The 144,179-nt window shown below is 44.3% G+C and overlaps 1 protein-coding gene across 3 annotated transcripts; it reads right to left on the bottom strand.

Moving 5' to 3' along the window:
* Positions 1-48,410: 48,410 nt before the first annotated feature.
* On the bottom strand, positions 48,411-143,871 carry LOC121281304 (SH2 domain-containing protein 4B-like). 3 transcript variants are annotated; one of them, XM_041194183.1, is made up of 5 exons: positions 98,907-99,153; positions 97,569-97,900; positions 92,454-92,577; positions 69,557-69,668; positions 48,411-48,612 (listed from the first exon to the last, which is right to left on the bottom strand). In XM_041194183.1, exons 2-5 carry the CDS (start codon positions 97,735-97,737, stop codon positions 48,586-48,588), a joined length of 432 nt encoding a protein of 143 aa, XP_041050117.1. In that variant the 5' UTR covers positions 97,738-97,900; positions 98,907-99,153; the 3' UTR covers positions 48,411-48,585. The 3 variants fall into 3 exon arrangements, with proteins under 3 accessions (XP_041050117.1, XP_041050116.1, XP_041050115.1); XM_041194182.1 differs by lacking the exons at positions 48,411-48,612; positions 98,907-99,153 and adding an exon at positions 143,756-143,871 and having other exon boundaries at positions 69,100-69,668; XM_041194181.1 differs by lacking the exon at positions 48,411-48,612 and having other exon boundaries at positions 69,100-69,668.
* Positions 143,872-144,179: the final 308 nt, after the last annotated feature.

The following is a 144,179-nucleotide window of genomic DNA, read 5'->3' as shown; positions in this document are numbered from 1 at the left end:
GTCTACACCTGAGCTGAGAGCACAACATGCAGACCAGTGCACAAAGCTGCCGCCAATTGGTTGGGTGGAGAGGGGCTTAGGTGGGTGGGATTTCGGACAGCCATGTAGCGCACTAAACTCAGGCCATCCAAGTGGTGGCCAGCACCCTCTGGGAAGCATTAAGGGGCCATCAGACTTAACCTAGAGAGATTCACCCATGAACACCCATGCTAACCCACACGTCTCTCTCTTTCATCCTGCAGGAGGAGTACATCAGGAACATGGAGCCTGGTGAACTAGTTGTATATGTTGTGACGTATAGAGAGCGGAGACAATGGAGAAGAGAGCAACAGAGGCACCTGGCTGTGCAGAGGGAGGAGCAGCACCCACAGGAAGGCTGGGGTTCCCGCACACGCTGCCGAAGAGCCACAGCGAACTGCCTAGCTAGATGCAGGGCCTATAGACACCGCCATTCATTCCTGCTGTTGACTGAGAACTGGTGTTGCCAAAGACTGTACATGTCTAGGGAATTGATCGGTCACACCTGCCAGCTGCTGCAGGATTTGGTGCCACAGGGACATGGAGGGAATCCACTGCCAGTGACCATGAAAGTGACCGTGGAGCTCAATTTTTACACCAGTGGCTCCTTTAAGGGCTCCACAGGTAATCTCTGTAGAATATCACAAGCCTCCACCCAAAAATACATCCAGGAGGTCACGGGATGCCATTTTTGTGAGGAGACACAACTTTATGCATTTTGCCTGGGACCAGGACAGCCAGGATACAAGAGTGATTGGATTTGCCCAGATCTTGCGTTTCCAACAGGTGCAGGGTGCCATCGACTGCACTCACATTGTGCTTAGATCTACGTTGCAACAAGCAGCCAGCTACATCAACCACAGGAGTCTCCATTTGCTGAATGTGCAGCTGTTGCGCAACCACCACAAATGCATCCTGCAGGGCTGCACATGTTTTCCAGGGACTGTCCATGACTCCTACATTCTCAGTCATTCACAGATCCCTAATATCTTCCAGGGTCCACAGAGGCTGCAGGGATGACTTCTCGGGAACAAGGGCTACCTGCAGAGGACGTGGCTGATGACACCCGTGTGGCAGCCTCAGACTGCAGCAGAGCAACGCTATGATGAGACTCATGCTGCAGCTTGCAACTTGTTGGAGCAGACCATCGGGACGCTGAAAATGAGGTTCCGGTGCCTGGACCGGTCTGGTGGAGCCCTGCACGATAGTCCACAGAGGGTGTCACGCATTGTCATCACCTGCTGCACCCTTTACAACCTGGCGTTGCAGTGGGGAGCAGAGCTGGCTGAGGAGGAGATGGAGGAGCTGGAGGTCTCTGACGATCAGAAGTATGTTGACAGGGATAAAGATGAGGAAGTCCGCGAAGGCGACAATGACAGTGATGAGGCCCTCATAGCTGCTAGATTTGCAGAGGATGATGATGATAATGCAGTGAGGAGACACCACAGATTCTCAGATGGCATCTATGAATGTTTGACTCCAATCTGGCTTATGGCAGCGCACATACCCTCTGTGATAACGCTCATGTCATGGAGATGCAGTGGAGGCCCTAATAGTCACTTGATTGCAGGAGGGTGATGACAACATGCTGTGAGGATACTCCATAGATCTTTACATAGCCTCTGAGAATGTTTGACTCCAGTCTGGTCGAAGGCAGCTCACTTGCGCTCAGTGATCAGGGTCATATCATGGAGACGCAGCCGTAAAACATTAAATGCACCTGATCCTTTGTCAGCCTTCAGCACCTGTCCTCTTCAGGTGCACAGCATCACTGATCACGGATGCTGACGAGATGGGGGCCAGCCCCATCTTAAAGGTGCTGAGAGCACACAGAGACAATGACAGAACTCTGTGATGCCTGCCCACGACATTCTGGCAGCAATGAAAGCACCATCAAGGTGCAGACATCACTAATGTGGCCAGGGAGTGTGAGGCCAGGGCATCACTTTGGCCTGATGGCTGCACAAAACACAGGGAAGAGGCCCTGGATTGAGACAGCTGCCTTTACCTTGTGCCTTGTACCTTATTTCACATCTGAGTGACAAGAACACTGCTTATCAGAACAAGGAGTCATTGGCAGGGAGACATTCTTGGGAGTTTATTTACAATAGTGAACATTATGTACAACTGATTAGCACCCATGTCTAGGCTATGTAACTACATCTTCTAACGTTCCTAATCATGCCGCTACGCCTTGGTGCTCCCTGGACATCCACAGCGGAGGTGGAGGCAGCCTGCTGACTGCCACACCCTGTCTGTGATGACCTTGATGGGCGCCCTCTGGAGGGCCAAGACCTGGAGGACCCTGGCCTCTTTCGGGGTCCTGCTGTGTGGCAGTGGTACCCTTCTCAGCCTGTGGAGCTGGAGCTGCTGGGGTCACAGGAAGAGGTCCGGACACTCCTAGAGTCACCTGGGTGGATGGCCCTGGTGTGCACCTGCTGATCCTCCTCCCTGTGGCTGCCCAAGGGCCCCAGGCTCACTCCTTAAGGAGAAGGGGAAGCTGGAATGAGATCGAGCTGCCCCGCACCCCTCTCGCTTATACATTGTTGGAGGCCAACTATGGCATCAATAATGGAGTTCAGTCCACGCAGCAGTGCAGGAGTGACATCCTGGACCAAGGTCTCCATGGCGGCTGTCATCCTACGCAGTGTTGACATTACTGCATTAGCATGCCGGTGCTATAACCTCAGACTGAAGGCGGATGGACTCTGCCATCATGCCTTGTAATCTGAGGAGTGCAGCAGATATCCCTTCCTGATGTTCCCAAGCTTGCCTTTGAAGCTGCAGCAACTGAGACATGACCGAGTCCAGAGGCTCATCATCTGACTCGGACTCAGCAAATGACTGGCTTCCACCACTCCACCAAGTATGGGGACCTGGGAAATCCCTGCCACTGTCTGTTGTGGATCAGACAGTGCAATGTGCTCACCATATTGTGATCCCAAGTCTACTCTAAAGCAAGGTCCCACTGTGGTGTGTGTCTCTGCGCTGGTGGAGGGTGTGGGTGAGTGCTGTGACGGGTTTTCAATGAGGGTGCCTCAGATTCCTCTTCTGTGGTTTCTTCAGGGCTTGATCAGAGGCCCTGAGTCATGGACTCTGTTGGTTGTTTCCCAGATGTGCCTGCGAAAGCAAGGAAAGATAATTAGTGCATGGCAGGGGACTGCAGAACATGTCACATCACTCACACCATGGTTGCCTGATGGATGTTGCACTGCTGGATCCTCACTTGATAGAACATCACCGACCTCACCATCAGCACAGGAACAGTCCAGATCCTCACCGTCTAGCTGGATGGCTTTGTTTTCAAAGTCAATGAGGACCTTGATTTCAGGCATTGCTCCACCAGTCTGCGACCTCTCCCTCTTGTTGTGTGCCAGCCTGTCCTGGGGAGAGTGTAAGCAGGATGCCTTCCAGGCCAGATGATAAGTATGCCTGGCATATGTGGATGGTGAGTGATCCCATGGACAGGATAAAGACAATGAAGGTTTGTATGAGAGAGGGTGATGTCCCTTGAACTGGCAGTGAGTGAGGGCCCTGTGGATGTGTGATGGGTTTGTGATTGTGTGAGTTGAGAGTGATGAGAAGAGTGACTTACCCTGGTGGCACAAAGATCATTTATCCTCTTGTGGCATTGGGTGGCTGTCCACCTTTGTAGGGCACTGGCACTGACCATGGCACCCACTGCCTCCCATGCTGGACTAGTGATGCCACTGCTCCTCCTGTGGCCAGAGTGGGGGCAGAAGACATCATGACAGGCCTCCATGGCATCCAAAATGCGCTCGAGGTAAGCATCACTAAACCAGGGGTCTACAGTCTTTTTGCCTTTTGGGTCCATCATGTCTTCTGTGCAGCAGTCCTGGCCTGGAAGCACTGAGAGGTGTGCACGCAGCTGCACTTTAAATATGGCGCCCAGCTTGATTAAGCGGCGAAGTGATGGCATGGTATGTGAATGAGAGCTCCTGCGAATGCATAATTAATATAGCAGGTTTGGGACAATACGGCGTGAGAATCCACCAGTGAGGCCAGCGGGTAAAACGTTTTCCCCGCCCATCACCGCACGTCATGCAAATCTGGGATGATTCTGCCCATTGCTTTTTTTAACCTCGTTTTATCTGCTTAGTATCAAACCTGAGTGTAAATAAGCTAATAGGAGATAAAACAAAGATGAAAAGGATAAAAAATATGAATGAAAAAGGAGAAGGAAATTGGACCAGGTTTTGCAAGGTTATAATGATAACATGGAACATAACTAGTTGCTAAGTATGCTTGACTCCAGCAAACTGTAGTGTCTGGGGTGTTGTGACTGGACCAATAACTTTGGGATCAGAAACAGTAATTATGGCCCTATTTTTAATTACATCCACCTGGTGGAAACCATCTGGAAACTGCCCCCAGGAGTCCCCTGCTGCAGCCTCATGCCACTTCTTTGTGCTCCCAGCACACCAGCTAGGTTGTCATCAGTCCAGCTGAAAGTGGGAGACTGCATCATGTAATTTAAATGAAGCACTGACGTAAAAATAGGTAGGGCCTTCACGTCCCCCACCTTCCCTGGTTTCTACTGGCTCTCCTGCATAGTCCTCACTTCTCCATTAATTTTGGGACTTATGATTATCTACAGCAATATTCCTGCTTTATTAAAGCACACTTTACAGTTTTTGTTCTTCCCTTCAAGCCATTATTTATTTTTTAAAAGTCTGTTCTGACCAGCTAATTGTACTTATCTTGGAACACCAAAAGGGCAGAATTACTAAATTGTTGTTCATGCACAGTTTTGTATGATCAGGATTGATGGAACATCACACAGGATCTCTGTCAGAGAAATACCAAGTAACATTATTCAACCAACTTCACAGTATTCCAATGGTAACATTTAAAAAAAATAAACTAGAAGGAATATCCTGGCAAAACAGATTACATAAGATTATAAGAAATAGGAGCAGGATTAGGTCAGTCTGTCCCTTGGGCCTGCTCCGCTATTCAGTAAGAGCATGGCTGATTTGATCATGGCTTTAATTCCACTTTCCTATCTGCCCCCATAACCCTTGACTCTCTTGTAAATCAACAATCTGTCTAACTCAGCCTTGAATATATGTAATGAGCCAGCCTCCACTGCTTGCTGGGGAAGAGAATTCCAAACACCAAGCTTCTCTGAGAGAAGTTCCTCCTCATCCCTGTCTTAAATGGAAGACTCCTTATTCTGAAACTGTGCCCCCAATTATAGATTCCTCCATGTGGGGTAATATTCTCTTAGCATCTACCTTGTCAAGTCCCCTCAGAATCTTAAATGTTTCAACAAAACCACCTCTTATTCTTCTAAACTCCAATGAATATAGACCCAATATGCTCAACCTTTCCTCATAAAACAACTCTCTCACCTTAGGAATCAACTTAGTGAACCTTCTGTGAACTATCTCCAATGGAAGCATAGGATAAAAGCAAAATACTAGAGATGCTGGAAATCTGAAACAAAAACAGAAAATGGTGGAAAAACTCAGCAGGTCTAATAGCATCTGTGGAGAGAAAAACAGAGTTAGCGTTTCGAGTCCGTATGACTCTCCAGGTTCGGAACATTAACTCTGTTTTTCTCTTCACAGATGCTGTTAGACCTGAGTATTTCCAGCATTTTCTGTTTTTGTTCCAATGGAAACATTTCCCTGCTTAAATAAGGAGATGAAAATTATGCACAGTATTCTAGGTGCGATCTCACTGATGCCTTGTAACAAGATTTCCCTACTTTTATATTCCATCCCCCTTGCAATAAAGGCCAACATTCCACTTGCCTTCCTAATTACTCAGTGTATCTGTGTTAGCGTTTTACTATCTTTACCTGTCAGCAAGGTAAAGTTATTCAGTCAAACTTATCGTCATTTTAAGTTCTCAATTAAAAGAGATTTTAAATCATCATAAGAGCTTAAGTCAGCTATTCTAACTATCAACTTAGTTTTAAGATAAAGTGTTCTCTTTCCCAGGAGTATTTAGGCTAAACAAAGATATCTTGATCTAAGATTATAGGTATATTATCGCAGAAATTAATTCACTGAACAGTCAACTTCTCTCAGAACTTAGAATCCTATAAGGAAGAATTCTAGAAGTTCCTAAGGTTTACAGAGTGAGGTTACAACTTTTTATAATAGTTACTTAATAATACTTTATTATAAGTGTAAAACTTGGATGACATTACAATATTGTTTTAAATATTACGGAGTGTAATTGCAAGATAAACCAATTCATCTAAATGCAAACTTCAAATCCACATAGAAAATAAAGTGGGATATTCAAACAAATAACAACCAGTTTTTCATACTCACAGTCAAAAGTATAAAGTGTAGTTTTCTGCCCTTGTCTCCATTTGAGAGGAAACCATATAAGGTCTTGACTCTCTTACAACTATGAATTTCCAACTGTCCTGCAGGTCTCACAGGTCTGACAGGTTGCTATGTAGAATGCAACAGTTGAGAATTACGCTGACAACCAGTTTAAGATTATCAGTCCAGCTTGCAGTGTGGCACATTTGTGTGTACTGGAAGCTGTATATATTTATATATGGGACCTCGTTTTTTGCAGACAGAAAGAACATGTACACACATTGAGCCTGTTTCAGCTAAACAAAATAAGTGACAGCCATTCACTGACTCATTCCTCAGGGCAATGCCTTGACCAATCAGGGTCAAGCTGCCTGGTTTAAATTTCAAACAATGCTGGCAGTCACCACTAAATGGTGCATTCTCCATGGCAATGCCTCAACAAATCAGAGTCCACTTGCCAACTAATCAGCACTCTCTTCACATACAGTAGAAATTGTTTTCCCCTTATCTTGGTATTCTTGCAAAATGTTCTGATGAGTGCAAGATGAAAAGCTTTAACATGTCTCTTTTTTCAGCAATACTCAGGTTCTGTACTACCAAACGAATATTTTATTTAACATCAAACAGACAATATCTGACCTACATGCCTCATCCTATCATTCCAAAATGTAGCCCATGTAAATAATGTCAACACACTACTTACAAAGATCAAACAGGGACATAGACTATACAAGTTCTCAATCGGAAGGAGCTGAGTTCCAGTCGCAATCACAGTCACAAAGACTGGAGTGGATAATCCAAGATGACACACTAGTAGAATTCCAAAGGAGTGCCACACTGACATCTTTCAGATGAGATTTTAAACCAAGGCCCATCTGTCCTCTCCAGCAGACCGAAAATTTGTCCACGTAGTGCCCATAATTTCAGTGCTACAGCTGCTGTTTTGGATCCAAAATATTGTCAGTGCCACACACACATTTGTGCTGGACCTCATTTTGGCTAGGTCGGTGGAGTTGGCATTAGGAGTGTGTGACGGAAGTATACAGAGTAGACAGTTGATGACGTCAACTGTGTGTAATGCTGATTTGACTCTAGCCTCAGTGCTCCAGTTAACACTATTCTTAGCCTTTCACATGCATTCAGCAGCAGGAAGGGCCTTCACCACTGCTATTTAATAGGATTAACAACCACTTTTAGGTTAGTTACTGTTTGATTTCTATTATTTGTTGCTATATTAGTAGATGTGCATGTAGGTTTGTACTGATATTTAAAGTTGGTGAAATCTAAAAGGAAGGTCTTGTGGCACAGTAGTAACATCCCTACCATTAGACCAGAAGGTCTGAGTTCAGCTCCCACTTCAGAACTTGATGACGATGGATGGTGTGTTCATAACATGGCCAAACAGGTTGATTATCAGCCTGTAAACTCTTCAAATATGCCGGGTGGCAGATGATCAGAGCAGGAGGGTTTCCTGGTCAGCCAAACTGCAGAAGGCAACGGCAAGCCACTACAGTACTTTGCCAAGTATACTCATGGACCAATCCAATGGAAGTCCATGGTTGTCAGTGCCCTCTTAGGGCCGGGTACTTGGAGGAGGAAGTCTACAGGGAGTAGACATGGTGAATGCTTTATTTTTTAATTCAAGGGTTCTGGTCAGACCACTTGCTGTTGGTCATGGATGTTACAGTTTCTATCGCTCTTGGCCTGCAGCATGACAGGGAGATTGAGCAGTGGCAGCAAAGAGAAGGCCGTGCTGCTAGAAGAGGAAAGAGGAGGGGATGTCTCAGTTTCACTAAGGAGCTGTTCTCTGAAATCTGCCATTAATTGCAGGCAGACCTGCAGTCACATAGCATGGTGAGATTGGCATTAACAGCAACTATAAAGGTAACTGTGGCCAGCAGCTTCTTCCTGTTGGACTACTTCTAGGTTGCAGCAGGTGAAATCTCCAAAACTTGGCAGTTCATTGTTGTATAACGACGCTCTGAATGAATGCTACACCAGCAAAATGATGTGTGCACAGTCAATTGCATTCTGTACCACGAGGAAGCAGTCTACTCCCCGCTATTCTGACAAAACCATTTGTAAATTCAGAGATGTATTGTAACCAAAAAGGATTCAACTCCTTCAATGTCCAGCTGGAATGTGACTATAGTCAATACATCCTGTTTGTCAATACGCAGTATCCTGGTCACAGTCAGGATGCCTTTATCCTGTGACAGTCTGTTGTACTGTCAGCTTTTGAGCCATCACAAGAGACCAGAGTGTGGCTACTGGAGACAAGGGCTATCCACTGACCATGTGCCTCACAACTCCGGTGCGCAACCCACACACAGGTGCAACATGCCTACAATGAGAGCCTTGTTGCCACACAGAAATGTCATTGAATAGACCACTGGGGTGCTTAAGCACAGCTTCCACTATATGAACCGCTCTGGAGGAGTCCTGCAGCACTCTCATGATATGCTGTGGTCTGCTGCATCCTGCACAATCTTGGTAGCCTGAGGGCACAGCCCTTTCTAACAGGTTTATAATGAACAGCTAAGGAGGAGGAAGAGCAGAAGGAGAAGAGGAGAAGGAAAAGAATAGAATGTGCCCAATGTCTGCCCTGCTCAACACCACAAATTTTGAAAAATGGTCTTTTAATGGATATTAGGCCCCAAATTTACATATTCAAGGCTAACACCCATTTTAAACATCCTATGCCTAAAAAAACACTGCAATTAGTAAGCTTTGTGCCCCTTTTACGCACAAAATCAGGTAAAACATATACCAATTTTTGCATCACTGTATTGAAAGACAGTATTCATGTTACTTGGCTAGAAAGAGTTAAAGCACCATTATCATGTTAGCCATATTGTATACCCACTGCTTTCTCTCTGATTTCAATGGTATGTTGTTCTTGTGTTTGCTCACACTTCTTCCTGTCCAGCTCTGTTCTACAAAGATGCTGGGTATCAGTATTAAAGAGTTAACTTTAAAGATTAATATCACTGATTTCAAACTTGTCCCTTGTGCTGAAATGTGGGAATTTATATATTTCTTACTGAATGGCTCTGGACTGGCCAGAATAATTACCTACGCCTATTATTAGGTAGTACTTAAAAATAAAATCTGTCTTTTGATGAATTTTAAATTCTATTTCACATACTTTTCTCAAAATAGTGCAGACAGTGTATATCCTTTTGGGCAACCATTTCAGTTCTCTCAGGATCAAATAACAACCTTGCCTGAAAATCTAAAAACTGCAGTGTGACCAAACTCCCTGATGAGCAGTGTGAAATCGAGGCCCAGCTCACCCCATGACCTCTCCACTTAAACTAGGGTTGCCATGGACACCACACTCTATAAATAAAACTGTTATTCCCAGTATTTTTTTTGTTACAGATTATGGAATGTGAATTGTACAATTTCTATTAATCAACTATGATCAGAAAGCTTTAAAATATTTTGTAAAGGTTATTCTCCTGATATTATTCTGATGAATCACACAGACACATTCAAGATTTTTAGTTTGGCAAGCTGAATTTCAAGGGATCAAAATAACTTTGTGCTGTGAGAGATAGAGGGTTTCTTCTCAATAGCTCGCTGTGGTGAAAACATGCATGACAGTTCTTTTCAGTTAATCCAGCATTTATAGGGAAATCATTAAGGCTTTGTGTGAAGCTGTCTGCCGGCAGCCTTCTGCCATGAGTCAAGTTAATGATGTGGCAGGCATGCAGTGCTGGGCATGACCTGAAAGGCCGTCTCTGGAATTGTGTCACATGGTGTTGCTATTTTTTTCCTCTTTTGGGATCAATGAATCTTTTTCACATATTTTAATTCTTACAGTGCTTGACTGCTTTGCTTCAAAGAGACTTAATGATCATCCTTGTCAGCCAAACTTTCAGACATCATCAAGACCACTTATACCACACACAACAGTTCCTTTCTCTTCCTGTTAGAAAGGGGCAGAAGATTAAATCTGAGTAGTACTGTCCTCAGTGAAACCATTTAAATTGCCTTTCTGTTACTGACTGACCCTTTGTTTCCTTCATTATTAAATGTCATTCATGGACACAGAGGGCAAGCTTTAACACACCGCCATTAACAACAGATCAGTGAAATTCTAACAAGCCTTCAGAATAGGTGTTTCCTTGTTTGTTGTAAAACTTAAATATTATAGCCACATATAAATTGATTTGTCAGAAAAGTTAGTTTTGAAACACCTTTAATGGCACTTAAAAATTAATGTGAGCTTCAAGTCTATATTTGTTCTTAATGACTTTCCCATATTACGTAACTTAAAATTGCTCAAGATATGTCATTGGGGACAACTTTGTGTGCCTCAATTACACTGAAAAATGGGGTGAAAGGCAAACAATTTTTTTTATAAGTACGCATTGGCTGCCTGAGGCTCCTCTGATTCAATTTTGTGCAGGCCTCAAGATGGGTGCCCAGTGCTCCTGTCTGAAACTTTTGGGAGCCTTACTTCAAGATTTAAATAAGGCTCCTGCTCCTATCATGGAACTTTGACATAATTTTCATGGGCCAATGGATTGATTATGCTCAGCACATGGCCTGGAGTGGCCAAATCATGGGTCCTTAAATTAACTGCTTCAGGCTACTCCAAAAATGAGCCAAAAACCTTTTACAGTTCTGCAGGAACATGAGTACTCCTCCTGGTCCAACAAAATTACTCAATTTCTCTTCCTCCTTGAGCCATGAGCTGCCTTAGAATGCCCACCCAATGCTTGCTGTTCACTAGCTTCATTTTAATGAAGGGCAACCACCAAGGTGGTTTGGGCCTTTTGTGAGGGCAATCTGACAGACAGCGCAATCTCAACACCTGCCACCTGTCCGACTAATGTACCAGACAAAAACAACCCCTTTATATCAGGACTACAGAGATTTGAAGCTGACGATGCATCAAAATGATAAAAACAAAGCATTGAAAATGCAGAAGTAGGACATTTTGGACTCAAGTTGCGGAAACAGTATAAGGATCTTTTAGATTTACTTCACAATAAGGAGCATAAGTCCTTTCAGCAGCTAATCTTCATTCCAGCCTCCATAAAATATAGTGTAACATAACATTCGAGTCCATGTGTATTCTATTAGAATGTCTAAGGTTATAGATTAAAACAGCAGTGTAATTCTGCATTTAAAACATATCTCATAAGCATAGAATTAGAATTCTTATATATATTAATCTTTAAAAATGTAAAAGCATGTGGGACTTGAACCAAGCATTACATGGCATATTCTATGGCAGTCAGATCAAAGGAAGCCCCACTGATGCAATGTCGGTAAGAGATGGATTCAAAACAAATCTGTCTCTAGAATTCAACAGCAGTCAATAAATCTTATGTTTTCAACGGACATACATTCCCAGGTGTACTGGGAGGCTTCCTCAGTTCTCATTGGGGTTGCTACTCAAGCAAAACCATTAGGACTTTCTTTCACTTGTGTAACTCTCTGGGTCATCGCACACTCTCTAATGACTCATCCACAGAGAACAACTAGGAATTAAACTTCATAAGGGTTTTCCAATTGATCAGTAGAAGTTAGAGAATCCAATTCTGTTTTTGAAATATTAAATGCAGTCAAAATAAACAATATCATAAGTATCCTGTCCAATTTATGATAATTCATAAAATAATTTATACTTGTAATTATTCCATATACATATGAGATCTATTTATATTTTTGGTGGCCTGTCTCGTCATAGTGAGCTTGGCCCACAGTTTAATGCTACATACCCAGTTATGCTACAACCATCTATATTATCTTTTCATTTAGATATTCTCTCCATCCACACACTCATACAAACAAACTTAATTCTCTGCTTAGTTATGATCATTCGGTCTCATTCATTTGCCTGCCTAGGACTAACCCTTTAACAGCAGGGAATCTGTAACGGCTAACAATCTAGTCAAATAACAGTCATCCATTAAATAATGAGGACAAATTGCATAAACCTGGTTTGTATCCCTTTCAGCCAGATTTTCCATTCCATGACTCGGTTCTGTGATGGGGTGGGGAGAGGGACGGGGAATGTTTTCTGCTGTGGAGGCCACTGGGAATTTGCTTGACCCTGCCCTCATTAATTATGCAGTTGGGGGTTTCCCAACGTATCAAGTAGCAGGGACGGCTGGATGGAGTATGCCCTGCTGTCATATCAGGGCGCCATTTTTAGAAGGTGCCTGGACAGCAACCTACATAATGTTGAGGGAGGAGATGGCCCAAAGAGGGCAGGGAGTTCCTGCACCCAAATTCAGCGATGCCTCCCTGGGCATCCTGCTTGACGAAGTGGAGGCCAGGAGGGTCGTCCTCTATCCACAGGATGGGGGAAGGAGGCCGAGCAGGGAGACAAATCCAGCATGACTGTCAATGCTCAGGGCCTCCATCAGAGGACTGCCCTGCAATTTCACGAATGGATGAATGATTTCATCTGAACCGCCAGGGTAAGTGAACCCTCAACTGCTCACAATCACCTCACTTAATGGTACAGGGGACATGGACCTCAGTGGCTATGCCTCATAGCCCCACTGCTTCTATAGAGTCTGCAGGTGAAGAGACCACTGTGGGTCCCTGACCCTTCCATGCAGAGAGCTTACATGCTGTCTGGGAAGGCAGGAAGGGAGTCAGGCATTGAGGGCGCTAGCAAGCACTGCTAGTGACATGCCTCTATATCTGCATGGGCTCACCATTCTGGAGGGTGCTGCCCCCAGAACTCTTGTGGACAACCTACAGTGTATCAATCACAGGGCACACAATCCAGTGGGTTACTTGTAAGACTGGAAGCATGAGAAAGATATATGAAACCCAATTGCTCTCGACCCCATCTTCGCTCTTTGCGGTGGGGAAGTTAAGCCATAATAGGAGGGAGAGGGAGAAGATGGGAGGGGGCCGGCCCCACTTCAAAGACCTCACCGACTTCGAGAAGTGGGCAGCCCAACTGGCAGGGGTGGAGCAGGACAGCTCCTGTGTAGATGGAGAGATTGGGTTGTGGCCTTCATCCAGTAAGGATCCATGCATGTCATAGTGTTACAGCAAATATGGGTATGAAGATTCCTATCTTATCACTTAAGTCATTAATAAACACAGTGAATAAATGAACACAGATCTTTGAAAAACACCACTAGTTACATCTGCCAATTAGAGTACCTGCCCATCATCCATATTCTGTCTCCTTCCACTCAGCCAATTTGCTAACCTGGTCAATGATTTGCCTTCAACTTTAGCTAATAGCCTCTTGTTCCTCCATGTTGGAGGCAGTTCATGCAGTTACTCGCTCTCTTCTCTCTCACTTACAGGTGCCACCAGGAAGAGGACAAGGCCCCAAGGTGACAAAACTCAATCCAGCGCTCAGACAAGCCTGAAGAGGAGTGAGGACATTACGGAGGAAAAACGTAGAGGTGTCACAGCAGTCACATGGGACCTAATGTTTCCATGACTCTCCACAGCCCAGAGACACACATCTTGGTGGGTATTAGATATAGTTTAAGAAGGGTCGCACATTCTGGTGGTCACTGCATGGACATGTGTCTGCAGCAGGAGGAGGCAACCAAACTCACCGGCACTCGGAGGAGTGCTGAGGAAGAGGCATCTGCAAGCTGCGCGCCCAATGATGAGCCTCTGGAATCAGCCTTCCAACAGATGCTGGAGAGGCAGCAAGGGGCGGGGCAAAATCAGACAGAGATGATGGAGGCCTTCATCAGAGCGACATGTGAGGCGGAGGAGTCTGTCCGCCTGCTGGCTGATGAAGTGGTGCCGAACTGTGCACACATCAAAGTTTCTATGGGGTGGATGGTGGTCTCCATGGAGATCCTAGTCCAGCAGATTCTGCCGGGGATGCGCACAGACCTGCACTCCATCCCATAGCCATGGGGGGGCTTCAGCAGTGGCTATCTGAGAGGGGTCGGGGCAACTTGACCTCTCTCAAGGCGCCCCTTCCCCTCAAGGAATCAGGCAGAAGCCCCCAGGCATCCAGAGGGAGGAGAAACAGTAGTTGGACACCCCTGGGTCCTCCACTCAGGATTCTCTGAGGGTATCCAGCCTTTCCGAATCCTGATTTCCTGGGACCCCTTCAGCTTCTTTCTCTGTGACCAACGAGGGAGCAGCTGTCCCACAGCAAGACAACCAAAGTAAGCCGGGGCCCTCCAGAGGACGGCTGCCAAGGTCATTCAAGACAACAGGGCCACCGACTCAGTAGTTTGCCTCAACCCCTGCTGCAGATGTTGGTGGGCACCTAGGAGAAGTGATAAGAAAACAAAAATTAATAAATTCTGATTTCACAAGTAGTTGTACTATGACTGTTACATTTATCACACTTTTGTAAATATAGTTCACTTGCACTTTAATCCTGTCTGATGTGGTTTATTTGTTATGTAGTCCTTAAGCCCGTGTGACACCCGCCACCACCGCCCCCCCCAACCATCTTCCGAATAACACCCAATGTCCCCCGGAATTAGACATGCAGGGAGACAAAGGTATTTGCCAGGGCCCTTGCAAGCCATGTACAAGAATTCTTTCGTGCACGCTGAGCCTTTGTGCCTCACACTCTCATCTGTCCCAAGGCCCTAGCATTGTAAGTACTACACACTGAAGGGGTTCCCCTTCAGTTGTCCATTGAGATGACCTCCAACAACCCTGAAGACCCAACTCCCATGCAGCACCTCGAGATCTCCACCAGGAGGCTCTGCATAGTTGCTTGTAGCCACGGTTGTCGTCACCTTCAAAATAGTCTCTAATACCCTTTCCCCTCCCCCGCCACCCTTTAACTCCCCTCCCCCCATAACCATTGAGCTGCTAGGAATCACTTTTGATCTCCTCATGGTCACCCTTTAACCCTCCCCTGTCACCTACCATTCTATCCAGGTCAAAGTTCATGTCCCCCATCTTCCCAAACAGCCCACCCTCATTACAATAGACTTGCCTTCCCTCATCCTGCTGACCCCCAGAATCTGCATCATCTTCTGCATCCCTTCCAATACTCAGCATCCCTTCCCTCAGCATCGCTGCACCCTCACCCTCTCATCCTACTAGCTCCCACTGCCCCCTTTAACTGTCACCATCCCATCCTATCACCATTACCCTGAGGACACCCCCCCCCCACCCCCACCCTCAGGACTCCTCCAGTGATTCCACTGACCCCTCCCTCTGAACCCCTTTTCCCTCTCCCTCTCCAATCCCATCCGCACCTCAGCAGCACCCCTCATGCCCCTTCACACCTACACAACCCACGCTCCCCTCCATCCCACCTTCCAGCATGTGCCTTCCCACCCTCCTGCTCCATACCAGCTCAACCCTTCCACAGTCCCCGCAGAATCTCTCTCTTTCCCCTACCACCGCAACCTCCCCCAACACCCTCTAGACCTCCACACCCATCCCACTTCTTCATTCCTCCCTTCCCATTTAATATCTCACCGAGCATAGAGCATCACCGCCCAACAGTACCTACTGCAGCCTTTCACCTGTAGTTTGAAGACTCACCTCCTGGAAGAAGTTACTGCTTGAAGATCTGAGCACTGGAAGAAGCAGGTGTGCTGAGAACGCCCACCTCCTGGAAGCTGCTGCACAGAAAAGATCCACATGGTTCATGTTCCACCCATCCATTGCTCCACATGGTGTTCCAGGGTCCAGTTGCTGGCGGCCACCATCTTCTCTACGGATCTTTGTGAGCTGCCTGCGGCCTTTTTCTGGTAAGTGTTGACATGTACATGCCACATTGGTCCAGATTTGCTCTGGACCATGTAATTTCCCTTTGGCGACACGGACGATCAGGTGGGGGTCACAATTTATTCAGGCCTTCATCTGCATCCCACTAAAGCGATGCCAATCAGTTTCACACCGGCCTTTGGCAGGAATGGCGATCCACCATGATGGACAGGAGGGTACGTTCCTGCCGTTATTTTACACTGCTGAGAAATCAATTTTTCAGCTCCCCACTACCCAGCCCTCCATTAAATCCACCACCGAGGGTCTGGAAAATTCTGCCCTTTGAGTTTAGAAGGTTGAAGGGGTGATCGAATCTGTTTTTTTTATGATAAAGGCATTCAATAGGGTGGACACAGAGAAACAATTCCTTTGGTGAGGCAATCCAAAACAATTAGACTTAGTTCTAGAATTAGAGCTATACCACTTAGAATGGAATTCAGAAAGCACTTTTTCCCAACTGGGAACTGTCACTCTAAAAGACTGTGGCTGCTGGGTCAAATGACATTTTCAAGACTGAGATTGGTAGACTTTTGCTAAGTAAGAGTATCAGAAATGTGGCTAAAAGGTGGGTAAATAAATTTGAGATTCAGATCAGCCATGATCCAACTGATTGGCTGAACAGACTCATGGAGCTGAATGACCTGCAATATAAATATATATACGTCTGCATAATATATATATGACACACAATATTGCCATGAAGGAATATGAATAACTGGAATACCTAAATATATAATTGTGAAAGAAATGTAATCTTCAAAAATACTGAACAAAATATAACAGTGCCCAGTCAGCATGTAAAAAATTAGTCTTTTGACCAAACAAAAGTACAATGTTGTTAAAATGTAAGCCGGGATTTTCCATTCCCATTTGCGATGGGTGGCATAGCGGCCGGGAGTGGAAAATATCAGAAAATCATAAAAATTGGTTTCACGTCGTTGTAAAACCAGTTTGCGATCATCCGTTCCACCAGTCAAGGGCAAGCCACATTTCCTGCTGCTGCACATCAAGAAGCTAATTTCAATACATTAGAATCTCATTATAAACGCTGCTTGCCAGAATCATCCCCCCGCACTGGATCATCGCGCTGATGCGTTTCACAATGGTGCATAAGTGGCGTGCACCTGGCAACCTGCACTTCGCTTGGGACTTTGACGTTTGTTTGCCTATCTTGCTTCGGGCAGCACTTGCAGTCATCAGTGTCAGGCTTCACAGGCAGCACCACATTGCTTTTAGGGGGGCTCACAGGTAGGTATCTACCTACCAGGCCAGCCATAAGGCAGGGGTGTCTTTTCAATGGCTGGAGGGCGAGGGTTTACTTGGGGAAGGGCGAGAAGTAGCCTTGGGCAAGGGAAGAGGCTGTACTAGGGAAGGGGGGTATCCCAGGATGTGCGTGGGGACACATGTTATCTGTGCAAGTAGCCTCAAGATGATGAGGGCTGAAGAGGCAGTCTCCAGAGGAGATGATGTTACGAACAGTCCACAGGCGAGGTTCCACCAATTTGTTATGATCCCAGACGAGGTATCCCAAATCATCATGCTCCAGGGTGAGGAAGGATGTATTGGCTCCCCTTCTTTATTCAACTCCCTCAGTTGGTCGTAACAAGGTTAATTTAAAAAGGACTCCTTGCCTCATGGATACCTTTTCCCAGTCCAAATGTATTTATGCTTTAAAAGGAGCCAATTTGTCTTGAGTCAAAGAAAGAATAAGTTTATTAGTTACTAAACACGAAGAAAAATAATTAAAATGAAACACACATACACACAGATTTGAAATGAGAAATTGAGTCCAAAAATAAAAGTTAAGAAGTTATATAAATCAGTCCTTTGGCTTGTCCGTGAGGAGTAGATGGTGAAATGTTGCAGCCGTTAAGTTGGGGTGATTCTGGTAGCACTGACTTTGGCAGTTGAGCAGTTGGTTTGGAGATTATTGGTTCTGCAGGTTAGCTGAAATGAGTTGTCCTGTTTCCTTTTCAACTGTGACTTTGCTGTCTTGTGACTTACCTCCAGCAATCAGAGGCAGAGGTTTTTTTTTACCTTCAAGCTCAGGGATGCCCAGTTGGTGTTCCTCAGCCATGATCTTCACAGCACATACACACCAGAACAGAACACCAGACTCGCACACAAAACTAGGGTCACAGTTGGCTTTTTTAAAAACCCTTTTCTTGTGTATTCCTGGAAGGGAAAAAAACAAAAAGTCTCACACAAATCTGTTTTCTTTTCAACTTAGTTCATGTTCACAGTCTGGGATATAATTCAACAAGAAGTGGTTTTGGCTGAGATGGTAATCATTTCCCATTATCTCCGCAACCACAGGCTATTACAGTTCACATTGCATTGTATCTTTTCCATTGAAGTACGTCGGTCTGAAGTAGGTTGTCTCACACATTTTAGGTGTGATGTTCTGTTCTCTCTGAACTAGTTGGTCAAGTAATCCACATAGGAACTTTCCAGGAAGTGGTTACCTTACAGTCTCAGCCAGCATTTGCTTGTGTGTCCTTTTTTAAAAGAAGTCTTATTTAAAAGTTCAATATGTCCAGAAGTAATTGTGTAATCGGATGCGTGGCCATGACAATGAGGCCAAATGGAGATGTGAGAGTGTGTGTGAACGAGAGAGTGGTAATCTCCCTTGAGCTGGCAGTGAGTGAGATGTCAGTGAATGTGTGATGGGCTTGTGAGTGTGTGAGTTTAGAGTGATGAGATGGTTCACATTCCCTGGAGGCATAAATGTGATCATTCATCCTCTTTCTGTACTGGATGGTCAACATCTTCTGTGTAGTGTTGGCACTGACCACCATTGCACCATCTCCCAAGCCAGAGTGGTTAGATTATGGCCAGAGCAGGGATACAGGACAACAAAGTTGGCTTCCCTAAAGGCATTCCAATGATGGGTCACTGAACTCTTCAGGGCCATGTCTTCACTGGAGCAGTCCTGGGCATTGAGAACCGTGTGAGCAGCTGCAGTTTAGATATGGCAACCGGAGTGAGGAAATGGTGAAGTAATGGCGTGGCACAGAGGCTGCCCGCCAGTGAAACAGCATGCTTCCTATGGCTGCATAATTAATGAAGGGGAAGCACCTCATTATCTCAAAACCCGCTCTTGCAGCTTGTGGGAAAAACGTCTTTTTTCACACCCACCACCGCACTTAGTGCCATTCAGGGAAAATTCTGGCCATAGATTTTTAAGAGGAATAAAAGCAGTGTAAAATTATGTACTAGCCAACAATAATTACAATCTGTGATGGCCTGTGAAAACACCTGTACAATAAATGACTAACAGCCATTTAGTTAACTCAATGGCTAGCTTTACATTTTCTTCAATAAACTGTGCAGGTTTTAATTCTGATCATTGATGCAAAAATGTTTTATCTGATCTTTCTGAGGCAAAATCTTAACCACATTAGCAAACCTTTTTGGGAGAATAATTCCAGTGCAGCCACTTTTATTTTTCAGTCCTCTGCTCATGCTGCTGGCTTCTAATGCACAAAGCTGGCAGCAACACCACAATAATCTAAATTTGCTAAGGCTTACCATTGGGAAGACCAGGTTTAAGTAACAAAGGAAAGGTTGCTTGCATTAGCAAGTTCAACAAATTAGCTATAGGGTTGCCACCAACCGCTCAAGACCCCATACTGTGAGTCAGCAATGCTCACATAGAGGTTTAACCCAACAGGGAAGTAACTTCAGAATTTCCAGATACTTAGATGGTCTTCTAGCTTTCCAATTTTCACAAATATTTCAGTAAACCGAGGCAACTTGAACAAATTTATCAGTTACCTAGGGTGGAATTTTCTGAGGCCCGCTGGTGGCGGGCGTGATAGGTGGCGTGCGTGGGAAGTATGACACGACCTGCTTCATGATGGCTTGAAGACAGGTCGTGATTTTCCGCTCAGCTGTTGACAGCCGAGCTGCATTTCCCACCATCGGTCGGCGGGGAGCTAATTGTAATACATCAACATATAATTACAAGGCAGGCTTTTGGAACCCCGCCACATTGTCCATCCACGTCAGCGGGAGAGCACGCCAATGTGTTTCACATCAGCACACAGGTGACATGCACCTGGCAGCCTTCACTTTGGGGGAACTGAGGTAAGTGAACAGCAGTGTTCTCCATAGCTCACCCACTGTTTACAGGCTTCAGGGGCACTGGGGGGCGGGGGCAATTGATGTCTGGCCCCGGAGGCGACTGCTGGGGTTGGGGAGAGGGGGGAATGTCCAGGGGCAAGTGCTGGCCAGCCTCGGGGGTGACCGTAGTCCGTGGTTTTGTGGGGGGGAGGGGGCGTCAAGTGCTGCTTTGGTGCTGCATCCCACACACAGGCAATCGAGGTGGAGGGGGCAGGGTAAGCGAGGGAAGTGGCGACGCACTAGGGACACCTGTATAAACTGACCATGCCTCTGCAACTGAGAAAGATCAGGCTTGGCCACAGTGATATGATTGGGGTCAGGCTCCTAGCCTGGCCACCCACGCAAGTAACACAGAGGTACCAAATGGCCACCAACCGCCCCATACCTTATCCCCCCCGTCAGCACCTCCCACCCCCCCACCCCCCCACCTCTCCCCGACACAGACTTTGAGTCTGCCATAACTGTATTGGACCGCGGAGGAGTTGGACTGCGCATGTTGTACAATCTCCTCGCCAACGCTGGCCATGTAGCAGTCACTGCTGGAGATGCTCAAGCCCCTTGTAATATCAGCATCCTGGTTTGAACAAGTGTCCCCCATGTCCCAGGTTGACAGGCAGCCATGCAGCACACTCATCTCTGGCCATCCAAGGTGTGACCAGCACTTTCCGGGAAGCGTTAAGGGGCAGTCACACAGGGCCAGGAAAGGTGCTAAGTACAGCCATGATAACCACATCTCTCTCTTTCTTTCATGCTGCAGGAGGACCACGTCAGGATCATGGATCTTGGTGACCTAGCTGTATGCCTGATGGCCTACAGGGTGCATAGAAGACTGAGGAGAGAATGACTGAGGCACCTGGCTGTGCAAAGGCAGGAGCAGCAGCATCATGAAGAAGGGGCAGCATGGGCTTCCTCACACACTGTCCAGGAGCGGCAGCGAGCCATGGCTGGTCGGCGCCTAGCGACAACCAAGGTCCATAGACATGGCCCGCCATTCCTGTGGATGACTGAGAACCAGTGTCACCAACGACTGCACATGTCTAGGGACCTGGTGGCTCACATCTGCCACTTATTGCAGGACTGTGTGCCAAGGGGACATGGAGAGTATCCACTGCCAGTGGCTGTGAAAGTGCTTGCGCCACTCAATTTCTACGCCTGTGACTCCTTTCAGGGCTCCACAGGTGATCTCTGTGGGGTTTCACAATCTGCCACCCACAAATGCACCCATGAGGCCACAGATGCCATCTTCTCCATGGCGCACAACTTTGTGCATTTTGCCTGGGACCGGGAGAACCAGGATACAAGGGCCATTGGATTTGCCCTGATCTCAGGATTCCCACAGGTGCAGGGTGCGGCTGACTTCACTCATGTGGTGCTCAGGTCTCCGTTGCTACACTCAGTGGACTTCATCTACTGCAAGGGCTTCCACTCACTGAATGTTCAGGTGGTATGCGACCACCAGAAACACATCCTGCAGGCATGCGCACGGTTTCCAGGGACTGTACATGATGCGTACATCCTGAGTTGCCCTGCAGTCTTTCAGGGTCCACAGAGGCTGCAGGGTTGGCTCCTTGGGGACAAGGGCTACCCGCAGAGGGCATGGCTGATGACACCCATGCGGAGGCCTCAGACTGCTACAGAGCAATAGTATACTGAGGCTTATGCAGCAGCCTGCAACTTGGTGGAGCAGACTATTGGGATGCTGAAGTTGCAGTTCTGGTGCCTGTACTGGTCTGGTGGAGCCCTGCAATACAGTACACAGAGGGTGTCATGCATCATCATTATCTGCAGTGCCCGTTACAACCTAGTGCAATGGGGAGAGGAGTTGGCTGTGGAGGAGATGGAGGAGCTGCACATCTCCTGTGATGAGCAGGACACCAATGGGTATGAGGGTGAGGGAGTCCTCAGTGGTGATGATGACGGGGATGAGGCTCACATATTGGCTAGTCGAGGCAGGCACACTCAGGAGGCTGTCATAGCTGCCAGGTTAGTGGAGGATGATGATGGCATACAGTGAGGCGTCTCCATAGATCCTCATGTCGCAATTGTGAATATTTGACTCCAGTCTGGCTTCTGGCAGTGCCAATACCCTCCATGGGAATGCTTCTGTCATGAGATGCAGTGGATGCCCTAATAGTTGCTCGATCACAGGAGGATGATGACAACATGCAGTGAGGACACTCCATTGATCTTCACATGGCCTCTGAGAATGTCTGGCCGAGGGCAGCTCGCTTGTGCTCCTTGATCAGGGCCATCTCAGAGACGCAGCCATGATGCATTTGATGCTGTGTCTGCCTTCAGCACCTCAGCCCTTCAGGAGCTGGTGCACAGCATCACTGCTCATAGATGCTGGTGCGATGGGGGCCAGCCCCACCTTAAAGGTGCTGAGAGCACACAGAGAGAATGAGAGAACTCTGTGGCGCCTGCCCAGTACATTCTGGCAGCAATGACCAGCACTGCCGAGGTGCAGGCATCAGTAATGTTTCCAGGGAGTTTGAGGTTGGATCATCACTGTGATCTGAAGGCTGCACAGAGCACAGGGAAGGGGCCCTGGACTGAGACACCTGCTTTTATCTTGTGCAGAAATGTTTCACATCTGAGTGACAAGAACACTGCTCATCAGAGCAAGGAGCCATAGGCAGGGAAACATTCTTAGGAGTTTATTGCATTAGTGAACAGTATGTACAAGTGACCAACACCCATGCCCAGGCTGTGCAACGATTTTAACCTAACTTTCCTAACCCTGTTGCTACGTCTTGGTGCTCCCCGGACATCCACAGCAGAGGTAGAGGCAGCTCTTTGGTGGGCGTCCTCTGGAGGGCCTTGGCCTGCTTTCGGGGTCCTGCTGTGTGGTAGTGGCACCTTCCTTGGCCTGTGAAGCTGAAACTGCGGAAGTCACAGGAAGAGGAGATTCAGATGGACTGGTCATTGCCATTGGATGGATGGCCCTGGAGTATGCAACTGCCGATCCTCCTACCTATGGGTGCCTGAGGGCCCCTGGCTGACTTCTTGAGTGGAAAGGGTAGCTGGAGTGAGATCGAGCTGCCCACCACCCATCTTGTGTGCACACTGTTGGAGGCCAACTATGGCATCAGTGATGGAGCTAACCTCAAGCAGCAGTGGAGTGACATCCTGAACCATGGTCTCCATGCTGGCCGCCATCCTGCCAGTGTTGACTTCAGTGCGTTGCAAGGCCGGCACTATCACCTCAGCCTAAAGACGGATGGACTCCTCCATCATGCCTTGCAATCTGAGGAGTGCAGTGGACATCCCTTCCTGTTGTTCCCCAGTTTGCCTTTGCTTCTCCAGCAATTGTGCCATGACCGAATCCAGAGGCTCATCATCTGACTCGAACTCAGCAATGTTCTGGCCTCCAGCAGTCTTCCGAGTGCCGGGGACCTGGGAAGTCACTGCCTCCACCTGCTTGGATCAGAAATGCTATGTGCTCACCAAATTGTGATCCCAGGGCCATTCTAAAGCTAGGTCCCACTGAGGTGTGTGTCTCTGCACTGGTGGGTGAGCACTGTGACAGGACTTCAGGGAGGATGCCATCGGATTCCTCTTCAGAGGTTTCTATGGGGCTTGATTGGAGGCCCTGGGTCATGGACTCTGTTGGCTGTTTGGCAGATGTGCCTGTGAAAGCAAGGGGAGATAATTAGTGCATGGCAGTGGCCTCTGTAAGAAGTAACATCACTCACAGCATGGTTGTCTGATGGATGCTGCGCTGCTGGATCCTCACTTGGTTGAGCAGCGCTGACCTCACCATCAGCACAGGACCGGTCCCAGTCATCGTCGGCCAGCTGGATGGCTCTGTTTTCGAATTCTGTGAGAACTTCAATCTCTGGCATCCCTCCACTTGTCTTTCCCTCCTGTTGTATGCCAATTTGTCCTGCATGGATAGAGATGGGGGAGTATATCAGGACACTTGCCAGACCAGATGATAAGTATGCTTGGCCTGTGTGGGTGGTGAGCGGTCCCATGGATAGTATGAGGACAATGACAGTGTGTGTGAAAGAGTGAATGGTGATGTCCCCTGCACTGGCAGTGAGTGAGGGCCCTGTAGATGTATGATGGGTTTGTGAGTGTGAGAGTTGGGAATGATGAAAAGTGTGACTTACCCTGGCGGAATGGAGGGGATCATTCATCCTTTTGTGGCCTTCCTCCACTGTAGGGTGTTTGCGCTGACCACCACTGCCACCGCCTCCCATGCCAGATTGGTGACTTTGCTGCCCATCCTGCGGCCAGAGCCGGGGTAGAGCACATCTCGGCGGGTCACCACAGCATCCAGCAGTTGCTCGAGGGACCCGTCCTTGAAGCTGAGGGCTGCAGTCTTTTTTCCTTTGCGGGCCGTGTCTCCCGGCAACGATGGTGAGCTGGTGGCGATGAGCGCTTTGTTGGCAGCTGCCTTTTAACGATGGTGGCTGGTGTGATGCAACAGCGTGGTGATAGCGAGCGGGCGATTGAGAGCCCACCCACCATGGAATCTGCGTGTTTCCCAGGAATGAATAAATAATGAGGCGGTCCTCGGGGTGATACGGCATGAAAACTGCCATTTTTGTCAGCAGGTAGGACTTCATTTTACCCACCCACTACTGCACTTAGCACAATTCTGGGAAAATTCCATCCCTAATCTTTATTCTTCTGCTGAGGTTCTTTTCATCTTTGCCGCAAAATACTTCAATTCGAACACAGCATATAAGTCAGTTAATTGAGAAGCACTATGATTTGCCCTCTCATTTTTTGCATACTGCTTTTGGATCTACCTTATAGCTTTGGACATTCTTAGTTATTTAACTGGAGAACTATTTTTCCAAGTGCATTGTGACATAGATTGAACTTTCTGAAAACCCATAGAAGTAAATATAAGCAGAATGAAGCTTTCATTTGAAATTTCCATCTACATTATTTGAAAATGGATACATTTGGTTCAAACACGGGCACAATGATTGGATCTTTGGACAAGGCAGACAACCTAATGTGTTGCACAATATTGTTGTGCAGTTACCTTATAAATTATTAAAATTCTTCAAAAATTCTATCTGTCCTCATTTTGTGCTTATATTTGTTCATCTTTTGTTATTCTGAACAATTTTCTTAATTCTTTTCCTCCACCTTGAGACACATGAGGCAGACAAAGCTCATTCTTACACCTGTTTCCTTAGCTAGTTATTCCTGGAACACATCACTAGTTTGTCACCAGAAGCTATAACTTGAGGGGCACACTCCACATCAAGCATAGCTGACCAGGAGACTCTCCCGCTCTTACTGCTTGCCATAGATAGTATTGGAAGGATTTACAGGTTGATTGTCAACCTGTTTGGCTACGTTACGAACATACTTTCTGTGTTCATCAAGCCCTGAAGTTGGACTCAAACCCACAGAGCTTCTAGCTCAGATCCAGGGATCCTACTCACCTCCTTTCTGATAGTAGTCCAAACAAAAGTATGCTAGCTAAAAGCAAATCTGTAGGGAATCAGGCCCCTCTTGGGAATGGATAAGAAATTAGCTAAAGTAGGAAATAACAGGAATTTGCTGGAGCAGGAGAAGGCCTAAATCTGGTGCCCATGGGACAATGTTGAGCCCATTGCTGTTTTGAATTACACCAATGTCACAGAATCAGAAATTTTATGCGAACTTGCCAAATCTTCACAATACCAAATTAAGAAGTATAGTGGAACAAACAGCTCAGAAATTATAGAATAGATTGAGCAAAATATGCAATGGCAGTTGAAATTTAAATGTATATTACACATTAGAAAGAAAAATGGGCAACAGACAATCCATGAATCATGCTGAAATATCTAAAAAGTTGAAAGAGACTGAGAACCTCAGCAGACTCGATGATGATCATGTCCAACTGTTATAGAATAATTAGCAAAGTCAGTAGAGTGTTGAACTACATAGCCAAAAGAGTAGCCTATAGATCAGAGTAAGTAGTGAGCTACTGTGCCCGAGTCAGACATCACTTGAGTATTGTGTTCTGTCCTGATTGCTGAGAAACATAGGAGACAGTCAGGCACCAGAGAGGTGTGACAAGGCTGTTCCCTGCTGAGTTGTAAGGAAAACCAGGAGCAACTTAAGTTTTTCAACCAGCAAAAGAGGTGCCTGACTACTGATCTTATAGAGATATGAATGGTTAAATCAACAATATTTGCTTTAAAGTGAGCTATGAGAACATGATAAAGATTTACTTGTACAAATAGGTAAAAAGTAAATTCAGGGCTGATTTCAACAAAGTTGTTCACACAGTGTCTGATCTATTCAACTTCCAGATAGAGTAGTGGAGGTGAAAACCATGGAGTCATTTAAGAATGAATTAGATACTGCAAGGAAAGTGGGGGTGCGGGGGTTGTGGTGCTGTCTAGTCTTTCTAGATGGGTGAATAATCAAGATTCATCAGTACCATGTTGTGAGCATGCACAATCCTTATTGAAAATTAGTATCTGCAAAAATTAGCACACCTAAAGGTTAAAATTTGTGAAAAGTAACATACGTATGCTTTAATGATGGAACAGGTAGTTTATTTTCTTTTTAAATTCAAATCATTAAAAGTACTGATGCAGATTCTGCTTGTAAAAATGACTACATTTTTCTTCTTTGTTTGATGAAAGGGGTAATGACTTTTAACAATACTTATTTATGATGCACTAACAAAATGCCAAGAATTGCCCAATTTTTAATCAGGTAATTTTATACATTTTTTTTTGCTAGTAGGAAAAGCAGAACATCCTTGAAAAAGGGTTTTTCAACTGCTTACCATCTGTTTCTTGGTTGATGAGAAGGCACCCAAGAAAATCTGATGGGGCCCAAAGATACCTATATTCCCAAGGGAAACACTTTAAATGGGTGACCAGAACTCCGACTCAAAATGGACAGGAGGCAGCTTAAATATGCAAATCAGGATTTGGAATCCTGATTGCAGCTTTCATGGACAAATGGACAGAGCATACTAGTTCCATCTACTATTTCTATGCATTCAGCAACCTAACGAGCATTCCTTAAAGTGAGTACTGAAGGCTGGTAAGAAAAAGCAAGATTTTCTTTTTTTAAAATAAGGTTTTCGTGACACTAAGGAAGAGCAGTCATACTGCCAGCCCATTTAAATTGCACCCTACCCCACTCCTGGATGAGGAAACTACAGGCCAGTTAGCCTAACATCTGTCATAGGGAAAATGTTAGAAGTTATTATTAAAGATGTTATAGCACCGTGCTTACAAAAATTCAAGGCAATCAGGCTGTGTCACCATGGTTTTGTGAAAGGGAAATCATGTTTAACCAATTAATTGGAGTTCTTTGAAGGAGTCACATGTGCTGTGGATAAAGGGGAACCGGTGGATGTACTGTACTTAGACTTCAAGAAGACATTTGATAAAGTGCCACATCAAAGGTTATTGCGGGAATTAAAAGTTCATGGTGTAGGGGATAGCATGTTGGCATGGATGGAAAATTGGCTAGCCAACAGGAAGCAGAGAGTTGACATAAATGGGCCATTTTCTGGTTATCAGGATGTGACGAGTGGTATGCCACAGGGATCAGTCCTGGGGCCTCAACATTTTACAATTTATATAAATGACTTGGATGAATGGACCGAAGGAAGGGTTGCTAAATTTGCTGATGATACCAAGATAGATAGGAAAGCAAATTGTGAAGATGACATAAGGAGGCTACAAAGAGACATAGATAGGTTAAGTGAGTGGGAAAAAATCTGGCAAATGGAGTACAATTTGGGCAAATGTGAAATTGTCCATTTTGGCAGGAAGAATAGAAAGGGAGCATATTATCTAAATGGTGAGGGTTTGCAGAGCTCTGAGATGCAGAGGGATCTGGGTGTGAAGTGCATGAATCACAAAACGCTAATATGCAGGTACAGCAAGTAATTAGGAAAGCTAATGGAATGTTATCATTTATTGTGAGGGGAAATTATTACAAAAATAGGGAGGTAATGCTTCAGTTGTACAGGGCACTGGTGAGACAACATCTGGAGTATTGTGCACAGTACTGGTGCCCTTATTTAAGGAAAGATGTAAATGCATTAAAAACAATTCAGAGAAGGTTTACTAGACTAATACCAGTAATGGGAAGGTTATCTTATGAGGAAAGGTTGGACAGGTTAGGCTTGCATCCACTGGAATTCAGAAGAGTAGGAGGCGACTTGTTTGAAACCTTTAAGATCCTGCGGGGTCTTGAACAGGGAGGATGTGGAGAGGATGTTTCCTCTTGTGGAAGGATTGAGAACTATTTAAAAGCAAGGGCTTGCTCATTTAAGACAGAGATGAGGAGAAACTTTTTCTCTCAGAGGGTAGTGAGTCTTTGGAATTCTCTTCCTCAAAAGGCAGAGAAAGCAGAGTCTTAGAATATTTTTAAGGCAGAGCTGGCTAAATCCTTGATTAACAAGGGGGTGAAAGGTTATTGGGGGTAGGCAGGAATGTGGGGTTGAGGATACATTCAGATCAGCCATGATCTTCTTGAATAGTGGAACAGGCTAATGGGGCTGTGTGGCCTACTCTTGCTCCTAATTTGTATGTTCGTAATGCTGAGCAGCCAGTTATCCACTCTGCTTGGTCACCAATGCTATCAGTAACATTTAAATGAAGACTGTACCTGAAAATAGTTTGCACCTCTCAGTTATGATCTTATGTCACTGCATGACCAATATCAAGCTCTTTTTCACCTGACTTAGGCATATCTATAATACTAATTAATCTTCTAAGGCATTGAGAGCATTTGGCATTAAGTGTCAAGGCCAAGTGCAGTTTTCAGATAAAGCAGAATGATAGGCTGCAAGAATAATTGGACTGAGTGGTAGGTGAGAAAAGAAGAGGGAGAAAGGCGAGGGGAAAGGAGAGAGGGGAAGTGCAAGGAAGGGGAGAGCAGAGGAGGGTGAGGTAGAGAGAAGGAAGGATAGGAGGATGGGGAATAAAGAGATAGGATAGGGAAGGGAGTGTATTGAAAAAGGCAGAGCAGATGGGATATAGAGGTGGAGACCAGGTGAAGAGAGAAGAGGGTGCGGAAAAGATAGGAGAGAGACGGGATAATGGAAGTGAGAGGGGATGGGATAGAGGAGTTAGGGAGAGGGAGGCAGTAGAGGAGGAGAGGGAGAGGAAGAGAAGGAAGAGAGAAAGGAATGGAGACAGGAGAGGGTGACAAAAGAGCAAGATCTACAAATTGCAATGGTACACCTGACAGTGACACCTTTAAGTGTAACTATCCCATCACCGGCAGAGCTCATGTTTGGCAGACCAGTACATACCAATTTATCTACTCTTACCCTTTCTACTCTCTCAGAAACTAGAGAACAACTTTTAGAACTGCAAGAAAAGATGACCAACATACATGATAACAATGCAAACTGCCAAGTTTACAATTGGGACAAGTTCACATTCAGGATTCCACAGAAGGTGCGTGGCAGTCAGCCGGGGTGACAAGGATTTGTTCAGAACCAAGGTCCTATGAAGTCATTACACACAAAGGCGCAATGATGAGGTGTAACCGAGAACAAATCAGATCCATTCCAGCTCCTCAACCTCCATACAGTCCTATTGCATCTAGGAGAATATACCAAATGCAACCAGGAACAACATCCAAGAATGACAATCCCACTCTCACTGAGCACTTAAAGAAACGTCCGGACAAGGTTACCATTACAAGATCTGGGTGTACCAGCAGATTATCTCTACACTTTACAGACTATTGGATTCATCAGTTCTATACACTTCTGTAATGGTAAGTAAACGTGAATATGTATTGTAAATAGTCATATTTCTTTGGAAGGGAGAAAATATCTTTAAGCAGAAAGGGGGATGTTGTACTGTGCCTTTAAGGGATATCAGCATGACATTAGTCGAAGGAAAATGTGTCATGTGATCCAATCTTAGTTTCACTTTTGTTTTGAGCAGACCACACACACAGCTCTGATGCCTTCAAGCTTTATACCTATGTATAGCTGCTCCTTTGTGTCTAATCTTAATAAATGAACTTATAACGTGCTTACCAAATCCCTAATGAGCAGTTGATGCCTTATGTCTTGCACAATAAACAAGCCTATTATATCATTACAATAACACAACACTTACAATCCTGCCGAGAACACCTCCATTTTGAGGTGCCCTCATGGTTTACAACCTTGCTCAGCAGCACTCACCTGTCCTGGTTGGACTTCACTGAGGACCCACTGACTGGGCGTCCCATTTCACTGATCTGCCCACCATCCTTAATTGGATGGTGTTTCCTGCTCTGAAAATTCATTCACTATCTGCTTCATCATTGTGCTGCCTGGAGTAAAACGGGCAGCAACCAAAGGCTGGTTTCCTTCCCATTCAATGTACTTTGACATGAAATTGTAGAGCATAGGCTGATGTTTGCAGCTTAATGCATCATAAGTTCCTGAAGAGAGACTAGATGTTTCCCCATAGAAAACAAGTATTATTTTGAGTGCCGTATGGTGCTTAAACAAAAAAGCAGCATGCTGGCAAAAACAATCTATTTCTCCTGCAATTAGTGCCAGTAAATCAATGGATAACATTCATGTAGTTTGTCAATTATCAGGAACAGTAATATTTTAGCATTAGATTCAGCATCAGCTACAGTTTAATCCTGGCACTTGTGGTTTTGCAGCCAAAGGTCACATTTCCTTTTGCCTTAAAATGTTGAATCCTCTGTGGCATTCTATTGCAAAAACACAGAGTATAACCACACAGAAACCTTTGTAAGTTGACAGGTATTTGGCATTGTATAGCAACTCAGACATGCTGCAATGCCATTCAGAATCTATCTTTTGTGCCATGGTGTATTGAATGATCATTAAAATAGCAATCAATAAGGTAATAAGGTAATCAATGCTAATCTTAAATTGTACCAAAAGACTCATGTTACAATTTGATCCAGGAGAATAGGTTTGTATTCCAAAAGTTGCAAAATATTCTATAAGTTTGGAATATAAACAAATCAAGAAATGAAAGAATATTTTAAGGGAAGGGGCCTGTAGATGTGGAACTCTGTTTATATTGCAAAGTAGTTTCTACAAACTTATGTACCAGTGTTCGATCTTTATGACCGGTTTATTGTTTCTCATTGTCATGAAAATGGAAGACCTAAACATGGTTTGTTTCCCTTTATCCAAGCTGTTCTAAATGCACCAAAACTGTCTTAACATTTGCAGCATGGAATTTATAGAACAAAAATGTGTGAGACATAATTTTAATGATTCTTCACTAAAGAACCATTTGCAGATTATTTTTTGTTGAGTGAGGCAAAAATGGAGTATTTTCTTCAATGTCTGTTTTACTTTCTCTATCGTACTTCTCAGTTTAATTTGAATCCGACATTCAACTGGGAGCTGCATGTTCATTGGAAAGCTAGAATATTCGCACAAGTTAACACAGCGAAAGCTCTCTAGGATAATTTGACCACCTGACAGGTGGAGGAGGTGGTCACAGTAAAACCAGAGGCAAAGGGCGCGCCAAGGCCAAGACTCACTCGTCCAGTGCTGGTCTCCAGGTCCTCGTTGGCCATATCCATAGGCTGCTGTGCAAGGGTCACTATGTCAAGGCCTGAGCTTCCATCTACCTGGCCGCTGTTCTCGAGTACCTGACTGCCGAGATCCTCGAGCTGGCCGGCAACAAGAAGACCCGCATCAACCACCGCTATCTGCAGCTCACCATCAGCAATGACGAGGAGCTCAACAAACTGATGGGAGGGGTCACCATAGCCGAGGTTGGGGTCCTGCCCAACATCTAGGTTGTGCTGCTGCCCAAGAAAACCGGCCACCCCAGCAAGGTTTATGCTTGAAAGGGCGAGATTGGAAAAAGATCAAAAATAAAGGCAAACTGGACCCCAATCCACCTCCAATTCACCTAATTATAGTTTTAACAGACGTGGTTAGGGGCAGGATGGCTAACACACCCTTTGGAGTCAGATCAGTCACTAAAACCTTTTAAGCAGGCTGCGTGCCTTCACTTTAGCTGACGCTTATTGTTAACACCTGCAGTTTAGGATACTCTATTGGTGAAAGGTGAGCAGGGTCAGCTCTATCAGATAAATGGCGTTATCGCACAGTTGTGGGCTGGGAGGAGAAGGAGTACTTCTCCTGAACCACACAGGTAACATGATGGGACGTCTGCAAATCACCCTCATCCTAATGTTCAACTTTCCCCATCATTTTGCATTCATCCCTCACTTTGATGACTGACACCCCTCACCACCCACCCACAATGACCAATTCTTCATCCTGCCCACCCATATATCCCATTTACTGTCCCCTGTACACCATTCACTCCACCACACCCACCCACCCCCGAGTTATCATTGGACCCTCTGTGACAGGTTTATTAATTAGTCCATGCAATACCCATTCTTTGGACACCAACAGACCTATTAAGGGCCCAAAATGGGTGGCATGTGCCCATTTCTGTCTAGAAGTGCCCGCCATATTGACAGGGGGTGGGGGTGTCTCACTGGTGGGAGAGCATGGTCTGACAACGTTGAAAGTGAAGAATAATGTATGTGAATTAAAGCTCAGTGCTACTTGTAGGACTTATTAAAGCTTTTCGATCACCACAGTGCTTCACTTGCCATGTGCTGATTTTGAACAGCACAATGTGGCTCTCATTGGCAGGAAGGCCTTCTCACTAGCTATTTAGAGGAACCATAAAGTTAAGTTAAAAACAAAAAAACTGCGGATGCTGGAAATCCAAAACAAAAACAGAATTACCTGGAAAAACTCAGCAGGTCTGGCAGCATCGGCGGAGAAGAGTTGACGTTTCGAGTCCTCATGACCCTTCGACACTGTCGAAGGGTCATGAGGACTCGAAACGTCAACTCTTTTCTTCTCCGCCGATGCTGCCAGACCTGCTGAGTTTTTCCACATAAAGTTAAGTTGCTGGTTTATCATTTCTGTCTGCTTCTTGACTTCTGGGATTCTTTTGGTGTTTTGCATCACTCCGGAAATTTCACTTTGTCTGTACCTGGTCTTGCAATGTTGTCATTCTTGCATCACAAGTAGGCTAGCCGTAGATGAGAGTGGTCGCATATGACTGTCTTCATGGCTTGAAGGCACAATGAGCAAGAGAAGCTGTCAAAAGAGGGAGGGGGTGGGCAAAAAGGGGCCATATCCACAGATGGTCTTCATAGGAAGCACTTCTCCTAAATAAACTTTACTCTGGAGGAATGTGAGCGTAATGTAAAAATCTAAGGGGTACTTGAGAAATAATAATGATAAAGTGTAGGGGGTTAAGTTCCCAATTGTTTTTGGTGGTTTTGCATCAAAGGGTGGAATGTTGTGCTCTACTTGTGGTGAGTTTGGTGACGGGGTGACATTTAATAAGGCAGGTGGGTGGCAGGTGGGGATCCCACTACATTCCAACCTCCACCGATTAAGGTTGTGGTGTGAAGAGCCAGCTTGCTGCTGACACCCCTTCCCCATGACCACCACCCCACAGTACAGAGCAGATTTACAAGGACGTGCCCCGACCTGGAGAATTTTGGTTATGAGGAATGGATAGGCAAGTGTTGTTTTCTTTGGAACATAGGTGGCTGAGGACAGGTCTAATTGAAGTGTATAAAAAAGGATTGGGAACTAGAGGGCACAAATATAAGATCATTGGCAAAAGAAGCAATGTCAACATGAGGAGAAACATTTTCAATAGCAAATGGTTAGGATCTGGAATGTACTGTCTGAGATTATGGTGGAGGTAAGGTCAATTGAGGCTTTCAAAAGGAAATTGAGTCATTATCTGAAAAGGAAATATTTGCAGGGCTATGGGATAAAGGCGGAGGCATGATACTAGGTGAATTGCTCCTTTAGCAGGCCAGCACAGACATGATGGGCCAAATGGCCTCCTTCTGTGCTGTAGTGATTCTATGATTCTATAAAATTATGAGACACCCAGATAACGTGGATAGGGTTACAAAACCAGGGTGCCTCGATTTAGCATAAGATGTAAGAGGTTTAGACTGAATTCAAGGGAACATCTTTTCACCAGGGTGGTGGAGATCTGGAACTCATTGCCTGAAAAGGTGGTAGAGGTAGGAACCAGCAGAACATTTAAAAAGTACTTTGATATGCACCAGGAGCTCTGCAACCCACAAGACTATGGACCAAGAGGTGGAAAGTGGGGTTAGTTGGATGGCTACTTGTTGGGCAGCCTGGACATGATGGACTGAATGGCCTCCTTCCTTGCTATAAATTTCTATAATTTCTCTTCTGTACCCTCTCTTGTACAATCACACCTTTCCTACAGTGCATTATAACACATGCAGCACTCCAGCTGTGGCCTAACCAATGCTTTATATAATTCCAGCATAACCTCCCTGTTCTTATATTCTATGCCTCAGCTTTTTTAAAATTTATTCATGGGATGTGGGCGTCACTGGCTAGCATTTATTGCCCATCCCTAATTGCCCTTTTTCAGAGGGCATTTTTTTTTAAAGAGTCAGCCACTGTGGGTCTGGAGCCTCATGTAGGCCAGACCAGGTAAGGACAGCAGATTTCCTTTCCTAAAAAACCTTAGTAAACCAGATGAGCTTTTATTACAATCAACAATGGTTCCATAGTCATCATTGGACTTCTTAATTCCAGATATTTATTGAATTCAAATTCCATCATCTGCCATGGTATGGTTCAAACCCAGGTTTCCAGAGTATTAACCTGGGTCTCTAGATTACCAGTCCAGTGACAAAACTACTATGCCACTGCCTCCCCAAATAAAAATGAAGGCAAGTATCACACTTGCCTTTTTGAGCACTCTATCTACCTGTATAGCCATATTCAGGGACCAGTGAACATGCACTTCAAGGTCCCTCTATTCCCCTGGACTTCTCACTATTCAGCCATTTAATGTGTATTCTTTTGCCTTGTTAGCCTTCCCTTTAGGATGTGGGAGGCAATAGCATAGTGGTACTGTTGCTGAGCTAGTAACCCAGAGACCCAGGCTGATGCTCTTGGGACCTAGGTTCAAATCCTGTCATGGTGGAATTTGAATTCAATAAAAATCTGGAATTAATGATGACCATGAAACCATTGTTGATTGTTGTAAAAACCACCTGGTTCACTAATGCCCTTTAGAGAAAGAAATCAGCTGTCCTTATCTGGTCTGGCCAGCAAGTCATTCCAACCCACAACAATGTGGTTGACTGTCAGACGCTCAGTTGTGTCAAACCAGTACAAAGTCTCAAGAAAAAATGAAACTGGACAGACCACCCAGCATCAACCTTGGCACCAGAAATGACAATGGACAAACTCAGCCCTGTCAACCCTGCAAAGTCCTCCTTATTAACATCTGGGACTAGTAATTGGGAGAACTGTCTCACACAGCTTGACGTAGTCAACCTCACAGAATCATGTCTTAAAGATAATGTCCCAGACACCACCATCACCATCCCTGGGTATGTCCTGTCCCACCAGCAGGACAGACCCAGCAGAGGTGGTGGCACAGTGGTACACAGTTGGAGGGAATTGCCCTGGGAGTCCACAACATTGACTCCAGACCCCATGAAGTCTCATGGCATCAGGTCAACAAAGGGCAAGGAAATCACCTCCTGATTACCATATATGCCCTCCCTCAGCTGATGAATCAGTGCTCCTCCATGTTGAACGATATTTGGAGGAAGCACTGAGGGTGGCAAGGGTGCAGAATGTACTCTGGGTGGGGACTTCAATGTCCATCACCAAGAGTGGTTTGGTAGCATTACTACTGGCTGAGTCCTAAAGGACATGGCTGCTAGACTGGGTTTGCGGCAGGCGGTGAGGGAACCAAGAGGGAAAAACATACTTGATCTCAGCCCCACCAACCTACATGCAGCAGATGCATCTGTCCATGACAGTATTGGTAGGAGTGACCACAGTCGTTGTGGAGATGAGGTCCCATCTTCACATTGAGGAAACCTCCATCATGTTGTGTGGCACTGCCACCATGCTAAGTGGGATAGATTTTGAACTGATCAAGCATCCATGAGGACCATCAGCAGCAGCAGAATCGTATTCTAACACAATCTGTAACCTCATAGCCCGGCATATCCCCCACTCTACCATTACCATCAAGCCAGGGGATCAACCTAGGTTCAATGAAGAGTGTAGGAGGGTATGCCAGGAGCAGAACCAGGCAAATCTAAAACTGAGGTGTCAATCTGGTGAAGCTATAGCACAGGGCTTACTTGTGTGCCAAACAGCATAAGCAGCAAGTGATAGACAGAGCTAAGCAGTCCCACAATCAATGGATCAGATCTAAGCTCTGCAGAACTGTCACATCCAGTCATGAATGGTGGACAATTAAACAACTCACTGGAGGAGGAGGTTCCAGAAATATCCCCACCTTCATTCATTGAGGAGCCCAGAACATAGGGGCAAAATATAAGGCTGAAGCATTTGCTGTAATATTCAGCCGTAAGTTCCAAGTGAATGATTCATCTCAGCCTCCTCTGGAGGTTCCGAGCATCAACAATGCGTCTTCAGCCAATTCGATTTACTCCATGCGACATCGAGAAATGGCTGAAGGCACTGGATACTGCAAAGGCTATGGGCCCCGACAACATTCTGGCAATAGTACTGAAGACTTATGCTCCAGAACTTGCCACGCCCCTAGTCAAGCTGTTCCAATATGGCTACAACACTGGCACCTACCTGGCTATGTGGAAAATACAGGTACGTCCTGTACACAAAAAAGGACAAATCCAACTTGGCCAATTACCACCCCATCAGTCTACTCTCGCTCCTCAGTAAAGTAATGGAAGGGGTCATCAACAGTGCAATCAAGTGGCACTTGTTGAGCAATAGCCTGCTCACTGATGCCCAGTTTGGGTGATGTCAGGGCCACTCAGCTCCTGGCCTCATTACAGCCTTTGTTCAAACATGGACAAAAGAGTTGAGCTCCCGAGGTGAGGTGAGAGTGACTGCCCTTGACATCAAGACCACATTTGACTGAGTATCCTCAACCCAACTATCTTCAGCTGCTTCATAAATGGCCTTCCTTCCAACATAAAGTCAGAAGTGGGGATGTTCGCTGATGATTGCACAATGTTGAACAACATTCGCAACTCCTCAGAAACTGAAGCCATCCATATCCAAATGCTACAAGACTGGGCGATATCCAGGCTTGGGCTGACAAGTGGCAAGTAACATTCATGCCACACAAGTGCCAGGGAATGACCGCCTCCAAAGAGAGAGAATCTAATCATCGCCCCTTGATGTGCAATGGGCCATCACTGACTCCCCCACAATCAACATCCTAGGTATTACCATTGACTAGAAACTGAACTGGACTAGCCATATAAGTACTGTGGCTAAAATAACAGGCCAGAGGCCAGGAATCCTGCAACGAGTAATTCATCTCCTGACTCCCCAAAGTCTGTCTACCATCTACTAGGCACAAGTCAGGAGTGTGATGGAATACTCCCCACTTGCTTAGATGAGTGCAGCTCCCACACCACTCAAGGAGCTTGACACCATCCAGACCAAAGCAGCCTGCTTTATTGACACCATATCCACAAACACTCATTACCTCCACCACTGATGCACAGTAGCAGCAGTATGCTACTGCAGGAATTCACCAAGGTTCCTTAGACAGCACTTTCCAAATCTACGACCACAACCACCCAAAAGGACAAGGGCAGCAAATAGATAGGAACACCATCACCTGGAAGTTCCCCTCCAAGTCACTCATTATCCTCACTTGGAAATATATCGTCGTTCCTTCACTGTCACTGGGTCAAAATCCTGGAACTCTCTCCCTAACAGCACTGTGGGTGTACCTACACCACATGGGGTGCAGCAATTCAAGAAGGCAGCTCACCACCACCTCCTCAAGGGCAACTGGGGATGGGTAATAAATGCTAGCCCAGCCAGCGAAGCCCACATTCCATGATTGAATAAAACAAAATCATCTCACATTTTTCTGAAATGAACTCGATTTGCCACTGTTTTGCCCACCTGACTTGTCCATTGATATCTTCCTGCAGTTGACAGCTTTTTTAAAAAATTGCCAACCACGCAGCCCATTTTGCATTCCCTGTAAACATCTTAATCATAACTTCTACAATCAATACTAATTCAGTTCATACAGGCTGCATCGAATGCACTACCCTCACGTTAGCGCCTCAAAAAATTAACCTTTTATTCAGATATATGTTACCCAATGGTGCAACATGAGGTTGCAAACAACATAATAATACAAATTAAGGCACAAAAGATGGACTCAGTTTTTGAATTATTTTTCCTTCAGTACAAAATTAACTTGGTTGTAAGTGAAAGTAAACATAGGCCATGATTTTACAGATCCGCCGTGGCGTGTCTCTCCCCCATTGGATACTATGAGCCATTTAAATCTCCATACCATTAGGTGGGACCGTAATATCCTGTCGGATGGGAAGGGCTGTAAAATCCTGGCCATGGAGTTAGAGTACAGGAACAGAAGTTATGCTAAATGTGCTTTAATAACTTCAAAAGCTATCATCATGCATGAGAAATATGGATCTGTAAATCAATCAATGCAGAATTATAACAGATAGTCTATGAAATTGGGCCCTGTAGCGCCAGTGGTACCAGTGCCATGTAAGCTCTAAACTGGAATGTTATTGGCCAGAATGCTTTTGGCACAATTTCTACACACAAAAGTAGCCCTTAAGACATTCCACACCCCAACCCCTCCACCTCAACACATACCCCCACAATGTTTTCAGTTGCATCTTCATGTTTTGAAGGCAATTGTTACTTGGTAAGAACACTAATTTGAAAATCTAAATAAGATATACAGATCACATCATATAATTGAATTGGCACAGGAAGCATGTAGCTGAGCCATATTGTCATGACAGCGGATCGTAGTCCTGAATTACTTATGGACATATTGAACTGCTTAAGTAAGATGTGTGTTTTTTTAAAAAGGACACACAAGCAAAAGCTGGCTGAGACTGTAAAGTAACCATTTGCTGGAAAATTACTATGTGGAATACACTTAACCAACTAGTCCAGAGAAAGGAATGTCACGTTTAAAAAAGGTGTCAAGGCCTACTTCAGAGACACTTCAATGGAAAAGATGCAATGCAAAAACTGAACTGTAATCTCCTGTGGTTGCAGAGATAATGAAGGCTGAGTACCATCCCAGCAGAAACCACCTCCTGTGAGTTATATCCCAGACTGTGTACATGATGTGAGTTGAAAAGAAAGCAGATCCAGGCGAAAGACATTTGTTTTTACCCTTCCAGGAATACACAAGAAAAGACCTCAAAAGCAAACTGCAACCATGGTCTCTGCATGCTAGTTTTATTGTTCCAGGCCTGGAGTGCGAGGGTGTGCTGTGAAGGTCACAGCTGAAGAACATTAACTAAGCATTCTTGCATTTGCAGTTAAAAAAGCTCTCTCTTCCTGATTGCTGGAAGCAAGTCACAAGTCAGCAAAACCACAGTTGAAAAGGAAATACAACAAGCCCTTTCAGCTAACCTAAAGAACCAAGAATCTCCAAACCCACTGCTCAACTGCCCGAAGTCAGCTCTACCGGAATCACCCAACTTAACAGCCGCAATGTTTCACCATCTACTCCTCACGGACCAGCCAAAGACTGATTTTAATATCTTTTACTTCTACACTCACTTCTCATTTCTAATCCATGTGTATGTGTGTTACATTTTTATTTTTATTTTCTAGCATTTTAGTAACTAATAAACTCACTCCTTCTTTTACTCAAGAAAGCCTGGTTAAATTGGCTCCTTTTAAAACATAAAAACATTTGGACTGGGGAAAGGTATCCATGAATGAAGAGATCCTTTTTAAATTAACCTTGTTGCCACCAACTGAGGGAGTTGAATAAGGAAGGGGAGCGTTTCACCCCTCCTCATCCGGGATCATAACAAATTGGGGGAACCTCACCCGGGGACTGGTCGTAACAATATACAAACCAGGTGACCTCAGGTTTGATTGGGTGTATACTGTCTTAGCTGATCTCACTGGATATAGCAGTAATGGCATTACAGCTAGTCTTTGCCCAATGTTAGCGAAGAAAATCTGCCAGATTTCCTATTCAGGATAGCTTTCCAGCAGCTTCTGTTAGAAAGTGTGTATGTTGTGGCGCTTGCAGGTAACAATATTAGACTCAACTGTGATAACCTGCCAACACTTACCACTTGGAGGCACAGATGTAATATGGCCACTTGGTTGAGATATCAGAGTGCATCCTACCCCTGTGAAACATTTCCGTAAGAGCATGGGGAGAACAGCAGGGAGGCAAAAGAGAGTCATAATTTTCCATAAAATTTGCCGTGCAAAATCATTAGTTATATTCTGATTAAGAAAATTACAAATCTGATACAGGGATGGTAATAGAACCTAGGAGAAGACTTTCTCATTTCTTGCACTGGACATAACTGAACTCTTAGTGCTTTCAGTCTGTACTATAATAGGGTTTAGAGATTTCATCTATCTTGTTGGCCTTTGCGTCAATCCTGACACCAGATGTCTTTCTGCCTTTTCCCAGCTGTCTCTTCAGCAATTCTGACTGCTGTCATCAGCTGCCACACAATTCCTGGTGTGTGTTTCACAGCATCAGGCTCCCTCTGTATCACTGTTCGCTGCCAATTTGTACCTTGCAGCCCAATTGTAAGTCATGGAGAGTGACAGGCTAGCAGATCCAACAAAAAATAGAAACAAGTAAGAAAGAATGTGTAATAAGCCTAATAGGGGAATATTCTAACAACTTTTAAAATTCTGTTCGAAGATCTCTAAAGAGAATAAGAAATGGATTTTAGTTTCAATACAAAATTAATCAAATCTATAAAACTTAAGAAATAGAATGCCATCGAATTCTTACATTTCAAACTGCATCCATTAAAACTCTTTATGTACACTATGGGGGTGCTGGTGGTATTTTAGCCTACAGCAGGTGTCTGGCAAGGTTGACAGAGTGCCAAGTATACCCAATGTCATTAATTTGAGGTCTGGACTTTCTTAACACTTGGGCCTCATTTACATTTGATTGGAGGGTTGCCCACAAGATCAACTGCAAAATGAAGTTTAAATGCAGGAAGCCTGCAGGAATCTGCTGACTTCGCATTTAACTCGAGCACATTCATTAACGTGAAAAACCCCAAAGGGACAGGTTGATTTGCTATGAAGATATGCTAAGAGGCAATTGAGTGCATTTTTAAATATGAATCCTGCTTTAGCCACCAGCACCAGGTTACCTGGAGCTCAACAGGTGGAACAGGTTGAAGGATTGACAGGGCCAAGCAATTGATAGGATGGAAAACTTCTAAATACTGAGAGATAACAGCTGCTTCTTTGCCTAAGTGAAAGGGTTTTACTCACAGGTCTTGTTTTGATGTCTGTTTTGGAGGTCTCCCTATTAGCACCTCCAAGCAGAGTCATCAGATGGCTTCTTGAAGATGTAGGTTACCCTCTAAGGACATGGCTGTGAGAAGACATACCAGCAATGCCAAGGAAAGGGCCCACATAAGCACAAGAGCAGTCACTGAGCAAGCCATTGGGATAGTAAAGTTGCAACTAAGGTGCCTGATCATGTCTGTGGACAGTCTTGTATGCTCTAGCAAGGGTGTCCAGAATGATGATCTGCTGCACCTTGCACAACGTAGCATAGCAGAGAGGACTGGAGCTGGAGGAGGAGGAAGGTGATGACCACTGTGCATTTTCAGAAGAAGTCAAGGAAGAGCAACAAGAGGAGGATGGAGAGCCTGATTTAGCCAGACTACCTGCAACCACTCATTTGGCTACCAGGGATGCACAGGATGGATTCATTCAGGCATGCTGCAGCTAACTTGAGGCAATGCAACTATCTGGCACATCAATGATGAACATACTCACCCAAAGCATTCCCACAAGTCAACAATCCATCATCTTTGTTGACAGCAATTGCTCACCTTCTACTCTTTCCTACATTTTTCTTCAAGGTTAAAGTCCAGGTGGCAGGCAACAATGGGGATAACTGGGCAATTGAGCTTTGAAATAAAATTTATGGGTGCATAAACATTGGAAATAAATGTGCCAACTTAGCACAGTGTTAAACATCCAAATCATTTCTATTTTCTTTTTGCTCCTACATGGTTCCACCCTTTTGGCTTCAGCGGGGCTAGAGATAGTTCCCTTGTTTTGACTGCTCAGATGCTCATGGATCCAATGCATTCTGGAGCCTGTGAATACCCGATCAAAGATTGTCCTACCTGCACCCGTACAGGGGCAGACTCGGCCATGGAGGCAGCATGTGGGTCTTTGACTAGTCAGGGGTGGGGGTGGAGGTGGGGACAAGGGAGAAGGAGCAGGATCACTTAGAGAGTCCCCACATCCAAGTCACCACTCTCCATCTTCCCTCTCATGGGCCACACACATTTTCCTGCTAGTCAAGAGCTCAAAGGCACCTTGCTGCACTTCTGAAAAGCCAAGGTGAGGCTTTTCTCCATCATACTTAAGCTGCCAGAATGACTGTGCAAGACATTGGCCAGGACCAGCATGCATGCTGTTCCCTATCATGACTGATCCTTCATGCCGGTGGCCACTCCTTCTATTGAGGTAAAGGCCTGAGCCATCATAACACTCATGGTGGAGATGAACTCCTCCAATCTCTCTCCAATAATGAGCAGTGCCTCTAGAAAGGCTGACACAGTCTCACATTTTCTGCTGCTGCTTCATGATAGTCCTCTTTGTCAATGATCCTGAGCCTGAGCAATTTTCGTCCATCAGAGCAGAGCTTGAAGGTCCACTGCTGTCCCTGTCTCCAACACTTGCTCCTGCTCACTTGTGATGTGTGGCTTACATGTGACAGCCCAACTACCTGTCTTGGAAGCTCCAGCAAGATGTATGTATCTGAGCTTGTTGAATGTGTGAATGAGTCATGTGACAGCGCTTCCTCAGAGTTCATGACCTTCTCTGAGGAACATCATCCTACTCTGGCACCACCTCCTGCGTCACACTTGCAGGGTCTTTGGGAGATGAAAGACATGAAATAGAACCAACAAGATGTGAAGGTTCTCAGTCCTTACTGTGCAGATCATCATTTTTCATTGCCTGCTGATATCAAGTCAACATGAGTAAGTTTGGTCTGCCATGTGGCTGTGTGATATCTAATTATGTTGCCAGGTATCTGGAAGACCTCCATCTCTCTATCGCTGATGATCATGCATGCTGAGGCTCTTATCTCCAGTGTGGCAGGGTCACAAAGACTGGAAATCTCACCTTCCCCTGCTTTTCTTCACTCTCTCTTCCTGCAAGGAGAAAAAAGATGAGAACCATAAGTGCGAGAAATGGAATTTGTTGAGCAGATAAAAGTAAACATTTGTGGAAGGTCGTTGTGAGCAGTGGATGTGACATGGCAATAATATGAAAGTGAGTACCAGTGGTAACTGTTTAGGTGGGGATGTGAGAAGATACCTCAAAAGAGAAGAATGGGTGGAACTGAAAGCTATGCTGGTCTGAGGAGCATCTTTCAGGAGAAAGCTGTGGAAGTTATAATGAGAGGGCTTGTATATTGTTTGTGTGCCTCAGTGGTATCCTTCTCACCTCTGAGATAGAAGGTTGTGGGTTCCTGGAGTCGGATTTGAACACAAAAATCTAGGCTGACACTTCAGTGCAGTACTGAGGAGTGCTGCATTGCTGGAGGTGCATCATTTGGATGAGACATTAAACAGACATTCTCTCTGGTGGACATAAAATATCCCATTTCAAAGAAGAACAGGGGAAATATCCTCAGTGTCCTGGTCAATATTTTTCCCTCAGTCAACATCACAAGAACATGTTAGCTTGCTGTTGCTGTTTTATGGTACTGTGCTGCTATAATTCTTACATTATGTTACAATCCCAGCTGATGTTACAACAGGATAAGCCTGTTCTGATCTTAACTTTTATTTGTTTGTTTAGATACGTGGCGAGTAGCTACTGAACAGGGTCACAGGAGTCTGCTGATGAACGTTTAACAAAAGAATAAAACATTTACTAAATAAGAAAAGATGAGCTATATTACAATACTCCTTTACCCACAGTGTTTCTTAGCTTCACCCAAACTGATTCTGTATCTTGATCTTTTGATCTGAAATCCTCTCTCACTAATGTACTGATCTTGTCTCTTATTAATAGCACTACCCCACCTGTTTTCCTTTTTGTCTATCTTTCCTAAATGATGAATACCATTGAATAATCAGTTCCTAGTCTTAGTCACCCTGTAACCAGATCTCCATAATGGCAATTAAATCATACCCATTTACCTCTATTTCTGCCTTCAAACTATCTATCTCGTTATCAATGCTGCGTGCATTTGACGTTCATTGACAGGGCATGTCCCTCTGCTCCAGCATTGATCATTAGCAGCCTGCCCGGTGAAGTGCAATCTTCTCATGTACTGGGCTTGGCCTAAATAGCCAAGTGGTTATGGTACTGGGTTTATAACCCCAAGATCAAGAGTTCAAATCTCACAATGGCAAAAACTATGAAACAATGTAACTTCATCTGAAACAGATGGAAACAGGTTTGTACTTGAAAGAGTTACATCTTCTCATGCACTGTTCCTCAGAGGTATTCAAGAAACTGGTTTTTGGCTAATAGACCCTGTGGGCTGGGTAAGGTCTTCTATGAACAGCCCTCTCACTTGTAGTCCTCTAACAAGCCCATCTGCTACTAGTCCTGGTTGTTGAGATAACTGCTACCACTGCTTGTATTGCTGATTTTCTTCCTCCTCCTCTTTCGCCATACAAACCAATGAAGCAAAAATGACACCCTCAGCTGTAAATGCTTATTCAGGGTAAAAGAAGCAAAAGCAAACAGTATTAAGGAACCACCAAGCTCAATAATCCCCTGGAAAACCCAAATGCACAATTGCACATATATGAGTGTCCAAGTGCCTGAAAGTGAATGCTCCTTTAGGTATTGCATCCAGTGGCTATCTAAAACCAATTCCTCTAGGTTTCATTCAAAGAGGCCATTGACAGGATAGTTAAATCAATTAAAGGACCTGCCCGTCCAACCTTAAGGCTGGTGGGCAGGCCAGGAGCCCCAGCGGGTTTCTGAAGAGACATGAAACCTCATCCACTGGCGGGATGAGGTTTCATGTCGGTTTTAAAAAACCTTAATAACGTTTCTGTGATATTTATTAACATGTCCCATCTTGTGTGACATTGTCACATGAGGGGGACATGTTAATGATTTTTTTTATTTTTCTATTTTTAAACTTTCAAAAACTTTCAGCGCTCTCCCTGAGGCAGCACTTAGTCTTAGGGAGATGTGTGCTCTTTCGCTCACATGCGCAAAAGAGCGCACTCTGGCAGTTAGGGAATCCCCCTGCCCGCACAGGAAGCACATAGCACTTCCCGTCACGTGGCCCGCCCACTTAAAATGGCGGCAGGGCCCATTTCGGCGGCGGCAATTGGCTGCCTGCCCGCTGCTGAGTCCGTGGGGCCCACCCGTTCATCAAGGGCAAATTTCTGCCCCTGGTGTGCGAACCTACACGGGAACTGACTGGGAAGTTTCAATTTCCGATGGACAACTTCCTCCCACCCCTTGCCTGGGATCCGCGTGAATGTCTCTGACTCTGAGATAGATAGACAGTTTTACAGTAGTTACCCAGGAAATGTTAAACTGATTAAGACCTAGGCCGGAATTTTACATCCCGCGGGCGGGCACGTGCATGCCTGACCAAAACAGACGTGAAATAGCGCAAGCTGCTCATCGGCATGTGCGGCAGTCAGAAGCGTGCTCGCCAACAATTAAGCAGGCAATTGAGCTCATTAGTGGTGCAATTAATAGTGATTTTATGTGGCCCGACCACATTTATGGTTGGCGGACTGGCCATTCTCCCAGGCATGGGATGAAATCTCTGTGGGGAAATAAAATAAAAAGAGATATCTGGGGACTGTTTTCTTATGAGGTATGCTTTCAGGTGCTTGACTGTGATGCATGGACATATTTTGCAGCATTTTTGTCATTTCCTTTATTCTATGGAGGTCTGCAGCTCCCAAAGGCAGCTGAGGCGCATTTCTCGCCTGCTTCCGGGCACATTTGATCGTGCCTGCCTGACAAACAAAAAATTCAGGCCCTAGTCTAAAATCGGGTCACTACACAACTGACCCCACCCCAGTCACCCCCCCCCAACCCCCATCACAGACTAACCCCCTGACCACCCGAAAACCCCCCGACCTGACTATCTTCCTGACCCGATGACATTCCCAACCTAACCCACCAGACCACCTGACTAATTCCCCCCAACCACCCAACTACCCCACCAACCTAAACTAATTTCCCTCCCAACCTGACTACCCTCCTGACATGACGTGACTGCCCTCCCCACCCAACCCGACCCAACTACCCGCTCACTCACCTATTCTCTACCCCTACCCACCTCACCCACTTACCCAACTCACTCACCTCACCCTCCTACACCCTACCCACCTACTCCCTACCCACTTCCCACTTCTCCCACTTATCCACCTCACCCCTACCAAGTTACCCACCTCATCCATTTAACTCCCTCCCCACTTAACCCCACCTAGCACCTTTCCCACTTTCCCACCTCACCCTTTCCCGCATTTCCTTACCCCTTACCTCCATCATCCCATACCCTTACCCATTTACCTGCCTCACCACCTACCCATTCGCTCACTCACCCATTCACTAACATTCAAGCTGAACCTTTAAACATACCAAACGACAGCTAGTGCTGGAAAAAGGGGGTACGTTGTGTCTTCCCCTGGAAAATTACTCTACTCCACCTTGACAGAGATCCCTGAGAGACGCTGCACTGTCTATTTCTATGAAAGCTGAGAGAAGATGAAAGCAAAAGTATAAATTGTGTAATTTTGACTTCAACTTGCTCACTACAAACTAGCACTATTTGTTATTCAGACTGTACATGCATTGTGATAAATATGAAGTATAAGCAAATAAAATAATATTCATATAATGTTTAGCATTAGAAAAAAATATCATAAAGACAGACAGAAATAACCTACACCGCAAAGGCTGTTAATTTACTCATGACTTTGTCTTGAGCAGAATAAAAGTAACTTTTCATGGGTCTTCATAAAGTATTCTGTTTACACTATGTATTAAAAATTAATCTGGCAGAGAATAAAGTTAACTAAGTAATGGGATTACTAAAAAAAAGGAATTAAACATTGTCCAATTTCTGTCTTAGTTGCAATGCACTTGAAGGTGGAATGAACCATTGAAACTCACAGAAAAGGTGGCCATTTAGCCCATCAGGTTTGTGTTTGCTAGAGCAATCCAAATTAATACTACTACCTCACTCTCCCCACGTTGCTGTTAAAGTTTAAATGCTGTTGATCTTTTTATAGTTTTATCTACCTGTACTCCCACTTCAGGGAATTATACACTTGAACCCTAAGGCCTCCCTGTTTATTACAACCCTTCAGTGTCTTTCCATCAAGTGAGTACTCCCATTCCATGCAATGTGTACTACCTACACTTATCCATATTAAATTACACTTGCCACCTGTCTTCTCATTTCACTAACTGGCCTGTCCTCCTGACATCCTTTATGGTCTTTCTTGATTTCTGCTTTTGTGTAATTAGCAGCTTTCAAGATTCTATTCCTAATATCTGTAAATATTGAGAACAAAAGCAGATCAAACATTGACCGCCTGCAGTGCATGATTCACGATCATTGTATTTAGGAGAATTTAATTGCAGGACCTTGACTCTTTAGGTCTCTTATGCAAAACCAATGAAAAATGGCAGCTGGCCAGTGGAAGGGAGAAGAGTATTGTGCGACAAGAAGCCACTACTGGGGACTGAAGGAATGATCCCCAATATTCAGAAAAGGTGCCAGAATAGGTTTTGGCAAGGTTTGCAATTAGCGGAGGCCTGGAGCCTGGGGCAAGGGAAGCCTCAATCTCTTTCCTGGGCATGTTAAGCAAGTCATGATGATGTCACTGAAACCTGATGTGCATATTTCAAGAAGGATCCTAATGGTTTCCAATGGCTGCCCTTTTTGCCTGCTCAGAGGAGTAGGCTAAAATTGGAACATTTGGGGAGTCAGCAGCAAAGGTCATTAGAACTGCCTACCATCTGCTTTCCATCTGCAGGCAGGGTTTCACCCCTCAAAAATTTGGTCACAACTTATGTTGCACTAATTGTTCTACAGTTACTTGCTTTATCCTTCTCTCCCTTCTTGGACAAACTTGATGATTTGTTTATTATGTAAGTGGGTTAAGAACTTGCATCATTTGGCCAATCCCTTCAAATTTCAAGAGGAAAAACAGTTTTGGTAATTACAACAGGAAATAATGTCGTGAAATATGAGATGTATTTCATACAAATTAGACTACAATGAACATTTCTCAGCAAAAGCCCAGTTAGCATAAAGCATTATGACTGTTATAATGAAACTTCTGAAATATTACATATGGTTTTTATGCCATTGTTGATCCATGTTCTTCTGCTTTGTTGGTGAGTTTCCTTGTAGGTCAGATATTTCTCATTGTAATCCTGGTCCTCATGTTTCTACCATTTTTTAGCATCTTCAAACACCTTTGGAGTATGAAAGAATTTATTTATTAAACATAATCTATTTTAACGTGACATTTTTGAAACTTTGCAATGTATTATGAATGTACAATATCTTTAAACAGTGTATTTAAATATATGGATCATTTAAAAAATATTTATCAAGTGAGTGCAAAATGTTAAGTTCAATCATTCCCATTGCAATTAGGCATCAAAGTTAAAGTAATCTGCTGCAATGCTTTTTTATTTACTTTTAAAATCCTGCAATTTTGAAGCTTTGTAATGGATATGATTCATTACAAATTTATATAAATCTCAATACACATAGAATGTGTTGTATTGCATGCATGTATATGTGAATACAGTGTATTGACACTTCTAACATGTTGCACCACCATAACCATAACCATAATTTCTTACATGGCAATTCCAGATCTCAAGCTGAGTGGAGCCAAGGGATTTAGGCAGGAAAGAAAATTGAGAATAATATCACTAAATGTCTGGCAAAAGGCCATCTTCTCACCTGGACAATTGTGCATGATCTGAAAGGGAGAATGAAATTGGGAGACAAATATATTCCACTATAAATGCCTGATATTAAAATTTTGTATTGTGAGATAAAACATGAACTACTATAAGTGGGCAAATATTTAAACTTGTTTTGTTGTTAAACTTAATCAAAAGGATTTAAACTATTAATAAGGTGAACAGCAAAGTGAAAATGTCTTTCAGGTATTTTTACCACTCAAAGGACCTTGGGGAACTTTCTTCAAACAGTGCTTTTCTGTCAAATTACTATTATAAGGTTCAAATTATAAAGCCTCTATTTAGCAATTACAACAAAAAATACTCCAGGGATTTGTGTCAGAAGTTCTCCAATTATTGTCCCACTCATGATCAATTCTAACTACAATTTATCATGATGCATATTTTAATGCTTTATATTGGTTGGCCATAGTCAATTTAAAATATGACAATTTTTGAAGGTCATTGTTCAAATACTGGTGGCATGTGGTTTCTTGATTAATATTATTCTTCTGTTTCCAACAGAGGACTTCATATTAAACACTCTGGGTATAAAACTCCAGTTCATTGTACTGATTCATGGGTATGCAACTTCTTTTTGATATGCACTCAGGATTCTTGAAATAAGTTCTGGGCTACAAAGTATAACAACGTTCAGTACTTCACAGTAACTCCCTCTGAAATTGTTCTGACTGACCTTGCAAAGATGCCTATTCATCACCAGAACCAGCGCTTGGTCAATATGTAGCATTGTGTCCAATGGGAAAATGTCAATTTTGGAATAGTATAAATCATTTTCTGGCCTCAATGTTTTTTTTTAAATTGCTAGCTGCCCAACCTCAGAATTATACAGAATTTCTAAATATCTTGTTTTTGAAAAGTGTTAAAAATTTAGCGGGTATGTAAAAAATCATGGTTACAGTAAGTTAATTTTGCATCATTTTTGCAGCAGCTGTTATAACATGCCTTTATATTTACACAATAGAAAATATCCATATTGTACATTGTATAAATATCATGGAATCCATTTGTAGTTAGAACTATAGAATCATAGAATAGTTACAGCACAGCAGGCCATTCAGCAAATCATCTATGTGCTGGCCCTCTGAAGGAGCAATTCTAGCATTGAAGTGTTCTGCTTAATCAATACTGCCACCCATCCTCCTTTCCTATTTTTCCTTAAAACCTAGTGCCACTCCCCTGCCTTTTCCCCATAGCCCTGCAAACCTTTCCTTTTTAGATAATGATCCAGTTCTCTTTTGAAAGGATCAATTGACCCTGCCTTCACCATACTCAGATCCAAAACACTCACTGCATAAAAAAGGTTTTCCTCATGTCGTCTTTCCTTCTCATGTCAATGACCTTAAATCTGTACCCCCGGCTCTCAATCCTTCCACGAATGAGAACAGTTTCTCCCTATCTACTCTGTCCAGACCCGTCATGATTTTGAATACCTCTATCAAATTTCAGCCTTCTCTTGTCCTAACCAACCTAAACCTTACTATACAAATATACTGCTGTAGAAAATTCTCCTGGCACACATACTGAGAAACCTTGCCCCTCTCTGCCCTTCACACTAATATTATCCCAGTCTATATTCAGATAACTAAAGGGCCCCCCACCCCACCCCACCATCCCGATTATAACTATTTATAATTCTTGCACTTCTCTTGCAAATTTGTTCGTCTACACCTATCCCAATAGTGGTGGCCTATAGACTACATTGAGCAATGTAACTGCACCTTTTTGGTTCCTTAGATCTAGCTAAGTAGCTTCTGTCCTTGACCCCTCTAGGATATTGTCTCTCTCTAGCATTGAAGTGTTCTGCTTAATCAATACTGCCACCCATCCTCCTTTCCTATTTTTCCTTAAAACCTTCTATCCAGGAATATTTAATAGGAGGAGTTTTCCGAACCCGCTGGCAGTGGGAGTGATAGGTGGCATGCGTGAAAAATATCACGGCTCCAACGTTTCCGACCATCGGTCGGCAGTGAGCTAATTGTGACACATTAGCATATAATTATAAGGCCATCCTGCCAGGCTCTTGGAACCCTGCCGTATCGTCTGTCCACGTCAGCAGGAAAGCACGCCGACATGTTTCACAGCAGCACACAGGTGACGTGCACTTTGGGGGAACTGAGGTGTGTTCCCCACAGCTCGCCCATTGTTTACAGGCCTCAGGGGCACCAGGGGCCGGGGGAAACTGATACCTGGCCCCACAGGCGACCGCTGAGGGGTGGGGAGGTGTCCGGGGGCAAGTGCTGGCCAGCCTTAGAGGCGACTGCTAAGAGTGGGGGGGGGAGGTCAAATGCTGCCCTGGCGCTACATCCCATGCACAGGCGCAGTCACAGTGATATGATTGGGGTCAGGCTCCTAGCCTGCCCACCCATGCAAGCAATGTGGAGGCACCAAAGGGCCACCAAGCGCTCTATACCTTATCCCACCCCCAACCCCCGGCACAGACTTCAAGTCTGCCACCACTTTATTAGACCATGGAGCAGTTGGACTGCGCACATTGTACAATCTCCTCGCCAATGCTGGCCATGTAGCAGTCACTGCTGAAAGTGCTCACAGCCCCTTGCAATCTCAGCATCCTGGTTTTGACCAGTGTCCCCCACGTCGCAGGTTGACAGGCAGCTATGCAGTGCACTCATCGCTGACCATCCGAGAGGTGACCAGCACTCTCCAGGAAACATTAAGGGGCAGTCATACAGGGCCAGGTAAGGTGCTAATTACAGCCATGATAACCATATCTCTCGCTCTTTCATGCTGTAGGAGGACCACGTCAGGATCATGGATCCTGGTGACCTAGCTGTATGCCTGATGGCCTACAGAGACCCTAGAAGACGAAGGAGAGTGACTGAGGCTCCTGGCAGTGCGAAGGCAGGAGCAGCAACTTCATGAAGAAGGGGCAGCAGGGGCTCCTGCAAACGCTACCTAAGTGTGACAGTGAGCCGTGACTGGTCGGCGCCTAGCAACACCCAGGCTATATAGACATTGCCTGCCATTTCTGCAGATGACTGAGAACCAGTGTCGCTGATGACTGGGCATGTCTAGGGACCTGGTGGCTCATATCTGCTACTTATTGCAGGACTTGCCGCCAAGGGGACATGGAGACCATCCACTGCCAGTGGCTGTGAAAGTGACCACAGCGCTTAATTTTTATGCCAGGCTCTCCTTTTAGGGCTCCACAGGTGACCTCTGTGGGATTCCACAATCCACCACCCACAAAAGTTTCCATGAGGTCATGGATGCCATCTTCCCATGGCACACAACTTTGTGCCTTTCGCCTGGGAACGGGACCGCCAGGATGCAAGGTCCATTGGATTCACCCTGATCTTGGGATTCCCACAGGTGCAGGGTGCGATCGACTGCACTCATGTGTCTCAGGTGTCCATTGCTACACTCAGTGGACTTCGTCAACTGCAAGGGCTTCCACTCAGTGAACATGCAGCTGGTATGCGATCACCAGAAACGCATCCTGCAGGCATGTGCACGGTTTCCAGGGAGTGTGCACAACACCTACATTCTGAGTCACTCGCAGATCCCTGCAGTCTTCCAGGGACCACAGAGGCTACAGGGTTGGCTCCTACAGGGGGCAAGGATGACATCCTTGCAGTGGCCTCAGACTGCAGCAGAGCAACACTATAATGAGGCTCATGAAGAAGCTCGCAACTTGGTGGAGCAGACCATCAGGATGCTGAAGATGCAGTTCCGGTGCCTGGACCGATCTGGTGGAGCCCTGCAATACAATCTGCAGAGGGTATCATGCATCGTCGTCATCTGCTGTGCCCTTTACAACCTGGCACTGTAACGGGGTGAGGAGCTGGCTGAGGAGGAGATGGAGGAGCTTCATGTCTCCTCTGATGAAGACGATGCTGACGGAGATGAGGTTGAGAGGGTGCTCAGTGGTGATGAGGAGGATACAACTCTTGCACTGGCTAGATGAGGCAAGTGCATTCAGGAGGCCCTCATAGCTGCCAAATTTGTGCAGGATGATGACGACATGCAGTGAGGTGTCCCTCTAGATCTGCATACCGCAGATGTGAACCTTTGACTCCAGTCTGGCTTATTGCAGCACCAATACCCTCTATGAGAATGCTCCTGTCATGGAGATGCAGTGGAGGCCCTAATATCACTTGATCGCAGGAGGATGATGGCAACATGCACTGAGGACACTCCATAGATCTTCACACAGCCTCTGAGAATGTCTGACTCCTGTCTGGGCAGGTGCAGCTTGCTTGTGCTCCATCATCAGGGCCATCTCAGAGACGCAGCCATGAAACTTTAGATGCATCTGATGCTGTGTCCACCTTCAGCACCTTAGCCCTTCAGGAGCTGGTGCACAGCATCACTGGTTCCAAATGCTGGTGTGATGGGGGCCAGCCCCACCTTAAAAGGCATTGAGAGCACACAGAGTGTGGGAATGTGAGGCAGGACCATCACTGTGGTCTGAAGGTCGCACAGAGCACAGAAAACAGATACTGGACTGAAGCAACTGCCCTTAAGTTGTGCAGAAAGGTTTCACATCTGAGTGACAAGAACACTGTTCATCAGAACAAGAAGCCATAGGCAGGGAGATGTCCTTGGGAGTTTATTGACAAGAGTAAACATGATGTACAAAAGATTAACACCCATGCCCAAGCTATGCAACTAATTCCCCTTAACTTTCCTAACCATGCCGCTACATTTTGATGTGCCCCAGAGGTGGAGGCAGCGTGCTGACTATGATGCCCTGTCTGTGATGACTATGGTGGGCATCCTCTGGAAGGCCAAGATTGGAGGGCCCCGGCCTGCTTTCAGGATCCTGCTGTATGGCAGTGGCACCCTCCTCAGCCCGTGAAGCTGGAGCTGCAGAGATCACAGGAAGAGGGGAATCAGATGGGCTGGTCACTCCCAGAGTCGCCTGGGTGGATGGCACTGGAGTGTGCACCTGCTGATCCTTCTCAAAATGGGTGCCCAAGGGCCCCAGGCTGACTCTGTGAGTAGAAGGGGTAACTGTAATGAGATCGATCTGCCCACCATCCCTCTCACGTACACACTGGAGGCCAAATATGGCATCAGCGATGGAGTTAAGCCCACGCAGCAGTGGAGGAGTGACATCCTGGACCAAGGTCTCCATGGCTGTGGATCAGAAAGTGCAATGTGCTCATCAGATTGTGATCCCGAGGGTACCCTAAAACTAGGTCCCACCGAGGTGTGTGTCTCTGCGCTGGTGGAGGGTGTGGGAGATCGCTGTGATGGGGTTTCAGGGAGGGTGCTTTCAGATTCCTCTTCAGAGGTTCCTTTGGAGCTTGCTTGGGGGCTCCGGGTCGTGGAATGCATTGGCTGCTTCCTAGATGTGCCTGCAAAAGCTGGGAGAGATAATTAGTGCATGGCAGTGGCCTGTGAAAGAGGGCACATCAATCACAGCATGGTTGTCTGATGGATGTCGCACTGCTGAATCCTCACTTGGTAGAGCAGCGCCGACCTCCCTGTCAGTACAGGACCAGTCCTGGTCATTGCCGGCCAGCTGGATGGCTCTGTTTTTGAATTCTGTCATATTTTGAATTCCGGCATCCCTCCACCTGTCTGTGACCTTTCCTTCCTGTTGTGAGTCAGCTTGTCCTGCATGGATAGAGGTGAGGAGAGTGTACCAGAATGCCTGCTGGGCCAGATGATAAGTATGCCTGGCCTGTGGGGGTGGTGAGTGGTCCCATGGACGGGCTGTGGACAATGATGGTGTGTGTGAAAGAGTGAATGGTGATGTCACTTGAACTGGCAGTGAGTGCGGGCCCTGTGGATGTGTGATGGGTTTATGAATGTGGGAGTTGGGAGTGATGAAAAGAGTGACTTACCCTGGCGGAACAGAGGAGATCATTCATCCTTTTTGCAGCACTGAGTGGCTGACATCTTCTGCAGGGCGTAGGCACTGCCCACCCCTACCACCGCCTCCCAAGTCGGGTTGATGACATTGCTGCCCATCCTGCGGCCAGAGTGGGGGTAGAGCACATCCTGGCGGGTCACCATGGCATCCAGCAGTCGGTCGAGGGACCTGTTGTTGAAGCGGAGAGCTGCAGTCTTTTTGCCTTTGCTGGCCATGTCTCCCAGGCAGCGGTGGTGAGCTGGTGGCAAGGAGCACTTTGTTGGCAGCTGCCTTTTAAAGATGGCGGCTGGCGTGATGCAACAGCAGGGTGATGGCGAGTGGGCGAATGAGAGCCCACCCACCATGGAAATGGTGTGTTTCGTGAGAGTGAATATATAAAGAGGCGGGCCCAGGAAAATCAGGCATGAAAATCCGCCATTTTCACCGGCAGGTAAGATTACCCACCCGTTACCACACTTAGTGCAATTGTGGGAAATTTCCACCCAATATCTACTCCTACCCTTCTTTGAACCAGCTCTCTATTACTGCCACTACATCATATTTTCACGTGGCTATCTGCTTCTGCGTATCACTAATCTTATTTACCATTCTGTGCATTCACATACATGCAATGTAACCCTAATTTAGACCTTATATATTGCTATCTTACACTGAACACACCTAATATCTTACTATTTCCTACTCTGGTGTTATCTATCTCTTCCAATATTCTTTGCACATGGTAGCCTTACCAGGTTAGTTTTAACCCCACCAATAGCACTAGCAAATCGTCTACTAAAAATTTGGTCCTGGTTCTGTTTAGATGCAACCCATCTTGGCCTGTACAGGTCCCATCTCCCCCAGAATTGACCCCAATGTCCCAATAATCAAAAGCTCTCCCTCCTGAAACATCTCTCCAGTCAAGCATTCATCTGTTCAACCCTCTTATTGCACGCGGGCTGGGAGTAATCCAGAGATTACTACTTTTGGGGTCCTGCTTGCTAATTTCCTACCAGCTACCTAAATCCTGACTGCAGGACTACATCCCTCTTTCTGCCTATATTGCTTGTACTGATGTAGATCACGACCACTGGTTATTCATCCTGTCTTCTAAGGTGCTCTTGAGGCATTCAGTGACATCTTTGACCAGGGAGGCAATGTACCATCTTGGATTCACGTCTGCCGCTGCAGAAATACCTGTCTGTTCTCCTAACTATCGAATCTCTTATCACTATTGCTCTTCCAGTCTTTTGGTGCCATGCAATTGGCTCTGGCTGCACCCTGCAGATGAACCATTACTACTGAATACTGGATGGCAAGTGATGCACTCAAGGGGCTCCTGCACTACCTGCCTAATTCTACTTGCCTGCCTAGTGATCAACCATTCCATCTCTCCCTGCAAACTCTTAAACTGCGGGGTGGTCATATCTATAGATATGCTATCCACAAATCTCTCAACTTGGTTGATGTGGTGCTGTGAAGCTTCTCTGGCTTTGAAACCCAGAGCTCAAGCAGCTGAAGACAACAACGATTCCCACACATATGGTTATCTAGGATACAGGAAATGTCCTAGGGTCCGCACATGGAACAGGATATGCACTCCAGGGGTCAGAGCTGCCCTGCTACTTCACTATCTGTTAGATAATAAAACTTGCTGCTTAAAAAATAAAGACTCACCAGCTATTCATTTCTCTTATGTTGTCACTTAAATATAAGGAGGTTAATTGAAATTCTTTACTTAACCCTTATTATATACAAGGTAATCTTAATTTCCCAGCTTCTTAAACTAACTTCCTAACTTTGAAGAAAGGGAAACAAAATTACAATATTCAAGAACCAATTAACTCACACTCTTCCTGCGATGTCACAGTTTCAATTCTTTCCCTCTCTATTTCAATGATCCTAACCTACTTCACTCTCCTCTCAGTCTGTTTCACAGACGCAGCCGATGGCCAGCCACCCAGCATGATGCGCACCCAGAAGCGCTCAGCGCTACCTGTGCGGGCGGGGGGAGAAGGGAGAGTTAGGGCCTGCGCTCTTTCTTGCATGTGCGCATGCACGAAAGAGCACAGAAATCTCCCTGAGGAATGGAACTGCCTCAGAGGCAGTAAGAAAAGACATAAAGGTGTGAAAAATAAAAAAATAAAATTATTCAGGCATGTCCCCTCATTGTCACATGAGCTGGGGCATATTTATGAATTTTCATGAAACATTTTATTAAATTAATAAACCCTTCATGAAATCTCATCCCGCCTGTGAATGAGGTTCCATGAAAAACGCAAAGGGCACTGGGCGCCTTGCCTGCCCTCCAGGTTGGTCGGGCAGCCCTGACAAGTACTTTAATTATTTGATTACTGGCCTTAACAGCCTTTTGACAGTTCGGCGGGTGTGCACTCACCTTCGGTACGCACGCGCCGAACTGAAGATCGGAATGACGCATGGTGACGTTGGGACACATGCCCGACGCCACCGCTCATCATTTTATGCGTCCACGCGGAACAACCAAAAGATTCTGTCAACAGTGATCCGAACCCGTTAGCCACTGCTCCCATGCTGCTTCACAATGATCCTGACCCGTCAGCCACTGCTCCCAGTCTGCTTCACGGTGATCGTGACCTGTTGGCCACTGCTCCCAGTCTGTTTCACAATGATCCTGATCCGTTAGCCACTGCTCCCAGTCTGCTTCACAATGATCCTGACCTGTTGACCACAGCTCCCAGTCTGCTTCACTGTGATCCTGACCTGCTTCACACTCCTCCCATCCGCTTCACAGTGATCCTGACCTGTTAGCCACTGCTCCAGTCTGCTTCACAATGATCCTGACCTGTTGACCACAGCTCCCAGTCTGCTTCACAGTGATCCTGACCTGTTGGCCACTGCTCCCAGTCTGCTTCACAGTGATACTGAACTGTTAGCCATTGCTCCCAGTCTGCTTCACAGTGATCCTGACTTGTTGGCCACTGCTCCCAGTCTGCTTCACAATGATCCTGACCTGTTGACCACAGCTCCCAGTCCGCTTCACAGTGATCCTGACCTGTTGGCCACTGCTCCCAGTCTGCTTCACAGTGATACTGAACTGTTAGCCATTGCTCCCAGTCTGCTTCACAGTGATCCTGACTTGTTGGCCACTGCTCCCAGTCTGCTTCACAGTGATCCTGACCTGTTGGCCACTGCTCCCAGTCTGCTTCACAGTGATACTGAACTGTTAGCCATTGCTCCCAGTCTGCTTCACAGTGATCCTGACTTGTTGGCCACTGCTCCCAGTCTGCTTCACAGTGATCCTGACCTGTTGGCCACTGCTCCCAGTCTGCTTCACGGTGATCCTGACTTGCTTGACACTCAAAGGACAAAGAACAAAGAAAAGTACAGCACAGTAAAGGCCCTTCGGCCCTCCAAACCTGTGCCAATCATATTGCCTGTCCGGTTTGCTTCACAGTGATCCTGACATTTTGGCCACTGCCCCCAGTCTGCTTCACAATGAACCTGACCTGTCGGCCACTGCTCCCAGTCTGCTTCACAGTGATCCTGACCTGTCGGCCGCTACATCTAGTCTGCTTCACAGTGATCTCGACCTGTTGGCCACTACTCCCAGTCTACTTCACAGTGATCCTGACATTTTGGCCACTGCCCCCAGTCTGCTTCACAGTGATCTCGACCTGTTGGCCACTACTCCCATTCTGCTTCACAGTGATGCTGACCTGTTAGCCTCTCCTCCCAGTCTGCTTCACAGTGATCCTGACCTGCTTCACACTCCTCCCAGTCAGCTTCACAGTGATCCTGACTTGTTGGCCACTACTCCCAGTCTACTTCACAGTGATGCTGACCTGCTTCACACTCCTCCCAATCTGCTTCACAGTGATCCTGACCTGTTAGCCACTACTCCCAGTCTGCTTCACAGTAATCCTGACCTGTTAGCCACTGCTCCCAGTCTGCTTCACAATGATCCTGACCTATCGGCCACTACTCCCAGTCTGCTTCACAGTGATCCTGACCTGTTGGCCACAGCTCCCAGTCTGCTTCACGGTGATCCTGACCTGCTTCATACTCAAAGGACAAAGAACAAAGAAAAGTACAGCACAGTAAAGGCCCTTTGGCCCTCCAAACCTGTGCCAATCATATTGCCTGTCCGGTTTGCTTTACAGTGATCCTGACATTTTGGCCACTGCTCCCAGTCTGCTTCACAGTGATTCTGACCTGTTGACACCTACTCCCAATCTGCTTCACAGTGATCCTGACCTGTTAGCCACTGCTCCCAATCTGCATCACAGTGATCCTGACCTGTTGGCCACTGCTCTCAATCTGCATCACAGTGATCCTGACCTGTTGGCCACGGCTCTCAATCTGCTTCCCAGTGATCCTGACCTGTTGACCGCTGCTCGCTGTCTGCTTCACAATGATCCTGACCTGTTAGCCACTGCTCCCAGTCTGCATCACAGTGATCCTGACCTGTTGACCACTACGTAAAGTCTGCTTCACAGTGATCTTGACCTGTTCGCCACTGCTCCCAGTCTGCTTCACAGTGATCCTGACCTGTTGGCCACGGCTCCCATTCTGCTTCACAATGATCCTCCTGTTAGCCACTGCTCCCATTCTGCTTCACAATGATCCTCACCTGTTAGCCACTGCTCCCATTCTGCTTCACAATGATCCTGACCTGTCGGCCACTACTCCCAGTATGCTTCGCAGTGATCCTGACCTGCTTCACACTCAAAGGACAAAGAACAAAGAAAAGTACAGCACAGTAAAGGCCCTTCGGCCCTCCAAGCCTTTGGCAATCATATTGCCTGTCCGGTTTGCTTCACAATGATCCTGACATATTGGCCATTGCTCCCAGTCTGCTTCACAGTGATCCTGACCTGTTGGCCACTACTCCCAGTCTACTTCACAGTGATGCTGACCTGCTTCACACTCCTCCCAATCTGCTTCACAGTGATCCTGACCTGTTAGCCACTGCTCCCAGTCTGCTTCACAATGATCCTGACCTGTCGGCCACTACTCCCAATCTGCTTCACAGTGATCCTGACCTGTTGGCCACTGCTCCCAGTCTGCTTCACGGTGATCCTGATCTGCTTCACACTCAAAGGACAAAGAACAAAGAAAAGTACAACACAGTAAAGTCCCTTTGGCCCTCCAAACCTGTGCCAATCATATTGCCTGTCCGGTTTGCTTCACAGTGATCCTGACATTTTGGCCACTGCTCCCAGTCTGCTTCACAGTGATTCTGACCTGTCGGCCACCACACCTAGTTTGCTTCACAGTGATCTTGACCTGTCGGCCACTGCTCCCAGTCTGCTTCACAGTGATCTTGACCTGTTGCCCGCTGCTCCCAGTCTGCTTCACAGTGATCCTGACATGCTTCACACTCCTCCCAGTCTGCTTCACAGGGATCCTGGGCTGTTGGCCACTAGTCCCAGTCCGCTTCAGAGTGATCCAGACCTGTTGGCCACTATTTCTAGTCTGCTTCACAGTGATCCTGACCTGCTTCATACTCATCCCAGTCTACTTCACAGTGATCCTGACCGGCTTCGCACTACTCCCAGTCTGCTTCACAGTGATCCTGACCTGCTTCATACTCATCCCAGTCTACTTCACAGTGATCCTGACCGGCTTCGCACTACTCCCAGTCTGCTTCACAGTGATCCTGACCTGTTGACCACTACGCCCAGTCTGCTTCACAGTGATCCTGACCTGTTGGCCACTGCTCCCAGTCTGCTTCACGGTGATCCTGACCTGCTTCACACACAAAGGACAAAGAACAAAGAAACGTACAGCACAGTAAAGGCCCTTCGGCACTCCAAGCCTGTGCCAATCATATTGCCTGTCCGGTTTGCTTCACAGTGATCCTGACATGTTGGCAACTGCTCCCAGTCTGCTTCGTAGTCATCCTGACCTGTTGGCCACGGCTCCCAGTCTGCTTCATAATGATCCGGACCAGTTGGCCACTGCTCCCAGTCTGCTGCACCGTGATCCTGACCTGTCGGCCACTACACCTAGTCTGCTTCACAGTGATCTTGACCTGTTAGCCACTACTCCCAGTCTGCTTCACAGTGATGCTGCCCTGTTAGCCACTGCTCTCAGTCTGCTTCACAGTGATCCTGAACAGTTGGCCACTGCTCCCAGTCTGCATCACAGTGATCCTGACCTGTAGGCCACTATTCCCAATCTGCTTCACAGTGATCCTGAGCTGCTTCACACTCCTCCCAGTCCGCTTCACAGTGATCCTGGCCTGCTTCACACTCCTCCCAGTCTGCTTCACAGTGATCCTGACCTGCATCACACTCCTCCCAGTCTGCTTCACAGTGATCCTGACCTGCTTCACACTCCTCCCAGTCGGCTTCAAAGTGATCCTAACTTGTTGGCCACTACTCCCAGTCTACTTCACTGTGATGCTGACCTGCTTCACACTCCTCCCAATCTGCTTCACAATGATCCTGAGCTATTGGCCACTGCTCGCAGTCTGCTTCACAATAATTCTGACCTGTTAGCCACTGCTCCCAATCTGCTTCCCAGTGATCCTGACCTGTTGACCGCTGCTCCCAGTCTGCTTCACAGTAATCCTGATCTGTTAGCCACTGCTCCCAGTCTGCTTCACAATGATCCTGACCTGTCGGCCACTGCTCCCAATCTGCTTCAGAGTGATCCTGACCTGTTAGCCACTGCTCCCAGTCTGCTTCACAGTGATCCTGACCTGTTGACCACTACTCGCAGTCTACTTCACAGTGATCCTGACCTGCTTCACACTCATCCCAATCTTCTTCACAATGATCCTGAGCTATTGGCCACTGCTCCTAGTCTGTTTCACAATAAACCTGACCTGTTGGCCATGGCTCCCAGTCTGCTTCACAATGATCCTCACCTATTAGCCACTGCTCCCATTCTGCTTCACAATGATCCTGACCTGTCGGCAACTACTACCAGTATGCTTCACAGTGATCCTGACCTGCTTCACACTCAGAGGACAAAGAACAAAGAAAAGTACAGCACAGTAAATGCCCTTGGGCCCTCCAAGCCTTTGGCAATCATATTGCCTGTCTGATTTGCTTCACAATGATCCTGACATGTTGGCCACTGCTCCCAGTCTACTTCTCAACATTCCTGACCTGTTGGCCACTGCTCCCAGTCTGCTTCATAGTGATCCTGACCTGTTGGCCACTGCTCTCAGTCTGCTTCACAGTGATCCTGACCTGTCGGCCACCACACCTAGTTTTCTTCACAGTGATCTTGACCTGTCGGCCACTGCTCCCAGTCTGCTTTACGGTGATGCCGACCTGTTAGCCACTGCTTAGTCTGATTCACAGTGATCCTGAGCTGTTGGCCACTGCTCCCAGTCTGCTTCACAGTGATCCTGACGTGCTTCATACTCCTCCCAGTCTGCTTCACAGGGATCCTGGGCTGTTGGCCACTAGTCCCAGTCTGCTTCACAGTGATCCGCACCTGTTAGCCACTGCTCCCATTCTGCTTCAAAATGATCCTGACCTGCTTCACATTCCTCCCAGTCTGCTTCAGAGTGATCCAGACCTGTTGGCCACTATTTCTAGTCTGCTTCACAGTGATTCTGACCTGCTTCACACTCATCCCAGTTTACTTCACAGTTATCCGGACCGGCTTCGCACTACTCCCAGTCTGCTTCACAGTCATCCTGACCTGCTTCACACTCCTCCCAGTCTGCTTCACAATAATCCTGACCTGTTCGCCACTGCTCCCAGTCTGCTTCACAATGATCCTGACCTGTCGGCCACTACTCCCAGTATGCTTCACGGTAATCTTGACCTGCTTCACACTCAAAGGACAAAGAACAAAGAAAAGTACAGCACAGTAAAGGCCCTTCGGCCTTCCAAGCCTTTGGCAATCATATTGCCTGTCCGGTTTGCTTCACAATGATCCTGACATGTTGGTCACTGCTCCCAGTCTACATCTCAACGATTCCGACCTGTTGGCCACTGCTCCAAGTCTGCTTCAGAGTGATCCTGACCTGTTGGCCACTGCTCCCAATCTGCTTCACAGTGATCCTGACCTGTCGGCCACCACACCTAGCTTGCTTCACAGTGATCTCGACCTGTCGGCCACTACTACCAGTCTGCTTCACAGTGATCCTGACCTGTTGGCCACTGCTCCCAGTCTGCTTCACAGTGATCCTGACGTGCTTCACACTCCTCCCAGTCTGCTTCACAGGGATCCTGGGCTGTTGGCCACGAGTCCCAGTATGCTTCACAGTGATCCGCACCTGTTAGCCACTGCTCCCTTTCTGCTTCACATTGATCCTGACCTGCTTCACATTCCTCCCAGTCTGCTTCAGAGTGATCCAGACCTGTTAGCCACTATTTCTAGTCTGCTTCACAGTGATTCTGACCTGCTTCACACTCATCCCAGTCTACTTCACAGTGATCCGGACAGGCTTCGCACTACTCCCAGTCTGTTTCACAGTGATCCTGACCTGCTTCACACACCTCCCAGTCTGCTTCACAATAATCCTGACCGGTTAGACACTGCTCCCAGTCTGCTTCACAGTGATCCTGACCTGTTGACCACGACGCCCAGTCTGCTTCACAGTGATCCTGACCTGTTGGCCACTGCTCCCAGTCTGCTTCACGGTGATCCTGACCTGCTTCACACACAAATGACAAAGAACAAAGAAAAGTACAGCACAGTAAAGGCCCTTCGGCCCTCCAAGCCTGTCCGGTTTGCTTCACAGTGATCCTGACATGTTGGCAACTGCTCCCAGTCTGCTTTGTAGTGATCCTGACCTGTTGGCCACGGCTCCCAACATGCTTCACAATGATCCAGACCTGTTGGCCACTGCTCCCAGTCTGCTTTACAGTGATGCTGCCCTGTTAGCCACTGCTCTCAGTCTGCTTCACAGTGATCCTGACCAGTTGGCCACTCTCCCAATCTGCTTCGCAGTGATCCTGACCTGTAGGCCACTATTTCCAATCTGCTTCACAGTGATCCTGAGCTGCTTCACACTCCTCCCAGTCTGCTTCACAGAGACAAAAACAAAAACAGAATTACCTGGAAAAACTCAGCAGGTCTGGCAGCATCGGCGGAGAAGAAAAGAGTTGACGTTTCGAATCCTCATGACCCTTCGACAGAACTTGAGTTTGAGTCCAAGAAAGAGTTGAAATATAAGCTGGTTTAAGGTGTGTGTGTGGGGGGCGGAGAGAGAGAGAGAGGTGGAGTGGGGGTGTGGTCGTAGGGACAAACAAGCAGTGATAGAAGCAGATCATCAAAAGATGTCAACAACAATAGTACAAAAGAACACATAGGTGTTAAAGTTAAAGTTGGTGATATTATCTAAACGAATGTGCTAATTAAGAATGGATGGTAGGGCACTCAAGGTATAGCTCTAGTGGGGGTGGGGAGAGCATAAAAGATGTAAAAAAAAAATTTTTTTTTTTATAATGGAAATAGGTGGGAAAAGGAAAATCTATATAATTTATTGGGAAAAAAAAGAAAAGGAAGGGGGAAACAGAAAGGGGGTGGGGATGGGGGAGGGAGCTCACGACCTAAAGTTGTTGAATTCAACATTCAGTCCGGATGGCTGTAAAGTGCCTAGTTGGAAGATGAGGTGTTGTTCCTCCAGTTTGCGTTGGGCTTCACTGGAACAATGCAGCAAGCCAAGGACAGACATGTGGGCAAGAGAGCAGGGTGGAGTGTTAAAATGGCAAGCGACAGGGAGGTTTGGGTCATTCTTGCGGACAGACCGCAGGTGTTCTGCAAAGCGGTCGCCCAGTTTATGTTTGGTCTCTCCAATGTAGAGGAGACCACATTGGGAGCAACGAATGCAGTAGACTAAGTTGGGGGAAATGCAAGTGAAATGCTGCTTCACTTGAAAGGAGTGTTTGGGTCCTTGGACGGTGAGGAGAGAGGAAGTGAAGGGGCAGGTGTTGCATCTTTTGCGTGGGCATGGGCTGGTGCCATAGGAGGGGGTTGAGGAGTAGGGGGTGATGGAGGAGTGGACCAGGGTGTCCCGGAGGGAGCGATCCCTACGGAATGCCGATAGGGGGAGGTGAAGGGAAGATGTGTTTGGTGGTGGCATCATGCTGGAGTTGGCGGAAATGGCGGAGGATGATCCTTTGAATGCGGAGGCTGGTGGGGTGATAAGTGAGGACAAGGGGGACCCTATCATGTTTCTGGGAGGGAGGAGAAGGCGTGAGGGCGGATGCGCGGGAGATGGGCCGGACACGGTTGAGGGCCCTGTCAGCAACCGTGGGTGGAAAACCTCGGTTAAGGAAGAAGGAGGACATGTCAGAGGAACTGTTTTTGAAGGTAGCATCATCGGATCAGATGCGACGGAGGCAAAGGAACTGAGAGAATGGGATGGAGTCCTTACAGGAAGCAGGGTGTGAGGAGCTGTAGTCGAGATAGCTGTGGGAGTCGGTGGGTTTGTAATGGATATTGGTGGACAGTCTATCACCAGAGATTGAGACAGAGAGGTCAAGGAAGGGAAGGGAAGTGTCAGAGATGGACCACGTGAAAATGATGGAGGGGTGGAGATTGGAAGCAAAATTAATAAATTTTTCCAAGTCCCGACGAGAGCATGAAGCGGCACCGAAGTAATCATCGATGTACCGGAGAAAGAGTTGTGGAAGGGGGCTGGAGTAGGACTGCAACAAGGAATGTTCCACATACCCCATAAAGAGACAGGCATAGCTGGGGCCCATGCGGGTACCCATAGCCACACCTTTTATTTGGAGGAGGTGAGAGGAGTTGAAGGAGAAATTGTTCAGCGTGAGAACAAGTTCAGCCAGACGGAGGAGAGTAGTGGTGGATGGGGATTGTTCGGGCCTCTGTTCGAGGAAGAAGCTAAGGGCCCTCACACCATCCTGGTGGGGGATGGAGGTGTAGAGGGATTGGACGTCCATGGAGAAGAGGAAGCGGTTGGGGCCAGGGAACTGGAAATTGTTGATGTGACGTAAGGTGTCAGAGGAATCACGGATGTAGGTGGGAAGGGACTGGACAAGGGGAGAGAGAAGGGAGTCAAGATAACGAGAAATGAGTTCTGTGGGGCAGGAGCAAGCTGAGACGATATCCAATGAGTTGACACCAATATCCATTACAAACCCACCGACTCCCACAGCTATCTCGACTACACCTCCTCTCATCCCGCTTCCTGTAAGGACTCCATCCCATTCTCTCAGTTCCTTTGCCTCCGTCGCATCTGTTCCGATTATGCTACCTTCAAAAACAGTTCCTCTGACATGTCCTCCTTCTTCCTTAACCGAGGTTTTCCACCCACGGTCGTTGACAGGGCCCTCAACCGTGTCCGGCCCATCTCCCGCGCATCCGCCCTCACGCCTTCTCCTCCCTCCCAGAAACATGATAGGGTCCCCCTTGTCCTCAATTATCACCCCACCAGCCTCCGCATTCAAAGGATCATCCTCCGCCATTTCCGCCAACTCCAGCATGATGCCACCACCAAACACATCTTCCCTTCACCCCCCCCCCTATCGGCATTCCGTAGGGATCGCTCCCTCCGGGACACCCTGGTCCACTCCTCCATCACCCCCTACTCCTCAACCCCCTCCTATGGCACCAGCCCAGGCCCACGCAAAAGATGCAACACCTGCCCCTTCACTTCCTCTCTCCTCACCGTCCAAGGACCCAAACACTCCTTTCAAGTGAAGCAGCATTTCACTTGCATTTCCCCCAACTTAGTCTACTGCATTCGTTGCTCCCAATGTGGTCTCCTCTACATTGGAGTGACCAAACGTAAACTGGGCGACCGCTTTGCAGAACACCTGCGGTCTGTCCGCAAGAATGACCCAAACCTCCCTGTCGCTTGCCATTTTAACACTCCACCCTGCTCTCTTGCCCACATGTCTGTCCTTGGCTTGCTGCATTGTTCCAGTGAAGCCCAACGCAAACTGGAGGAACAACACCTCATCTTCCAACTAGGCACTTTACAGCCATCCGGACTGAATGTTGAATTCAACAACTTTAGGTCGTGAGCTCCCTCCCCCATCCCCACCCCCTTTCTGTTTCCCCCTTCCTTTTCTTTTTTTTCCCAATAAATTATATAGATTTTCCTTTTCCCACCTATTTCCATTATAAAAAAAAAAATTTTTTTTTTACATCTTTTATGCTCTCCCCACCCCCACTAGAGCTATACCTTGAGTGCCCTACCATCCATTCTTAATTAGCACATTCGTTTAGATAATATCACCAACTTTAACTTTAACACCTATGTGTTCTTTTGTACTATTGTTATTGACATCTTTTGATGATCTGCTTCTATCACTGCTTGTTTGTCCCTACGACCACACCCCCACTCCACCTCTCTCTCTCTCTCCACCCCCCACACACACACCTTAAACCAGCTTATATTTCAACTCTTTCTTGGACTCGAACTCAAGTTCTGTCGAAGGGTCATGAGGACTCGAAATGTCAACTCTTTTCTTCTCCGCCGATGCTGCCAGACCTGCTGAGTTTTTCCAGGTAATTCTGTTTTTGTTTTTGTTTTGGATTTCCAGCATCCGCAGTTTTTTTGTTTTTATCTCTGCTTCACAGTGATCCTGACCTGTTGGCCACTGCTCCCATTCTGCTTCACAATGATCCTGACCCGTTAGCCACTTCTCCAGGACTGCTTCACAGTGGTATGACCTGTTGGCCACAGCTCCCAGTCTGCTTTACAGTGATCCTGACCTGTTGGCCACTGCTCCCATTCTGCTTCACAATGATCCTGACCCGTTAGCTACTTCTCCAGGACCGTTTCACAGTGGTATGACGTGTTGGCCACAGCTCCCAGTCTGCTTCACAGTGATCCTGACCTGTAGGCCACTATTTCCAGTCTGCTGCACAGTGATCCTGACCTGCTTCACACTCCTCCCAGTCTGCTTCACAGTGATCCTAACCTGCTTCACACTGCTCCCAGTCTGCTTCACTGTGATCCTGACCTGCTTCACACTCCTCCCAGTCTGCTTCACAGTGATCCTAGCCTGTTGGCCACTGCTCCCAGTCTGCTTCACAGTGATCCTGACCTATTGGCCACTACTCCCAGTCTACTTCACAGTGATCCTGACCTGTTGGCCACTACTCTCAGTCTACTTCACAGTGATCCTGACCTGCTTCACACTCCTCCCAATCTGCTTCACAATGATCCTGAGCTATTGGCCACTGCTCCTAGTCTGCTTCACAGTGATCCTGACCTGCTGGCCACTGCTCCTAGTCTGCTTCACAGTTATCCTGACCTGCTTCACACTCCTCCCAATCTGCTTCACAGTGATCCTGATCTGTTGGCCACTACTCCCAGACTGCTTCACAGTGATATGCCCTTTTGGCTACTGCTCCAGTCTGCTTCTCAGTGATCCTGACCTGCTTCACACTCCTCCCAGTCTGCTTCACAGTCATCTTGACCTGCTGCACACTCCTCCCACAGATTGGAATGCAAAAAATTTCTTATATGAGTATTATACATAGTAGGAATCAAAGAGCCAATAAAGATCCAATTCTAACAGGAATGAATGTATTTTATTTATGACTACAGGTATTTTGATAACTTAGTGTGCTAATTCATCTGTATAGAAATGCCTTATTAGCCTTGTTCACATCAGGAACATCAATCTACAGAAGACAACATCGTGTTCATAAATTATTATAAATTGTTATAAATTAGCCGAAAACACTTTAATGTAGTATTTTTTTTTTGTTCTTGCATTGCACGATACCATATGGTGCCAAACTATTGTGTTTTGGCCTCATATTTTTTGATAGGCTGAGACAAAAATAAATCACAAAACTGTAACTAGGTAGACTCAAGCATTCAAATCACTGAAAAAAACGGTTTGAATTTTTGGCGGTGTTGTTTTGCTTTCTCTTCGAACTGCCAGCTACAGAGTCAAAGTAATGCATCTAACATAATAGAGACAAAAAGAATTAAACTTGAGTGGGGCAAGACTCCTATTTCGCCTGGAGGTATCTCCCTGACCTGGCAGGGTCACTTAAGCATGGGAGGCAGGCTTGACCTCCCACCCAGATTGGGGTCGAGACTTGTGGCAGCAGGCCCCAAGGGCAACAGTGAAAAGATTAGGCAGCTGTGAGTTGCCTGGCAAAAAAGTCTGCGGCAAAGTTTAACTTTTGTTTATGTGTACAGCAAAGTTCTCAGAGTGCTTGCGCAGGCCCTTCCTCATTTGAAGCCATAAAGCCAACAAGTCTACATATCCTGCATGAGCCTAACAGGCTGTCCATGCATTTGTTCAAATTGGGCATGTAGTTGCTTTTCATCCTGCTGGAACTGCAACACATCAGGGAAGTGGGAAAGCAGCAGCACTTGCCTCTAAGTAATTCTCTACATCCACAAACACAACATCTTTCCAAAAAATTATTTTGAGCGGGATACCATAGAAGAGGGCATTTAGTCTGGACAATCATCATCATGTGTGAATGATAAAGGGATAATGCAAATTATAATACATTACCTGCATGTTTCTTAACATTGAATGTTTTCTTCTGCATGAATATGTATTTAATCAACACTGACTGATTTCAACATACAAAAGTGTCATCATTTCATTCCGGTATGTTCATATAGCATTGAGTGTGAACTCCCTTCCACCATTAACAGAACTCAAGTGCATGCTTCAGATGTGACCCCATTCTAACCTTGCAAGTTGCATCCACTTTGTCTTTTCCATTTGGTTTAAATTGTTCATGTTCATCTCTATTCCAGGTGTCAGAATCTGAAAATAACTTTCTTTGATTTTCTGTGAATCTCCTAAAACAAGAATAATTTACAGTATTAGTTTACAAGATCTTGTTAAGTCTGCCTCAGTTTACAATTTGAATTGATAAAACATCGAGTTTCAACTTAATTTTGTGATTTTCAAACTTTTCACTGTGAGGGACTTTCTGCCAATAGTTGCACACATCTGGGAACTTATTTACAGACTCCTGTCCTAATTTTCAAGGCAGTACCAGCTTCCCAGTGGATGATCAAACTGGTAGTTTTTTTTTAGGAGGCCCTTAAAGAAGGAATGGTGGAGGGATGTTGGGACGAGTGTCAAATTGTGGTGTAAATGAATGGGAATGCGTGATGTCAGGATTGGTTTAATGGAGAGTTTTGGGAGATAAGGTATAGGCTGGAATGCTGGAGGAGGTTTTAGAAATAGGGTGGGACAAGGTCAAGATGAGCTTTAAACACAAGGCTGAGCATCTTAATTTTGAGGAATTGCAGCGCTGGAAGCCAATGCAGATTAGCAAGAAGAAGAGTGATTGGTGTGCAGGAGTTGACGTAGATTGGATAGCGATAGCAAAGTTTTGGATAAATTGGCATTTATAGAGGTTGGGGGATGGGATGCTGGCCAAAAGAGCATTGGAATAACCAATTCTAGAAGTGGCAAAAACATAGATGAGGATTTCAGCAACATTTTGGCTAAGACAGAAGTAGGTGGTTTTCTAATAGAGAGGATGTTGAGTGTGAAACTTAGTTCAGCATTGAAAAGGAGGAAGCTGAGGTGAAGGATAGTTGGGGTCAGCCTGAAACAGTGACCAGAGTGGGGATGGAATCAGTGATGGGGTTTACTGTTTATACTGTCACCCAGAGGCAGCATGTAGATGAGGAACAGAAGTAGGGTCAAGAATTGCTCCAAGTGAAATGTTTTGTCACTTCTTAACAATTAAGCATGCACAGCTATTTGCTTCTGAGTCCCAGCTTCCTGTGTAAAACACAGAAGGTTCATTCATTCCTTATTCTACACCAGAGAGCAATATATCTGGGACTTAGCTGACCCTACAGGCAGGTTTTGTTATATACTTTTTAACTAAAATGTCCTTTTACAAAAAAGCATAAACATTAAACACAAACATCACATCTTCTGCCTCTTTAGCCAGGAACAAATCAGTCAGGTGGTTTGCAGATTCGCTTTGGTCTAGAGAGGAGTGTTGGTTCAGGTGCCTCAGTTTGTTTGCTTAGAAATGGAAGGTTCTGCTGTTCCACTTGTTTCTGTTCAGGTTCAACAGTTGCAGCTACAGGTGCTACTGGTTTGTCAGTTGAATCAAGTTGGTTTTCACCCACTAGAGCAGATATTTCCCAGAAATCTTCCATTGTGACTGGAGATCTCTGGAAATTTGGTTCCTTGCATTTTGCTTCTCTAATCTGGTCAGTGTGTCGCTTCAAGATTCAGCAGGGAGATTCAACATCATAGGCAGTGGTCCTCGACACTTGATGATTCTTCCCAGGAGCCGCTTTGATGTCCCGCAGTAATTTCGGACGCAAACAGACTGACCCAGATTAAACTCATGAGCTGGTTTACTTGTGTCATGTGACTTTTCTGATCAAGTTGCCTCGAACCAATCTTTCCTTTCAAATCTGGACACAGTAAATCTATTCTGGTATGCAGTCATCTTCCAAACATCAGCTCAGCAGGAGATAGGCCTGTGTTACGATACATACAAAAAGTTCTTCAGCTTCAACTTCTAATCTGTTTGCATTCTCCCCTTCAATATGGCCGTCTTGAATGTCTGGACAAAGCGCTCCGCTTCACCATTTGAGGATGGGTGGTAAGGCGAAACGAGAATCTGCTTGATCCCATTGTTTTTCAGGAATGTTTGAAATTCACATCATGTGAATTGTGTGCCATTGTCAGACACAATCTGCTCCGGCAATCCAAAAGTAGTGAACACATTCCCGAGAGCATCAATGGTCTTTGCTGAAGTAGTTGACTTCATGGGAATAACATAAGGCCACTTTGTGCAGGCAACTACCACAATCAGGGACGTATGTCCGAGAAGTGGTCCGGCAAAGTCCATATGAAGTCTCTCCCATGGGTGTAAAGGTGCAAGAGAAGACTTAATTTCTGGACATGGAAGGCAATCACTGATCATGTATTCGATTTCTTAATTCAGGTGTGGCCACCACACATGTAGACAAGCTGCTGCTTTCATTTTGACGATTCTCATGTGACTGAAGTGAAGTTCTTCTAACATTTGTGTTTGGAATTTTGGAGGAATAACAACTCTGATTCCCCATAACAAACAATCGGCTTGCAGAGTAAGCTCAAATCTATGCATGTAGTGAGGTTTAAGCTCAGGAGTCACTTATTGAGGTACATACCAACCCTTCTGTGTATACAGGCAAACTTTGGAGAACACAGCATCCCTCTGTGTTTCAAGTCGAATTTGATCCGCTTTAACAGGTAACATGTCTATTTGGTTCACACTGAAAGCAGTGACTTCACTTCGGGTTGTGGAGCTGTGGTGTAACGGAAGTCTGGAAAGTGTATTTGTATTTCCATGAGTCTCAGTGGGGTGAAATGTAATTTCATACAGGTAAGCAGATAAGATCAGTGCCCATGTTTGTAGGCGTGCAGTGGCAAGTGTCGAGTTTTGTGGCTTCAGATTAAGCAACCAGGTCAAAGGCTTGCGGTCTGTAATTAACATGAATTTGCACCCATATAATTATTGGTGGAACTTCTTGACTCCACAGATTAATCCAAGAGCTTCCTTCTCAATTTGGGCATAATTTTGTTCTGCCTTGGACAATGTGCATGGGGTGTATACAATGGGCCTTTCACTGCCATCAGGAAATGTGTGGGTGATGACAGTTCCAACACCATATCCAGATGCATCAAAAGCCAGGCTGACAAGCAACTTTTCACTGAAATGTGCCAGACCTTTAGCAGAAGTGAGCTCTTGCTCGAGTTCCTTGAAACTTTCCTGACAGGCTAGTGACTAATCCCATTTTGCATTCTTCTTCAGCAGATTATTCAATGGTGCTGCCTTGGTAGCCAAACTGGAAATGAAATTGCCAAAGTAATTCACTAGTCCCAAAAACGAATGAAGCTCCTTAACATTTTTGGGCCGTGGTGCATTCATCATTGTCTCCACCTTTCTGGGTGAGGTTGAGAGGCTAGTTTTGTCCATCACATGTCCCAGGTACTCCATTGAGGGCTTCAGGAACGAGCATTTGGATTTCTTACAGCAAATGCCATATTTTTCCGGTTTACACAGGACACTGCCTAGGTTCTCTAAATGAGTTGGGAGGTTTTTCCTGGTGATGAGCATGTTGTCTTGGAAGCAGATTACACAGGGAGACCCTACAGTATTTTGTCCATGGCCTGCTGGAATAAAGCTGGTGATGACCGATTCCAAATGGTAGTCGTTTGTATTGATATAGAACTCTGTGTGCTGATGGTTGTATACTTCCTGGAATCTTAATTCAGTTGTATTTACAAAAATGCCTCTGACAGGTCAAGCTTTGTGATTAATTCACCTCCATTCAGAGCAGCAAATAGGTCCTCAATTTTCGGTAGATGATGCACTTCCGGGAAAGGATTAATGGTGATTTTATAGTCACCACATATTCTGATAGAACCACCATCCTTCACTGCTGGGGCTATTGGAGCTGCCCACTCTGCATAATCAACTTACTCAATTATCCGTTAGTTTTCAAGTTGCTCTCGTTCCTGCTCGATTTTCTGTTGCATTGAGTAGGCAACTGAACGTGGTTTGAAGAACCTTGGAGAAACTTTGGCCTTCACAGCAAGTTTGGCTTCAATGCCTTTAATAACACCAAGACTTTCTTTGAAGACATCAGTATGCTTGTCTAACAAGGACTGTAACATGGGGTTGCAATGCACTTTATTTATTTTATTCCAGTCCAGCCGAATTTCGTTTAGCCAGTTCCTGCCCACAAGCGATGGATGATCCCCTTTCACAATGATAAGTGGCAACCTTGCTATTTGATTTCCATACTTAGCTTGAACAGACATTTTTCCAAGTATATTCGCGGACTCACCAATGTCGGTGCCAAACTGAAAGAGGATTTTCTCTAATGGGCATTTATTGCAAATTTTCTCCCAAGCCTTCTCTGAAGCAATAGAAACAGATGCTCCAGTGTCAACCTCCATTTCAACCATTTTACCATTTAAGGCAATGCCAACTTTTAGTTCTTCATCTAGTTTCAGATCAGACTGAATACAATACAATTGCTCTTCCTCATTGTCGCTGTTAGTTTCACTTTCTGTCTTGTCTGGACTTGCAATACTTTTGTATTTTGTGCCCAAATAATGTGCCTTTTAAACTGCCTGTTTATTTTCAAGCATGACTTGTCTGTGTGCTCCTCATGATACCCTTTTCTTGATACTGCTTTACTGTGATCAGCCTTTGATTTTACATGTATGCTGTATGTGTCCTTTTTCTTCACAGTAGTGACAATCAGCGGTTTTCCACTTACAGGCTTCTGCATCATGCCCTATTCTATTACAGTGGTAACATGTTTGAAAGCAAGTATACCCTTACTTTACTATTTTAACTTAGACATTGTTAGAATGTGCTTTCAAATCTCCAGCTTGTTTCTCTTCCATTTCTATGCTTTGCACAATCTCAAATGCTTTCTTCAATGTCAACTTTTGCTCCGCTAACAATCTATGCCGAATTCTTTCATTTTTTTAGTCCACAAACCAAGCGATCACGCAACACTTCTTTAAAGTCACAGTGTCCCACTAATGTTCTCAACTCAGCCAGGAACTGGGAAACTGACTCACTCTCAAGCTGTTCTCTTCGGTAAAATTTGAATCTTTTGGCAATAATTGCTGGTCTGGGATCAATGTGCTTTTTCAAAACGTCTACAAGCTCTTTAAAGTTTCTATCTGCTGGCTTGTCAGGAGCAATGAGATTTCTCAGTAAGGTGAAATTTTTCATTCCGATAGCTGTAAAAAAACACTGAGGCGTGCTTTTCCTCTTCAGTCTCATTCACGATGAAAAACTGTTCCTTTGGTCGACATAAACCAGAAAGTCCATAGTAGCTGGATCAAAAACCTCTATGGCCAGTAATAATGATGATCCCATCCTTGCCATCATTTGAAGTATTTTGTCACCTCTTAACAATTAAGAATACACACACACAGCTATCTGCTTCTGAACCCCAGCATCCTGTGTAAAAAACAAAGTTCCTTTATTCCTTATTCTACACCAGAGGGCAATACATCCAAGACTTAGCAGACCCTACTGGCAGGTTTTTTTTATACAACACTTCTTTTTAACTAAAATGTCCTTTTACAAAAAAGCTTAAACGTGAAACACAGCCATCACACCATGAGGGACTCAATACACATAATTCTCCAGTTCTTACTGGATGGTTTTAATTGGAACCAGGAATGGCTGACCTACTGAATTGGATAAAAGAGAATCTGTGTTGAAGGCGGATGGTGCAGGTGACTGTCTCAAAAGCTGCAGGGAGGTTGAGGAAAAAGAGGAGCAATAATGCACCATGGTTACAATTACAGACTATGACCTTTGGGACTTTGGTCAGGGCCTCTTGGCGCTGTAGTGGAATCCAATTTGAGAGCTTCAAACAGGGGGTTGCAGGAAAGTTGGGCACAGAATTGGAAGGTGGCAACATATTTAAGATAATAAGCAAAATGGAAAAGGGAAATCCAGTGTATTATTTTATCTTAAATTGAGAGACTGGACAGACCTGGGAAATTTTCCACATTGTCAAGTAAATGCCAGTGTTGTAGCTGCACTGGATCAGTTTGTCTAGGGGCATGGCTTGTTCTGGAGCACAAGTCTTCAGTACTACTGCTGGAATGTTGTCAGGGCCCATGGCCTTTGCGGTATCCAGTGCCTTCAGCTGCTCTTGACATTACATGGAGTGAATCGGGATTGGCTGAAGACTAGCTGGCATCTTGTTGCTGGGATTCTCAGGAGGGAGCAGAGATGGATTATCTGCTCAGCACTCTGTCTGAAGATTGACTGCAAATGCCTTGTCTTTTGCACTGACATGCTGGGATCCCCTTCATTGGAGGTGCAGATATTTATAGAGACTCGTCCTCTAGTTAGTTTTTTTAATTGCCCACCACCACTCACAGCTAGATATGGCAGGATGCAGAGCTTTGATCTGACCTGTTGGCTGTGTGATCACTTAGCTCTATCTACCTACATCATGGGACCATGACAACAGGATCTTCCCCTTCCCACACCAAGTTCTTTTCCAGTCATGAGGAAATGTCTTTAACTCTGGTACCAGGCAAGCAATACAATCTTCAAACGTCCTTGTTGTGGTTGCAGAGAACAGTATCTATTCCTCTAACTATACTGCTCCCTATCAATTCCTTTTCATTCAACCACTTGAATAGCCACCTGCACCATGGTGCTATGGTTGGTTTGCCCAATAATATCTGCCTGTCACTCTAGAAATCAATAAAAGTCTTTGAAACTGTTCCTGGTATCTCAATGCCACAGGAATCTCAGTCCCTCAGACTTCAGAATATTCTACAGTTTGTGGAAAACTTCCTGCAACGCGTTAGAGATGTGGATAATAGACTCCTCCTAATTGTCTCAAACTGTCTCCACATAAGATTGAGATGCTCCCTGATCATTATTATTTTTTGAAGACAGGGCTCCACAGGCAAGGAAGTGGCTTCTTGTGGAGGAATGGATCTCCTCCTTGTGTACTTCTTGGTTCTCGTTCTAGGTAGTGTTTAGTGTTTAACCCAGTGACAGCTCTTGTAGCTCATTAGCAACCTCCTCCTGAATAGAATTTAAAACAGAAAATGCTGGAAATACTCAGCAGTTCAGGCACCACTAACGGAGTGAGAAACAGAGTTAACATTTTAGGTTGATGATCTTTTGTCAGAACTGTCTGACCTGCTGAATATTTGCAGCATTTTCTGTTTTCATTTCAGATTTCCAGCATCCACAGTATTTTTCTCCTGAGTGGTGCCTGTGCAATTAAATGACAGCAGCTGAGGCTGTGGTTCTGGGAACTGATTTCTTAGTGGAACTGCGTGGGTGGTAATCATCATGACAAGCTTCTTCCTACAACGCACCCCTATGATGTGAAACGCAAAACATCTTGTTTCAATGTCATTCTAATGGCATTCCCCTTGAAAAAAATAGTTGCTGAGTATAAGGGCATTGCAATATCTCAAGAAAGCATATAGAGCTGAAACTACCTGATGACCATACCAACTTTACCAACCTTCTGTTGCCACCTCGCCTCTAACCTTACAAAGTCTCACAAGTTCCCCTGTCTGTCCATGGTGTGCAGCAATGCCTTCTCTTCATGTACATTCAGGGTTTTTGATGTTGCTGTTCCTCCCCCAGATGTATTCCAAGATGTCAGTTTTAGGGTATCTTTTGCTTTAGAGAAACTGAAGATAATGTTAAGGGTGTGAGAGGGGCATAAAAACTGTCCCCAATGGTGATGAGATTTGGTGTGTCATTGAAGAAAAGCTATTGCTCTTATGGCAGACAATTTGAGCTGGCAAAAGGGTTTGAGCAAAGGAAGCACTTGGGTAAATAAAAACAGAAAATGTTGGAAATACTCAGGAGGTCAGGCAGCATCTGTGGTACAGAAGCAGAGTTAAAGTTTCAGGTTAATGACCTTTCATCAGACCTGGAAAAAGTCGAGAAGTAACAGGTTTTAAGCAAGGACAGAGGCAAGAAAAGGGGAGAGGGTGAAAGAACAAAAGGAAAGGTCTGTGACAGAGTTGAAGGCAGGAGAGATTAAATGTAGAAAGGGATCATGGTACAAGACAAAAGGAGATGGTAATGGGACCAGAGACAAAAGGTGGGTGCAGAGGAGGTGCAAATGAGAATATCAGAATCTAACAGCTGCTGTCTGCAAAATGGGGGCAGAGTTACTATCTGAAATTGTTGAACTCAATATTGAGTCTGGAAAGCTGTAAAGTGCTAACTAAAAGCTGAGGTCTTGTTTCTCAAGCTTATGTTGTGCTTTATTGGAACAGTGCAGGAGGCTGAGGACAGAGAGGTCAGGTTGAGAGTGGAGAGGAGAATTAAAATGATAAGCAACTTGAGCATTTTCAGTTTTTGCTCTTTGCAGAAATGAGTTCATCTGACATTTGAATATAGAGAAAGGGTTGTATGAGAATTAATGGGTCCATTAGAGAATCTGGAAGTAGTTCGATCCTTCGACAATCCTTCGACAGCATCTTCCAAACGTGCGAATTCTACCACCTAGAAGGACAAGGGCAGCAGACACATGGGAACACCCGCAACTGAAAGTTTCCCTCCAAGCCACACAACATCCTGACTTGGAACTACATCATAGTTCCTTCACTGTCCCTGGGCCCTAAACCTCCAAAACAGCACTATGGATGCTCCTACACCAGATGGACTGCAGTTGTTCATGAAAGCAACTCACCACCCACCACCTTCTCAAAAGCAATTAGGGATGAGCAATAATGGACTGATGGCATTCACATCCCATGAAAGAATTAAAAAAACTGACAACCCTGGGACTGTTGCTACTTCAGCCATTCTTATAGAAAAGCAATGCTGTCCTTTACCCGGCCATAACCTTTTAAAGGTTGCATGATGAATGTATTTCCCTTCCTCCCAGGGAGGGTAAACCTATCAGGACTGGTAATACTACTCCGATTCCATCCTGCATTGCAAATAATGGCCCAAGGAAGAAACTGCATTGGGTTTAAAGCAGGTCCACACTGACAGGTTGAAATCTTGTTCTGCCACTAACCCACCAGCAGAGAAGAAATGCAGGCTTCTGGCTTGAATAACGCATATCTTTCTCTCCCTAAACATTGGGAAAACCAAAGTCATAGCTCCTGGCTCCTGTCACAAGCACCATACCCCTGACAATGACTCCGTCAGTCCAGTTCAAAAAGAGGAGTGATAAATCGGGAAGCCAGTAGCCTGTTAACATCAGTGGTACAAAATCTACTTGAGACCATTGTAAAGGACTAAATTAATTTTCATTTGGAGCAGCATGGGTTAATAAGTAACAGCCAGGATGGATTTGTTAAAGGCAAATTGAGTCTGATTAACCTGATTGATGAAGAAACGGAGAGGATTAACAAGGTAGTGTAATAGATGTTGTTTAAATGGGTTTTCAAAAGACATTTGATACAGTGCTATATAACAGACATATTCAGAATATTGAAGCACATGGTGTTAAAAAGGATGGTGATAACTTGGGTATGCTATTGGCTAAGGGATAGGAGATAGAGAGTAGTGGTGAATGCATATCTTCCTGACAGAAGGGAAGTATACAGTGAGATCCCCAAGGGTCAGTATTAGGACCAAGCACCTTGGATTCACCTAGTTCTGTTGAAGGGTCATGAGGACTCGAAACGTCAACTCTTTTCTTCTCCGCCGATGCTGCCAGACCTGCTGAGTTTTTCCAGGTAATTCTGTTTTTGTTTTTGTTTTGGATTTCCAGCATCTGCAGTTTTTTTGTTTTTATCTCTGAGTATAATTTTGAAGTTTGAGGATGATACAAAACTTGGCAATATAGTAAACAGTGAGCAGTATAGCAGCACATTTCAGGGGGACACAGAAACTGGTGAAATGGACAGAGAAAGTTGATGTAACCTCAGTAGTGGGGAAGTTACTAAATTCTGAGGGACAGAATATATCTGCACTTAGAGAGACACGGATTAATCAGACATAGTCATTGTGGATTAGTTAAGGGAAAGTCGTGTTTGAAAAATTTGATCGAACTTTTTTGAGGAAATAACCAGGAGTGTTGATGAGGGTAATGAATTTGATGTGGTCTACATGGATTTTAGCAAGGCTTTTGATAAGGCCCCTCATGGCAGACTGGTCAAGAAAGTAAGAGCCTATGGGATCCAAGGCAAAGTGGCACGTTGGATCCAAAATTGTCTGAGAGGCAGGAAGCAGAGGGTGATGGTAGAGGGATGTTTCAGTGACTGGAAGTCTATTTCTAGTGAGGTTCTGCAGGGCTCAGTGCTGGGGCCCTTGCTGTTTGTGGTGTACATAAATGACTTGGACTTAAATGTAGGGGGTATAATCAGGAAGTTCATGGGTGACACGAAAATTAGTAGGGTGGTAAATAGTGAGGAGGATAGCCATAAACTGCAGGATGATATCAATGGACTGGTTAGGTGGGCAGAGCAGTGGCAAATGGAATTCAACCTGAAAAAGTGAGGGGTAATGCACTTGGAGAGGCAGGGATTAATCAGGGATAGTCAGCATGGCTTTGTCAGGGGAGATTATGTGTAACAAATTTCATTGAATTTTTCAAGGAGGTGACTAGTTGTTTAGCTGAGGGTAGTGTAGTTGATGTAGTCTACATGGACTTCAGTAAGGCTTTTGAAAAGGTCCCGCATGGGAGAATAGCCAAGAAGGAAAGAGTCCATGGGATCCAGGGCAATTTGGCAATTTGGATCCAAAATTGGCTTAGTGGCAGGAGGCAGAGGGTGATAGTCGAACATTGTTTTTGCGATTGGAAGTCTGTGATGAGTGGTGTACCGCTGGGATCAGTGCTGGGATCCTTGTTGTTTGTAGTTTACATTAATGATTTAGACGTGAATAAAGGAAGTATGCTCAGTAAGTTCGCAAATGACATGAAAATTGGTGGTGTCATAAATAGTGAGGAGGAAAGCCTTAGATTACAGGATGATATAGATGGGCCGGTAAGATGGGGAGAACAGTGGCAAATGGAACTTAATCCTGAGAAATGTGAGGTGATGTATTTTGGGAGGACTAACATGGCAAGGGAGTACACAATGAATGGTAGGACCCTAGGAAATACAAAGGATCAGAGGGATCCAGGTATACATGTCCATAGGTCCCTGAAGGCAGCAGCACAGGCAGATAAGGTAGCTAAGAAGGCATATGGAATACTTGTCTTTATTAGCTGAGGTATAGAATATAAGAACAGTGAGGTTATGTTTGAGCTGCATAAAACGCTAGTTAGGCCACAGCTGGAGTAATGTGCAGTTCTGGTCGCCACGCTATAGGAAGGATGTGATTGTACTGGAGAGGTTGCAAAGGAGGTTCACCAGGATGTTGCCTGGGCTGGAGTGTTTCAGCTATGAAGACAGACAGGATAGGCTAGGGTTGTTTTCCTTAGAGCAGAGAAGGCTGAGGGGGAACCTGATAGGGGTATACAAAATTATGAGGGGCATAGATAGTGTAGATAGGAAGAAACTTTTTCCCTTAGCGGAGATGTCAATAACCAGATAGCATAGATTTAAGGTAAGGGGCAGGAGGTTTAGAGGGGATTTGAGGAAGTTTTTTCACCCAGAGGGTGATTGGAATCTTGAACACTCTACTTGAAGGGGTGATAGAAGCAGGAACCCTTACAACATTTAAGAGGTATTTTGATGGGCACTTGAAATGCCATAGCATACAGGGCTATGGGCCAAGTGTTGGAAAATGGGATCAGAATAGATAGATGCTTGATGGCCGGCATAGACACAATGGGCCGAAGCACCTGTTTCTGTGCTGTATAACTCTATGACTCTATGGCCAGGATTTTTCAGTCGGCGTGTGGGGACGGACCCGACACACCGATGTGTAAAATGACGCGCGATCACATCAGTGTATGTCCCAATGTCATCGCGCTGTCTCACGATGTTTCGTTCAGCAGACGTGTAGAGTCGGCTGTGCACTTGCCAATATGTAAACGGCCTATTAAGGCCATTAAGGAAGTGATTAAGGTAATTGTTAACGCTGCCCGTCCAACCTTAAGTTTGGCGGGCAGGCGAAAAGGCCAAGCGGCCTTGGCGATTTTTAGGAAACTTCATCTACGAGCAGGATGAGGTTTCCTAAAGCTTTTACTAATTAAATAAAAAAAATTCCCTAAATATAAAAACATGACCCATCTCATGTGACACAATCACATGAGTGGACATGTTTAAATAAATTTTTAAACTATTTATTCATTAATTTCAGAAATCTCCCTGAGGCAGCGCCATGCCTCAGGGAGATTGAAGTGCTCTTTCTCACGCATGCGCGAAAGAGCGCTGGCCCCGAATCTCTCTCCTCCTTCCACCCACACAGGTAGCGTTGAGTACTACGGCTTGTGTCTTATACTGGGCGAGCCTTAATTGACCCACCCATGTAAAATGGCGGCGCGGAGCCAATTGCAGGCAGCGATCAGCTCCATGACTGCCCCTGCCCACTCCTGCCGAGCCCACCCGTTGCCTGAAAAATTAAGGCCTATGAGTCTATGACTCTAAAAGCAAGGAGAGAGCATGAAAAGAGACTGGCAGCTAACATACAAAGGAATCCCAAAGTCTTCTATAAGCATATAAATAATAAAAGGGTGGTAAAAGAAACAGTAGGGCCAATTAGAGATAAAAAGGAGGATTTGCACATAGAGGTAGGAGAAATAGCAGAGGTATTAAATGAGTACTTTGCATCTGTCTTTACAAAGGAAGAAGATGCTACCCAGGCCGAGGTAAGAGAGGAGGTAACTGGAATGCTAGAAGAGTTTACAATTGAGAAGGAGGAGGTGTTAGAATGGTTTTCTTTAAAATAGACAAGGTACCAGGACCGGATGAAATGCATCCAAGGGTACTGAGTAAAGTGACACTGGAATTTGCAGATGCATGAGTGATCATCTTCCAGTCTTCCTTAGACACAGGGGTGGTGCCAGAGTACTGGGGGATTGCAAATGTTACACACTTGTTCAAAAAAGAGTTCAGAGATAAAGCCAGCAACTGCAGACCAGTCAGTTTGACTTCAATGGTAGGGAAACTTCTGGAAATGATAGTTCAGGGCAAAATCAATAGTCACTTAGACAAGTGCAGGATAATTAAGGAAAGTCAGCATGGATTCATTAAAGGAAAATCATGTTTAACTAATTTGGAGTTCTTTTGAGGAGATAACAGAGAAGGTTGATAAGGGCAGCGCTGTTTATATGGTGTCTATAGATTTTCAAAGGGCATTTGATACAGTGCCACACAACAGACTTGTGAGCAAAATTCTAGTTCATGGAATAAAAGGGAAAATAGGCACCTGGATAAGAAATTGGCTGAGGGAAACAGAGAGTCCCACCTATTTCCATTATATAAAATAAAAAAAAAAATAAAAAAAAAAAAACCCACTACAGCTATACCTTGAGTGCCCTACCATCCATTCTTAATTAGCACATTCGTTTAGATAATATCACCAACTTTAACTTTAACACCTATGTGTTCTATTGTAGTATTGTTGTTGACATCTTTTGATGATCTGCTTCTATCACTGCTTGTTTGTCGCTACAACCACACCAACCCCCTCCACCTCTCTGTCTCTCTATCTCTCCGCCCCCCACACACACACCTTAAACCAGCTTATATTTCAGCTCTTTCCTGGACTCGAACTCAAGTTCTGTCGAAGGGTCATGAGGACTCGAAACGTCAACTCTTTTCTTCTCCGCCGATGCTGCCAGACCTGCTGAGTTTTTCCAGGTAATTCTGTTTTTGTTTTGGATTTCCAGCATCCGCAGTTTTTTTGTTTTTATCTCTGTGTTTAATTGACTGCCACTGCTCTTCAAGAAATGCCTACCTCCTTGAAGAAGTTCTGTTCCTCTCTGCGACAAGATTTCCGGATTTCTCTGTTGCCTTGTTCACCTTCATTGCTTTCCATTTCTCTCCTAGTGTTTGACAAGGTGTTTACTAAAACCCGCTTTCACAGCCATATCTCCTTTCTCAGTGACTGTCTCCGTCTCCGACTTACCCCACATGGATTTCAACTGAAATTCCACCCCTCATGTTTCGAACCCACCCAGGATTACAGGTATCTCCGGGACATAAAACGTTTCTCGGACTGCTGTTCCCGTCACATTCTGAAATCCACTCTCAGTGCCATGCGCCGCCATATGAACACACTCGACCTCTCCCTCCAGCAGCACCGCCGTACCCTTTTTCAAAGCTGCGCGTGCCCCCAGTTTCATTTTATCCTTCGGCTCATCCGACGCCTCAACAAGAAACTTTTTCTCTTTCTCTCAAGTGCTAAGGAACGCAAGCTCCAGCAACTCATCGACACCAACACCCATCTAGGACCCTCCACCCCTGCCTGTCCCTCCGTCCCCACCCCATCTTCCAATCCCAACCCCAGCCGTGTATTCACTATACCCCCTGACCTTCCCCTCTCCGATGCTCAACGTTCAGTGCTCAGCAAAGGACTTAGTTTCATACCCTTACGCCCTCACCTCAATGAATTTCGGGCTCGGCATGATACTGAACTCTTCTTCCGCCGTCTTCGTCTCCGGGCTCACTTCTTTGGGCAGGAGTCCTCTCCCAGTTCAACGGATCCTTTTACCCATCTTCAATATTCTCCCTCCACCTGGACCCCTCCCTCTGGATTCTTACCTTCTCTCGATCTTTTCATTGAGAACTGTCGGCGCGACATTAGTCGTCTCAATTTCTCTGCTCCTCTCACCCATTCTAACCTGTCTCTCTCTGAACTTACTGCACTCCGTTCTCTCAGGTCCAACCCTGACATTGTCATCAAACCCGCTGACAAGGGTGGTGCTGTTGTTGTCTGGCGCACTGACCTCTACCACGCGGAGGCTGAGCGTCAACTCGCAGACACTTCCTCCTACCTCTCCCTGGACCATGACCCCACCACTGAACATCAAGCCATTGTTTCCAGGACTGTCACTGACCTCATCTCCTCTGGGGATCTCCCTCCCACAGCTTCCAACCTGATAGTTGCCCAACCTCGGACGGCCCGCTTCTATCTCCTACCCAAAATCCACAAACAGAACTGCCCCGGTAGACCGATCGTCTCAGCTTGCTCCTGCCCCACAGAACTCATTTCTCGTTATCTTGACTCCCTTCTCTCTCCCCTTGTCCAGTCCCTTCCCACCTACATCCGTGATTCCTCTGACACCTTACGTCACATCAACAATTTCCAGTTCCCTGGCCCCTACCGCTTCCTCTTCACCATGGACGTCCAATCCCTCTACACCTCCATCCCCCACCAGGATGGTCTGAGGGCCCTTAGCTTCTTCCTCGAACAGAGGCCCGAACAATCCCCATCCACCACTACTCTCCTCCGTCTGGCTGAACTTGTTCTCACGCTGAACAATTTCTCCTTCAACTCCTCTCACTTCCTCCAAATAAAAGGTGTGGCTATGGGTACCCGCATGGGCCCCAGCTATGCCTGTCTCTTTATGGGGTATGTGGAACATTCCTTGTTGCAGTCCTACTCCGGCCCCCTTCCACAACTCTTTCTCCGGTACATCGATGATTATTTCGGTGCTGCTTCATGCTCTCGTCAGGACTTGGAAAAATTTATTAATTTTGCTTCCAATCTCCACCCCTCCATCATTTTCACGTGGTCCATCTCTGACACTTCCCTTCCCTTCCTTGACCTCTCTGTCTCAATCTCTGGTGATAGACTGTCCACCAATATCCATTACAAACCCACCGACACCCACAGCTATCTCGACTACAGCTCCTCACACCCCACTTCCTGTAAGGACTCCATCCCATTCTCTCAGTTCCTTCGCCTCCGTCGCATCTGTTCCGATGATGCTACATTCAAAAACAGTTCCTCTGACATGTCCTCCTTCTTCCTTAACCGAGGTTTTCCACCCACGGTCGTTGACAGGGCCCTCAACCGTGTCCGGCCCATCTCCCGCGCATCCGCCCTCACTCCTTCTCCTCCCTCCCAGAAACATGATAGGGTCCCCCTTGTCCTCACTTATCACCCCACCAGCCTCCGCATTCAAAGGATCATCCTCCGCCATTTCCGCCAACTCCAGCATGATGCCACTACCAAACACATCTTCCCTTCACCCCCCTTATCGGCATTCCGTAGGGATCGCTCCCTCCGGGACACCCTGGTCCACTCCTCCATCACCCCCTACTCCTCAACCCCCTCCTATGGCACAACCCCTTGCCCACGCAAAAGATGCAACACCTGCCCCTTCACTTCCTCTCTCCTCACCGTCCAAGGACCCAAACACTCCTTTCAAGTGAAGCAGCATTTCACTTGCATTTCCCCCAACTTAGTCTACTGCATTCGTTGCTCCCAATGTGGTCTCCTCTACATTGGAGAGACCAAACGTAAACTGGGCGACCGCTTTTCAGAACACCTGCGGTCTGTCCGCAAGAATGACCCAAACCTCCCTGTCGCTTGCCATTTTAACACTCCACCCTGCTCTCTTGCCCACATGTCTGTCCTTGGCTTGCTGCATTGTTCCAGTGAAGCCCAACGCAAACTGGAGGAACAACACCTCATCTTCCGACTAGGGACTTTACAGCCTTCCGGACTGAATATTGAATTCAACAACTTTAGGTCGTGAGTCCCCTCCCCCATCCCCACCCCCTTTCTGTTTCCCCCTTCTTTTTTTTTTTCCCAATAAATTATAAAGATTTTCCTTTTCCCACCTATTTCCATTATATAAAATAAAAAAAAAAAATAAAAAAAAAAAAAAACCCACTAGAGCTATACCTTGAGTGCCCTACCATCCATTCTTAATTAGCACATTCGTTTAGATAATATCACCAACTTTAACTTTAACACCTATGTGTTCTATTGTAGTATTGTTGTTGACATCTTTTGATGATCTGCTTCTATCACTGCTTGTTTGTCGCTACAACCACACCAACCCCCTCCACCTCTCTGTCTCTCTATCTCTCCGCCCCCCACACACACACCTTAAACCAGCTTATATTTCAGCTCTTTCCTGGACTCGAACTCAAGTTCTGTCGAAGGGTCATGAGGACTCGAAACGTCAACTCTTTTCTTCTCCGCCGATGCTGCCAGACCTGCTGAGTTTTTCCAGGTAATTCTGTTTTTGTGTTAGTAGTGATAAATGGTTGTTTTCAGATTGGAGGAAGGTCTGTAGTGGAGTTCCCCAAGAGTCAGTCACCCTTGCTCCTCCTGATATATATAAATGACATAGGCTCTGGTATTCAGGGCATGATTTCAAAATTTGCAGGTGATACAAAAATTAGAAATGTTGTCAACAGTGATGAGGATAGTCTTGAACTTCAAAAGGACATAGAGATGTTAGTGGGTTCAGCAAACAAATGGCAGATGAGGGTCAACACAGAGAAGTGTAAGGTGATTCATTTTGATAACAAGAATATGAAGAGACAATATAAACTAAAGGGAGAAACTCTGAAGGAGGTGCAGCAACAGAAGGACCTCGGTGTATATATACACATAAGTAATTGAAGATGGCAGGGCATGTTGGGAGAGCAGTTAATAAAGCATATAGTATCTTAGGATTTATTAATTGGGACATAGAGTATAAGAATAAGGAAGTCATGTTGAATTTGTATAAGATACTAATTAGGCCTCATCTGAAGTACTGTGTCAAGTTCTGGGCACCACATTTGAGGAAGGGTGTGAAGGCATCGGATAGAGTACTGAGGAGATTCATAAGAATGATTCAAGGGATAAAGATCTGTTGCTATGAGGACAGATTGGATAGGTTGGGACTGTTTTCCTTGGAGAAAATAAGCTAAAAGGAGACTTGATAGAGGTAATCAAGATCTTGAGGAGTATGGACAGGGTAAATAGTGAGAAACTGTTCCCACTCAAGAAAGCATCAAGAACTAGAGGGCACAGATTCAAAATAATTGACAAAAGGAGTAAATGCAATGTGAGTAAAAAATTTTTCAGCTAGTGGGTGGCTGGAGTCTAGAACGATCTTCCTGAGAGAGTGGTGGAGGCAGGTTCGATCGACGTATTCAAAAGGAATTAGATTGCTATCTGAAAAGAAAGAATATGCAAGGTTACGCAGATAAGACAGGGGAGTGTGAAGAAGTTAAAAAGCTCTTTCACAGAGCCAGTACAGACTTGATGGGCTGAATGGCCCCCTTCTGCACTTAAAGATTCTGTGATAATGAACCAGGTGGGTTTTTATGACAAGAGATGATAGTTTCATGATCACCATTGCTGAGACTAGCTTTATGTTCCAGAATTTATTATTTGATTTTAAATTCCACCAGCTGCCATGGTGGGTTTTGAACCCATGTCCCCTAGCCTGGGCCTCTGGATTACTAGTCCAGTGGCATTACCACCATGCCACTGACTCCCCTCAAGTATTCAAAATTATGCAGGGCTTTGATAGGACAAGTAGGGGCAAATTATTTCCTCTGGCAAGTGGGTCAAAAAACAGGAGACGTTGGCTTGGTTATAATTGAAAAATGCACTAGAGGGGAAATTAAGAGACATTTTTCTGTACCGAAGACTGAAAGGGTGGTGGAATCAGACTCCATAGGAAATTTCAAAACATGTACTTTAAAAAGGATTAATTTACAGGATTTGGGGTAAAAAGCTGAGGCATGGAGCTAAATTGAATGACTCTTTAAATCATCAGAATGGGCACAACTTTCTGTGTTGTAAGAATCCACCATTCCATAATCACCCCTACTTCCCATGGCTACTATCTCATGCTGAATTAGGCTGTTTGTAAGCTTGGCATCTTGTTCAGCCTTGAGCTGAGCTCTGAACCTATATCATCTTCAGCAGACAGACTACCTATTTCCATCTCTGTAATATTGTCCATCTCTGTCTTTACCTCAACCTTTCCATTGCTAAAATTCTTATACATGCCTTTATCAGCCAATCTCTCTCTTGCTACCCTCTGATCTTTCCCCTTCTGCACAAAATAAGAGCTCATGGTGTAGGGGTAACATATTAGCATGAATAGAAGATTGGTTAGCTAAAAGGAAACTGAGAGTAGGCATAAACAGATGGAGTGCCACAGGGATCAGTGCTGGGACCTCAAATATTTGCAGTTTACATCAATGTTATGGACGATGGGACCGAAGGCATAATTGTTAAACTTGCTGGCGACACAAAGATAGGTAGGAAAGTAAGTTGTGAAGAGGGCATAAGGAGTTTACAAAGGGATTTAGATAGGTTAAGTGAGTGGGGGGAAAAAATGGCAGAAGTTGTATAATATGGGAAAATGTGAACTTGTTCATTTTGGCAAGAAGAATAGTGTCCCATCCAGGAGACAGGAAGAAATATATACATATATATATATATATATATATATAATATATATATATGTATACCTACATCTGACTGGCTACTTTATAAAACTATTTTTTTTTCTGTTTTTCAAAATCGACAATTGCTGGGCTGATAAAATGGCTGCAGCTGATCACATGTTTGTAGTTCTGGAAGTTTCTAAGCTGTTCCAATGGACAAAGGTTACCTCATCAGCCTCCTGGAATGATACTTGTATAAACATTCCTGCCACCCCAACGCAAAGGATTCATAGAACATAAGTCTGCACCAGCCAGCTATGGACAAAGGTCGGGCAATTTGTGATTCTTAATATCCAATGTTGTGCTAATGGCCTCACCGTTACCTGCTTAAAACACATTGGGTTTTAAAAAGGGTGCCTCATTAACTGAATAGCTTGACTCGAAGCCACACTGCCACATGATCGAGAATTGAGCAGTTTGAATTCCTTTAATTATACAAATTTATCTTCAGTAGTGGTTTAACCTCCAAAGAGAACAGGACTCCAGGCTAGCAGCCTGACTTTCACCTTAATCTCTTTCCAAGATTTCCAGAGAGAACCCTGTATTCCACCTACAGAGTGAACTAATACCCAGGACACAAGAATACTTTTCTGCATCTTCAATGGACTCAACCTGCAATCGAGTTCCTAGGAACAAGACCAGGAATTCTGCCAGACAAAGCCACCTAAAAGTATCTTCATTGGACATTGACTTACTGGAAACTGGGCTCACATGAAACCATAATTCTTATTTTTATAGTGGTTTTTGCCCTGAACCCCTTTCTTTCCCTTATCCATCTTTAATTGTATGAATGCAAAAAGGGGTGACGTTGTTTTGTATATGTGTGTAAAATAAACTATTCCTTTTATTTTACCTTACCTTGAGTTTGCTGTGGAGTTCAGTAGAGGATTGGATAACTCCAAAACTTAAGGGTTGGGCAAAATACGCCACCACGTACAAAGGAGGAAACCAAAAATTATCAACACCTTTCTGTTTATGGACGGGTAGTGAGTGGAGAAATCAGGGCTATCTAAATTATTCCCCCTCTTGCCTTTAACAACAGAAAATCAGCATATTATCTAAATGGAGAGAGATTGCAGAACTCTGAGGTACAGAGAGAGCTGAATGCCCTGGTATATGAATCACAAAAGTTAGTGCGCAGGTACAGAAAGTGAGTGGGAAGGCAAATGGAATAATGTTGTTTATTGCACAGGGAAGGGAATATAAAAGTAGGGGTGTTTTGCTACAGTTGTACAGAGCATTGGTGAGATCACATCTAGAATACTGTGAACAGTTACTGCACTAGAAGCAGTTCAGAGAAGATTCACTTGACTGATTCCTGGGATGAGGGGGTTATTTTATGAGGAAAGATTGGTCAGGCTGGGCCTGTATCCATTGGAGTTTAGAAGAGTGAGAGGTGATCTTATTGAAACATATAAAATCCTGAGGGGACTTGAGAGAATGGATGCTGAGAGGATGTTTCCCCTTGTGGAAGAGACCAGAACTAGGGGACACTGTTTGAAAATAAGGGGTCTCCCATTTAAGACGGAGATTAGGAGAATTCTTTTCTGAGAGGGTTGAGAGTCTTTGGAACTCTCTTCTTTATTGAATATTTTTAAGGCAGGGGTAGATAGATTCTTGACTAACAAGGGATGGAGCCAAAGGGTATCGGGGGTAAGTAGGTAACTGGTGTTGAGGGCACAATCAGATCACCCATAATCTTATTGAATGGCAGAGCAGGCTCAAGGACTAAATGGCCTACTCCTGCTTCTAACTTGTATGTTCATATGTTCTATAACCTTCAGTTCACACTGCTGCCCATATCCCACTCTACACCAAGCTCCACTTGCTTGCATTGGTTTATAGTTGTCCAAAGCATCAAATTTAAAATTATTATATATTTGTTTCAATTGATTTATACTTTACCTTGACCTTGTAATCCCTTCCAGCCCTACAATGCACCTCCCCGCCCTCACTCTCCATTCTTCTGATCATCTTCCTGTTCATCCTTATACCTAACCATTAGCAACTGAGGTCCCGATTTCTGGATTTTCCTTCCTAAACACCTCCACCTCTCCACCTCCCTCTTCTTCTTAAATACACTCCATAAAATGCATTTTATTGACAAAGATTTTGCTTGTCCTTCCCTTTTTTGACTCAAAGTCTATATTTTTCTGATTCTTCTGTGAACTGCTTTGGGGCATTTTTTTATTTTAAGGACATTGCAACTGTTTGTTATTGCAAATCATCTTGCTAGATGCATTATTATTCCTTTTGCATTACCAATAACAGCATGGGCTGCATTCTACGAGAGATGGGGTGTGGGGAGGAAATGGAAAAATGGCTTGGCCCCCTGGAAGGAAAGTCGGCTGGTAACAAGCTGGCTCCATGCAAGCCCGCCTCCACCTAGCCATAATCTGCTTGGGGTGAGCTAATTGGTTCACAGTGGAACTTCTGCCCCTCACTGGTGAGGAAGTCCCATCTTTGGGAGCTACTGGCCAGCCAAGAGTGTAGTGGATGCTGCCAGGACCCCGAAAAGTCCCAAGAGAAAGGCCCAATGGATCCTGGAGTGAGGTAAGTCTGGGCTATTGAGTGGGAGGTGTTTCACCAGCTTTTGTGGAGGCGTGGTGGGTGGTGGTTTTGGGTTTGGTAGGCTTTGAAGAGCAGGCAGGTAGGAAGGAAGAAGGATGGATACCATCTTAGGGGGCTGCCCCTGATCCACAATGCACAATCCACAACCCCTGAAGATAGAACCCCCCCTTCTTTCCCACCCTTTTAAAAACTTGTTAAAAACCAGGCTGCCCACTCCCACCTGCCTGCCCACACCAAATATTTAGGTTTGGGCAGCTTATTATCAGGGTGAATTGGTTTGTTTGCAATTGATTCTTAATCATTTATTTACATATGGCGGTTGGGCTGCCGATTTTGGTGACCACACACCTACCATGTTATTGGGGTGAGTTTGGGGGTGGGTGGGAAGGTGGTGTACTGGGCACCCGCCTCACTTTACACGCCCCCATACCCCCCTGCCTGAAAACAAACCCGGGTGAGACATGTAAAATCCAGCCCCATAACACTTGTATAGATATGAATTAGCATTTGTTACTACAAACTGAGAAGGCCTGTGCCAAATATTACAATGCATTAAAACACTGTAAATAACCAAATAATACCAAGAGAGCCACCAAGAAATCAAACAGGGTATTGAGAAAGAAGTTCTTAAAAGAGAGTGGTGAGAACGTGGAACTCACTACTGGGACTAGATGAATATGAAGCACAGGCTTAATAAACATATGAGGGAGAAAGGAATAGATGGTTATGCTGACAGAGCTAAGTGAGGGAGGATAGTGGGGAAGAATGAACTAGTTGAGCCAAACGACCTGCTTCTGTGCTATATATTCTCTGTAACTCTATGTAGTATTTGATTTATAAGGGTTTAAAATAATTTATCCATTAACCATATATTTTACGAAGACTTAACTCTTTATTCTAAATGGAAACCATATGCATCTGAATTTTAAATAAAATAGTATCCATAATCAAGTTGGTATACACATTGTGAGTACAGTAACAGTCCATTTATCCTTCCGTGTTAAGGGACTGGAAAAAGTTCCAACCCCCAAAAATGCCATTTTCTGTTTTGCTACTTTAAATTGTCTTTAAAAAATGTGGATAACATCATTTCCTTTGGGAAACAAATGCGTGCTGAATAAATAACTTATGATTTAGCATAAAGGATTTTTAACTGGTATTTTAAGGATGAATGTGAGGATTGGTCTTAAAAACAAAGTTAACTCCTTTCTCTGAAACATTTAGTTTATTTGCAATTTTTTATGGATCTGTACCTTGCTTCTACTGAAGTTTCACTACAGATCTGTTCATATGGCTTATCCCCTTGAGCCTCTCCCATCACCCACACCCACACATCTCCGTCTTTTCCAAGCAGCCAATCCACTCGTTTTGTTGACTCTGTAAGAGGAGATCAAAGCATTAGTGGCAGCAGTTGTGAAGAACGGGTGTTTAAAAGTTAAGAACATGAATGTAAAATGACTAACACTTTACATTATAAAGGAAAGTTAGCAATTTTTAAGAACTATTCTGCCCAATTTGTAATTATTTGAATTTCTTTGTTAAGTCCCCATTACAATTTACATTTGTCAACAAGAGAGGGCTAGTGGCCTGCTTCCAGGTTTTTATTTATTTCATCCAAACCAGCCAACAGGAAGTGTATGCCAGAGTAATCCAAGCTAACTTGCTTTCTAATTTTATTTCTTTTCCTGCCTATGCAGTGTAAATTGGATTTTCAGGGAAGACAATACCTACCTTGGAAGGTATTGAAAGAAAGGTTCCTATCATTTGAACAAGACAATAGCATTCACATTGTTAACACTGGAGAAAGCCATGGTTTATTTACTTTCCCCCAACAGCACTGTTAAAAACAGAGTTTAAAAAAAATCTACACAAGTTCCAAAAAGTAAATGACATTTATCTTGGGTTTGTAGTTTTATTTTCCTTCACCATTGTATCATTATGGGAATGTGTCCAAAATTTTCAGTGTATTCATATATATACAATTCTGCATTCTAAGTTGAAGGTCAAACTACTGTTATGGTGTGAACGAGAGAAAACTACAGTCAGAGCAAAAACCGCATCAGTATTGTTTATGTTAACTATTTTGGGAAAAGATGTGTTTTATTATGAAATTACTCTACTTATTGTTTATTCTGCTATAATGTTAAACACTGGTTCAGTGCTAAATTCCAGTTAGAAGTATTTAAAATTTCCCTAAGTTATGCTAATTAAACAAGCGCAGGTAATTTACTATTATTGTGTAAGGCAGTTTCCACAATCAGTCCTAATGAATCACAAAATCTTTTTTTCCCAGCAATTTTATTCCTATATTTTAGAGATAATCCACCAGCCATAATTAGCCATAGTCCACAAGGGGCTGTAGGCATCTCTCTGTTCACTGAAATTTTTCTGATATTGCGCAAACAATCAGTCTTTCTCCGAGCTGACCTGATCCTTCACCTTCTATTGTCACTAACACCTGACGTTCACTCCATCTTTTCCAGTGGTTGCACTTTCTCAATTTCCACTTCTTCATTTCAGCTAAAGACCCATGAAATGCTGGTAAGAGACCAATGGCCTGAACTTTTCCCTCGTTGCGTGCACGCAATTGGCAGGCCCTGGAGTGGACGGGAAATGGGTCCCTGACCACGATCGGGCCCCGACCACGATTTCACTCTGGCTAGCTGTTAATTGGCCAGCCAGCGTGAAATGCACCCTGAAAAGCTCAGCACTGCCGGGGTTGGGGGTGGAAAGAGGGTGGGTGACGATGTCACGGCAGACGTGGGTGAGCACTGTGAGAAAGCTCCCTGAAGGCAGACAGCTCCCTCAGGGAGCTGCAGGCCTGCAAATAATAAAATAAAGCATATAAAAAGCTGGAAAAAAATGTCCATGCAGCACAATCAAACACCTGAAAGCAATGTTGTCCCCAGATATTTATTTTCATTCTATTTCCTAATGGAGGTTTCATCCCACCCTTGGGTTTCATGAAAAATGGAAAGGCTGCCTGGCCAATTGGCCCGTCCGCCAACCATAAGGTTGGACAGGCCACGAAAAATCACATTCAATTGTGTCGTTAATGGGCTTAATTGCCTGTTAAATTGTGGGCAGATGCGCTTTCAACTGATGCGCGCGCCCACCAAGGGAAATATCGCGCAAGTGCGTGATGATGCCAGGACACTTGCCCGATGTCACTTAGTGCGATTTTACGCCCGATCGGGTTGGGCGCACGCCTGCCCAAAGGACATAAAATTCTGCCCAATATTACTACTGGAGGTGAAAATTGGGGTATTGTGTGAAGTAATTACTCACTTCAAAATAGGTAGCCAGTGCAATTCAAAATATTTATCTAACATCTAGGAATCAGTATTATTCTTGCCAGGGAAGAGGGCATTGTTCTTTCTGATTTTACTTTACCATTAGGGTCAACTTCCAGGGACAAGTTAGAAGGTGTGTTGTTATCATGCACCTATATCCAAACAGTAACAATTAAACTGGTAAAGTTATTAATACATTATTAGCACCACAGATAATCATAGGGCACATACATTATAGAAATCATGTTTAGCATCATTTGCATTTTAGTTCTCTTCGCCGCTCCTTCAGACCACTAGATATAAATTAATTCACCCTCAACAGTCCAATTTCTCCAAAATAAAAATCACAGGCATTATCACATACATACAAATTATGTGGGCATGGGTCTTTAGAACTCCAGTAGGCTGTTATGCTTACAAATGGTACAGCATAGCTATCACAATTATGTTTCAAAGCATAACCACATTTTTTAAAATTAGAACTAGAATGAAAAATATGTAAGAAGAAAGTCGAATATAACAAAAAAAAGATAAATGCATGAGTGGGTTTGAAAGAATTATTTTAATTTACAATGTTTGTTATATTCTTAAATCTATTAGCAACATGATTTATTATTTTAAATGGATTAAAATGTTTAATTTTTGGAAAGACAATTTTATGCATCCTTTCACTTTTTCAGTCCACCATCTGGTCCTTTTTGTACTATACATAAATATGGAGGCACACTGAAATGTTCACAGGCAGGGGAGCTTAGCTAAGGATTGTACCCATATTAGGGCAAGACTCTTATTATTTAGCTCTTGTCATTTCATTTCCTCTGAGGAACTGTGCATTCACGTTCACTACTGATCAGAGCATAATGTCCTCTTCACCATAACACAATTTTCCCAAGAAATGTCAATTTATTACAATATATTATGTTATTAAAAATTCCTTTTGTATGACAAGCCTCTACACAATTGTTCTCATCCAAGTTGAATACAATGAAAGAAAGAACTTGTACTTATACAGTGCCTTTTACATTCTCAAGATGTCCTCAAGTAGTTTACAGCTGTTAAATTACTTTTGAAATGTAGTCACATTTCTGAAGTGACAACCAGAAGTAATTGTGCTTTTCTAAGGTGTAGATTGTGATATAATAGGCAATGGTGACTATTAACATCAAGCATAGCTTAGAATCATTTCCTGACTATTTGTGAATTATGTTCTTTTTAACATTATACATAATGTAAATAATATAAAGTAATGTAAATAAGATAATATGAAGATGACCAGTAGAATGTCCAAAACTCCATTTCAAGGATGCTTGCAAGTGTGACATGAAACATCGATTATTACACCTGGGAGTCATTCGCGGATGACAGAGGAAAATGCCAAGACCTCATGTGGGTTGGCGTGCATCATCACAATGACCAGCAGCTACAACAGCTTGACAACAGGCTCCAACGCCAAATACAATAACCTACAAGGACACCTGGGAGCTTCATGGATGGCACTTGTGGAGGAATCTGCCTTTCAAGGATTGGTCTCTTCAGCAATTAGCAAAGGCCATATAAAGACATCACATCTGAAATGGATTGTCTGCTGTGTGTCCATCATCTTTCGTAGATGGAAAGATGCTGACAATGCTTGTAGATACAAGATTTGTAGCTACACTGCCACCATTGCTCTCCTGCACTCACCAACATGTAAGTAGAAATAAATATTGCTACCTCCATTCATTGGCATAATTATAAAACATGTTGAAGTTGTAGCAGTGTTTAAATTGGCAAAAATAATGCTGTAGCTGACTTTTCCCTCACTTTCAACATTAGTAGAGCAAAGAGGGATTTTGTTATATTGCCATGCTTATGTTATTGCCAAACTGCAGTAAATGATACGTAGAAACATAGAAAATAGGAGGAGTAGGTCATTCGGCCCTTCAAGCCTGCTTCGCCATTTAATATCATCATGGCTGATCCTCCATCTCAACGCCATATCCCTATGCTCTCCCCATACCCCTTGACACCTTTAGAGTCCAGAAATCCAAATATTGCATGACAGTTTAGCGAATGAGCACAGTATCCCAATCTATCAACAGGCCAGGAGTAAACATATATTTCCCCACTCAATATCTTGTCAATATCCCTCCTCTTGTCATCAGCACCATTAAGCATATATTCCACATCGTTTTATAACCATGTAAATTTCATCATGCATAACAGTGCAGCTGAGGCAAAAGTCAGTTGCTTTATTTGGGGTAGGGGGTCTCATTAGAAAACAAAAGTATAATAGTGGGACTGCTCATATATGTTTTTTTAAAAAAGAATAATGTTATGCTGCATTCCCTGACATGCAAAATGCATCCCTTCTCTTGGATCTAATCCTTTAATCCATTACAGACTGATACAATGAAAGTCTCTCTCTGATAACTGCTGCAGTCCAAAATGAAGGTACATGGGGATTCGGAAACTTATTCCTAGTTGTGTGCAAGTCCGCAAAATTGAACTGTCTGTTATTTATCATCATATTACTTGTTTACCCAGGTAAGAGAGATTCCTGATGCCATTCAGGTTATTTTAATCTTTATTTGGTAGAGGATATTCTTTTGAAATTAAGATGCTAAATTACTGCTACATAGTCCATTTTTACCCTGGAAGTTATAGCTAACCTAGGAATTTTTAATATTGACACTAGAATTAAAGTATCAATTCTCACCACTGACATCATTTATCCTAAGGAAAATATTCAGTCTAGAAATAAATGATAATTCAAGTGCCAAATTACGACCATTGAGATTGAATGTTTATAATTTAGATTCTTCCTAGATGTGTCAGGCACTTTGTTTTGAATTTACAAATGAAATTAATAGTTTCTCAAACAATAAAGTTGTTAGATCTCCCCAAAACAAGTTCTAAATGCACCTATTCTGTTAAACTGTATCCCGTTAAATACTGGGAAAATTAATCATTATCCAAATTAAGTTAGCATTATTTTTTAAAGGGACAATGTCAGGAAACCTCTACTTCTTCTGAGTAAATATTACTACTTTCCGGTTAAAAGAATATTAATCGACATCAGACATTTCTGAGTACCTGTTTTCTTTATCTTTTTCTGCTCTCTTTCTGCTTTTTCTTCTCTTTCTTTCCATCTTCGAACTTGCTCTTGTCTCATCTTTAGGAATAAAATCTGCTTTTGTTCTTCATTCAGTTGGTCTAGGACAGCTGGATCGATATACATGTCCTGTAAAATCTGTTGCAGCATTTTGTCAAGGCTGGGCCGCCAGTCGGACCAGCACTGGTCAGAACAAACAATCCAACTAACAACCTTTTGAACTGTGCATTATAAGGCATTTAAGGTCCTCGCATTCTTGATGACAGTGTCCGTCTAATGTGTTTTCTTATTTAAGTAATGCTCGGAGATTAGCCTAAAAAGAGACAGTAACACATTAAAAATTCTGACTTGTAAATATTTACGAATTTATAAATAACTCGAGTCCACATAACTTTGCAGCAAAGATACAGGAGTAACAAAAATATAACTGGTATCCAATAAACTTCATTCTCAGGGTATCGCGTATTTTTTTAGTACAGACTTTAAGAAGTATTTGGTCAATCAGACGTAACAATCTACTGTACGTCCCTGTTGTTAAAGCCTCCAGCCCTGGGCGTTGCATGTTCCCCTTATCTGATGGATAAATATCGTCTAATAATGAGGATCTACAGGGCATTCCGAGTGTTCTCGTGCAAAAAGAGCTGTGACGTGCACACACATTTGGGAAATAAAGATCTGGCCATAATATCGAGAATTTGTGAATTATCATTACCATCCTGGAGACTTATTTCTGTTGGGATGGACGTACAGAATGTGCATATTTTCAAGTCAGCTATGGGTTTGCTTTTGGTTAAATTTTCAAGTTCTCAAAATATTTCGGCTTTTCTTGCATTACTAAAACTAATCGTCATCTGCACTTAACCCTTATATTTCTTAATGCTTTCTTATAAAATGAAACTAATTTTGTTTTGCCCTCGGCTGTCAGGCTCCACCTCATAATAACTTTGCCACACTGGAATGAAACGATGGATCTCAGCTCTCATATCGGGCAGCATGCAATTTTCTAAAGGCACGTTCCAAAGTTTGTTCACGATTGCTAATTTCCCAGGTATTAAAAAGTTGACAGCACTCTTTTAAAACCAGAATAATTATTCGGTAATTAGGTATGAACAGTCAGATTCGCCAGGAATATTTCTGTTAAAATGTTGAAGCTTCAGGGCCACAAATCTAACCATGCCATTGTTACACAGACTTTGTATAGTAGGGAAGCTTCACTGAAATAAACATGTTTTGTACAAATCTTTTAAAAACGCTATTGTTTGTCATTTACATTCGATTCCGTAAATTTAGTAGCAAAAACAGTAACATGTTTTACTTACGACAAAGTTTTGTCTTTGAGAAACCTGGTTCTTTCAGCACAGACTGATGTCTTTGGATGAAACGTTTTTTCTCGACTGTAGGAAATAACTTGCCTGCATTTCATCACTCCAAATAAAACCCGGCGAGAGGCTGGGAGAAGGGTTGCAACTGTATTTGAAAGTGCTGGAAAGTTGTCCAAGTATATGCCACTGCATGATCCAACCATGATTAAAGGATTTAATCCCAAACGCTAGTGCTAATTTATGATTTCGGGGATTAACCAAGTCCCCGTCCCCACCTCATTAAATTCTTCCATATTTATTAACTCTGCCTATTCGGGTTTCTTACAAAGAACTGTGTTCATTCAATGTACATGTGGGGCGGTCGATCTCCTGCTGTTCTGACACATTTGCTCCTTAAACCTGATTTCCAAGAATAAATTCTTCCTTTGCAATTGATATTGCACAGCCAGTTTTAAGTATCTAACCTGTGTACTGCATCTAAATTGGGAAGAAAATGGAAGAAAAATAAATTTCTCTCTAAATTTCAAAGAACCGCGCCCATTTACACACTTGAAAACTCCTGCTGTCAATGTCATTGGCTCAGCAGGCTCGGGCAGGAAATTGCGCTGCTTGTGGTAGGTGAAGACATTTGCAGATGTCGTGTTTGCAAAATCACTTATTTTATGCATAATAGAACCCGTTTTTGTGATTGAAACTGTTGTTCATTGGCGTCCTTGGGGGTATCCAGAAGGGGTGGTGCAGGAGTGGGAAGAGACACTTTGTGGCAACAACCACAAAAGAGAGTTCCATTTATATAGCGCCTCTCACAACTCAGGCCACCCCATGTTCTTTACAGACAATGGCTACACTTCTGAAGTGCTTTAATGTTGTAATATAGGAGAGTAAGAAGCCAATTTCTGCATAGCAAGTTCCCACAAAGCACAATGTGAAAATGACCAGCTAAATCTGTTTTTGTGATGCTGATTGAGGGATACATTTTGACCAGAGCACCAGATTTCCCTGCTCTTCTTCAAAATAGTAGCATGGGATCTTCTACACCTGCCTTGAGAGCGTGCACAGGCTCAGTTTAACATCCTGCGAGAAAGACGAATCCTCTCATAGTACTGCACTATCAGAGGTCCACTGGAGTGTCAGTCTAGATTTTTATGCTTAAGTCTCAGGAGTGGAACTTGAAACCACAACCTTCTAACTCAAGAGGTGAGAGTGTTACCAACTGAGTCATAGGTGATAGTCAAATGTGTGGATGGCGGCGGGCGTACACAGACCGCTGGGTCCAAAATTTTTTTGCATAATGAGTAATTAGGATATGGAAAGCATTACCTGAGAGTGTGGTGGAGGCAGATTCAATCTTGGCTTTCACAAAGATATTGGATAAGCCTAAAGAGGGTTAAGGGGAGCTCTGTATGTAGCTGTTGCAGAGGGCCAGCACAGACATGAAGATCCAATGGCCTCCTTCTCTGATGTAACCATTCTATTATTTTATTATCTAAATTCAAGTTGTCATTGTTGTCCTTAGTCAATAATTCTTTTTAACAAATTAATTTTCTGCAGACTTATATAACTTCCATGCTTGTTATCTTCTTCATAGTTTCACTGTTGCTATTCTACCATGTGAAATAGCTAATTATAAGTTTGTACCATTTCATACTAATCTTTTATTTCTAAAAAGGATGATGTATTCGCAGATGTTCCTTTCTGCAGAACTTACTGCCATATATCCAATGTAATCCTATGTACATATGCAACTGGTATCAAGTGATGAGTATGATAACATGGTTACTGAACTAGTAATCTAGAGACCTGGATTAACAATCAGCAGTCATGAGTCCAAATCCCACCATGGTAGCTGGAGAATTTAAATTTAGTTAAATAAATAAATATGGAATAAAAACTAGTAACAGTAATGGTGGCCATGAAACTACTGAATTGCCATAATAACTCATCTGGCTCATAATGTCCTTTAGAGAAGAACATTACCCATCCTTACGCAGTATGGCTTTTTTCTGACTTCTGACCCACAGCAATGTAACTGGCCACTGAAATGGCCTAGAAAGCGACTTATTTGTATCAAACTGCTATGAGAAGATCTAATATGAACAAAACTGGACAAACTGGCCACCATTGGCCTAGGCACTGGACATAACAAAGGCGTATGCAGCCCTGTCAGCCCTGTTAAGTGTACAACAGCAGGAACAACAAAATGTATACCTCAAAAATGAGGTGTCAACATGAATACTAAACAGCTAAGCAGCATACAATGGACACAGCCAAACAATCCCACAAGCTTCGAATCAGATCAAAGCTCAGGAGTCCTGCTACATCCATGCGTGAATGGTGGCGTATAATTACACAAGTAACAGAAGGAGGTGGCAGCATGGATATCCCAACCTCAATGAAGCAGGAGCCCAATCCCTGAGTGCCAAAGATAAGGCTGAAGCAGGATAAATTCAATCCAGCCAATTACTCCATCAGTCTACCTTCAATCATCAGCAAAGTGATGGAAGGGATCAATAACAATGCTATCAAATGACACTTGCTCATCAATGCCCAGTTTGGGTTCCACCACGGCCACTCATTTCAGACCTCATTACAGCCTTGGTCCAAACTTGGAGAAAATAGGTGTGAGAGTCCGACTATGACATCAAGGCAAGTGTGGTATTGAGGAACCCTCATAAAGTTGAAGTCAATGGGAAACAGATAGAAAACTCTGTGCTGGTTGAGAACATACCTAGCACAAAGCCAACATTTGCCTCAATTGACTTGCCTCCACCACCCTCTCAGACATTGTATTCCAGATTCTAATTGCTCATGTTACCATTGCTTCTTTGCCAATCACCTTAAATCTGTGCCCTTTGGTTCTCGATCCTTCCACCAGTGGAACACTTTCTCCCCATCTACTCTGTCCAGACCCCTCATGGTTTTGAATACCTCTTAACAAATCTCCCCTCAACCTTCTCTGCTTCAATCTTTCTACATAACTGAAGCTCCTCATCCCTGGAACCATTCTTTTGAATCTTTTCTGCACCCTCTCTAATGTCATCACACTCTTCTTAATAAAGGTTTAACATAAATTCCTTGCTTTTGTGCTCTATGCACCTATTGATAAAGCCCAGGATGCTATAGGCTTTATTAACTACTCCCTCAACCTGTCCTGGCACCTTCAATGATTTATGCACATATAAACCTCTGCTCCTGCACCCCAATTAGAATTGTATCTTTTATTTTATATTGTCTCTCCACATTATTCTTACCAAAATTAATCACTTCACACTTCTCTGCATTAAATTTCATCTGCAACTTGTCTGCCCATTCCACCAACCTGTCTTTGTCCTTTTGATGTCCCAATGTCTCAAGAATCTAAAGCCCTTCCTCCTGCACTATCTCTCCAGCCACACTTTCAGCTGCTCTATCCTTTTATTTCTATAGTTATTTGTGTCTGGCACCCAAAAGTAATCTGGAGATTGCGACTTTTAAGGAACTGCTTGATAATTTCCTACCTAGCTCCCCAAATTCTAATTACAAGGCCATATCCCTCTTTCTACCTATGTTGTGGGTTCTGATGTGGACCACGACTGCTGGCTGTTTATTCTCCCCTTTCAGGGTTCTTTGCAGCTGTTCAGTGACATCCTTGACCCTGACACCAGGGAGGCAATATATCAACCTGGACCCAATTTTGTGGCCACAGAAACAGCTGCCTATTTTGCTTTCGAATCTCCTATCACTATTGTTCTTCCAGTCTTCTTTGTATAACTGTGCCAGCCATGGTATCATGGATTTGCCTCTAACTATTGGCCCAGGCACTGGACATAACAAAGGCATATGCAGCCCTGTCAGCCCTGTTAAGTGTACAACAGCAGGAACAACAAAATGTATAACTCAAAAATGAGGTGCCAACATGAATACTAAACAGCTAAGCAGCATACAATGGACACAGCCAAACAATCCCACAAGCTTCGAATCAGATCAAAGCTCAGGAGTCCTGCTACATCCACGCGTGAATGGTGGCGTATAATTACACAAGTAACAGAAGGAGGTGGCAGCATGGATATCCCAACCTCAATGAAGCAGGAGCCCAACTGCATTTTGTACATAGAGGGTAGGATTTCTACTGGGGTTCTCCATACCCCTACAGTTTGGCAGAGAATCCAGGGCAACAGAATAATTGGATGTTTACACGTTTTACAGTTTTCACCAATCTTTTGCCATAATTACAGTGGAATGTTATTGTTGTTATGAATGTGAGCTTTTATAAGATGGTTATGTTTTAAACTGTCTCTTTAATTAAAGTTAAAATGGAGTAATGGAGAGAGGCATGAGATCTCCTCCTAATTCTGTTCAACAACCTGGACACAAGGAAAGGAGCACTGGCTTTTCCAAGGGCAGACTTACAGGCTCTCAGGCAGTTGGATTCAGAGATCCCAGAAGGAGAGAGAGAGAGAGAAAATGAGAATCCCAAAGAGACAGGGGAACAGCAGCTACTGTGGATAACAAGAGAAAAATGCTGTTCTATCTTAGCCATCAGGCAGAATGCAGGTTGGAGCTAATTCACTAGTCAAAGAGATGGGAATTGTAGAGATTTAAGGACACTGGAAGATTTGCCATGCTGTGGCTGGCAGAAGGAGTCACCGGAGTGGGCCTTGCTGTTGGAAGTTGACTTGGGGATTCTCAGAACACTGAGGGAAACAGTTTTCGATGGACGCTGGACCTTACAACTTGCAAAACAGGGGGAAGTGAGCCTGTTGGAAGCTGGGACTAACTTTGGATTGGTTCCTGTAAAGACTATAGTTCTGCAGAGTGCAGTGTAATGTATAAATGCCGCGTGGGGTTTTTGGTCATGTTAGAAGTTAAAGGGGGATATCTTTCCAGTAGTTGAGTGTATAAGTTGCCTACTAATTAATGTTTAGCTAATGTTGATTTTAGTTTGCTTGTTACAGTAAAAGTCTTAAAACTTGAAATTTTGTCGCGCAATTCTGTGTTGGTCACTCGGAAATTCATATCCATCTTTAAAAGTTATCAGGCTCCATGAGAATCAAGACACAATAGACACTTTTAGGAAATTATGAGCAAAGGTGTTTAATAGTGAAATTCACATGTGGAATTAATGCCCAGAATTAATAAGACCATAAGACATAAGAGCAGAAGTAGGCCATTCAGCCCTTCGAGTCTGCTCTGCCATTCAATTAGATCATGGCTGATCTAATAATCCTCAACTCCACTTTTCTGCCTTTTCCCCATAACTCTTGATTCCCTTACTGATTAAAAATCTGCCTATCTCAGCCGTGAATATATTTTAACGACACAGCCTCTACAGCCCTCTGCGGTAAATTCCAAAGATTGACTTCTCTCTGAGAGAAGAATTTCCTCCTCATCTTGTTTTTAAATGGGCTCTGGGATTATGCTCTCTGGTCCTAGAATCTTCCACAAGGGGAAACAACCTCTCAGCATCTACCCTGTGAAGCCCCCTAAGAATCTTATATGTTTCAATAAAGTCACTTCTCATTCTTCTAAATTCCAATGAGTACAGGCCCAACCTACTCAACCTCTCCTCATAAGAAAATCCCTCCATACCTGGGACCTAGTGAACCTTTTCTGGACTGCCTCCAATGCCAGTACATCTTTCCTTAGATAAGGGGACCAAAATTGTTCACAGTATTCTAGGTGTGGTCTAACTAGTGCCTTGTATAGTTTTAGCAAGGCTTCCCTATTTTTATACTCCATTCCCTTTGAAATAAAGGCCAACGTTCCACTTGCCTTCCCTATTACCTGTTGAACTTGTATGCTAGCTTTTTGGGATTCATGCACAATGATTCCCATGAGCATCAAAGTACAGAAATTAAAAATATATAGATTAGGACTACCGATTAAAATAGGGAAAAGAGGAATATTATAGAATCTTATCAAGTATTCATACAATAACATTGCAGAATGTAATCTGCAGCTTTACATCTATGCATTTCTGGATATGCTTATACATAGCTGATCCAAATATATTCCTCACGGTAGATGCAGAAAAGCCACTTGATTGAATGGAGTTTATGACCACACAGCTCTTTCAATGTATCAACCAGTTTATGCAGTTCCTCTTGCTCATCCAATTCTACCCACTTCACTCATCAGTTATCTAGAATTACAAATGGGATCATTCTTAAGAGGTAACACATAGGAGTTAGATCCATCCTTATTCCTTTTCCTACTGCGTTTGAACATAAAATGGAACCTTTACTTGCTCATTTTAAATATCTGGAGTTCAAGCTGTTGTTTCTACCTCTGCTTTATACAAACACACCAATCTCGCATCAGGACTGGTAAACTGGATCCAGTTTATTCGAAAATACATCACAGGATGGCTCAGCAGACAGGTCTACTTTATAGATTCAGCAACTATTGCTCACAAGGATAGCACAGCTGCAATTCCTACACACTGTTAGCAGCTGGCCAAATGCTGATTCAGATCCTGGTTATTTGCTCATTTACATATTCCTTTAAAGTGATATCACAATACAAGCCATTTCAGATCTTGGTTTCCTATATCGAGCCAACTTTGACTGCTCCCTCGATACAATTCCAGAAGACCAGGTCCAATAGAAAGTTTTCCTTTTCTCTGATCAGCAAAGTTTGCATTCAGAAAATGAATGTTTTCCTATGGATGCTTTGCTCTTTTTCAGGTTCTTTTGTCTTTGCACCATCTTGTGTCCTTGCATCATCTTGTGAATAATTGTTATGTGGTGAGTAATATAGATGTAGATTACTTGTACTTTCCAAACTTTATAATATGACACTGGAAGGGAAGATTAAAGATCATGGAATATATCACTAACTTAATTGAGAAGTCTAAAGAAGCATATGAAGATATTGTAAATCTTCAATTAAAACAGAAAATGTTAGAAATACACAGCTGGTCAGTCAGTATATGTAATGAGAAAAGAGAGATTAAGATATTCCATGTTGGCGCCCTTCATTTGATTTATAGAATTTGCTGACAACAGGACACACGAGATTATAATAAATGGAAAATTCTATGTCTGGGAAAATATCCAGTGATTGTTCATTGGGACCTGTCCTGGGATTCCTGCTGTTCATTATATTTGTATATGGTAAGATATTATTACATTTGATGAAAACACAATTCTACAGGCAAGAGGAGTTGAGGCCTGGGGCAGATCAGCCATCAACTTATTGAATGGCGGGGCAGACCTGAGGGGCTGATTGGTCTATTCATGCTCCTGTTTCTTCTATTCTAAGTGCTACATTCCATCAATTAAAGTTGTAATGAGGTCTAGAGCTGAATGGTCCTGATGGAATCCAAACTGAGTTTTGATGAATGGGTTGTTGGTGATTAAGTGCTGCTTGATAGCATTGTCGACAACTACTTCCTTCACTTTGCTGACAATTGAAAGTAGGCTGATAGGATGGTAATTGGCTGGATTAGATTTGTCCTGTATTTGGGCATGGAAGTAGTTGGACAACTCTCTTTGTTGGGCAGATGCCAGCATTTCAGCTGAACTAGTACAGCTTGGGTGGAGGTGTGGTCAGTTCTGGAGCACAAGTCTTCAGCACTACAGCTGAGATGTTGGGGCCATAGCCTTTGCTATATCCAATGCATTCAGCTGCTTCTCAGTTTCGTATTTGTTAGCCATGATGCAGTTGGTAGCACTCTTGCCTCTGAATCAGAAGGTTGTGAGTTCAAGTACCTCTCCAGAAATTTGAGCATAACAATCAAAGCTTATACTCCAGTGTTGTAATAAGCAACTTTTGTACTGCTTGAGGTGCTGTCTTTTGGATGAGATGTTAAACCAAAGCCTTGTGTGTCTTCTAGGGTGGATGTAAAAGATCCCATGGCATTGTTTTGAAGAAGAACAACGGTTATATTCCAGGTATCCTGGCCAACATTTATCTCTCAATCAACTACTTAAAAAAGATGATCTGGTCACTATCACATTGCTGTTTGTGGGATCTTGCTGTGCATAAATTGGCTGCCATGTTTCCTACATTACAACAGTGATTACATTTCAAAGTACTTCATTGACTAAGCGCTTTGGAATGTCATGTGGTTGTGAAAAGCACTGTGGTTGTGAAAGGCACTGTATAAAGGCAAGTCTTTCTTTTCTTTCCTCACATGGAGTGAATCAAATTGGCTGAAGGTTGGCTTCAGTGATGGTGGGAACTTCAGGGGAACAACACGATGGATCATCCACTCTGCACTCCAGACTGAAGATGGTTGTAAATGATAGGCCTTGTTTTTTTTCCACTTGGGTTCAGCTCTGCCATCTTTGGGGATGGAGAAGTTCATGGAGCCTCTCCTCGTTTAATTGGTCACTACCATTCTGGACTGTAGAGCTTTGTTCTGATTTGCTGCTCACGGCATTGCTTAGCTCTGTCTATAGCATGCAGCTTCCTCTGTTTAGCATGCATGTAGTGCTGTGTTCTAGTTTTGCAAGGTAGGTACCTCATTAGATACATAGATTGCTGCTCATAGCATGCTCTTCTACACTTCCCCTTGAAGCATGGTTGGTCTCCTAGCTTGTTAGTAATGGCAGAATGAGGGATATACTGAACCGTGAGGTTACAGATTGTAGCCCATTGTTTCTTAAGGATGCCCAATTGTGAGCTGCTAGATCTATTCTTTCACCACATGCCACAGGCCCAGTCTGGCCGATAGTCATTTAGGACACGGCCAGCTGGGTCAATAGTGGTGTTACCGAGTTATTCTTAGTGATGGTACATTTTGTGTCCTTGAAACCCTCAGTGCTTCTTCCCAGTGGTGTTCAATATGGACAAGCATTGATTCAGCAGCTGAGGGAGGGTGGTAGTTGGTAATCAGCAGGACATTTCCTTCCCTGTGTTTGATCTGATGCCATGAGACTTTATGGGTTCTGGAATCAATGTTGAGTACTCCCAAGGCCACTCTCTTCCAACTGTAAAACTCTGTGCTACAACCACTGAGGAGGTAATTCCAGCTGGTCACGTCCCCAGATTTTAGTGTAGGGCTTACTGGATTGGGAGTTCCTTGTCATGCCTGGTACCTGGGTCAAAGCCAGGTGGTCCATCTTATTTTATTCTTGTTTTTTTTCCTGCACTTTGATACAACTCAGTGGCGGTCTGGACCATTTTAGAGGCAAGTTAAGGATCAACTACATTGCTGTTGGTCTGGAGTCATATACAGACTTGAATATGTAGGGATGATAGATTTCCTCCCCTAAAGCACATTAGTGCAGCAAATGGGATTTTACGACAATCCAGTAGTCATGATTAGTGATAAAGCTTTCTATTACAGATTTATTTAATCAAATATATTAAATTAAAATAAATGAATTTAAATTTCTGAGCTGTGTGATTGGATTTAAACTCGTGTCTCCAGAACAGTAATATAACCACTACCAGAAAGACATGCAGCCCTCTGATATATCTCTACTTACTCTGTAAGAAGGTGGATTTCCACATTTACTAACCTTGCAGCAGTTTTCTACCACTCCCCATTACTAATGGATCATTTTCATCAAAGTGAAAGTTTATTTTTCATTTCCCCACACAGAGCGTGAGCTGATATATTATGTAACTGTTTATTAAATCTGTAGAACAATCAGCATTATTTCTTCCAATTAATTTGACACAGCCAACGCCCTGAATTTAAACATGACAGAAACCATTAGCAGCTTATTTTGTTGATTAACAAATGTTAAACTTTAGAAATCAATTTATCCAAAATTTGAAATTGGGTTGCAACTGTACCAACTTTTAAACAAAATGTTGGCCTAAAACATGTTTTATTCTGTTGTAGTTGTGTAAATTTATCTGGACAGTGGTTAGAATGGTCTGGAACAAAGAAATGGTTCTTAGCAGACTGGTAAGTGGGCCTGAAGTATTGAAAAATGCCAATGCTATGATATGTTCAACCATGCATGGAGAAACAGAATTACAAGCTTGTAATTTTATTGCAAGTCTAGCCCAGAATTCCATTTTCACAGCTTTTGGTGTATGAATTAATGTGCCCATTAATGAGTGTAGCAGATACAATCTTTAGTATCCATCCTTAATTGAAAATTCCAGGTGATGCAGCCTGTGTAAATGCAAATCAATCTAACTTTAAAAAAAATGTGGAAAATTAACTTCTGCATTTCTGCATTCACAATCCGTATTTATTTGTATTTACCTTTCCTGGAACTCCTTGCCTTTCTTTGTCTATGATCTTTTTTGTTTGTAACCTTTTAGCCAACTTCTGCAGTTTTCTTGCACTCTTAACCACATTTCCCAGCTCTTAGGTTTACTGCTTTGCCATCTTCCTAGTGCTTAGCTAGTCTCTCTGGCACCTTTGAACTCAACAGTTGTGCAGCCCCCACATCAAATGGCATGCTCTACACTAGATCTAACTCATTTGAAATTCAGCATACCAGGGACACATTGTTTGGGTTCACTAGGTTTCAAACTAGATTGAAGATTGAAAAAATATGTTTTTATCAAATGTAGCAAGAAAAATATTTACTTAGGTTAGCTAGTTTTTATAGTTTCAAAAAAATAAAAACATTTAAATCTTCCACATGTTCCTGCAGTAATAGTATATCAGACTCCTGATCGGGAGTGAATATTTAGAAAAGTAGTAACATTTGAAATAGAAAACAAACAAACACAACTACAATGTCCATCACAAGAGTGGCTCAGTATGGTGGCACCATTACTGACAAAGCTGGCCAAGTCCTGAAGGAAATATCTGCTAGACTGAGCCTGGTGATGAGAGAACCAACAAGAGGTAAAAAACTACTTGACCACATTTTCACAAATCTACCTGTTGCAGATACATCTGTCCATGCCAGCATTGATAAGAGTGGCCATTGTACTGTACTTGGAGACTTCACACTGGCGATGCCCTCCATTGTATAGTGCGACATTACCGCTGTGCTAAATGGGATAGACACAGCACAGCTGTAGCAGCTCAAAACTGTAAATCCATAAGGTGCTGTGGGCCATCAGCAGCAACAGAATTGTATCAACCACAATCTCTAACCTTATGGATGGCATATTCCTCACTCTACCACCACTATCAAGGAGAACAACATTGGTCCACTAAGGACTGTAGAAGATAATAGCTGGAGCAGCACCAGGTGTAAGCTAAAAAATGAGGTGCCAACCTAGGGAAGCTACAACACAAGATGACATACATGCGAAACAGCAGAAGCAGCAATGCAACAGACAGAGCTAAGTGATCCCACAAGCAACAAGTCAGATCAAAGCTCTGCAGTCCTGTCCCATTTGGTCATGAATTGTGGTGGACAATCAAACAACTAACTGGAGGAATACACACCACAAACATCCCCATCCTCAATGATGGGTGAACCCAGTAAAGTCAAGGCTGAAGCATTTACAACCATCTTCAGCCTGAACTGCCAACTGATTGGTCTACCTCTGCCTTCTCCTGAGGTCCCCATCATCATTGATGCCAATCTGCAAACAGTTTGATTCACTCCACATGATATTAAGAATTAAGAAATAGCGAAAGGTACTGGATACTGCAAAGCCAAAGACCCTGACAACATCCCAGCTGTCGTATTGAAGATTTGTGGTCAAGAACTAGCCATGCCCTTAGTCAAACTGTTCCAGTATAGATATAACAGGCATCTACCTGACAATGTGGAAAAGTGCCCAGGTATGTCCTGTCCACAAAAAGGGAAATCCAATCCAGCCAAGTACAGCCCCATCAATTTATTCTTAATCATCAGCAGAATGACGGAAGGTGTCATCGACAGTGTTATCAAGAGGCACTTACTCAGCAAAAACGTGCTCACCAAGGTTTAGTTTGGGTTCCACCAGGGCTGTTTGGCTCCAGCCATCATTACAGCCTTTGTGTAAACAAAGATTACATAGATTAAAAGAATTGAGTTCCAGAGATGAAGTGAGAGTGGTTGTTCTTGAAATCAACACAGCATTTGACTGAATGCTGCATCAAGAAACCCCAGTAAAATTGAAGTCAATGGGAATGAGGGGGTAAAAACCCCAGAGGTTGGAGTCAAACTTGTTCAGGACAATCATCTCATCTCCAACACATTGCTGCAGGAGTTCCTCAGGGTAGTACCCTTAGTCTAACCATCTTCAGCTGCTCCATCAATGACCAATGACACCATATTCCATACTCAGCTTGCCAGTGTTTGAGAGTAGGCTGATGGATCAGTAATTGGCCGTAGTGGATTTGTTCTGATTTTTTGTGAACAATTATCTGGGCAATTTTTCACTTTGTTAGGTAGATGCCAAAGTTACGGCTGTACTGGAACAGTTTGTATTGGGACGTAATTAGATCTGGAACAGAAGCCTTCAGCACTACAGTTGGGGCCCCATAGCCTTTGCTTCATTCAGTATGCTTGGCCATTTAATATGACATGGAGTGAATCAAATTGATTGAAGGCTGTCCTCTCAGATGCTGGAAAACTCAGAAGGAGGCTCTGATGGACCATTCACTTGGCCCTTCTGGAGATGGTTGTAAATGTTTCAGCTTTGTCTTGCATTGATGTGCTGGGATCCTCCATCATTGAGAACGGGAAATTTGTGGAGCTGCCTTCTTGATTAGTTATTTAACTGTCCACCACCATTCACTACTGGATGTAGCAAGGCAGCAGAGCTTTGATTCAATCTGTTGCTGTCCATAGCTTCACCAAGTTAGCACCTTATTTTTTGGATTGTAGAAGAGATTGTATGAGATAAGCTGCGTAGGGGAGTATTGTGATAAAGAGGCTACAAGTGGTGGAAATGTGAACAACGTTTAATAGAGAATTGTTATTACTCTAACAACGCTGGTGAGATAATTGAATTTTTATCTACTTTGCAGCTACATTGTGGGAACTATGCTCCTGGCATTAACCTCCTCAATGATCTTTTTGCACTGAACAAGGTCAGTGCCCCTTAAGGGTTACAGAATCTCCCTTTTCCTGTCTTCTTGGACTATGCCCCCACACCCAACACCAATACGTGACCAGTGACTTGGGGTCTTGTAGCTATATGTTTTCACAATCGTTCCCTGCTCTTTTCACCTCTTGTTCAAGAGGCGTTGGTAGGCTTTTTAGTGGTGGTAGTGAGGCTTGATTTCATACCCACATCCCCACAGGTGGTCAACCACTGACTAGCGGGGAAACAGCAATTTAACGTGTTCGAATAGCCCACCCTTTTCAGGCACGATCGAATTACCGTCCCCAGAGTTGCCTGAAGCATTTTATCCATTCTCCTGGGACACTCTTCCTGAGTTCGAGCCACACCTTTACTAACTTCCTGTACAGTTGTGTTTTTCTGTTTTCACATAAATCAGTATTTTTCTGTCTTTTTGTACAAACTGCTATGAACCCAAGATTAGCTGCAGCTCTGAGCATTTATTTGGAGCTTCTGAACCATGATAAAATGCCACAGTTACATTGCTTCCTACTTTAATATGAGAACTTCATCCACGTGTGCTCATTTACGCACATACAGCACAAAAGACCAGACTCCTGGTTTCCAGTGATTGCCCCACCTCCTCCTCAGGCAGTTGTCGGCAACCGTTAAATTTAAGTGCTAATACAAACAAAACAAAGCCAAGTGGTTATGGTACTGGGTTTGTAACCCCAAGATCAAGAGTTCAAATCTCACAATGGCAAACTATGAAACAATGTAACTTCATTTAAAAAGTCTGGGGGAGCTGACCGGCGCACTCGACGGTCTTTCTAGGGGCAAATCCCCGGGACTAGACGGGCTGACCGTGGAGTTCTTCAGGACGTTCTGGGACGTCTTGGGGAGCGACTTTGCGGGGGTCCTGGGGGAGAGCATTGCTACCGGGGAGATGCCCCTTTCGTGGTGCAGGGCCGTGATTGCCCTGCTGCCGAAGATGGGGGATCTCCGCCTTCTTAAAAACTGGCGCCCGGTCTCCCTCCTCAGCACGGACTACAAAATCTTCGCCCGAGCCATGTCCTCTCGGCTCGGCACCGTGCTGGACCACATGATCCACCCTGACCAGTCCTACACCGTCCCGGACCGAACCATTTATGATAACATCCATCTGGTCCGGGACATCATCCAACATTCCCAGAGGGCTGATCTGTCGAGCGCCTTCCTGTCTCTCGATCAGGAGAAGGCATTCGACAGGGTGGATCACGGATACTTACTCGGAACTCTGCGAGCGTTCGGGTTTGGGACGCATTTTGTTGCCCGGATCCGACTTCTGTACACCGCCGCGGAGTGTCTAGTGAAGGTTAACGGGTCCCTGACGGCGCCCCTTCGCTTTGGGAGAGGGGTACGTCAGGGCTGCCCCCTGTCTGGCCAGTTGTATTCTATTTGCGTGGAGCCTTTCCTGCGCCTCTTGCGGAGGAGGTTGTCGGGATTGGTTCTGCGCGGGCCGGGCATCGGGGTGGTCCTTTCGGCTTACGCCGATGACGTGCTCCTTATGTTTAGTGATCCGGCTGACCTGCGGAGGATGCGCGAGTGCAGGAGGTCTACTCTGCCACTTCTACTGCCAGGATCAACTGGGGTAAATGTTCTGGACTCCTGGTCGGTCAGTGGCAGATGGATCCCCTACCCGAGGAGCTCAGGCCTTTCACCTGGAGCAGGACCAGCCTCCTCTACCTGGGGGTCTATCTCTGCCCTGCTGAGGAATCCTGGCCGGCAAACTGGCAGGAACTGGAGACGAAAGTCACCGCTCACCTGCGGCGCTGGACAGGACTGCTCCGAGTGCTATCTTACCGAGGTCGAGTTCTGGTCATAAACCAGCTGATCGCCGCCATGTTGTGGTATCGGCTGGTCACTTTGACTCCTCCCCCGGACTTTGTCACAAGAATCCAGAGGTCGTTAGTCGACTTCTTCTGGGACAAAAGATTGCACTGGGTCGATGCCGAGGTTCTGAGTCTCCCGCTTAGGGAGGGTGGTCAGGCGCTAGTGTGCCTACGCACACAGGTGGCGACTTTCCGCCTTCAGACCCTGCAGCGATACATCTACGTCAAGCCTCCTCCTAGATGGTGTACCCTGACGATGTATTTCTTCCGTCAGGTGCACGGCCTGAATTATGATGTGCAGCTCCTGTTTATAGAACAGCTGGGCCTCGGTGGCTCCTTGCAGGCGTTGCCCGTCTTTTACCAGGACCTGATCAAAGTCTGGAAAGTGGTCGCCTCGCGACGCAGCTCTCCCCCGTCAGGAGTAACGGCTATCGTCAGAGAGCCGCTGCACAGGAATCCGCCCCTCCGTCCTTTTCAGTGGTTGGCAGAGAGGAGGGCTGTGGCCGCAGGGGTGACCATGATCGGGGACGTGCTGGGTGGCGGAGGACTAGGCTGGATGCTCCTGCAGGAGTTGGTGCGACACGCGTCTGTGAGTGTCCAGGTTGCAGCCGATGCCATCCAAGACCTGAGAACGGTTGTGCTCGGACCCGACGTTATTTTGGGTCTTGAGGTGGCCCAGGTGCGCGGTGGTCTTCCGTCTGAACATTCCCCTGTTCGGACAGAATTCCACATTGGCCCCAAGCCCCGAACCCTCCCTCGGGTGCTGGTGCCCCGCAATATGAGCTGCCTCGGGGACATGCCCTCCGTGCCTTTTGGCACGGCAAAGAGGGGCTTTTTGTACGGACTGCTGCTGCACACCTTCCATTTTCTCGCCCTTGTCCGTCGACCGAACACGCCCTGGCGTGCCTTGTTGCCGTCCGGTGGCGGAGGCCCCCGATGGGAGGCCCTCTACGGAGGTGTCCTCCCCCTTTCTATTGGGGACCTGGGTTGGAGGGTGTTGCATGCAGCAGTCCCCTATAATAAGAGGATGCATAGGTTCATGGACTCTCAGGACACGTGCCCTTTTTGCGGTCTTGTGGAGTCCGTGGACCATGTATACATAGGGTGTTGTAGGCTGCACTTCCTTTTTAGTTATTTGAAAAACCTTTTCTTGATGTTTTGTTTGCACTTCAGCCCCACGCTCCTGATCTATGGGCACCCGGTGCGGAAGGGGGTCGGGAAGGAGGAGGACCTCCTCGTGAACCTGCTCCTGGGCCTGGCCAAGTTGGCTATTAACAGGTCCAGGCAGCGGGCGATCGACGGGGGAGTCCCGCCCGATTGTTTGTCCCTCTTCCGCGGCTACGTTTGCTGCCGGATGTCCCTGGAAGGGAGCATGCGGTGTCTGCTGGCACTCTCGAGGCCTTCCGTGCTCGGTGGGCACCGCGGGTACTGGGGTGTTTTGTTGACCCCTTTAATCACATTTTGATTTAAAGTTTGTAAGGTTCCTTTAAACTTTTGTCCTTGGTTTTACAGCTGACCTGAATTAGGGGCTGTGCCTGATTTATCCCAATTTTGTTGATTTGATTTTCATTTAAAAGATTATCAAGAGTTTAAATGTCACAATGGCAAACTATGAAACAATGTAACTTCATCTGAAACAGATGGAAACGGGTTTGTACTCGAAAGAGTTAAAAACAAAACAATTGTCCTTGATTTTACAGCTGACCTGACTTAGAAGCTGTGCTTGATTTATCCCTTATTTTGTTAATTTAGTTTAATTGTTTTAACTCAGAAAGAGTTACAAACAAAACAAAATGTAGGACAACCGGCTGCAGATGACATCATTTGTAATAACATTGTCTGCACAACTCCTCTCACTTCCTCCAAATAAAAGGTGTGGCTATGGGTACCCGCATGGGCCCCAGCTATGCCTGTCTCTTTATGGGGTATGTGGAACATTCCTTGTTGCAGTCCTACTCCAGCCCCCTTCCACAACTCTTTCTCCGGTACATCGATGATTACTTCGGTGCCGCTTCATGCTCTCGTTGGGACTTGGAAAAATTTATTAATTTTGCTTCCAATCTCCACCCCTCCATCATTTTCACGTGGTCCATCTCTGACACTTCCCTTCCCTTCCTTGACCTCTCTGTCTCAATCTCTGGTGATAGACTGTCCACCAATATCCATTACAAACCCACCGACTCCCACAGCTATCTCGACTACAGCTCCTCACATCCCGCTTCCTGTAAGGACTCCATCCCATTCTCTCAGTTCCTTCGCCTCCGTCGCATCTGTTCCGATGATGCTACATTCAAAAACAGTTCCTCTGACATGTCCTCCTTCTTCCTTAACCGAGGTTTTCCACCCACGGTCGTTGACAGGGCCCTCAACCGTGTCCGGCCCATCTCCCGCGCATCCGCCCTCACGCCTTCTCCTCCCTCCCAGAAACATGATAGGGTCCCCCTTGTCCTCACTTATCACCCCACCAGCCTCCGCATTCAAAGGATCATCCTCCGCCATTTCCAGCATGATGCCACCACCAAACACATCTTCCCTTCACCCCCCCCCCCATCGGCATTCCGTAGGGATCGCTCCCTCCGGGACACCCTGGTCCACTCCTCCATCACCCCCTACTCCTCAACCCCCTCCTATGGCACCAGCCCATGCCCACGCAAAAGATGCAACACCTGCTCCTTCACTTCCTCTCTCCTCACCGTCCAAGGACCCAAACACTCCTTTCAAGTGAAGCAGCATTTCACTTGCATTTCCCCCAACTTAGTCTACTGCATTCGATGCTCCCAATGTGGTCTCCTCTACATTGGAGAGACCAAACGTAAACTGGGCGACCGCTTTGCAGAACACCTGCGGTCTGTCCGCAAGAATGACCCAAACCTCCCTGTCGCTTGCCATTTTAACATTCCACCCTGCTCTCTTGCCCACATGTCTGTCCTTGGCTTGCTGCATTGTTCCAGTGAAGCCCAACGCAAACTGGAGGAACAACACCTCATCTTCTGACTAGGGACTTTACAGCCTTCCGGACTGACCATTGAATTCAACAGCTTGAGGTCGTGAGCTCCCTCCCCCATCCCCACCCCCTTTCTGTTTCTCCCTTCCATTTTTTTCCCAATGAATTATAAAGATTTTACTTTTCCCACCTATTTCCATTATAAAAAAAAACCCACTAGAGCTATACCTTGAGTGCCCTACCATCCATTCTTAATTAGCACATTCGTTTAGATAATATCACCAACTTTAACTTTAACACCTGTGTTCTATTGTACTATTGTCGTTGACATCTTTTGATGATCTGCTTCTATCACTGCTTGTTTGTCCCTACAAACACACCAACCCCCTCCACCTCTCTGTCTCTCTATCTCTCCGCCCCCCCCACACACACCTTAAACCAGCTTATATTTCAACTCTTTCTTGGACTCGAACGCAAGTTCTGTCGAAGGGTCATGAGGACTCGAAACGTCAACTCTTTTCTTCTCCGCCGATGCTGCCAGACCTGCTGAGTTTTTCCAAGTAATTCTGTTTTTGTCCTGGAAGCTACAATACGAGTCTACTGTTCTAACTACAAACAGGAACAGGTGATCTGCTAATGTCCTTCACCCGACTCCCAGCGAGCGAGTCGGTATTTGCACATAAAAGATATTAGTCGGCGTTCAGCTTCATTTATACATGAGTATTCTATCTACCAATTTGCTTTAATTTAACAATAAGTATATGAAAGCATTTAAGACACAGAAGACTGCTTAACACATTTGGCATTTCTAAGGTCGAATATAAAATGTGCGCTCTCTTTCCTTCAACACTGGTCTAGAACTAAAAATATGAATTCTCATTCGAAACCAAAGATGACTTGGTAAACGTGTTATCATAACCTGCGAACACACTGATCTGAAGGGTCGACATGACTTCTCCGCAGTTAAATCAGCGGATGTAATTTTGCTGCACCGCGGGGAGCTGTTAGAGCAGATGGAGTAGGGGCTTCCCCCAGGGAATGTGGGGAGATTGAATGGGTTGACATGACCCGAGCCGCAGTCTGTCTCCGTGAAGTGGAGTGGACGCTGATGCTGGCGGACATTGGGGAGGTGCTGAATGAATTAGCCTGAGAGATGGTGCAGATCCACCGCGGCAGCAGGAATAAATGAATGACCTTTAACCCCGGCACGTGACCACGCCCCGCGACTGCTGGGATCACTGCGCATGCGTTCTCTGGGGATCCCTGGAGGATGTCTAAGAAAACAAATCAATAAAAATAACAATAATAATAATGTGCTTCCGCCTGCAATGAAATAACAACTTAAATGGAGGGCGCCCCCAACGAAACGAAGCAGCTCCTGACAGACACTGGCTCTGTCTCCAGGTACCCAATGGTTACCATGGAAATGAAATCAAAACCAGGCTCCAGCTGCAGGTGCTCACTTATTTATTGTCTGTTTATACATTTTTACAGTAACGGTGGATTGCATAAGTACATTAATGAGGAGAGGGCAGTATGAATTCCCGGGTGGTTTCTTCTGATACTGTCAGTGCCAGTGCCTGGCCCCAGATTCAGGAGGAGGGGAGGGACTGCTGGGCCTACACCCAGTGCCCTCCCTATCACTCTTGATGCAATATGTACCAGCAGCTGGCAGCAAATGGAAATTCACTAAAGTGATGAGAACAGGAGCTTCATCACAAACAATAGCCTTTGTGTGATAACAGAATGCGCTGTACCATTTGTAAGACCACTTTGTGCTTCATGGGGAATACCCACTTTTTTTCACAAAGAAAAATATTTTGCATGCTGGAAATCGAAATAAAAACTGAAAATGTGCAGCAGGTCAGGCAGCATCTGGTTTCTAAGGAAGGTGCTGATTTTTTTGCTGGGGGACATTGACAGACTTGAGCCTCTCTGTGATTGTTGCACACATCAATCAATATAGTGAGATGCATTTACGGTGAAAACATTTAACAAGACCTTGCAGTGCGTAAATTGACTGGTGCATTTATCTGCCTAATAACAGTGCCAACACTTCCAAAGTAATTTATTGGTTGTGAAATCCTTTAGAATGAATATTCTGATGTGAAAGACATGATAAAACATAAGTCCATTTTTCTTTCAATTTTAAAATTATGTTTTAGATTCAGTTTTCAACATTTTGTAAGTAGTAATGTAGATCCAGATGCAGGTTTTATTTTGCTGAAATAGCCACAACCTTTCACAATCTCGACCACTTTCTTTCTGAAATCTCCTGTTACTTGGTTCTCTGAGTTTAGAAGAATGAGAGGCGATTTCATTAAAACCTACAAAATTCTGAGGGGATTTGATAGGGTAGGAGCTGAGAGCTTGTTTCCACCAGTTGAGTCTACTGGGGGCACAGACTCGGGATAAGGGGCCAATCATTTAGGACTGAGTTGAGGAGAAATTACTTCATTCAAAGGGTTGTGAATGTTTGGAATTCTCTACCCCAGAGGGTTGTGGAGATTGAATCATTGAATACATTTAAGGCTGGGATAGACAGTTTTTTGGTATCTCAGGGAATTAAGGGATGTAGGGAGCAGGGGGCCAGGAGGAAGTTGAAGCCCAAGATTAGCCATGATCATATTGAATGGTGGAGCAGGCTCACCGGGCCATATGATCTACTCTTGCTCCTTTTCTCGTGTTAAAGACTTTTCCCAGAATTCTTTTAACATTAAGCAAGTTGAATAGTGAGTTACGTTTTTCCAGCAAATTACACTTATGGAGTTGATTGGAGTTATGGCTAGGACTGATTACCATTTTAACTCTAATTTCAATCCCTGTAGATGTCCCAGCAAACTGTTGAGGATCAAAGGCTCTTTCAAAAACGTATTCTGTGTTTTCTCCAGTGGAACGACACAATTTCCAAGATTCCCAGGCAATAAAACAATTGAGCTTCCCCCTTGATGATGAATGCCTTCAACAAGGTCCTAAGCACTTTATTATACCACTTTTCCCCCCTTCTTCTGATAACGGTAGTTTTCTTCCCTTTATTTTTGCATCCTTGTCTGATTTACTGAATCAACAGGATGGCTAACTGCTATCATTAGATATATGTAGGAAACGGGACATTATTCTGTGTCCTTGGAAGCCTTTCTGCTATTGAAGTTTAAAAATGCCAGTATCATGAATACCAGAGATTATGAACACATTATTATATCATTATTTTCTTTTACCAAACTTGCAGGTCTCTCAGTCTTACTTCCCACAGGAACTTACTGAAGCAGCTAATTATAAAAAAAATTGCTGGATGAAAGTATGGTCCAACTCATAGACTCTTGAGAAATGCAGATAGCGACACCAGGTCTGCCATGTTCACCTGCATTGTTCAGATTGGCTGGCAGAGGCAGACAAATTTGTCATTTTAATAGTACAATATAAATATCATCAGTGATTGAGATTCTACTGCGGCAGTATTTAAATGACCAGATTCCAGCTACAAATGTCTTGCTATTTAATTAACTGTAGATAAAGTTAAACTACCCTGGTGTTACAGAAACTGCAACTGTTGGTTTGTATCTGCAGAGTGAAATTTGCATCCAGCTGGCAGAGCACTCTAAAATTTGCACTGCAGTTATGGATAAAAGTGCTCTCTGCACACGTGATTAAACTTATGCCCAACTCTGCTTACTAGATGGTTAGTTTTTAATGTTAGAAGGTTAAAGATAGGATTGTCTACTTTCTCTTAATATTACAAACGTAAAGCAAGTCTATAAAATTCTGAGGGCCTCCAATAGCTTACCTCAGAACTTTTAAAATGTTGCTTAGCACTATGCTGGAATTATGCTGCAACTTTTTCAAACTCAAAACATGGGTGCAGTGGCTGAGAATGCTTCAATGCATACATTATGCAGAGAAGGCTTCACAGGAGCGTTACAGAGCAAAATTTGACACCAAATCACTAAAGAGATATTAGGGCAGGTGTCCAAAAGCTTGGTCAAAGAGGTAGGTTTTACAGAGCCCCTTAAGGAAGAAAGAGAGATAAGGACGCAAAGAGGCTTGGGGAGGAAACTTCAGAACTTAAGGCCTTGGCAGCTGTAGGCATGATCACCAATGGTGGGGCAATTAAAATTAGGGAGGCTTAGGAAGCCAAAATTAAAGGAACACAGATATCTTAGAGGGGTATTACCTGGAAAAACTCAGCAGGTCTGGCAGCATTGGCGGAGAAGAATAAAGTTGACGTTCCGAGTCCTCATGATCCTTTAACAGAACTGAGTAAAAATAAGAGCGGGGTGAAATATAAGTTGGTTTGAGGTGGGGCGGGGTGGGGGTTGGGGGGAGAGAAGTGGTTGGGAGTGGGGGTGGTTGTAGGGACAAGCAAGCAGTGATAGGAGTAGATAATCAAAATATGTCACAGACAAAAGAACAAAGAGGTGTTGAAGGGGGATAGGCCTAGCACCTTTGTGTGAGTGTTCGGTAACAGCAGGGTGAGGAGGCACTGGAGGCCTGATACGTTCCACTCTGGTTTGGGTGGGACATGCATGAAGAGAGTCCCTGTACAATTTGCACAAATCAATGTTCTCTCATTTTTAGCAGAAAAATGCTCATAATGCTGCAGAGTGTGTGAAGACTGGCAGTGGTCAGGCGCCATTAGCCATTCTCAGCCGGGTTGAGCAGGAGACCCTGGATTTAGAGAGGTGCCATGTGCCCAGATACACTGGTGTAGGCGAGGCTGGGGTATGTATGGCCAGAAGTGAGGTCACCATTGTTCTCCCAACAGCCATAGCAGTGAATGTTCAGTGATTTAATTTTGCAACATGGCTTGACCATTGATTATGGAGGGATGAGCACATAATGATCCTGGGGACAGGGATGCACTTTGTTATTGTTTCCACGTTAACTGATCCAATGTCCTTGTTCTTCCTTTCAACATCAGCAGACCAGGGCCAGGAGGAGGAGCAGCAGAGGACCCCTCTCATACCTGATGGCCCTGAAATCTCACCAGTGTCACACCATCTCTGCCAGGCCGGCACCAGCATAAATATAGCACCTCAATGGGAGTTAGAACATTGGCTAGTGTCCCGGGGCACAGCGGTGAGGGCTCTTCACAGTTGCTGGAGGAGCTGGCAAAGACAGAGAGTGCCCATGGTGCCAGCAGTCGGAGGACTGCAGGGGGCTAGGCACATGCTCAGTCGGTGCCTAATGATGTGCCTCTGGAGTTGTCCGCAACGCAGCAGGGGCATGAGATGCGGCTGGGTGTGCAGGAGCACCTGGGGGAGATACACGAGGCCATGCTTAGCTTGGTCTCCGTGGTAGAGGAATCTATGCGGACGATCGCCGAAGCAATAAGCCACATGTCTGAGCGCCATGAGTCCTCTGTGGAGAGCCTCCTCCAGGAGACCCCTTAGGGCTTCCTGGGGATGCACTCTGACCAGCAAACCCTCACTTCGACAATGACCTCAGCTGTTCAGTGCCAGTGTGTGAGATGGTGTGGGAACCAAGTTTCCCAGCTCAGTGCCCATCCACCCACAGTGAGTAGGGAGGTCCGAAGTGACCTCATATTGCTGCAGCAGCTGCCTGTCGTCTCTGTGGGCACCTCTTAGGGCGCTGCAGATGAGGGCGGCAGCTCCCCTGTCCCTGTCCCAGTGATCGTAGCATCTGGTGAGGCTGCTACGACTGGGGAGATGCCAGCTTGGAACTGGCAGATCCCTCCTAGGCGGGGCAAGCACAGGCTGCACGGGTCAGAGGAGGACCGCCAAGATCTTCGAGGCCAACAGGACAGCAGAGTCAGCAGGTTATCTCAGACGCCACTCCCAGTGATGGGGCAGCACCAAGATGTAGCGCCCGGAAACGTAAATATAAGGCACCTTAGGCACATCACGAGTTGGCTCGAGATGAGGTCTTTATGATTTGCTTTGAATTGAAGCACCCTTGTCATTTTGTTTCAATAAGTTTCTTTGCCTGTGATATTAAATTCAGACATGTGACCTATTCTTCTGCATGTGTATGGTTTCCAAAAACATCAGGAGTACTTTGTGGGACATTCAGCTTTATTAACAAGGCCCTTAGTTACTGTTCCTAACCTGGAAGATTTGGCAATTAGGTATCGAGTATGGAGCCTACAGCCCAGGCTTGTCCTGGAGGTCCACCTGTGGTGTACCAGCAAAGGTTTGTTGGATTGTAGCTTCCCGGGTGTCCCTGCCTCCCTGCAATACGCCCTGGTCAGCGTCTATCCCCTCATCATTTCCTTGTGCATGCTCATCCTTGGACTCACTGCTGGACTCATTGTGTGCAGCCGCAGCCACTGCATCGACGTCTTCATCGCCCATTACATCCCCCCTTTCCAGCGCAAGATTGTGGAGAGCGCAGCATGCAACCACTATCACCGACACATGATCTGGGGGTCCTGGAGTGCGCCTCTCGAATGGTCTAGGCATCGGAAGCGCATCTTGAGAAGACCGATGGTTCCCTCCACTACAGCCCTTGTGGAGGCATGGCTCCTATTGTATCGCTGCTCAGCTTCTGTTCTTGGATGGCGGAGAGGCGTCATCAGCCAATTTCTGAGGGGATAGCTCTTGTCGGCCAGCAGCCATCCATCAAGCCAGGCTGGAGCACTGAAAAGCCCCGGCACCTAGGAGTGTCTGAGGATATAGGCATTGTGGGAGCTGCCTGGGTACCTTGCACAGACTTGTAGAATGAGCCTCCTGTAATCACACACGATCTGCACGTTCATGGAGTGGAAGCCCTTCCTGTTGACGAAGGCACTGGGCTCACCTGCTGGCGCCTTGATGGTCACATGTGTGCAGTCTATAGCACTCTGGACATGGGGGAAGCCAGCAATGGCCGCGAAGCCTCTTGCTCGCTGTGTCTGGCTTGCCTGGTCCCAACAGAAATGGATGATACAGAGTGTCTGTAACCTGCTTGACTCCACTGAGCCATGGAAGGAGCCAGAGGCATAGAAATTGAGGGTAGCTTTGACCTTTAGAGCCATTGGCATGGGATGTCCACCCACACAGTTAGCAGAGATCTCAGGCCCAATCATCTGACAGATATAATTGACTGTCTCCCTTGAGAGACGGAGCCTCCTTCGGCACTGCAGCTCAGTCATATTGAGGTAGCTGCTCACCGCCTGTATACCCTGGCAGCAGGATAGTGGCATCTTCTGCGGCCCCTTCCGCCTTGGTCTACCTCTTGGCCCTACGCCCCTTGTGCCTGCATCTGTCCTCCCAAAGGTGGCTACCCTGGAGGCTGAATGTGCACTCCTGGCCTCCTCCCCCTTCTAGCCCTCCCTCCTCAGAGGAGGTGTTTCCAGTGGAGAGGTCAGCTCTCATTCCCAGGCTAATGGAAGGCTTCCAGAAACCTGCAGGCCCAAAAAAGATTCCTCACTGCAGAGTGCTGACCTGAGGGTTAAGACTCCAGACAAAGCAGCTGGTATGTGTTTTGAAGTATTTCAGATCACACAGGCAAATTTCAAAGACTTTGAAAAATCAATACTTGAGAGAGTACACTCGCGACCCCAGTGAGCCCTCTTATCCCACCCATGGATGAGGTTTTATATAAATGTGTCCTACCCACCTGCCCGTTCCGCCCGTGCACCGACCCGAAGATTGCATGAGCGCGGAGAAATCAGCATCGATTGGTAAGTCAAGGGCCTTAAGTGGTCCATTAATTAGTGGTGGGCGCACAGCAGGTATCATTGCGCACCCGCCCAACAAATTATTGTGATGGCGGACAGTGATGTTGGGACACTTGCCCAACATCACTGCACGTCATTTTACGCGCGGATGTGTGGGGCCCACCCCCCGCATGCCAATGGGAAAATTCTGCCCCATGAGAAATCACTAAAATGTAGTAGTCAGGTATAAATATAATCAAGACCACCAATGGAATTGGTCTTTATAATTAGAGAGCTAAAGTATAAAAAAGAGAGTAATTTTTGTTGCAGGTTCGTATGAGGGGAGATTTGGAAAGTTAAAGAGAAAGGACAAGGCAATAGCACAGGGTAATGATACAAGAAACAATAACTATGAGTGACAGGAAGGGACAGAGCATACAAGCATAAGAGTACACCAGCAACTAAGGTTGAGTAGGCAAAAACGGCAATATGACAGATTTAAAGGCTCTTTATATGAATCGTCGCAGCATTTGTAACAAGGTTACCAAGAATTGAGAACACAAATAGAAATAAATAATTCTATATGATAGCCATTACAGAAAGGTGGTTGCTCTGTTATTGTTTTTGGTCTTGAATGTGGTAGTTGTGGATCTGGATAATGCTGTTAGAAAACTGTACCTTTTATTGAACATTATGCTAATTATTTACAATGTAGAAAGGAGCGAGACAGAAAGCAAGAAACTATGGGCCAGTTAGCCTAATGTCTGTCATTGGGAAAATGCTAGAATTTATTATTGAAGAGGTAGTAACAAGCCATTTAGGAAATCATAAATCAAATCAGGCAGATTCAACATGGATTTGTGAAAAGGAAATTGTGTTTGACGAATTTATTAGAGTTCTTTGAGTAAGTAACAAGCAGGGTGGATAACATGGAACCAGTGGATATATTGTATTTGAATTTCTAAAAGGCATTCAATATGGTGCCACATAAAAGGTTACTATACAAGATAAGAGCTTATGGTGTTTGGAGTGATATATTAACATGGATAGAAGACTGGCTAACTAACAGGAAACAGAGAGTCGGGATAAATAGGCCATTTTCAGGATGGTAAACTGTAACTACTGGAGTGCCACAGGGATCAGTGCCATGGCCTCAACTATTTTCAGTCTATATTAATGACTTGGATGAAAAGACCAACTACATTGTAGCCAAATTTGCTGACAATACGAAGATAGGTAGGAAAACAAGTTGTGAGGAGGATATAAAGACTCTGAAAGGGACTTAGGCAGGTTAAGTGAATGGGAAAAAATTTGGCAGACGGAGAATAATGTGGGAAAAATGTGAGCTTGTACACTTCGGCGGGACGAATAGAAAAGCAGAATATTATTTAGATGGAGAGAGATTACAGAATGCTGCAGTACAGAAGGACCTGAGTGAATCACGTGAAGTCAGCATGCACATAAAGCAAGTAATTAGGAAGGCAAACAGAATATTGGCCTCTATTGCAAGTGGGATGAAGTATAAAAGTAAGGAAGTCTTCTAACAACTGTGCGGGGCATTGGTGAGACCACACCTAGAGTACTCTGTACAGTTTTGGTCACCTTACTTAAGGAGGGACATACTTGGTTTGAAGGAGTTCAGAGAAGGTTCACTAGGCTGATTCCTGGGATCAGGGGTTTGTCTTTTGAGGAAATGTTGAGCAGATTGTGCCTATATTCTTTGGAGTTTTGAAGAATGAGAAGTGATCTTATTGAAAAATGTAATTCTGAGGGGGCTTGACAGGGTAGATGCTGAAAGGATGTTTCCTAATTTGGGGGAATCTAGAACTGGGAGGTGCAGTTTAAAAATAAGGTGCCTCCCATTTAAGATAGAGATGAAGAGGAATTTCTTCTCTCAGAAGGTCTTTAGTGTTTTGAATTCTGTTCTCCAGTTAGCAGTGGAGATTGGGTCATTGAATGTGTTCAAGACTGAGATAGATAGATTTTTGATTGACAAGGGAGTCTAGAGTTATGAAGGACAGACAGGAAAGTGGTGTTAACGTCACAATCAGATCAGCCACGATCTTATTGAATGGTGGAACAGGCTTGAGGGGCTGAATGGCCTACTCCTGCTCCTGTTTATATCATGGACAGCTCTGGGCATACATCCTAGAAAGGAAATATTGGCCTTGGAAGGAGTGCAGTGCAGATTCACCAGAATGTACCAGGATTCCAGGGATTAAATTATGGGGCAAGATAACGTAAGCTGGATTTGTATTCTGTGAAATACAGAAGGCTACAACATGATTTTAGGATTTTGAAAGGAATTGTTAGTGTAGGTAGAGAGAAACTTTTCCTACTGGTCAACTCTGTGACAAGGGGTGAGATTTTAAGGAATATGGAACCAAAATGGGTAGATTGAATTAGGAAAGAGATCAACCATGATCTCACTGAATGGCTGAACAGCTGAATAGCCTTCTCCTGTTCCATTGTTACAATGTTCAATCTATTATCCAATTTTCTGAAGTTTTTAAGGCCATTTGATATGTTAATTGACAGTTTAACATCCCCTATGAGAATTGGCTTTGTAGTGCTTAACTGCAGCACCTCCAGAGAATATAATTGGGCTTTTTATTTCAAACATAAATTGCAGCATTTGTTTAAATAGCATTAGTCAGTAAGTTTTGCTGTGCATGCTCCATAAGATGTCCATACTAAGTTTGATTTATAAAAAACTGAAATCCATGGCATGGCAAATTGCTTAAATTGATTTGTATATCTTAAACTCATCCTAGACCATGCCACAACAAGTAATGTATTCTGAAATAAAATATGCATTCCTTTTCTAATTATGGAGCGTAGTACTTCTTTATTTTCTGATAATTTTTGGGCAGATCTTAATTAGAAAGGATGTTAAATTTAGGGAGAGTGGAATAATAAATCGAGTTGTATCCTAAATACAGAATCGATCAAAATAATGTTGAAATTAATATAGCGATAACAGCAAATTATGACAATTATTATTCTGAATACCATATCATTAGTGTTAATTTTTTGTCCTGGGCTAGTCGATTTTTCAGGATATTATAGCTTCTCAGCTGTCTCATATGTAGGAATGATCTGCACCAATTTTAGGAGTTATTAACACCATATAGTATCCTCCACGTAGCTGTTAAGCTTAAGCACTGATGGTAAGAGTAATATGTAGGAGCCTGAAATGCCTTGCTTGTTTGAATAATAGATGTTCTAGTAAAGCAGGACTAGTTGAACATCAAAAGCTGTCAGCTGCCTTGAAGGTTTTAGATATGGTTGGAATACATTTTCAAGGAGTTTTCCTTTTATTCTTGAAATATGCAATGATGACATGTCACCAGCCATATTTACATGAATAAAGTAAATCAAATTTAGGGATGCATGGATTTAAAGTACTGTTTATTTAAGTTTTAGCAGGTGGAGGTACCATGTTACTGAGTTATGGTGTGGATATGTGGTCAGATGCTCATTGTCAAGCTTTGGTTTACTAAATTGTTATGGAAATTCTTTTTGTCAGATTGGAAACCACAAGCAGAATTTTGTGGCAGTCAGATTCAAAGCCATTCACTCATTTCTTATTGACTCTTCAACTTCCTTACAGGCTTTCTCCTTGCCGGAGTTTCCTTGTAAACAATTGTTTGGATTTCCTTTAAACTAAATTTAAAAATCACCCGCCACTCAAAAAAAAACACTAACTCTACCCTGAAGGAATGGCCAAAAAATAAATAAATGAATCAAAATCCTAATTTCTTTATGTTTTAATTGGCCTGTATGGTGGTAGAGGTTTGTTAAGGGAATATACTCCTGAATTACATTACATGTAAGGCGTAATGCACTAAAATGCATGCTTGTGGCTAAAATAGTCACTGTAATCATATTCTCTGGCGAGTAAATAATTTTATCGGATAACACTGGGCTAAGGCAAATTCAGATTGTCATGATTCCTGGTGAATGTACTAAAAAAATGGAATTCATCTATGCACCATATGGACTCCAACTCTAAAACAATTATTCAATTTTAATGTATCTTGCCATGAACTATTTAGCAACAACTAGCCAGGAAAAGCATCTGGAATTGCCATGATTGTAAATACTCCCAATAGATAACTACAATGACAGAGAAATAGGCATTGATGCACTTACTCACTTGTTTCCCTATCTGCAGTGATAGAATTCGGATGAAAGATCATTGATCTGAAATGTTCCTTCTGTTTCTCTCTTCACAGATGCTGCCAGACTGCACCATTATCTCTGGTTTCCCCCAAGGATCATCTGTCCTTGGCTCTCTTCTATCTTTCATTTACATGCTGAATGCACAGTGATAGTTCCACAGACACACTGATGCCACCTAGTTTTACCTCCCTTTCCCTTGACCCTTCCATTATTTCTAAATTGCCAGCTTGTTTGTCTAACATCAAGTACTGGATCAATATAGGAACATAGGACTTAGGAGCAGGAGTAGGCTATTCAGCCTCTCGAGCTTGCTGCACCATTCGATAAGATCATGGCTGATCTGATTGTGGTCTCAACTCCATTTTCCTGTCTGCTCCCCGAAACTCTTGACTCTCTTGTCTATCAAAAAACTATCTAACTCAGCCTTGAATCAATTCAATGACCCAGCCTCCACTGTTTTTAGGGGAATGGAATGCTACAGACTAATGATCCTCTGAGAGCAAAATAAAATCTCCTCACCTCCATCTTAAAATGGAAACCTCTTACTCTTAAACTGTACCTCCTAGTTCTTGTCTCCCCTACAAGAGGAAACATCCTCCGGTATCTACTCTATCAAGCCCCCTCAGGATCTTATATGCTTCAATAAGATCAACTCTCATTCTTCTAAACTCCAATGGGTGTAGGCCCAATCTGTTCAACCTTTTTTCATAAAATAAGTCCTCATCCCAGGAATGAGTCAAGAGAACCTGCTCTGAACTGGTTCTAATGCAAATGTATTATTTTTCAGATAAAGAGACCAAATCTGTACACAGTGCTCTCAATATAGTCTCACCAAGGCCCTGTACAGCGGCAGTAATTTTTTTCTACTTTTATATTCCATTTCCCTTGCAATAAACACCAACATTCCATTCGTCTTCCTAATTACTTGCTGTACCTGCATAACAACCTTTTGTGATTCATATACCAGGACACCCATATATATCTCTCTGTACTACTTAGTTCTGCAATGTCTCTCCATTTAAATAGTACAAAAGTAGGGAGGTTATATTTCGGTTGTACAGGGCCTTGGTGAGACCACATCTGGAGTATTGTGTACTGGTCTCCTTAATTAAAGAAAGATGTAAATGTGTTAGAAGCAGTTCAGAGAAGGTTTATTAGACTAATACCAGAAATGGGCAGGTTGTCTTATGAGGAAAGGCTGGACTGATTAGGCTTGTATCCACTGGAATTTAGAAGAGTAAGAGGTGACTAAATAGAAACCTTTAAGATTCTGAGGGGTCTTGGCAGGGTGGATGTGGAGTGGATGTTTCCTCTTGTGGGAGAATGTAGTATTAGGGGTCGCTCATTTAAGACAGAGGTGAGGAGAATGTTTTTCTCTCAGAGGGTTGTGAGTCTTTGGAACTCTCTTCCTCAAAAGGTGGTGGAAGCAGAGTCTGAACATTTTTAAAGCAGAGCTAGACAGATTTTTGATTAACATGGAGGTGAAACGTTATCAGGAGTAGGCAGGAATGTGGGGTTGAGGTTACAATCGGATCAGCCATGATCTTATTGAATGGCAGAGCAGGCTCGAGGGGCCAAGTGGTCTACCCCTGTTCTTAACTCGTATGTTTGTATGTAGTATACTGCTTTTCTATTCTTCCTGCTAAAGTAGACAAGTTCACATTTTCCCTCATTATATTCCATTTACCAATTTTTTGCCAACTCATTTCAACTATCCACAACTCTTTGTACACTCCTTACCACCTCTTGATAACTTACTTTCCTACCTGCCTTGGTGTCATCAGCAAATTTAGTTACTTTACATTCGGAACAAGTAAAAATTTCCTTTAACTAGATTTTGAGAAGTACAAAGCCATGGGTCGTAATTTTCCAGTCCCGCCCATGTAGGGAATTGTCCGGTGGGGTGGAAAATCTGACAGACCAACCAAAGGTCCCATGGTGAGTGGGACCGGAAAACCCCAGCCATTGTCTTCAGTCCCTGACACAAACTCCGTTCCCTAGCTACTGATTACATCTCTCTTCCAGGCAGCTGTCTGAGGCTGAACTAGACTGTTTGCAACCTCAATCCCATATATGATCCTGAGATGTGCTTCTGACCACATATTCATATTATCACTCCATAACATCACCTGACTCCTCCCCTTCCTCAGCTCATCTGCTGAAACCCTCATCCATAGTTCTGTTAACTCTAGACTTGATTATTCCGCATACTTCTGGTCAGCCTCTCATATTCAACCCTCCGTAAACTCTGCTGCTCATGACCTAAGTCTCACCAAGTCCTCTTCATCCAGTATCCCTGTGTTCACTGACCTACATTGACCACCAGTTAAGCGACACATTGATTTTAAACTTCTCATCCTTGTTTTCAAACCCGATCAGGGGCTCACCCCTCTCTATCTCTGTAATGTCCTCCAGCTACACAACCTTCCCGGATATCTGCGTTCTTCAAATTCTGTCCTCATTAGCATTCCCAAGTTTAATTGTCCCACTTTTGATGGCCTTACCTTCAGCTGACAATGCCCGAAGCTTAGGAACATTCCACAAATTATTCTGCTTCGATTCCTCCCTTTCCTCCTTTAAGACACTCCTTAAGCCTGTTTTTGCTGACAAATATTGTTTGCTAATGTTCCTGTGAATGTTTTATTACATTAAGGTCATTGTATTAATACAAGTTGTCATTATTGCACCATTTTCTGTTCTAATTTATGTTAGGTATAAATCCATTCATGCATGCCTGCATATATTTTATTTTGCCTTGACCCATTTAACTACAGAACAAAGTGAATAGGTAAACAAGAATAGGTAAACAAAGTTGCAATTAAAACTCTAGTATACTAAAGCCAATTTATGTCACTGAAGTTTTGTAGAACAGGGTTAAATGTCAATTTTTTCTCAAGCCTAGGTGGTTTGTGTGGCATTACTTTTTACACACCTATTTGAACCCTATAAATGTCATGAAGAAGAAAAAGCACAATGGAGAAATTAATTTTCACACAGAATGGGACAGATGGTATTGCAGAATGACTGCAACTCCATCTCTCCTTTTCTAATGGCTGCTTTATCAGCTGCCAAGAGATGAATTTATTTGTAAGTAGAATTTATTTATTTATTGAGTATTGTATTAGCATTTTGGAAGTGAATTTATGTAGATATGACACATTTGTACATGAAGTGGTTATGTTTTGCTCACAGCTTGAGAAGCCTTAATCATATCTTTCTGGCTTGCCGGAAGATTTTTTTTTAGCTTCTCCATCCATTCTTCACTGATCGGTTGATTAAAAATTACAACATTCTTTACAAATTAATGAAAAACAGAAGACTGTGAAATTGAATTGATATATATAAATCCATTACAGTACCCTGTTTTGGAAACACAGCATTTGCAGTTGTAGTATTTCTTATTATCTGGACAGAAGTATCAATGGTTTGTTTGACGGAAGGAATAAAATATACTTTCCGTGGCACTGCCTGAAGAGGTCACTGTGCAGCACTGTGTATTGCTTTGTCTCTGAGTAATATATAGAAATGAATGAAAAATTGTAATTCCATTTTGACTTTGGGGAAACTTGGGTATAAGAATTTAACTGGATCATTCAATAGATGTTAATAGATAAAATGCTAACATTTGTAGAGCATGAGAATATAAGTCTGACAATGCAATTTAATTATATATCATCGTCCTTAATTCAATTTTCATTATAATTCCTAACAGTGAAATAGCCTTACTGGTTTTGTCAAACCATATGGCTTTCATTTATAAATTTAGTTTTGGCAACAATTTGATTTAAAAGAAGAACCAGCTGACCTCTGAATTAAACATTTTCTGCAGGAGCTGGCATACTCCAAAAGTTTCACCTTGACCCTAGTTCATTTCTTGATAGATACCTGTAAACACATTTTTGTTCCCTTAACCATGGTTGTCTTTCAGTCAAAAGGCTCACAGAAAAGGGACTAGAAAGAAGACCAACACCGACACCAACTGCTGCTTAATGTGTTAGCTAAGCCACTGAAGAGATGCAATACCCAGCAGTCATCTGTCTGAAAAGATATGTAACCAGAGGACATGTTAATATGCACAATATGGTCATACCCTCTTCACTCAACAATTCTAGACAGTGCCCTGGTTAACTTAGCATCTTAATGGGTTGACCCAACCTATGTCTGCTCGATTGCCCAGTACAAGTACACTTTTACCGCAACATATGAGCTAGCACAATTGTTGCTGCTAGCTGTAAGGTGCATTCCCCCAATGTGATGAAATACAAATGTCCCCACAACCAACTTCTGACTAAAATATTTGTGGAACATTATCCCAATTAGACAAAATGATGTATGGGTTCTGATGAAAGAGCATTGACCTGAAATGTGAACTCTTTTTTCTTTCATAGGAATATAGTGGTAGTAGGGGACAGTATAGCCAAGGGGATAGACATGGTGCTCTGCAGCCCAGAGCGAGGCTCCAGACGGCTTTGTTGCCTGCCTGGTGCCAGGGTTTGGGAAATCTGCTCTGTGCTGGAGAAGAGCTTGCAGTGGGAGTGGGAGGACCCATTGATCATGGTCCACATAGGTAACAATGGCTTAGGTAGAACTAGGAAAGAGGTTCTGCTGAGGGAATATGAGCAGCTAGGGGCTAAATTAAAAAGCAGAACCTCAAAGATAATAATCTCTGGATTACTACCTGAACTACAAGCAAATTGGCATAGGGTAAATAAGATTAGAGAGTTAAATGCGTGGCTCAAAGATTGGTGTGAGAGAAATGGGTTTCGATTCATGGGGCACAGGTACCAACACTGGGGAAAGTGGGAACTGTACTGTTGGGACGGTCTTCACCTGAACAATGCTGAGACCAGCGTTCTGATGAGTTGTATAACTAGGGTAGTAAAGAGGGCTTTAAACTAAATAGTAGGGGTGAGCGATCAAGTTTTGTAGGATGTGATAAATTAAATAGAGAAGGCAAGGCAAGAGAGCAATGTAGCAATAAAGGCAATGATGATCAGAGCATGGCAGGAAGGGACAGAATGTACAAACCCAGCTGTGCACCAGCAGATAAGGCTAGCGGTTACAAAAATAGTAAAAAGACAGAATTAAAGGCTCTAAATCTGTACATAGCATTCATAACAAAACAGATGAATTGACAGCACAAATAGAAATAAATATGTATGATCTAATAGCCATTACAGAGACATGGCTGCCAAAGAGTGGGACCTGAATATTCAAGGATCCATGGAATTTAGGAAGGACAGGAAGCTGGAAAAAGGTGGAGGGGTAGCTCTGTTAATTAAGCATGATATTGGTACAATAAAGAATGATGACCTTAGTTCTAGAGATCAAGATGTAGAATCAGTTTGGGTAGAGATGAGAAATAGTAAAGGTAGGAAGTCATCTGTAGAAGTGGTTTATAGGCACTGTAGGACGGGATATACAGGAAGAAATACAGCTTGTGAGAAAGGAACAGCGATAATCATTTTAATATATAGATTGAATGAATCAGATTGGCAAACGTAGCCTGGGTGATGAGTTCATAGAGTGTTTTCGAGGCAGTTTCTTAGAGCAGCACATTCTAGAGCCAGCGAGAGAGCTGGCTAATCTAGATCTGATAATGTGCAATGAGATAGAATTAATTAATGACCTCATAATGAAGGCGCTCGTAGGCAATCATGATATGATTGACTTTCCCATTCAGTTTGAGGGAGAAAAGAGTGCATCTAAGACTAGTGTTTTAAACTTAAATAAGGGCAATTATGAGGGCATGAAGACTGAGTTGGTTAAAGTGAACTAGGAAATTAGGTTAAGAGATAGGTCAGTAGAGATGCAGCTACAGACATTTAAGGATATATTTCAGAATGCTCGGAAAAGATACTTTCTAGTGAGGAAGAAAGACTCTAAAAGAAGGATGCACCATGGCATTATTTCAAATAAGAGCAGGGAAGTTATACCCAGTGTTCTGACCAATGTCTATCCCTCAATCAATATCATGAAAACAGATTACCTAGTCATTATTACATTGTTAACCATATTTATTTAAAAAAATGGGCAGAATATGGATGTTAGTCTGTGATGTTGACAACCAAAGCAGAAGAAACAGAAGTGGTTGAGGCTTAGGAAGTAAAATCATTGGGTCTCATTTTATAGAGGGCTAAACCAGCTCCTGCCCATTTGGTGCTCGCAGGAAGTTAAAATCCGGGTTCTAGGGTTGTATAGTCTCTTTGAACAAACTGTTATGTAGAATGATCTTGTGTCTAGGGTACTAGGCTCCTTAAAGCTTTGAATTTAGATGGTTTAGAGCACAGACTATTGGCCTGAGTCTTCCAAGGAGTGGCAATCACCACTGGATTGCTACTCTACTCCTACCTTTCTGCGCCACATCTGATCCTGGCTTCTCCAGAAATGCAGAGCGTACCTGAAATCAAACTGCTTCGTTGTAGCATTGGATCGTCAAGGGAAGACAAGCCATGCCCCCTTTTTATGGCAGTAGCTGCTGTATTCTGGTAAGTGTTCACTAACATACTGAAAAGCTGGGACATTTAAACAGTTCTTCACTAACACACTGAAAAGTTGTTTAAATGTCCCAGCTTTTCAATGTGTTAGTGTATAAGTGAATAGGTGAATGTATAGGTGGGTAAGGGGGTATGGTGTGTGAGGTAATTGGGTAGGTTGGCTGGCAGGTAGGATAGGTGAGTAGGGTAGTAGATGGGTAGGCTGGCAGGTGGGTAGGCTGGTAGTCGGGTAGGGTGGTGAGGTCAAGTCAAGTCAGGTAATGGGGGAGCCAGTGCATTGTTGGGGGGGTGGGGTGCGGTGGAGTTGAGTGGTGAGGCTGGGTGGAAGTCAAGGGGTTGGGGGGAAGTTGGGGAGTCAGATAGGAGTCGGGGTGTCGAGAGGGGACTCGGAGCTGTCAGCAGTCTGTAGTCCTCTACCATAATCAACCCTGATGAAGTCAAGGATAAATTCTATGACCTCTACTCCTTGAATGCTACTGTGCTAAAGTAAGACGAGCTAATCATTCTTGGTGACTTCAATGCAAGAATTGGTGCAGATAACCAGGGGTGGGGAGGAGTCATTGCTTAAAAACAGGGTTGTCAGTTATAACAGCATTGATCTCCTCTTGCTGAAGATATGCGATCTGCATGACCTGTTAATCATCAACACAGTTTTTTATCTCTCTAATCACAACAAGATGTCTTGGATGTGCCCTTGTTCCATGTGTTGGCGCCTAATTGACTGTGTCATCACTAGGGAAAGGAACAGGCAGTATGTGCATGTAACTAAAGCCATGTTCGATGCTAACTGCTGGACTGACCATCATCTTATTTCAAAGCTAAACACCAAGATCTATCCCCTTAGCTGCCCCCCCACCGGGGCATGAAGGTCCAGAAGCTTTTCAATGTCTCAAGGCTCTAATAGATAGTCATGAAGGAACCTCTCTTAGAGAAACTCAAGAGTTGCCTATGTATGGAGAAAATGGACACTCACTACATTAGGAATGACTGGGAAACCTTCAGAGATGTAGTGTATTCCAATGCTGTAGGGGCTCTTGGCCCCATTTCTTGTAAGCATCAAGATTAGTTCGATGAAAACAATCAAATAATCCAGAAACTACTGGAGGAGAAACATCAGCTCTACAGGGTTTACCTCAATGACAAGTCATCACAATCCAAGCATGATGCCTACCAAGATTTCAGCAGGACTGTACAATACAAGCTCAGAGAGATGCATGGCACATGGCTGGATCAGAAAGCAGACGAACTTCAGTCATACGCAGACCATTAAGACGAAGAGATTCTACGATGCTCTGAAATTTGTTTACAGGTCCCAGACAACTAGTTCATCACCAATCCTCAATGCTAATGAATCAACACGGCTCACAGAAAAAGGCCAAATTATAGAAAGCTGGGCAGAGCACCTTAACCACATCTTCAATTATCCTTCATCCATCAACGAAGAAGCAATCAACAGGCTGCCATAAGTTTCCATCAACTGCTCTTTTGATGACCCTCCTACACTATTAGAAACAACAAACTCCTGTCTAGCAGCAAAGCTCTAGGAGCTGATGCTATCTCAGCTGAACTCTACAAGGCTAGAGTTGAATGCCTCACTGAAGCTCACTGAACCCTCTCAGTCTTATGTGAGAGCAAGGAACCATCCCGCAAGAATACAAAGCTACCTCCATTGTCCACCAGTATAAATAGAAAGGAACTCTCCAGTCTTGCCACAACCATAGAAGACTCTCATTCCTCACCATCACAGGTAAAACCTTCGCCAAAATGCGTCTGAAGCATTTAGAGCAACATCTTGACCAGGATCTGCTGCTATAGTCAGTGGTATTTCAGAAAAAGCTGAGGAAGCACTGATATGGTGTTTGTAGCTAGACAAGTGCCTCTCCATTTGAGTTTGGAATTCTTACATTTTTTCCCAGCAAGCCCAGTCTTGAGCATTTTGGCACACAACTGTTGGGTTCACCACAGGGATCTAGTAATTTTCTGTGCAATTGCTTTGAGTTGAAACCTGAGGGATCAACAAACATTGGCAAGAATACTGCACCAAAATTTGGCATCCATGAGTGCTTTCAATCTCCTGACCTTCCAAGGAGCAAATCCGAGAGGCAGTAGCAGTTGGCACCAGGCAGCCAGCAACAACCTCCTGGAGTCACGGTGCCTCTAATTGGGTGTCAAGCTTGCTTCCTGGCCAATTAGATTATTTAACTTTTAAAATGACATTGTGATAGTGATGCAACTTGGGTGTGGAATCAGGGCTTGGAAATCATCTGGGTGTCAAGTTCTCAACCCTGCATTGAAAATCTGGCCCATGGGATCTGAAACTTTGCTCAAAGTTGAGTGGTGGTGCTAGCATTATTTAAAGGATTGATAAAATTCTAGACGTGGTTTTTGGGGACCAAAGATATAACAGTATGGCATTAATGCAGTATCTACAACCAAGAGCTATGTATAGCTATGATGAATCCTACACATCTACCAGGATTGTAATAGAACAGGTTTGTCATCCTGAAACTATAGCTGCATTTTCCCAGCCCAGTGGAGACAAGATTGGAGGCTGGGGCTGGGGCAGGGGCAGAGAAAATAAAGGGGAGCTGCATCAGGTCAGTTCACTGATGCATTTCCACCTCTGGGGAAACTTCCCAGGGGCAGGTGGGGGGTAAAGTTGACAGCTTTATCCAATGAGGCAGGCAGCCAAATAGGCTACTTAAGGACCTGATTAGAGGTCATTCCTGATGGAGAAGAAATCTTCCCGGAGTTGGAGTGCTCCCCGCCATGTACAGAGGCCGCCAATATAGAGGCAGCCCCCTGATGGCAGGATGGGGGCCCTTTGCAACTTCTTTAAATCTCCCTCTCTAGAGCCATGGGGATCAGTGGGTCACAGCCGGGACTGGGATCATCCTGTGAAAGTATTTCTCTCTACAATGATAGCCTGACAGCTGATACCTATTTTTAACAATTTTTAAAGTTTTCAGATGGTGTCTCTACCTTGAGGCACCCTTGCGATCATCTATCTATATCAGCAGTGCCTACCTCTCCTCATGTGACTGGCAGCTGCCCACAGCCTCGGGAGTTTCTGTTGGTCCTCCTGCCTGTCATTCCTAATGGATGGGGCTCCTGGAGGTGACCTGTTAATTGACTGCCTCCGGAAAGATTGCACAGGCAAGCAAAACTTTGGCACCATTGGGGTCGGGACCTGCATATGATCCTGGTGTCAGGGTTCCGAAAATTCAGCCCAACAATTCCAATAGTTGGGCTGATCAGAAGTGCTGCAGATCAGCCTCATCAAGAACTATACAGAAGACATCTTAAAGATGATTAAGATTAGACTGCTTAAGTGAGAGGAATAACTTACTGAACAAACGGGTCTGAGTACTGCAATCATCATGTCAGACCTAATATCCCAAAATTTCTGCTAATACTCCTTATAAAAAAATGTAAGGTAATCCTCCCCACATATGCCTCACTCCCATTTCGAATAAAACCTTCCCTTTGTTCCACCCAATTATATATCAGGCACAGATAATTAATTTCTACCCAATGATCTAAACTGAACCAATTGTTAGAAAATACCAATATATGTTAGTACAAGTTTTTAATCTTGCAGTGTATGACAAGTGCACATTCAGCATTATTCTTAGTCAAATTGTACGGTTTGGTACCTACTTCCTAAATTTGAGCTCCTTTTAAAAGTTTCTCCATGAGGAGGAGATGGTTTTGGAAGATGGTTGCTGGCTATTACTACTTACATCTATTGATGGAATTGGCACAAGCCCTCCTTCTCTCCTTCTCAAATACTGTCATTTGAGTGAAGTGGCAGGGAAGTGGGATGCAACGTTGCCCTGAGAGACATCTCTAACATCTGTGTCAGCTCTTGCTAGTTCCCTGCTGTTGGGCACTCACTCAGCATTGGGTGGAATTTTCCAGCCCCACCTGCTGCCGGGATTGTCCGGTCCCCTCGAAAGTTAATGGACTTTTGGCTGAGCTGCCGAATCTCCCGCGGCACGTCCCTCTACGACAGGGCTGGAAAATCCGGCCATAGTCAGAGATGTGTACAGGAACAAGTTTTATGGAAAGTGCATATAGATGATTCAGCATCACATGGTTCGGTTCAGGTAGTAATGCAGGATCACATGAAATATGTGTGTCCTTGTTGAGAATGACCTGGATCAAATGTGTTCTGGCCAGCAGTGAGGTAGTTTGATGCCTTGCATTGTAGGTGTCTGAACGTTATGAATTTAGCAATAGACTACAGTAGATTGAAGATTAAGTTTTCCATAGCACTAATGAAAACATTTGTGACTGAATCTAAGCCTGACTTTAGAACCTTAGCCAACAAGTGTTCTGGTGCTCAAGGTCTTGAACTGTCTATATTCTCCATTTTAGTCTGCACTTGTTTGTTCAGTGGTGTAGAACTGAACACGTCAAGAGTTTGGATTCCTTTGTAATGCCTCCAAACTGTACTGCATAATCTGATGTGACTCAATTAAGTGCTGATATTGAGATACCAAAGAAAGGTTATAGATAAATCTTCTGAGGTTTAAACCTCTGTACTAAGTCATTCAATTTCAACGTGAAATCTGAAGTGCACCTTCAAGAGCTGCCAGCAGCTGAGATCAGGACAGGTTAGTGAGGCACAGAAACCTGGAACACAGGAGGAGCAGCAGTCTTGGTGATGTTGTACATGTTGGCTTAAAAGTGTAACTCAGGACATAAGAAAGGAGATCATATTATGGTATTTGTTATGTTTTTAGAGCTTTTCTGTCCTTTTAGCCTAGATACTTTGGCCTCCTTAGATTAAAGATTATTTGTGCCTCATTACCTCAAGACTATCTTCACTCGAATAAAAAACAGAAAATGCTAAAGATCAGCCAAAATCTGTAAAGAGAAATGTCAGGTTAATAGTTTTGGTTGTATGCTCGCTATCACATCGGAAGACTAGGATAAGCAAACAATTTAGCTAAATTGGAATAAAGAAACAAAAATTGGGTGTATGAGATGGAGACTGCAAACAAATACTCCAAATGGCGTTTACAATTTTTGCTTTTTTTATTATCTTTACTTTACATTTGTGTCACCATGTGTTATGGTTTAATCTTGTTTGAATCAATGTATTGGATGCTGGACTTTTGCCTTTCCTTCTATTGATTCCTAAGTGCTATGTATGATTTGAGGTCATGATTTCTTCTCCCTGTTTCCAATCCAGCAGCACCTACTGACTTCTAGTAGCATTTAGCTAAATGAGATGATTCCATGTAACTATGTGATTTAACAGTCTTAAAGGAACATCAGTCTATATGATGATTATTTTTACCATAGCTCCAAAATTGCTTAGGCATTCTGTTCAGTTGAGGTGTTGGACCCAATGGCTTGTGATTTGTTGGCATGCCTGGCAAGTGTCTCTGTCCCACATACTATTTTAAGAACTCTAGCAGATATAAATCCGGCTTCTATCAACATTTTCCTTTGTATTAATGTTTCCTATAAAGTGATCTCTCATTGCATCCACAACAAAACCATCAAAGTTTCATGTTTTGTAGTTTGCTCAGTTCATAAATTGAGAAGAATTTGCATTATCACTGCTTCTTCTGGTTAAACTTGAATTATTTAGCAATACTGAGTGGCTTAGGGCTCAGTTATTCTTTCGCTGGACTAACTTCTCATAAAGCCAGGCAGGAATGTTTTTAATTCTCATTCAATTTGCAAATTGCAGATCCTCAGATAGCAAGCAAACTGCTCTCTGTTAGAATCTATTGTAAGCTAATTTGCCTCAAAATAAAAATAAAGGGTGCACAATTTGACTCTGTAATACCAGTAGTTTTGGTACAATGGGTGTCATTCTGGTATCAAAGTGGTATCTCTGTTTGGGAGGCATACCTTTGGCTTGGCCAGCACTGGGTTTCATTTTGGTGTTGGCACCAGATGTGTGCAGTAGAAGTATGCAGCGTAGGCAAATTGTGACATCCTTCAGCAGGTATCGCATTTGCTGCCAGCATGTACACATTTAGCAGAAGGAAGTGTTATTCCCCTGGCTCCCCCTATACCCATCAATTCCCCAGCCCCCGAACCAAACCAATGCTATTTAAAGGGATCATCAGCTACTTTGAAATTAGCTATTGATTTCAAATGGCTCTGTCTGAGTTTGTAGAAATGCTAAAAGTTGGCGAGGCCGTCATCGGCTGTCCCTTGATTTGTGGATGACGTTTACTCAAAGTTGTGAGTTTCTCCTATGGGTCTTCATGTGACTGAACAGGCTGATTCTCGACCCACAGATCTTTGGGCACGTGGGGCAGGATGTCCCATGCTGTTGTGGGATAAGGATTGCATGATTTGCTTCCTTTTTCCTTCTCTGCCCTCGCTCTGCCTCATCATTAAGGTGTTGGGACTCAAAGCGTGATTCAGGTTGATTGACATGTTATTGCCATTCTGAACAATCGATAGCAAGCTTCTCCCAGTCATCAAGGTCAATGCCGCTGCTCTTCAAGGAGAGCTTCAGTGTGTCTTTGAGGTATTTTCTTTGTCCTCCCCTGGAGCCATTTGAGATTTGAGAGAACAGGACCTGGTGGGGGAGATGGCTATCAGCAAACCGGATACATTGTCTAGTCCATCAAAGTTGATTTTGCCAGAGTTTTGCCTGAATGCTTGTGGAACTGGCTTCAAGAAGGATGTTTGTTCAACGGTCCTTCCATTGAATCTGGAGAATGTGGCAGAGGCATTGCTTATGGAATTTCTCTAGCGCTCTTATATGTCACTGATACACAGTCCAGGTCTCACTGCAATACAGGAATGTGATACTGCACATGGAGAAGGACTCGGTTCTGATTTCAAGGATTCTTGACAGGCTATAGGAACTAGAATAGGTCATTTAGCCTCTCAAACCTGTTATGCCATCTAATGAGATCATGGCTGATCTGTGACCTAACTCCATAAACCCGTTTTGACATATATCCATTATACCTTTGATATAGTTTTGTTAACCAATTTCAGATTTAAAATTATCCATTGATGTACTATCAGTTACTGTTTGTGGAAGAAAGTTCCAAACTTCTAACACCCTATGTTTATTGTAATTTTTGATAATTAACCATAGTCCACAAAGGACCGTAGGCATCTCCCTCCATTAGAGAGTTGGGAAAAGGGGGAACATTCTCCCTTGTCCAAAATAGGGGTAAGCGAGATGCAGGGAGATGGACTAGGTAGGAACATTCTGTCATCCTCTATGGTTTCAGCCCCACCGTTAGTCCGAGGCACATTTGTGGCTACACCAATGATGGCCAGCACTCTCCTCCATGGGGATAAGGACATGCAGCCATGCCTGTTCCCCAATGTTTAAATGTTATTGTCTGTGGTAATGTGCCACCTTATCCTCCAAGAGAGAGGAAAGTGTGTCAGTTGGTGTGGTGCAATATGGTTGGTTGACAGGCCTGACATTCATTATTAAGTAGCTGGTAGTATGTGCAAGTTGAGAGATTTGGGTGTAAGGCTTGCAGCAGTGCCAAGTGTGTGAGGGTGAGCTGAAGTATCAATGTCAAGTATGAATTGTGATTGATAAAGAATGTTGGTGAGTGAAGATGAGGTTGGTAAATGGAACAGTGTGTGACGCTAGTGGTTCATTTGTAAGGATATGACACTTGAAGATGTGTTCAACAACCATGACCACTCATTAAACTTCTTCCTCACTGCATCCAGATCCTTGGCGCTAAATTGCTTGCATTGACAGCAATGTTTTTCTGCTCCCAACACTTTCTCAGTGTCTGTTTGATGGGGCTCCTCACCCCCTTTGATAGAGGACCTTTCTCCTCCTGTTCCCCTTCTGTAAGAAGGCCTCCAGCCCTTCCACGGAGAACCATGGAACACACTCTCTTTGCCTTGTTGTGCACTTTCACTGTTCATCCTGTTGACAATGTCTCCCCCAGCCACTTTTAGCACCAGCTACAGTCACAAATTGCTTCATCTCTGTGAGCTGCAGGCTGGGTTTAAGTAGTGCAGGCTAGCTTTAAGTGGTCTGCGTGAACTTATGCCTCCTGCCGAAGCTTGCAAGTGCTGGACTCCACATTACCATCATTTAAATTAGCAGGCAACAGGAAGTTTATGTGCTGCCTGCATCGCAATGAACAGCTGTGGGTTAATCGCACATCGCAATCCATGCGTCCATTTTCAGACTTTTCCAATTTTTTCCCCCAAAGTCTTTCTATGTAATCACAGCAGAAGGACTATTATGATCCAAGCTGAGGTTACCCTGGACAAGCCTGATCACAGAGTGGAACCCAGCTTGATAAATCCTAACTTTTACTTTTGTTTGTTTAGATAAGTGGAGAGTGGCCATGGATCAGAGGCATAGGAGTCAGCTGATGAACTTTTAACAAAAGAATAAAACATCTATTCAGCAAGAAGAGAAGAACTACATTACAATAGTCCTTCATCCACAACTATACCGTTGCAGATATATACAGATTGATAAAGATAACACAAGTTACAAAAGCTATCTTATACTCTAATGTTCACAGTAAGTACACAATTCACATAAACCTATGGCACCCTGTGGTCAGACACACCACACTCTGACCTCAAGTGACAGACGCCACCTCAACCAGATGCTATGAATCTCTCCTCAACTCCCCCCAGACACTTGTCACACCATGAGCCAACCAGTCTCACTGAATTCCATCCTTCACATGAGGGATTCAATCTCCACTCTCCAGGACGTTGCCTTGGAATCTTCTCCCAAACTGATGTTTTCACTCAGACACCTTCCACAAAGGTTCACCTCCAGGGTTTCGAACTCTCCTTCTGATGTTCCTCTTCCCTGGGTCACCACATGCACTCAAGCTGTCTTCCATGCACTCTCTCTCACCAACTCAGCCTTAACAGCGCACCACTGCTTCACATGCTCATAGCAAAGAACTACAGACCTTCAATTGTCTCTTTGGACTTTCTCTTCTTTCACTCCCCTGGACTTTTGGGGTTTTTCTTAGCTTTGAGACTTGCTATCTGTCCTCTTTTAGGTTGCTTCTGCTTCACAGCTGCCTTCAAACCAACTGTACTCAAACAGTTTCCAAAACAAACTGCTGTCTTTTTTCTGTGTATGTCTGTGGGAGGAACCTGCCTATCTCGCCCCCTGTTGCTAGGCAACAGCACAGTTCTTCCTACTCTTATGTATTTATTTTTACTTTATAGGTGTCGTAAATGACTCTTAGGAATTCATGCAGTCTTTTAAAGTGAAACTAAAGCTTCATTTGACCTTTCTTAACACACAGATACAGAAATACAAATCAAATGTAAACTTTAAAGCTAAAACTCATTCCTAACACCCACAAATACAAGTTTAAGTAACTT

The sequence above is a fragment of the Carcharodon carcharias genome, chromosome 8, assembly GCF_017639515.1.
Source record: "Carcharodon carcharias isolate sCarCar2 chromosome 8, sCarCar2.pri, whole genome shotgun sequence".
In the NCBI taxonomy this organism is placed as follows: Eukaryota; Metazoa; Chordata; class Chondrichthyes; order Lamniformes; family Lamnidae; genus Carcharodon; species Carcharodon carcharias.
Note: the sequence above shows the minus strand (reverse complement) of the source record. Positions and strands in the feature narration are given on the sequence as shown.

What these genes read in the sequence shown, in the direction of transcription:
- LOC121281304 (XM_041194182.1), bottom strand. Translation starts at nt 97,737, where the DNA reads ATGCTGCAACAGATTTTACAGGACATGTATATCGATCCAGCTGTCCTA. An exon ending in GAAAAAGATAAAGAAAACAG is followed by an intron (nt 92,578 to 97,568) that starts GTACTCAGAAAT and finishes CTCCTCTTACAG; the next exon opens with AGTCAACAAAACGAGTGGAT. An exon ending in GAAACTTCAGTAGAAGCAAG is followed by an intron (nt 69,669 to 92,453) that starts GTACAGATCCAT and finishes TTCTTGTTTTAG; the next exon opens with GAGATTCACAGAAAATCAAA.